This window comes from Vicugna pacos, chromosome 14 (assembly GCF_048564905.1).
Source record: "Vicugna pacos chromosome 14, VicPac4, whole genome shotgun sequence".
Lineage (NCBI taxonomy): Eukaryota > Metazoa > Chordata > Mammalia > Artiodactyla > Camelidae > Vicugna > Vicugna pacos.
In genome coordinates this window covers 979537-1120445 of record NC_133000.1, presented here as the reverse complement: position 1 = coordinate 1120445, position 140909 = coordinate 979537, and the positions used below count along the sequence as shown (strand labels likewise).

The 140909-nt window shown below is 48.1% G+C and overlaps 2 protein-coding genes across 7 annotated transcripts in view; both read left to right on the top strand.

Moving 5' to 3' along the window:
- LATS2 (large tumor suppressor kinase 2) overlaps positions 1-31675 on the top strand; it is a 32008-nt gene extending 333 nt beyond the window's left edge. Inside the window, exons 1-8 of one of the 3 annotated variants that reach the window (XM_072975981.1) lie at positions 256-391; positions 11647-12191; positions 20206-20338; positions 21211-22550; positions 23435-24017; positions 24949-25131; positions 26344-26450; positions 29716-31675. In XM_072975981.1, coding sequence (XP_072832082.1) covers positions 11850-12191; positions 20206-20338; positions 21211-22550; positions 23435-24017; positions 24949-25131; positions 26344-26450; positions 29716-30165 — 3138 coding nt within the window. In that variant the 5' untranslated portion in view covers positions 256-391; positions 11647-11849 and the 3' untranslated portion in view covers positions 30166-31675. Of the gene's footprint in view, positions 1-255; positions 560-11646; positions 12192-20205; positions 20339-21210; positions 22551-23434; positions 24018-24948; positions 25132-26343; positions 26451-29715 lie in introns of those variants that run through there. The other 2 variants (XM_072975980.1, XM_072975979.1) reach the window with 2 other exon arrangements.
- A 16214-nt stretch (positions 31676-47889) lies between these two features.
- Positions 47890-139506, top strand: XPO4 (exportin 4). Of its 4 annotated transcripts, none has more exons than XM_072975975.1 (23): positions 47890-48005; positions 68506-68611; positions 73650-73791; positions 77440-77578; positions 86683-86799; positions 87538-87691; positions 100492-100604; positions 104791-104948; positions 105180-105354; positions 120328-120504; positions 121012-121154; positions 121583-121725; positions 122505-122682; positions 127374-127533; positions 128027-128196; positions 128987-129161; positions 131413-131706; positions 132147-132327; positions 133708-133826; positions 135108-135239; positions 135707-135823; positions 136247-136339; positions 139283-139506. In XM_072975975.1, the coding sequence occupies exons 1-23, from the start codon at positions 47937-47939 to the stop codon at positions 139478-139480; spliced, it is 3453 nt and encodes a 1150-aa protein (XP_072832076.1). In that variant the 5' UTR covers positions 47890-47936; the 3' UTR covers positions 139481-139506. The 4 variants fall into 4 exon arrangements, with proteins under 4 accessions (XP_072832076.1, XP_072832077.1, XP_072832078.1 ...); XM_072975976.1 differs by lacking the exon at positions 47890-48005 and adding an exon at positions 73390-73542; XM_072975977.1 differs by lacking the exons at positions 47890-48005; positions 68506-68611 and adding exons at positions 73195-73314; positions 73390-73542.
- The last annotated feature ends 1403 nt before the right edge of the window (positions 139507-140909 follow it).

Here is a 140909-nt window from a genome sequence, read left to right as displayed (position 1 = left end):
GGGGCTCCCTCGGCCCCGGGCCGCGTCCCCTCACGGGGCCGCCCGTCCCCCGACGGAGCCGCCCCTCCCCCCGGCCGCGCCCCCGGCCGGCCCCTCCCCTCCCCCACCCCGCCGCCCCGCCGGGTTCCGGACGCGGGCCCCGACCCGGGTGGCGCCGCCGGCCGCGGAGGCAGGTGGGCCGCAGGTGACACACCTACCCCGCCCGCGCGTGCCGGGCCTCGATGGGAGTCGCCGCCCCGCGCGGCTAGGAACGTGCACCTCGGGCCGTTCCTCGGGCAGGCTTCCCCTTGGTGCGACGCGGGGAGGGTCTCGGTGTGGACGGAACCGGGTCTTAGAGGTGTTCAGCCGTAACCCCTCAGCCAGAGGCTGTGCGGACTCCCACGTTCGGCAGGTAAAATTCAGTGGCCGGACGGCTCCCGCCCAAGGTGTTCACAGCTCTGCGTTTTTAGAAGAGTTCGCCCACGTTTTCCCTAGAAGCTTGGATGTCCTGAAACTTGGGTGAAAAGTCACAGAATGTGTGCGATGTTCCTTACAGGTGTTCAGTTTACATCTTAACCTGGTAGGTGACAGACCTTCCCTGTAATGGAGAAAGCTGCGCCTGGTTTATTATTAGGATATTCGTGCCCAGTAGGTCTTGATCCGTATTTTCGGTTGAATTTCAGCTTAAATCCCTGTGCGGCGAATCCCCATCTTTGAGAGCTAAATAAGAGGCTACGCTGCTTTGTATCGTTTTAAGTTTTCTCTTTAGCAACTGTATTATTAATAAGGTAGTAACAGAAACGTTTTCAGTGTAAGAATGCACAGACTCTCTAAGCAAGTCTATTTTAAATGATAATTAACAAGACATTGTTATTCAGTCGCTTCTGAAATTTGTTCTCATTATCCAGGTATATAGAGCACTGTTTAATGAATGTGCCAGCATTCCTTTGAAATTAAAATTTCTGAACATTTAATAAATCTCAAAATGTCAAGCTGTTTAAAATGATATCTGAGCAGAAGGTGCCATGCAGAATGATTGAGTGAATTACTGGAATCACGAGATTCTTGAACTAGAAAGAGTTCTTCTAGCCTCTCCATCTAATTTGAAATAGTTTTGACTGAGGTGCAAATTGGGCCTGTGCATATTTCTTAGCAAATCGCAGGGTTGGTGGGAGGGGCATGTTTTTACAGTAAGATGCCTTGTTGTTTTAAATGCTGTGTTGTAAATAGCCGGCCCTCGGCCCCTAAACCCCACTGTGTGGGGGGCTGAGTGGGGCGGCACGAAGTGTGGATGCTGGTAAATTCACCGTAAACGCACAGGAGGGATGCGGGGGAATCCAGGAGGGATGCGGGGGAATCGGGGGTGTTCTGATTTGTATGGGAAAAAAACGACTGACAAGTTTCTGAAAAGCTGCTTTTATATTTTATTTCATGGTTTTAATACTGTGAAACTTCTGAATAATATTCCTCACTGACTTTTTAAAAATAATAGGCTTGAAGAAATACAGAAGATAAATTCAGTGCGTTTACTTTGTTTTGACCATAAATCTGCTCTAAAAGGGAACAAAACATTCTGGTCAACAGAATGAAAAGCTTGGGCTTGAAAATTCCTGAAGTGACTGACTGCCAGCGTGGAGAATTCTGTCACTCGCCTTCCCTGTTAACAAGCCTCCTGCTTAGTAATTCCTGTGGGCAGAGCAGGGCCTCCCAAGCCCCGGGTCGCCGCTCCTGTCGTGTGCTGGTGGCCGACACTGCGCTGGCCTTTGCTGCGCAGAGCACCTGCGAAGCTCCAGGGTCTGAACTGAACCTGCGTGGCCTCCGGTTTCACCAAGTGTCTGCTGTCCGCTCATTACTTTTAAGGCTAATGCCATCTGATTTTACACTTTCATTTTGAAAGTATTATTAAACCAAGGTAATGTTGGAAATAAAGATAACAGTTATGGTGGTAAAATCAGGATGGAAATTTGACGTTGCTTCGTGTTTACTGTTCAGTGTCCAAAAACTTTACTTCACTTGCCCTCTAGACCATGTCAACTAACTGTGACAAGTGGTTTTTTTAAGTTAATTACTTTTTGTTCGTGCGCCAAGATTTGAGATTCGTATGAATTTTTCTGGAGGACAAGTGAAAACTGATATTCTGTAGCAGTGGTTTGTGTTTATTAACTGTTCTGCTCTTGTGGCACAGTACAGGTCCTGTAACCTCTACATTAGTCAGGATGGTGAGAATCTTTTCCGGAATGTGAGTTGGGTTTTGAATGGAGTGGGCCTCTGTTGGGAGTGCGACCTCCCTGCCTCCAGGCCGTCTGTCCTCCCTCCCCAGTGTCACTGCGGTACCTGCCCTCCCCTTCCCTGTCTGCCTGTTCATCTCTCTCCTGTGCTGTCACCGGAAGTGCCTGTCTCCAAGAATAGCTTCACACTTCCTCCATCAAGACATAGCCTTCAGCCTTTCCAGTTTTGGTGAAACAGTCCTTCTCTGGAAGATTATCTCCAGATAGGCCTGTGCGCTGGGCTGGTCACGTGCCACCTCTGTCCAGAGCCGTGACTCTCAGATGGCCCGGTGTTCGGACTCCCTGGCTGGCGTGTTTCTCAAACTTGGAGGGCAGGGTTCAGAGGAGGCGAGGCTTTTCAGAGGCTCACACCCCCTGCTGGGTGTAGACTTGAGTGTAAGGAGACCCAACCGGTCAGCTGTTTGCTGTTAGGAATTCTGATAGGAATTAGGCAAAGAGCGGACTATAAGTGTGTCTACAGTCGGGTCATTCCGTGTAGTGACCTTGAGTACGAATTTGAATGGCTGCATTTCTTGTGCTGTCATTCATTGTGCGCGTGTGTGTGCGCGCATGCGCCCATATATCATACGGAGATCGAGCACAGAGCTCACAGAGGGTGGTGCTTGGTTCTCTGGGCCGTACACCTGTTTAGAGGAGAGGCCTCTGCCGCCAGAGGGAGCCCCGGCCCCTCTGAGCCCTTGTGCTTGCACTGTCTGTTGGGGAGGTGACCTCAGGGACCCCTGTTGTGAGGGGGGCCCCGCTGGACGCTTTCCTGGAGAGGTCCGTCGGCATGATGGCTTCCGCCCATGACGTGCAGCATCTGGCCGGAGGCCTGGCCTGTCTGCCTGATTTAGCTTCAGCTTTGCTAGTTAATTAGAGTAAGGATATGATTTAAATAATAACTGGAATTTTAGGTCCAAGAAATACTGTTTTAAAAATGCCGGCGTGTGTCATCAGTGCGGGACGCGGGACACGTGGGCTTGGCTGATTCTTTGGTTGGTGCTGGATTGTGTATTTGGCAGCCAGTGTGGGTTTGTGAAGTAGCAGGAGAAATTAGAATAAAAATTCTTGAACATCTTGATAGTGTCTTTCAGGATTGGACTGAGAGTTGGAATTGGGTTGTAGGGCCAAGTTAAGGGATGGGTAGAATATTGCTTCCACGTGAGTTTTTACAGGCTCCACCCAGGCAAGAGTGGGACGGGTGGTTGTCTCGGTTCCAGAGTCAAAAACAAGGTGTTTTTGTTTTCTGAGCTGTATTGAAGTTTTAAAATTCCAAAGTCTTGTAGTTTCTTCTAAAGTATATTTGAATCAGTGGATGACACCTAAGAAATTTCCAGTTAGATTTACTTTGCTTGATACCCCCGTTTTAAAGTCCTCGTCCCTGAGGCCTCGGGCCGTGGTTGTGGGGCTCTGACGGCAGAGCTTACTAAAGTGCTGTAGAGATGTGTCGGAGTAGCTCCCTTCAAGCTGCACCTTAATTTGTCTGGTGAGTATTCTCATGAGAAGTTCTTTCAGAGGTTCAAATTTTGGCCATGAAATCAACTGTCCTCAAACTAAAGTCTAAAATACAGGGCCTCAAGCTGAGAAAATACTTTCATTCTTTGCGCATCTGGAGGAGAGTTTTGGCCTTCCCCAGTGACTCCGGCAGGAGTGGTGTGACGGAAGGTGTCACTTGGAAGGGCAGGCAGACCGGTGGCTCCTGGCAGGCTGTTGTGGGAGGGAGATGGCAGTGGGAGGGGTCCCCTGCTCCCTACACACGCCCTGGGCTTACAGGGTGTCACGGAAGAATTCTCTCACCTTTCCCATATGTATGAAAATTTTCATCGTGTGATGTTGAGGGGAGGAAGAAGGACCAGGACGCTGATCTGGACTCTGTTCAAGGGCACATCCACTTGGTATTTCTTAGCTGGTGCATAAATGCAGATGTGGACGCAGAAAAGTCTGGTCTGCTGCGCTGCTTGGCTTCACAATTGGGAAGTCTATGGGGCACGAGTGCTTCATGCCCCAAACGGCTCCCCACTTTGTGTTCAGCGTCCCGGGGGAGCGAGGAGTCGCCAGGCAGTTCAGACCTCCTTCCCGGGGGGGCTTTGCCCCACTGTCAGCACGCAGTCGCGACGTCCGGCCTTTTCCTCGTGTAGTAGCTGTGTTCAGAGAGCTAGTTAGCTGGGTGTCAACGGTTAGGTGAGTTTCTGGTCCACTTTCCGGCGAGGTAGAGCATGCACAGTACTTACCATTTTAACCGTTCACGAGTGTACAGTCAGTGACATGAAGCACACACGCTGTTGCATGGTTGTCACCACAGTCTGTGCTCATCCTTGCTCATCATCCCAGACGGAAGCTCAGTGCCCGTCCAGCGGTAACCGCCTTCCCCTCTGCTGGTCACTCCCTCTGTCTTGTCTCAGGACGTGCCTGCTCTGGGAGCCTCAGCCTCTGTCCGTCTGTCTGCCTTACCTCACTCAGCGTGATGTCCCCGGGTCACCTGCCTTGCAGCCTGTGTCAGCCCCACGCCCTTCTCTGGCTGAGTAGTGTACCGTGGTCACGCAGCCGTGACAATGGATTTGTGTCGCCTCACTTTGGACTATGGCGTCCGAACCTCAGGGAAAGATGCTGCTGTTTCCTGTGCACTGTCCCCGCGCTCGGGTGCCGGGCGCCCTCCTGTCTGGGGCCCAGCTGCAGGCTCCTGCTTCAGGCCATGAGGCTCTTGGTATAAGCTTCTCCCTCTCTGTGCTTTTCTCTCTTTCAGGTAAAAAGAAAGATAGTTTAACTTTTAAAACATCATTATCAAGTGCTCGTTAAGGGAGTCCCTTGGAGCGAGCGTGCGATGCCTGCGCTTGGACGCTCAGCCTTTCCCCCCTGAGCCCTCCGGCGTGCCTGGTCTTGTCTCCTGACTTGACTGAACGTTTTTGTCTCACTGACTGAGCCCTGACCTACTGGCAAGCCTGATAACTGGGCAGTGTGTTGAGCGTCAGAGCTGAGAGTGACCTCACACACGGTGTCACCCGGGATCCTCAGCGCAGCCCCATCAATAGAGCAGCTTGTTCCGAGCAGAGAATTGAAGCTCAGAGCAGCGACGTGCTTGTCCAGCCCCTCAGAGCTGAGTGCCGGAGCCGGGGGACGCCAGGCTGCCCCTCCAGCTACGGTTTCCTGTGCACTGAGACAGCCATCTTCTTTTTTAAATTTTTTATTTCTTATTGAAGTATATGGTTGATTTACAATGTTGTGTCCATTTCTGGTGCACAGCACCACGTTTCAGTCCTGTATAAACGGACTTCTGTTTGTTTTCATGCTCTTTTTCATCACAGGCTTTTACAGGATGCTGAGTGTAGTCCCCTGTGCCGCACAGTAGAAACTTAACTATCTATTTTATATATGGTAGTCAGTATCTGTAAATCTTGAACTCCCAATTTATCCCCTCCAACCCCTTTCCCCTCTGTAACCATCAATGTGTTTATTGTGTCTGTGAGTCTGTTTCTGTTTTGTAAATAAGTTCATTTGTATCATATTTTAGATTCCACATGTAAGTGATATCATATGATATTTGTCTTACTCTGTCTGACTTCACTTAGTGTGATCATCTCTGGGTCCATCCATGTGGCTGCAAATGGCACTATTTCATTCTTTTTTATGACTGAGTAGTATTCCATTGTATGCATGTATCACAACGTCTTTACCCAGTCATATCCATCTGTTGATGGACATTTAGGTTGTTCCCATGTCCAGGCTGTTGTAAATAGTGCTTCTGTGAACACTGGGTCCATGTATCTTTTCAAATTAGAGTTCCCTCCGAATACATGCCCAGGAGTGGGATTGCTGGATCATATGGTAAGTCTACTTTTAGTTTTTTAAGGGAATCTCCATGCTGTTTTCCATAACGGCTGCACCAAACTCCATTCCCATCATCACTGTAGGAGGGTTCCCTTTTCTTCACACCCTCTCCATCATTTACTGTTTGTGGACTTTTGGTTGATGGCCATTCTGACTGGTGTGAGGCGATACCTCATTATAGTTTTGATTTGCATTTCTCTGATAAATATCGACGTTGAGCATCTTTTCCTGTGACTATTAGCTATCTGCTACATCTTCTCTGGAGAAATGTCTGTTTAGGTCTTCTGCCCATTTTTTGATTGGATTTGTTGTTGTTGAATTGCATGAGCTGTTTGTATATTCTGGAGATTAAGCCCTTGTCACTCACATCATTTGCAGATGTTTTCTCCCTTCCGTATGTTGTCTTTTCATTTTGTTTATGGTTTCCTTTGCTGTGCAAAGGCTTTTGAGTTTGATTGGTCCCATTTGACACGGCCATCTTCTGACTCTGCCTCCCCCAGCCACGTCCTCATCTCCCAATAACTGCCCTCCTCCGTCCACACTGGGGTCACACTCTCGATGGTCCGTGCTGTCCAGGTGGTCGTCCTGGCTCAGAGAATGCACCACCGCTGACTCCGGTTTCTAAGCCAGACGCTTAGGCTTCACCTTTCACACCAGCCCCCTCTAGTGAACATCACCAACCGCTGTGGGTCCTCCCTCGTAAGTGTGGCCGGTGCCTCCTTCTCTGTCTCCCAGCTACTACTCTGTCCTAAGTCCCCATCATTCCTTGGGCAGCCTTTTTATTGTCACAGGTACTGTACTGTTGTTAGATAATTGATTTTCTTGTCTGTCTCCCATCTTGAACTCTGAGCTCCTTAAAGTCAGAGGCTGGTTTTTTTTTTGCCTCCCTAGGACCTAGTAACAGGGCCGCCTTGTGTGGGTGTTGAGGCTGCGCATTGCTCAAGGGAAAGGCGTACCTCACATAGCAGGTACTCGCTTACTTAAGGGCAGTTCCGCCCAGTTGGAGTCTCTGGGCCACTCACAGAACACCTGGGTGGCAGTAGGGTCCCTTCCCCTGAGAAAGACACACAGGTGGCCACACACCTGCCCTGTGACCTGTGCCTCAGGGGACCAGGTCCCACCCTCCATCAGATTCAGACTTTGCCTGACCTCCACCTGGGTAGAGTATGTGCTGGATTCTGGGTGTGGTGTCGGTGTCCGAGAGTGGCTGGCCCTGCCCCTGCCACAGGCCCTGGAAAGCCTGCAGGGCAGGAGCTGCCTGTGTGATGTATGTGGTACAGTGACGCGTCCTGGGGAGGGGGTGGGGCCCTGTGACCCCCCCCAGGGGCTCTGGCAGTAACCACACAGAGAGCGTGTGACGGGGGCAGGGACTTGGGGTGGACCCCTCTGGGGCAGCAACCACAGGGATTACAGCCTGGAGGCAGCAGCTGCAGACCGGGAACAGCCCAGGTGTCCTTGGCGGCAGGACGGAGACGTGAACGTGTTCCCCCGGGAGTATCCTCGGCGGTGGAGGGGGCAGCCTGCTGGACCCCGCGTGCAGGCCTCGCCGCGGTGCTGAGCAGAGTCACTGGGCACGGAGGGGTAGCTCATGTGACTCCACGGGCTTAAGTTCAAAGACTGGTTGGCATAATGCTCGTGTTTGGAGGGTCTGACCCTTGTGAAGGCTTTGGTCGGGGGCAGGGCTTCTGGGGCAGGAATGACTGACTCTGTGTGAGCTTTCATCCATTTTGTGATTTGTGCACTTTAAAAAATGTGTGTTAAACTCACAACATTACCCCCACCCAAAAAACAAGCCGTCCTGTTCTCCCAGCTTCCAGCATTTCCTTCGTCAGAGTGAATTCCAGGGAGTTTTCAAGCCTTAGACTCGACCTCCTTTGCTGTCCCTGACCCCTCCCTGCTGCTCGGCCGGGCTCGGAGGCCACCCCCGTCCTGGCTTTGGCGTTGTCGCAGCTCGCTGGCTTCTTCCGCGTGGACTGTCTCCGGGGCCCGCTGCTCCCGCGCCCAGCTGACTGCTCGAGTCCTGAGCAGGTGGACACCGTCCACACACCCAGGGCCTCCAGCTGAGCTGCGCCCATGGGGTTGGTGCCTCTCACCCAGGCCTGGTTGTCTACGTGGAGTGTCCCTGCTCTGTCCCTTCCAGCCCACCCTCCAGGTGGCTCCAGACCCAGCTCTCCAAAGGGCACCCCCACCACGTCACCTGCAGCTTAAACGCAGGCAGTGGCTCCCCTTCTCTGCGATGATTCCAGATGGTGAACATGGCCTTGGGGGTCTCTCCCAGTCACCACCTCCGCGGCCTCACCCTCCTAGACAGCCTCTAGGAAGGGCCTCCACCCGGACCAAGGCCGCAGGCGCCAGGCCCTCTGCTGTTCGCCATGGGCGGTTCCCAGGGCCGGAATTCCAGTCTCCCCTACACAGTGTTCTCTGCTTCAGACCTTCCTCCGACTTCCTCCTTTGTGCTCCCATCTCTCAGATGTTTTTTCCTCCTCTGGGGCACCTCTTTCTTGCAAGCTGTTTATTTGCCTCCCTTACGCCCTCTCGCTGCGCTGTGAAGGGCTGAGGGCAGGTTTGACATTCAGCCCGGCTGCACCCGGCAGTGCGTTGGGCAGACAGGTGGGGAGAGATACTGGAGGACCCTCCCTGCCTGCTGTCAGGCCGCGCCTTCACATCGATTATTTATCGTGAGGACAGTATGACTTATTCTTCTGTATCTCAGTTTTCAAAGAGAGGGAAGAGGACTAAAGATGGAAACACAGGGGTCTGTGTGAGTGTCACCTGTCCCCAGACCCCACATGTGCTTGGGAACCTGCATGGTTGCTGGAATGTGAACATATGGTTCTAGAAAGTTAGGTATTTCAGAACAGGTGCCTAGACCACAGAGGCTCTGAAAATGAGTGTGCTTGCAGTCAGGGTCCCGTTTTACATCAATTAAGCAGAGCCCTGGGCTTCTGGTCTGTGGCCAGCTCAGGCCCCAGGGCAGTCCCCGCTGTCCTTCATCCAGCGACTCACTCGTGTGGGGTCCTGAAACAGTCATTTCAGGACTTGGACACACTAGGTGTTGTGTGCTGAAATACGAATTTCATGCTGAAAAATTTATGTAGTCTGGTTCTTACTTTCTAAATAGAATCTTCTATTAGTTACAGTGAGAAAGGGGACAGTTAAAACCTTTTAAGACCTTCCATCTTCCCACCTCTGAGAAAGGAATAGTAATTTTATGTCATTTCTTCAGGTTTACTGCCATAACGGTAATGTAATACATCTGTACAAGTTACTTCACAAAATGCTCCTGGAACTGAGCCTGGCACTGAGTAAATACTGGATAAATATTAGGCAGAAGGGCATCTTAGAGGTGAAAGTTCCTCACCGAAGGGAAGAGCCCAAACCCCTCTGCCGCTCCTTTTAAACGATGCTTCTTTTTGGGTCAGTTTTTCCTTGTGCATGAGAACTCGGTGATTGCCCTTTATCGCCTGCTCACGGCGTTCCCTGGGGTCAGAAGGAGCGGAGCAGGTGAGGGCGAGAGGCGGGGAGGCGCTGGGGCTGCCGGAGAGCCTCGAGGCCATCAGCCCAAGGAGCAGACAGAAACCATCGCTGAGCCTTCGACCCCGCTCACTGGGTGTGGTCACCTGTGTCACAGAGGAAGGGCCGGGAGGGGAGATCCCAGCCTCCAGGGGGTTGGCTGCCAGGGCAGTGTCAGGGCTGGGTTTGGTTCCATTTTCTGAATTCCAGAATGACAGTGTAGTCAGTGCCGTAGGCCTGGGGTAGGAATCACGGCTGAAAAATGCCTTTGTGACAACGAGTTCTGTGTAAAGAGGCTGTTTCCATATTGAAGTGCATCCACATGGCCACGTGTTAGAGTGGCTGCTGTGTGGTCGGTTACCACATGCTGTTCCCTGCCCTTCCCTGTAGCATCAGTTTCTTATTTTAGTATTTAGGTCAAAATGCCAATAAGAAATTGACCACTGTTAAAAATCAGGGGAGTACTTGCCTTCAAAATCTCATAACACATTGTGTTGAATTACTTCCAGCTGCAGTATAGCCAGCTTCAGCGTGACAGGTCGTGGTATCTTTAGGAAGTTTGGGCGGGTTTTAGAAGGAAAAATTTCCAAAGATATGGACAGACCCCATGTTCAGGCGAGTGGAGTTTTTGCTGGGCAAAGCCCGGGGCTAAAGGACAGCTGTGTGAACCAGGAGCTGGTTGATTACAGGAAGCAGCCAGAGTCCGAAACCCCGTGGAGGACGGTTAGCCCTGAATCCTCAAGCTGTGGATTTCAAGCATTTTATTTACTTATTTTTATTTTTATTTTTATTTTGTGTTATTTATTTATTTTGTTATTTCAGAGTGGTTTTTTTTTCTTTGAAGTCTAGTCAGTTTACAATGTTGTGTCCATTTCTGGTTAACAGCATATTGTTTCAATCTATTTAAGTAGGAGCTTGCTGTTTAGCTATTTTATATATAGTAGTCAGTATCTGCAAATCCCGAACTCCCAATTTATCCCTTCCCACCCCTGCTCCCCTCTAGTAACCATGAGTCTGTTTTCTATGTCTGTGAGTCTGTTTCTGTTTTATTCATTTGTATCATTTTTTAGGCTCCACATATAAGTGACATCATGTATTCTTCCTTCTTTTTGACTTACTTCAGTTAGAATGACAATCTCCAGGTCTATCCATGTTGCTGCAAATGGCATTATTTCGTTCTTTCTTACAACCCAGTAGTATTCCATCATATATATATATATATATATATATATATATATACACACACACATACATCACATCTTCTTTATCCAGTCATCTGTTGATGGACATTTAGGCTGTTTCCATGCCTTGGCTGTTGTAAATAGTGCTCCTGTGAACATTGGGGCACAGGTGTCTTTTCAAATTAGAGTTCCCTCCAGATGTGTGCCCAGGAGTGGGACGGCTGGGTCATACGGTAAGTCTACTTTTAGGTTTCTAAGGAATCTCTATACTGTCCTCCACAGTGGCTGCACCACCTCCATTCCCCCCAGCAGTGTGGGAGGGTCCCCTTTTCTCCACAGCCTCTCCAGCATCTATCATTTGTGGGCTTTTTAATGATGACCATTCTGACTAGTGTGAGGTGATACCTCACTGCAGTTTTGACTTGCGTTTCATTGATAGCGAGATTGAGCATTTTTTTCATGTGCCTATTTGCCATTTGTATGTCTTCATTGGAGAATTGCTTGTTTAGGTCTTCTGCCCATTTTTGGATTGGTCTTTTGTTGTTGTTGTTAAGTTGTATGAGCCGATGGAGTATTTTAAAGGAGCCATCTGTCGTTAATATAGTTGCCGTTGCCCTGAACTCGGTGTTTACACCAGTATTAGCTGGCGTAGGTGTGCTTCGCTGCAGATTCCACGCCACAGGAGGCGTCCTGGGTGGCCTCACGCCGCGCACGCTAGCCAGAGCTGAGCCATATTTTATCATATCTGAGAGGTGATGTGCTCTCTCTCCCTCAATCTTTCCGAGTGGGATATTTTCAGGATCATTCATTGTCCATTTCTGAAAAGTATTCACATTGTGTGGAAACAACCCGTGAATATCGTCTTCCCATTTCTTTTTCAGAGAGTGACGATCTTCAAGATGAAGACTCTGGAAAATGTTCGGTTCTCCGCAGGAACTACAAAATTTGAAGGAAAGACAATTTTCGAAAGGAAGTTGTTTTGAAAGTATGTTTACAACTAACTGATACTGTTGACAGTTTTTTTTTGAAACAGTAAAAGGCTTTGAGAAGATTGTATTTATGGTAAAAGGAAACTGGAGTAACAATGAGACCAAAGACTTTTCCTGCCACGACATACTCCGGGAACAGCCGGCAGCGGCTGCAGGAGATCCGGGAGGGGTTGAAGCAGCCCTCCAAGCCCGCGGCCCCGGGGCCGCCTGGGGGCCCCGGCAGCGACGCGGCCCTGGACGCCAAGGTCCTGGGCGGCAAGGACGCAGCCCGGCAGCAGCAGCAGATGAGAAGCGCCCCGAAGTTCGGGCCCTACCAGAAAGCACTGAGGGAGATCAGGTACTCCCTGCTGCCCTTTGCTAACGAGTCGGGCCCCTCAGCAGCTGCAGAAGTGAACCGACAGATGCTGCAGGAGCTGGTGGACGCGGGCTGCGACCAGGTGGGTGTGAGCTCCCGGGGCGCAGGCGGAGACTGCGGGGAGCCTTGAGGGGGTCTGGGTTAAAGACCCGAGGTCCTTTACATGCACCGTCGGACTGTTGTCCACCTTCTCTCCAAGCCTGTCTTGTTAGCTGCTTTCCTTTGCAGGCGAGATCAGAGGTTTCTAACTCTGCTGAAATTGTGTCGGTGTCTTTTCAGTTCTGCCCTTATGACGTTGCGAAGGGCTTGCACGCGCAGCCCTTTCTTTCTTTGGGGTTTGTTTGGGCTCATTCTGAGCTGTCATGGGGAAGAGACTGGCTTCCTTAACTACTTTTGGTTTGTGCCTTTTTTGACTTGCGTCAGGGGAGCACTGATTAACATGAACTGGCTCTTTTTTGACTCTTTCTTCTTTTTAAGAAATAGCATATATGCTGTTATAGGAGATGTAACTTTATTAAGGAAATGAGAAAGACTAGAAAACAGAAAGCTCGAAGAGTCATCCGAATGGTGGCAACGCAGCCTAACTTCTCAGCTGCTTAAGAGTAAAGGCCAGTTAGTGGAAGTGGACCAGTTACGCACAGACACACAGCTCACAGCTGCACATTTATGGTCCTGTTCCCGCGGCTGAGGAAGACCCGCCTGGGGGCAGGACCGCATAGAGGGAGCTCACGTCCAACCAGGTGAAAGTGTAATTAGCGGGACGGAACCGGCAAGAACGCGGCCGCCTCGGGAAACGGCTCCCCCTGTCACCCTCAGAGGCAGAGTTGCCTGGGCTCAGAAGCAAGCTAGGTACTCTTGCTGCCTCGGAAACGTGGTAGGACGCACGCTCAGAGCGCATCAGGGTGGCCTGAGCACTTCTGGTTTCCTTGAAGTGACCTAATTACGTATGGCTGGCGTCCCAGCCCCAGAAGCCGGAGTAGAGGGACAGCGCCCTCCCATGTCCCAAAGGCCACCCCGCCTTGCGGCTCCTGGCCCGGGAGCCTGCGTTTCTCAGATGGTGTTTGTGAGACTCATCGCGCAGTTTTGTGGGGCTTCCTTGACACTTTGGGATGTGCTGGGATTAACCTGGGGTCACGAGCATTGCTGGTTGGGAGCTTTCACGCAGCACAGGGCCGACGGACGCGGTGCAGGGCGTAAGCCGCGAAGGCGTGGGCTCTGTCACTGCGAAAACCCGAAGCTAAGCGCGCTGCCCCGGCATTCGGCGCCTGATGGCTCTGCAGGGCGCAGGAGCGGCCCTGGGGAAGCACGGAGTGAGGCTGCAGGGACTCGCAGCCCAGCAGCAGAGCTTAAATCTTCCCTGAGTCACTTGCAAACAGAAGAGGTCATCGAGCTCGCGCTCCTCGCACCTTTGTTTCAGCCGCGATAAAAAGAAACAAATCAGGCAAACGGTCCTGAGTGCAGGTGGATCTCACTGTGGGAAAACGCGCTAGTGATAACCGCGGGCGGGGGGTGACGAGGCTGGTGCCATCTCCAGGGCAGCGAACACAAATATGGTGAAGGTAAGGGTTGGGCGCCAGGCAGTGCCATCAGCATTAATTTATATTAATTTCAAACAGAAAAGACTTCATTTACCATATGAAATTCTCCTGAAATAACCCGTCAGTTTGGTGTGTAGTGTTAGTTAACTTTATAAATAAAACTGCGCCACCTTCACTCACCCTCAACTCCGTCTTTTTCCGGTCTGGTTAGAGGGTGCGTTTGCTTTCGGAGGGTTCTGTTAGAAAGTCGTTATGCGAGCCCCAAGTACGGGGAGACAGCGGCAGCGCCCTGGGCTTGGGTGAGCCGTGGTGAAGCAGGTGGTGAGAGTCCGGGGGAGGGGCGCAGGGGCGCCTGCGGGGCAGCGACCCCTTGTCTCCTGGGGTGTTGCCCTGCCACTTGGGCCAGGTTTCTCTGTATCTGAGTTAAGTGCCGGTTTTACCCTGTATTCATCAGGATGGCAGTGAACATGTGCTTTCCCAAGGTCGTGTGGGGCCTCGGTGGTGACACTTCCACACGCAGTGTATGTCTGTTGCATATGCACACACACCTTTTTTTCCCATTTTATTTGGACTACGACTAAATTTCTGGAGAAAGTTAAGACTATTCATTATGTAATGCTGTAATGTGTATGTCAAATGATACAGTGTTAAGATCTCTGCATAAATTACTAGAGACATGACAATTTCTATAAGGAAAACAGAGGCCAATAGATTAACATTCTTAAGGAAGGAGCTGTTCTTTAAATATAGATTTAAGGGATTGGAGAGAGAAGTTTTTGTTATGAGTGTCATATTTTTATCAATGGGTATTCATTGCTGTAAATGATGATTTAAATCTGGCTTTTACTTTATCTTCCTTGTAAAATGTAGTTTTACTTTTTCTTTTAATCTTTATGGTTCCAAATGACCATATTACCAAATGTTCCCTGTTTTTCTTCCTACGAAGTTTTAAAACCACTAATTTGATTTTGCAGTGATGTTAACGTGTGACACTTCTGCTTCTCGGAAGCACGTGGCTTGTGTGCCCGCCCTGAATTGTTTGCTCCGTGAGGACGCTCTTGGGGCAGACTCGCGCCCCCTGGGCTTCTCAGAGTCCGTGGTCCTGCTGGACGGCAGGGCCTCGTGCGAGCAAGGATCAGACTCAGTGGCTCCCAGGGGACAGGATGCCCATGGCTCCTGGGCCCTCAGGGTAGCTAAGCATTTCAGCCTGTGGTGTCCCTAGAGGAGGACTCAGGTGAGAGAGCTCTTTCAGGTGTGAGTGTGGGGCTTGTCTGTGGTTGCCCGTGCACGGGCCACGTGCTTTTCTTCTGTGGGCAGCCTGTGTCCTGACCTTCCTCCAGCGCGACCTGCTGTCGGGGTGCCAGGTCTGTGGCAGCTCTGAGGACTCGAGAGCTCTGGCCTGTCGAGGAAGTCGGGAGTAACTGCTGCCCCGGCCTGGTGACAGGCGGGCCTCAGGACTGGCTCACTCTCTGGCGGCGCTTTGCCAGCGAGGAGGGACTGAGATGACATGCGCGTTCCCGCCTCTTCCTCTGCGGGGGGGGGGGGGGGGGAGCCGCCTTCCACGGGCTGCTCAACAGCCCGCAAGGCCCTGACCCGCGGGTGCGAGGAGAAGGAAGGAAGGAGCACGGAGGCGTGGGAGCGCCCAGCCGGTGGCAGGAACCTGTCTCATGGTGGGTCCTCGCCTTTGCCCTCTCTTTTTCCTTTCCTTTTTTTTTTTTTTTTTGATTTTCAAATTTAATGCGACCCTGCCAAAAAATCAACTGTACCTTTTTAAAGTGGGATTTAAAGTTACTTTCACAGAACACGAGCAAATCATGTTGTGTCGCACTCTCCTCCCAGGCTCCTCCTGGTCATTAAAGTAGCTTGTGTTCATTTTGTAAGTTTGGAAAATATAGAGAAGTGTAAAGAGAAAAAATTGCCTGTAATTCTATCAGCCCAGATATGACCACTCTGAACATTTTGGTATAAAAATGGCCACTTTTTTTTTAACTAATTAAAGGAAATTAAGGTAAGTGAGGAGGGATGTGCCCAGGTCAACAGGTAGAAAAAAGCTAATCACAAAAAGTATATCCAGCATGGTTGCAGTTCCTGTTACCAAAATACATGTGTATGGTAGACCCTGCTCGCTCTCCTGGCCTGAGGTCTCCCCCAGGGCATGTCTTCATCTGCTCACAAGACCGCCACGTCCCCTCTCCACCCAGGCCTGGGCTGCCTTTGGCAGGTGGTGGGGGGCCCTGAGTGTGTGACTCAAGAGCTGAGGTCCGCTCTGAGTCTGTGATACCCACCTGATTTGGAAGACTTCCTGTGAAAGAGAGAAGTCTATATTTGTAATATTGATTACATTTTGAGAAGATGTATGTTGGGAAAAATAACATGTGAACATTAATTCTGCTTTTACTTTTTTCCTCTCAAATGGAGCTACAAGAAAATGGAAGGTGTCTGTGGCCCGAGTTCGGGTCTGTCGGGCAGTGGTCGGCGGTGCCAGTGGAGGCGGGCGCACCTCGGCCGCCCCGTCAGGCGCCTGTGCCAGCGCTGCCGGCCCGCTTGGGAAGGGGCACTTTGATCACTTACTTACTGCCGTTGCCATGTGGGTTTAAGTGGTAACTTCCGCTCCTCACAGGGCATGAGATGGAACCAGAGGCAGCCGAGAATCTGCCCTCTGAAAGGCGATCGCTGGTGGGACTGGAGTTTTGCCGTTGATACTTGGATAGGTACACACCTCAGTCTTCTGTACGTCTGCGTTTCGTAAGAAAGCAGCTTTTTGGTTCTGACGCAGGCTTCAGGTTACCGTGCTGTGAGTTGCTGCTGCTGTCCACACGCCGGTCCTGCTTTGTCTGGCTTGAGCCCGTTCACGTCACTTCCCGGGGAGCGTGCGGGGCCCCGCTCAGTGGGGGGCCCTGCCGCGGGATGCCGGGTGCCTGCTTGGTTTTTTCCCCCAAGTCCCCTGATCTTTCCCCCATAGCCAGTAGCACAAGATGTGGCATTAACTGGACCGCTGTCCTATCCTTTTGGAATTCTAAGATCTCGTTTCTTTGCTGATCCTCAGTTTCGTGAGACTCGGAAGCCAAATGTCAAGAACGCCAGTCCCTGCCGCGCGCGGTCCTGGAGCGGGCCGTTCCCCGGGGCCCAGGCTGTGTGAAGCCTGCTGGTTTCCCTCTTCTGCGCTTGTGCTTTATTCTACTCCGCACAGTGTCTTAGACTTTTTGTAAAGTCTGTTTTCAATTTTTAAAACCCAGGAGCTTTCACATTAAAATTTGGATTTTTAGCTGCTCTTGAAAAGGAGAAGCCAGCACCTGTGCTTCACGTGGAAGCTGGTCCCAGGGCTTTGGGGTGACTTCTGAGCCCTCTGCCGCAGCTCCAGCTCAGTGTTGACACCTGGAAAAGTGTGTCCGAGGGAATTGAATCCCGGAGACAGCATAGCGCAGCGCCGTCCGGCCTCGGGGCTGCAGGAGCACCTGGATGGCTTCCTCCCCAGCTGGTAGGGGCTCAAGCCCCGGCTTGTTTCTGCATTTTCACCCGCAAGCTACACCCAGTGGGTAAACTCTGAGGCGACTCTTTCATTGCTGGGCCACGGTCAGTACTATTTGAGACTAGTTGTCCAGCAGAGAACTTGAGCCAATCTGCAAGAGAGATTTCTGGGTAGTCGCCTGAGAGGGGGCGCCTGGAAGGCAGACGCAGGTGCCGAGGGAGAATGGGCTCTCGGCACCTTGGTCACTGAGTCACATGTGAAACGACTTGTCCCTGCTTCCTGGGGCTCAGGATGTGGTGGGGACACCAGCACAGGAGGGGCTGTGCTGTGGCTCATTTGTTCTTTCATTCCTGCATTTGTTCACTCATCACGAACCAGGGAAAGGACGGGGGGCTGTGAAGGGGCAGGCAGACCGGACCTTGGTTTTACAGTTAAGTGTGCTGGTGATGGCTGATGGTGGGGTCACACTTCAAACGTTATGCACGTAGAGAGAATAATCTTGCATCTTGCACCTTTCTTTCAGAGGCTTTAGAGAAATGCTGCACCCCGCACAGCAGCCTGTGTCCCGCCCAGAGGCAGCTGCTGTCCTGGGCTCACCCCTCACTCCCGCCCGAGCTTTGTGCTGTTGCTGCGGGTGCACACTCTGACCCGTCTGCAGTAGTGTTTCATACTTTTTAAAGAAACGTTATACAGTGTGAGTTTGCAACTTCCTTTTCTCATTCAGTGTCACGTTTTTGAGACTTCTGCCTGCTGACAGCTGAGGCTCCAGTTCGCTTCACTTGCCGGATTGTACTGCATGCGTCACGGTACCACCACTTACGTGCTCATTATCCTGCTGACGTGTGTTTAGATAGTTCCTGGTTTTCTGTTGTAAACAGAAGTGCAGCCGGGGCTTCTGCGGGTCTTCTTGTGAACATGGGGGGTTTCTCTGGAAGTGGGGTTTCCAGGTCGCAGGATTTGAGTGTCTCTGACTTTAGTCTGTGCCGTCAGCGTTCCGTGTGCATTCCTTTCCTTTCTCCCCAGGCAGGTCTCCCCGACTCTGTGAACTTGGGGAATGATGGCTTGTTCTGAGCCTCCATCTCCTGCTTTTGGTAAAACACAAGTACTTGCATTTTAGGGTGATTCCGAGACTTGAGGGCCCCGCGCACAGCTCCCAGCTCGCTCTCTGTCTCAGGCCCGAGTCCTCCTACCAGCCGTGCCTGGGGGCCGCGCCCCACGTGGAAGATTCCCCCCCAAAGGCTTGGTCTGCCCCCAGGAGTGCGGAGGTCCCGCAGGTCTGCGAGGGCCTCCTGGGAACCCAGCGGGAGTCTCAGGGACACGGACGGTCGGTGCGTCTACAGGGTCGCGCAGGCCCCTTTAACCCCACTTCTCCCTCGGCGCTGGCAGGTCTGAGGGGTGCTGACCGAGGCCCGCGTGCTGTTCTCGGCTGGAGGGGGTGTGCGGCAGAAGCTCAGCGGCGGGGCTTGCTGGGGGCGTCCTCCCACTACTCTGCCAGCTTCGTTTCGGGAGCCACAGCTGACTGTGGCCGACAGGAGAAGCCGTTCTTGCAGAATCACGTGAGCGCACGTTGCTGCTCGGCTGGTCTGTCTTGTGGTGTCCTGATGTGGTGACAGCACAGGCAAGTCCTCCGTGCATCTGGTCAGGCGGCGGGCGGTCCTCCCGCGGCGAGCCTGCCCTCTGCCCTTCGCAGGCACCTGAGCCACTCACCCCCATGGCCTGTGGCCTCTCTCTTCCTCCTCATCATGAGTTGAGGCAGAAACTGAGCCCCCTTCCACCGAAGACAGTAGCCAGTGGCCCGTGGTCTTTCCGTCTCCGGTGGCTTCTCTCTACCCCTGTGAGAGTCAGCAGTGCAGGTTCAGACTCAAGGGTGCAGAGCTTGGCAAGCCCTTCCTTCTGGACCCTCGTCCTGACCTTGGAGCCCTGGTGCCGACCTCAGGGCCCACCTTGAGAGGTGCCGGGGTCAGCGCAGGCAGGGCCAGCCTGAGTCCTGCTCAGTAGGGGAGCAAGGAGGCCGGCCTCGGCCTCTCAGCCCCGCGTCTGTCCAGTTCAGATCATCCGGGCCTGCCGTGTCCTCCCCAGGCTCTCCGCCCGCCGTCCTTGCCTGCCTCCCTGAACCAGGTCCACCCCCAGCCCTCCCCCGTCTGGTCGTCAGCCTGTCTCTCTTAGTGTCAGGTTTCTCCTTGTGGGGAGACCAGGGACCTCTGCTCCTCCGGCTGGTGCTTCGCAGAGCTTCCCGAGAATTGCCTCCGTGGGGCCCGTGGCGCCGCTCCCTGTGACTGTGCCAGATTTCAGAGGACTGCTGTCCTGCACAGGAACGGGTGTGTGCTGGGGGCCCGAGCAGGCCTGTGCGGGAGGCCTGGTGCCGTCTGGCGCGGGGCCCTGCGCCCTTGCCTCTGCCCCAGATCCGTCTTCTCACTGACCCGCCGCTGCCTTCAGACTGGCCCAACAGTTGGCCCAGGCTGCGGCCCCTCCCTACTGTCTGCTCAGGCCTCTGCCCTGACTACGCCCCCTGCCAGGAATACCTTTTCTTTCCTGGGCCTTCCATCTGCCCAACTCGGTCTGCCCTTGAAAAGCCAGCTGTGCCTCTGGCTCCTCTGTGACCAGCCCCTGGGACCTCTCCCTCGGCGGGAGGGTCACCCATCCAGCTGTGCTGGGCCCATACAGGCCTTGCTGCAAGGCCTCCTTCAGTGCCTGTCTTTCAGAGCCCCTGCTGTGGCCAGCGCAGAGCGTTGTAAACTGGAGGCATGCGGTGAGCTCTCTGCCCACCCCAGGGGAGGCCTGGGGTGGGTGGCCAGGCCAGCAGTCTGACTCCCACAGTTGTCCCCAAACCGGAATTTGTCAGTCCACTCGCAGACAGTTTCTAGGGGAAGCAGAATGTACAGCTCTTCCAGGTCCACCGTCAGGATTCCCGCACGTTCCTGGCCTCGGCCCCGTGGTCTGTGGTTCAGGGTGTGTGGGGTTACGACCCCAGCAGTGCTGGTCTGGAGACTGGTCTGCTGGCCTGGCTGTCACAGAGGTGAAGTCCCCGTGGTGGGTGCGGGGCAGGCGGGACGTCTGGCATGTCTGATGGGGCATCTCTGTGCCGGCAGGAGATGGCGGGCAGGGCCCTCAAGCAGACCGGGAGCCGCAGCATCGAGGCCGCCCTGGAGTTCATCAGCAAGATGGGCTATCTGGAGCCAGGCAAGGAGCAGATCGTGCGGGTCGTCAAGCAGACCTCCCCAGGTGAGCCACGGGGCTGGGCGGCGGCCTCCTCCCTGCCAGGAGCCCGAGAGCAGAGCCGGCCTGCCAGACCTGGGCCGAGTGGGTAGGCGGGTCCCGGCAGCTGGCTAGTACTTCCTACCTGGTCGGTATAGTCGGTCTGTTTTGTTTTATGGAGGACTGCAAAAGTCTCTGGATTTTAAAATTAGGCAAGCCAACAGGCTGGGAGTAAGAATGTCCTTTCTCTTGGGCCTGTGGAGCAGTCTTTGAGAAAGAGGCCGATTTCACTCGTTCTCAAACACGCTGTCTTCCACACTGCAGCCTCTGGGGACAGCTGCCCAGTGGCGGGTCTGTCCAGACTGCAGGCCTTGGGAAGCTGTGTGGGAGGGCCTGAGGCACTGGCACCAAACGGCCTGCTTTGCTGGCTATCTCCGAGTGTTTCTCCGCGGGTAGAGCAGACGGGACCATTTTGGGGCCCTACAGTCCCTGGGGGAAGAAGGGATTCAGGATATTGAGCAGAAGTTTTGCCTCGCTGCCACCCCGTCAAGATGCCTGGGGCTTGGGGTCTGCATCCGCATGACACCTCTGCACCTGCCTTGGATGGAGGCTCGGTGATGCAGCGGCTAGCCTGGAGCAGAGCTGTCATTTGGCTGTGACTTCTGCTAACGTGACAGCCGTGAGCGTCTTAGCTCTGCCAGGCACTCCTGGGAGGGTCTCTGATGGGCTGGGCAGGGCCTCTTGACTCAGAGATAGCCTGGCTCTGCCCACGTGGCCTTCCCGAGGGCCTCTGGCTGTGGAAGAGCCGGAGCAGCAGCCCCGGGGCCACAGCGGGCGTGAGGCTGAGCCTGTGGAACCGTGGGCAGACCCTCTGATGCCGCCTCCCACTCTGTCTGCAGGAAAGGGCCTCGCGCCAACCTCTGTGCCACGGAGGCCGAGCTTCGAAGGAGCTGGGGACCCTTTCCCACCCTACCCCCAGATGAGTGGGGCAGCCTACGAGGGCCCAGCCGCCCTGGAGGAGGCGCCCCGCCAGTACTCGGACTTCCTCTTCGCGGGCGCCGGCCCTCACTGCGGGCCTGGCCGGCAGCACCAGCCCAAAGGCTATGAGGCTCCCCCACTGCAGGGCCCGCACTACCGGCCCCACCTGCTGGTGCCCGGGGAGGGCCTGGGCTACGGCGTCCAGCGCAGCCCCTCCTTCCAGAGCAAGAGTCCGCCGGAGGCAGGCGGGTACGCCAACCTGGCCACCAAGGGCCCGACCGTGCCGCCTGGGGCTGGCCACGCGTTTCAGCCCACAGGAGCCACGGCCGGAGCCTACACGCCCCACCCTCACCACAAACAGGCCCACCAGGTGCATTTGCTAGGCTCCCGGGGGCCCGTGTTTGCAGGCGACAGCCCCCCGCCCAGCCTGGTCACGCCCTCCAGGAGCAGCCTGAACGTGGACCTGTACGACCTGGCCGGCCCCCCGGCCCAGCAGTGGCCCGGCGCCACCCTGACCCGGCGCGACTCTCTCCAGAAGCCCGTGGCCTTCCTGCCTGAAGGCCCGGTCCCCAGCAGGACGAACTCTTTCAACAGCCACCAGCAGCCGGTGGCTGTGCCCCTGCGGGCAGGAGCACCAGGCAAGGCCGAGCCCTCTGTGTCCTCCCCTAACACTGTGACAGCCGTGACGGCCGCCCACATCCTGCACCCGGTGAAGAGCGTCCGCGTGATGAGGCCTGAGCCCCAGACAGCTGTGGGGCCCTCCCACCCGGCCTGGGTGCCAGCGCCCACCCCCGCGGGGGAGAGCCTGGGCTCCAAGGACGAGCACCCCCTACCCCTGGGGGGCGCCAGCGCCCACCCACTGGATGTGGAGTACGGGGGCACCGAGGCCAGAGGCCGGCCCCCGCCCTACCCGAAGCACCTCCTGCTGCAGAGCAGGCCAGAGCAGAGCGACGTGGACCGCCTGTGCGCGGGGGTGGAGCAGGGCCTCCTGGGGGGCCAGGCCACTGAGCCCCCCGACAGGGCCGACAAGGGCCAGAAGGGTGCCAAAGGCGAGAAGACAGGGAAAGACAAGAAGCAGATCCAGACGTCGCCCGTGCCGGTTCGGAGGGGCAGCAGGGCCGAGGAAAAGAGGGAGTCCCGCGTCAAGAGCTACTCGCCCTGCGCGTTCAAGTTCTTCATGGAGCAGCACGTGGAGAATGTCCTGAAGACCCACCAGCAGAAGGTGGCCCGGAGGCTGCAGCTGGAGCAGGAGATGGCGAAGGTGAGCCCCCGACCCCGCCCGCCTGGCCTGGCCGAGCCGCCCGGGGTTCTTGGCTCTGGCTTCTGCACCTCCCTGCAGGCCCGTGGTCTCCGGGGGGGGGGAGTGTCTGGTTTTGGGGGACAGCTTGGACGTCCCCTCTCGGGATGGGGAGCTGGGCGTCACGTGCCCCGCAGGGCAGTAGCAAGTCCATTTCCGTGGTGCTTCCTTATTCCTGACAAATTCTTCAGTTTTACTTACTAACTGGTAACAAAATGTTTTGAAAGAGTAGAAACCAAGTTTGAGGTTTTATGAATTGAAATTGTGGGATTTATAAGGAAAAGTACATCTCGCAGTGACCTGTCGGTTCCTTCCTTTAAGCCTCTGGTTAGCAAATGTCTGAAATACACCTTAGTTTATGCTAAGCTGTTAGAGAAAGTAATTGCTAATTAAATTATTTAAATTAAAATGCTTCAGTAAATTTAAATAACACAAGGCCAGTGGCTTCAAATTCTAAGAATAAAATCTGTGTTCTTACTTTCTGCTGTCCCACTTTCATTGACTTTTTTCTACTAGTTTTCTCATTTTCCCCTGAACTGTTAAATTATTACACTGCCCTTAGAGGAATTCTGTGGTCCCCTTTCCCACAGGCCTCCCTTAGAAGTTTCCTTTAGTTCTTAGAGTCTGAAGTCACCTAGAGAAACAGCTCTCTTGTGCTTCTGTTTGGAGTCCAAATTTGTGTCTCTGGATTTGAGGAGCAAAAGCAGGAAATGCGTTGCCTGTGGTGTCCGGGCCCCGCCTCTGCCCCTGTTTCCTCAGGCAGGCTGGGCCCCGCTGCGGGGCATGTCCCCTGGGGCCCTGCTGCGCAGCCCCTGGTGTGACTGTCCCTCACTGTGCTCTGTCTGCAGGCGGGACTGTGTGAGGCTGAGCAGGAGCAGATGAGGAAGATCCTCTACCAGAAGGAGTCCAATTACAACAGGCTGAAGAGGGCCAAGATGGACAAGTCCATGTTTGTGAAGATAAAGACCCTGGGCGTCGGCGCCTTCGGGGAGGTGTGCCTGGCCTGCAAGGTGGACACGCACGCCCTGTACGCCATGAAGACCCTGCGGAAGAGGGACGTCCTGAGCCGCAACCAGGTGGCCCATGTCAAGGCTGAGAGGGACATCCTGGCCGAGGCGGACAACGAGTGGGTGGTCAAGCTGTACTATTCCTTCCAGGACAAGGACAGCCTATACTTCGTGATGGACTACATCCCGGGGGGCGACATGATGAGCTTGCTGATCCGGATGGAGGTCTTCCCCGAGCACCTGGCCCGCTTCTACATCGCGGAGCTGACGTTGGCCATCGAGAGCGTCCACAGGATGGGCTTCATCCACCGGGACATCAAGCCGGACAACATCCTCATAGACCTGGACGGCCACATTAAGCTCACGGACTTCGGCCTCTGTACTGGCTTCCGGTGGACTCACAATTCCAAGTACTACCAGAAAGGTACCGTCTTCCAGCGGCCCCCGGCCCGGGACCCTCGTGTGCTGAAATCACCTGTCGCTGTGCGATGGCATAGTTTGTGTGACAGACTTTTCTCCCTGAAGAGTTAGTTTGATGTGAGGTTTTTTTTTTTAAGTTCATAGACTCGAATTTTATTAAAATATTTTTAGGACAGTAGGTCATAGGGTGTCTTGGGGCTTCGCTGAGGAGCCATCACTCTGCCCTGTTAAAACGAGCCTTAAAAATAGGCCTCACGGCCTGCCAAGGAGCCCCCTCTCGGCCGGAATCCGCCTGTGGGCAGAACGTAGCTGTGGGTCGGGCTCAGCCCCCCCGGTTCTGCTGCTTGGGAAAGTCAGACATAGCGGGTCGCCATCTAATTTGTGGCTTGGATTCTTGAAATAGTTATTTTAATACTGTAGCTTCTGTTTTTTACCTCAAGCTAATCCTAAATCATTTAATTCATTCCCATTTTCTGGCACTGAAGTCGTCTGTGTTCATGTTTTCTAAATCCTCTCATGTTTTTCCACGTTCATCTTGAAACACGTGTGTCAGACAGCTGTTGTTCGTCTTTATCGATGGGCCTGAGAGGCACTGGGGATGCCATCCCACAGTCACCTGGCCTTTCTCGCCCGGCGTGGGGCTCCTGGCACTACACCGCCACCCAGCACAGGGCACCCGGCACGGGCGCCCTGCTCAGGGTACAGCCCTGTGGCCGCCTCACCGTGGTTCCTGCCTTACGCTGGTGTGGACCTCGTGGCTTGGGTTCTGGCCCAGGACCACGGGCAGAGCTGTAGGAGGTTTCCTTTTCTCACTGTGTCAGGAGCTGAATCGGAGTACTTTTCCTTTTGAAGCTGTGGGTTTGTTGCATTGTTGAAGAGTGAAAGTTAACTTTATTTTTCATCCTTCTCTCACTGCCCTGATTCCGGGGTGGAAGGGACCCACACCAGGCAGGACAGCATGGAGCCCAGCGACCTCTGGGACGACGTGTCCAGCTGTCGCTGTGGAGACAGGCTCAAGACCCTGGAGCAGAGAGCCCGGAGGCAGCACCAGAGGTGCCTGGCTCACTCCCTGGTTGGGACCCCAAATTACATCGCCCCGGAGGTGCTCCTCCGAAAAGGTGCGTGTTCCAGCTGTGCGCCTGAGCAGGGGGGTGACCTCTGAGGGCCCCCAGCTCCCGCTTTCCAAGCCTCCATGCACCCCATTGAGTTTGTGCTGTGGGAGCCGAGGGTTGGACTATTTCCTCGGCGAACGAGCCTCTGGTGTCGCCTTCTGTCTTGGAGCCGCCTTTGCTTCCGGGCTGCGTCCACTTGCCCTTTCCTGGGCTGGGCGTGTTGGACCGGGTGCAGCTGTGGACCTCCTGCCTGGAGGCCGGAGGGCGTCTCCAGGGCTGGTTCTGAGAGTCGTGTGATGGCGGGGCTCTGGGGTCCCAGGCTCCCAGCGCAGCCCCCGCCTTATTGTCAGGCTGAGAGTACAAACACGGCTCCTCCAGCTCCTGCCAGCCCAGAAGGGCCTTGAGGGCCTTGAGGGTAGGGTTTGGGGGCGACAGGCACCCGTGCCCCAGCACTCGCCTGCCCATGCACGAGGGGCTCTGACGGTCGGCTGCAGGCCCGCAACTGAGGTGTGTGGATCTGAGCTGCTGGCCTGCGTGTCTCTGGAGCTGGCGGACCCGGCCAGGCCTGCTTTCCCTGTTGGCCGTGTGACCCGAGGCGGCCACGGCCGCTGTGAGAGCCGAACCTCTGACAGCGGGTGGTGAGGACACCCTGTGTCCGCTCCCCGCCGTGTGCAGCAGGAGGCGGCGGCGGGGTGGCGGCAGTGCCCTCGGCAGGGACTCGGGGCTTGGACGGTGACCTGGGCCCTGCAGGGAAGCGGGAGAAAGTCCAGGAAGGTCAGGCTGCTCTGCTGGGAGGGCTGCACCCCGCGGTCCCTCCCTCCTCGCCCATACCCTTCACCTCCTCCCGGAGCCCCGTAGCAGCCCTCAGCACGCGCCTCACCTGACCACGGGCCACAGCATTTCTGCTTTGTGGTTTCTATTGCTTTAATCCGTGTCTGTCTGTGTTCTCTAAGAACTTAAGATCCCGGCTAGTCTTGTCACTAATGGTCACAGTAATCTTTCCAAATTGAGAAGTCTCGTCACAAAGGCAGCCAGAGCTTATCACAGACTGACGGCTGAAGACGACACGAAGGCTCTGCTCTGAGCCCCTGTGCGGGAGGCACTTGGTAACACGCGTGCGACTTCGGTGCTGTCCCACTTAACAGTGAACGAGTCCTTTCAGGATTTCTGAGGAGAACCTGTGTGCACGTTGGAATTGAGTGAGACTCTGTCTTTCAGGGTACACCCAGCTCTGTGACTGGTGGAGTGTCGGCGTGATTCTCTTCGAGATGCTGGTGGGGCAGCCGCCCTTTTTGGCCCCAACTCCCACAGAAACCCAGCTGAAGGTAACTGAGCAGACGCGGTCTGTGGGCTGCAGGCACGTGGCTTTCTGACGGAGCCAGGCCGACAACTGACCTTTTATTCCAAGCAGCGTAGGAGTGTCAGTGATGTAGAATGGGATTTTTAAAGTAATACTGTTAGTACCCTGATGGACAGTTTTTATTTTAATAAGTGGAGACGCAGAGTCAGACCTGAGTTTTGATATGCACGTGTGTCTGAAGTTTTACTTGAACCACGGTCACCTGCCCTCTTGGAATTCCCAGGTGAGGCTAGGAACGGGGGGGGGCAGGGAGGCCGGCAGGTGCCCCGTGCAGGACCGAAGCTCCGTGGACCGTGCGGGAGGGAGTCAGGGTGTTGCTGGGTGTTACTTCGCTGCCGCTTCACGCAGTCAGGCACTTTGTGTATTTCTAATACTCATCTCAAGGAATTAAAAAGGTTTTCTGTCAAGTAACTTAATGCTAATAGTTCTAGAATGATGGCCATCTACTCTCAGAAATGAATGGCTCTGTTACTTCAGGAGGATTGTGCAGGGAATCTGATGAAATCTTTGAGATGTCTCAGAACAAAGCTCTTACGTGTTCATTGACAATTCAATTTTTATTTTTTATTTTTTTGGCTTAAACAACAGAAATTTATTGTCTTAGGCTTCCACAGGCTGGAAGTCCGAAGTCAAGGCGTCAGCATGACTGATGCCTTCTGCGAGCCACGAGGGGCAGCCGTCTGGGGCTCGTCTCCTCACGTCCTCAGGCAGGCCCCAGTCTGCAGACAGCCACCTCCTCCGTGTGTCATTGACAGTCCTAGGAAGTATTCCTGCGCCTGGAGTCCACAGTAGACCCGAAATTAATACTCCCTAAATTAGAGAAACCCCGAATTAAGGCTTGTTTCACTGTAGTCACAGTAAAATTGGAATTTGGTACCATCTGTATACTAACTGAATTGCTGAACCACTCACTGATTTGCCTGCCTGATAATAGCCTAGTTTTTAAAACTGTGATAAAATTTACCATTTTAACTACTTTTAATTGTGCAGTGCAGTGGCATTTAAGTACATTCACAGTGTTCACAGCAACCATCCCCGCCACCTGTTTGCACTCTCACCTTGCCAGACAGGAGCTCTACCCGTCGTCGGTCAGCGGCGCTCCCCTCCTCCCTCCCCCGGCCCCGTCTCTGTGAAGTTACCCTCCCTCGGCCGGCCCTGGAATCACGTGACTTTCACGACTGGCTTCGTTCACTTGGTGTAACGTCTCAGGGTTCATCCGTGTTGTGGCAGGCATCGGGATTTCCTTCCTTTTTAACGCTGCATGTGAACAGCGTTCCAGTTTATTTATTCATCCCCTGGCGCGGACATTTCGGTTGCCCCCACCTTTTGGCTGCTGCGGGTGGTGCTGCTGTGAGCGTGAGTGTGTGAACAGCTGTTGGACCTGCTTCCAGTTGCTTTGGGTGCTTCCCGGGGCGGGACTGCCGGGTCCCACGGTGGCTCTGAGTGTAACTTCCTGGGGAGCCTCCATGCTGTTTCCGAGTGGCTATGTTCCCACCAGCAGTGCGCGGAGGCTCCTGTGTCTCCCTCCTTGCCAACACTGGCTTTTCTTTTCTTTTTTTAATTAATAGTAGCCATCCTGGTGGGTGTGCTGTGCCGTCTGACTGTGGTTGGCGTCTCCCTGAGGATCAGCAAGGTTGTGCTCAGTGGCTGAGTGTATGTCTTCTTTGGAGAAGTGTCTGTTCGGGTCCTTTGCCCTTTTTTAATCAGGTTGTTCGTGTTTTTGTTGTTGAGCTGTAGTTCTTTATGTATTCTGGGTATTAATTGCTTATCAGATACATGCTTTGGAAATTTATTATCCCATTCCATGGGGTGCCTTTTCGCTCTGTTGATGGTGTCCTTTGAAGTTTATTTTATGTACTTTATATACTTACTTTATTTCCTGTGCTTTTTGTATCATATCCAAGAAATCATTGCCAAATCCAGTGTCATGAAGATTCTCCTTTGTTTTCTTCTATGAATTTCACAGCTTTGGCTCTGCTAGACCATCTACTCAGGTTCAAGCAGCCCTCGTACCTCTGCCCCCAGGCCATCCCCATTTACTTCGGCCTTGCTTTACCCTGACTCCAGGTGTAAGCAAGCAGTCCCCTAGGCGTCCTGCTCACGGTAGACACGCATCTGTGACAGGCGAGTTTCCTGGTTTGTGTGGCGGGGCATCCTCACCTGTGCCACAGCCACACGGACCGCGGGTAGCTGCTCAGATCCTTGTGCATCTGTTCTGTTCTCCCAACATGAAACTGTCAGTCTTTTCTTTTTTAATACTTATTTCTTTAAAAATTCTCAATTATTTTAGTTTATTTCTTTCATTTTTATTTTTAATTGAAGTATGGTTGGTTTGTAATGTATTAACTTCAAGTGTGCAGTGTAGTGATTCAGCTACACATGTGCATATATTTCTTTTCATACTCTTTCCCATTGTAGGTTATTATAAGGTACTGGATTTAGTTCCCTGTGCTCTACAGCAGGACTTTGTTCTTTGTCTATTTTATATGCAGCAGTTTGCGTCTGCGAATCCCAAAGTCCTAATTTATCCCTCCCTGCCTTTCTCCCTGGTAACCGTAAAGTTTGTTTTTCATGTGTGTAAGTCTGTCTCTGTCTTATAAATAAATTTGTGTTATCTTTTTAAGATTCCACATGTAAGTGATACCATATGGTACTTGTTTTTCTCTGACTTACTTCACTTAGTATGACAATCTCTTAAGTCCATCCACGTCGTTGCAAATGGCACTGTTTCTTTCTTTTTTATGGCTGAGTAGTATTCCATTGTATAAATGTACCACGACTTCTTTATCCAGTCATCTGTGGATGGACATTTAGGCTGTTTCCATGTCTTGGCTTTGGTGTATAGTGCTGCTGTGAACACTGGGGTGCAGCTGTCTTTTTGAATCAGAGCTCCCCCAAGATACACACCCAGGAGGGGGCTGCTGGATCATTGGGCAGGTCTGTTTTTAGCTTTTTACGGAATCTCTGTACTGTTTTCCATCACGGCTGCACCAAACTGCTCCCACCAGCAGTGCAGGAGGGTTCCTTTTCTCCACATCCTCTCCAGTACTTCTCCCTTGTGGACTTTCAGATGACAGTGTGGAGTGACACCTTGCTGTAGTTTTGGTTTGCATTTCCCTGGCTTGTGGTGACGTTGGGACACTGTCAGGTCCTCTCACCTCTGTCCCGGGGCAGCACGCGCCGGCTGCGAGGGCGAGGAGGAAGGAACCTGCGGTGTGTTGTCCCTGCAGGTGGTCAACTGGGAAAGCACGCTGCACATCCCCGCCCAGGCCGAGCTGAGCCCTGAGGCCCGGGACCTCATCGCCAAGCTGTGCTGCTCGGCGGAGCACCGGCTGGGCCGGAACGGAGCCGCCGACCTGAAGGCCCACCCGTTCCTGGGCGCCGTCGACTTCTCCAGCGACATTCGGAGGCAGCCGGCGCCCTACGTGCCCAAGATCAGCCACCCCATGGACACCTCCAACTTTGACCCGGTAGACGAGGAGGGCCCCTGGCAGGCCAGCAGCGAGGACAGCAACAAGGCCTGGGACGCGCTCGCCTCCCCGGGCGGCAGGCACCCTGAGCACGCCTTCTACGAGTTCACTTTCCGGAGGTTCTTCGACGACAATGGCCACCCGTTCCGCTGCCCGAAGCCGGCGGGGCCGGGGGCGCAGGCCGAGGGCTGCCAGCCCGTGTATGTGTAGCCGGCCGGCCGGCCAGACGGAGCTTCGTGCGGAGGGCTCCGTCTGAGGGTCTGGTTGGGGCCGGGGGGATCAGCGTGGCTTTGAATTGGCTTTTGAGGACCTTCACGGCATTAAAACAATATTTTTTACAATTAGTACAGTTTAGAAAGAGCACTTACTTTGTTTTCAGCCATTTTTCTTACTAAATCATAGGGCCGGTTTTGACCAGTCGTGCTGCTGTCTTCTGCAATTGTGTTTTACCCGTAGCACTTACTCACGTTTAGGGAAGGACGTAAAACTGAAGAACATGTGATAAGAAATCTCTGTGCAATAATGTAAAAAAAAAGATAACACTGTTCTGACGTTACTGATACGTGTTATTCACACAGTGGTTTTTGTTTTGTATTTTCCCCACATTTCAAACTTGCGACATGATGTTAAAGCTGCTTTACTTGTCTTGTTCTGCCGCTGTTGTGTATCAGAGTGGAGTGGAAGGTGTGAGCGGGCGACTGCGCAGGGCAGCTTCAGACGTCTGGTGTGGAGGCAGCACTGCGTGAACAGGGGTTTTCTCTTATAAGTGACCGTGTCTTGCCGTTCACAGCAGGCTCTGTGAACACGTTTTTACCGAGTGTCTTTGAGTGAGACCTCCTGGACCGTGTGCGACGTTGCGTCGTGTGGCGACCCCTCGCCATGGTCGCGCCCCTTACTGTCTTGCTGAGGAGATGCACGTGTAACTGAGACGCGGTGAGGTCTGTGTGTGTGTCTTGGGTGTGATTGAATTCTCTGGGGGGGGCTTGTCCTCGACTAAACTTGTATACGTCAAAAGGGATGAACTCAGCTCTGCCAAAAAATGAAGTTCCTGGCGGAACCCTGTCCGTCCTGCCTTGGGGATGCTCTCCGCCTGGCCCCGCCCACAGGCGCGGAGAGGCGCGATCCCCAGGTCCTCCCGCATCCTCTCCGGTGTGCTTTGAAGTATCAGTCTTATTTCTAATCTTTGTAAAGCTGCAAGGATTATTCAGAGTGACGTTGGAATAAAAAAGTAAGTAAGCCATACATGCTTTCTTAGAAGTGCAGGTGTGTATATAACTGCATAGATAAACACAGAATATTCTTACTTCAGATTAGTATGATTCCTATTTAAAGTGATTTATATTTGAGTAAAAAGTTCAATCCTTTTTTGTTTTTTAAAATCTGATGCATCATATTTTTCATTATATTATTCCACACATTTTCCTTGAAGGTTTTCGCATCATGGATCCATTATTTAGCGTACATCTAGGCAGCAACACCTAGTCTGTCCACGTCTGAACGTCACAGACTCCCGTGTACTGGTTTACACTTGTGTGAGTGGCCCGTGTCGTGACTGCCCGTGGTTTCTCTGTTTCACAGTAACGCCGTGTACTTACGCTCTGACGGACTCCATGTGGTAGGTTCTTTCTCAGGAACTCAGTGTAACTATTATTTATTGATATATCATTGCCTTTGAAAAGCTTCTACTGGCACAATTTATTATTAAAATTTTGAATCCAAATCCCTCGGAGTCAGATTTTATTGGAATCTGTGAACTTTTGCTTTTCTTGGCGCACTGTGACTCCCCCGGGCTGTCCCTGTGATCCCCACGGAGCCGGAGGCGAGCACGAGGGAGGGGCCCCCACACGGGTCCTGTCCTGGAGGGGCTGGGGTGTGTTGGGTCACAGCTTGGTGTCCAGTCCAGCTTGTGGTTCCATGAGCCAGCGTCCCTTCCAGAAGGTGGTGACAGGTGTGCCCCATCAGGACTGCCGGGGGGGGGGTCACGTGGGGTGCCGGGTCAGTCGTGCCTAGGAGCTCATTCTCTTGCTTGCGGCAGAACTGGAGGGCAAGTGTAGCAGCCCACCTCGGGTTTGGAAGGGTTGGTGGTTTTAAGACACAGAAAATGTAATGGTTCGACTTTGGGTTGGTCTTTGAATAGTTACAACGTGTGGTCACCAGCGGGCAGTCCTGTCCCTGCGAGATGCCCTCCCCTGACCCCATCCCGGCGGTCCAGGCAGGGCCTCGCTGCCCTTAGACTCCAGGTCGGGAGAGTGTGTGATGGGATTACGGTCCCTTTTTTAATACCAAAAAAAGTCCACCTGAACTTAATAATCACTTTGTTGTTTCATTTGCTTTGTTTTCTCTGAAACCACAGGTGTTTTTGTCCCTCCCTCCCTCCCTGTCCCTGCTGCGGCGGAGCCATCGGACCCCAGCCTGCTCCCCGGGAGCTGTGCACCCAGCCCAGCCCGGCCGCAGCCTGGACCAGCGCCCATCCAGCCTGGCGCACAGCCGCCGCCTTGGGATCCTCTCAGTCACTTTCCTGTGCTGGGTCCCGTTTTGCCAAATAATGCCTCTTATTTGTCTTGATTTACGTCTGGAAAAACACTGGAGTTCTTGCATGTCTGAAAATGTCCCTTTTCTACTTTATTGAAAATATAAATAAACATGAAATTCTAGGATGGAAGTCGGGCAGCGTTTTGGAGGCATTAGTCCTTTGTCTCCCTGACTCTCTGTCCCGCCGAGGGACCTCTTCTCCCTGCCTGCAGCCCTCAGGACCGCCTCTGTCCACCAGGCACGCAGGGCTGCGCCGGGAGACGAGTGCCCTCCAGCGCTGGGAAGTGTCCTTGCTCGTTTGAAGCCCCACCCTCCCTGCAGGTTCTCTGACTCCTGCGGCTGGACCTCCTCAGTGACGCTCTCTTTCTTACGCCTGTTGTCCATGTGTTTCTATTCTACTTTCAGATTTCACGTCAGACCTTTGGGGATGAAGGTCTTGCCCTTCTCACTCTCAGGAGCTTGTTCGTGTTCTCCTCAGCTTGCCGTGGTCTCTGTCTGTGTTCATTACCCCTTACATTTAAAGGGTTTCTTCGTCCGCTTTGCGCGTGGCCTCTGTTCCCTCCAGGTGTCTTAGTGTTACCGTTTTTGCTGCTGGCTTCTTTGTTTTGCTTTCTCTGAATTCACATTGGAGACTTTCTAAATGACTCTGGCCATCTTTTTTTTTTTAATAGCTTTAATGAGATACAATTCACATAAGTTAAAAAAAATCCACCCATTTAAAGCACACAGTTCGACAGTTTTTAGTGCGTTCACAGACTTGCATGGGTATCAGCACCATCAGAGAACATTTCCATCACTCAGAAGAGACCTGGTTCCCTGGGCTGGGAGCCAGGGACCCTCCCTCATCATGCGCATCCCAGTTGCCCCCTTAGGCAGCCACTAAGCTGCCTTCTGTCTCTGCGATTTGCCTGTCCTGGCACATCACATGAGTGGAATCATCCAGTGTGTGGCCTCTGGTGACCGGCCTTCCCCTGAGCAGCCTGCCTTCAGGGTCCATCCGTGCTGTGGCGCATCAGGATGTCGTTCCTTCTTGCTGTCGAATCGGATGCGTGTGTAGCTGAAGCCCCGTCACTTACGCTCCAGCAGCTCATCCCGCCCTCCCCCAGCCCCACTGGTCTTTGTTCTGTCCCCACAGTTGTGGCTTCTCCAAATGTCGTACAGTTGGAATCACACGGCGAGTCAGCCTTCTCAGGTTGACTTTCGCTTCTGTGCGTTGACGTCTCCTTCGTGGCTTTTCATGACGCGACAGCTCATTCTGTTTCAGCCCTGAAGAATGTTCCGTGGTCTGGATGGGCCACAGTTTCTTCATCCGTTCACCCAGGGGAGAGCACGTTGGTTGCTTCCCAGTTCAGGCAATTATGAATAAAAGTTCTGTAAACATCCAGGTGCAGGTTTTTGTGTGGACATATTTTTCGGCTCATTTGGGTGAATACTAAGGAATGCAGTTGCTAGATCGTGTTACGGGAGTGTGTTTAGTTTTATAAGAAACTGCCGAACTGTCTTCCACAGTGACTGCCACGTTGTGTCCCGCCAGCGGTGAATGAGGGTTCCTGCTGCTCCACGTCCTCGCCAGCACTCGGAGACGTCAGCGCTTCAGACTTCGGTTGTTCTGCGAGGTGTGTGGTGCGGTGTCGTGCGCATCCTCCGATGACGTGCGATGCTGACCGTCTCCCCACGCGCCCACATGCTGTCTGTGTATCTTCTTGGCTGACGTTTCTGCTGAGACCTTTCGACCTGTTTTTTGGCCAGGTGGTTTGTTTCCTTATCGTTCTCTGTATGTTCTGAACAACAGTACTTTATCTGATGTGTCTCTTACAAATGTTTTCGTCCAGTCTAAGGTTTGTCATATCCTCTTGACAGCGTCTTCCACAGAAATGGTTCTAATGCCCACTGGAAGGCCAGTAGTCGCTTCTTCCTTTCATGGCTTGTGCCTTTGGCGATGTGTCTGAAGCGCCGTCACCACTGCCAGGCCAGCTGGGCTGCCTCCCCCGTCGCGCTCCAGGAGGTGTATAGTTCTGTGCTCTGCGTGTAGGGCCGTGCCTTTTGTGACTCACTTCTGTGCGTGAGGCCATCCGGTTGCTCTGGGACCAGTTGTTGGAAAGATGACCTTTGCCCCACTGAACTGCCTTTTCTCCTTCGTGGAAGATCGGTTGCCTGCCTTCACGTTGGCCTGCTTGGATGCTGCACTAGCCCGTCCTGCCTGGGGCGGATCACACTTGCTGTGCTGTAGGGCTCTTCCTGCACTTTCTCGGATCCGATTTGCTAATGTCTGTTGAGGACTTTGCACCTACGTTTACGAGAGATACTGGGCTGTAGTTTTCTTGTCTTGTGATGTCTTTGTCTGGTTTCGCTATTAGGGTAATGCCGGCCACACGGAGTAGGTTAGGATGGATTCTGTTGGCGTCTATTTTCTGGAAGAGATGGTAGAGAAATGGTGTGATTTCTTCCTTAGTGTTTGGTAGAACTCACCCTGTGGGCGTGGTGCTTTCTGTTTGGGAAGGTTATTAATTATTGATCTTCTTTCCTTATCGGATGTAGGCCGGTTCAGATCATTTCCTCTGGTGTGAGTCTTGGCAGCTGTTGTCTTTCACGGGATCGGTCCATCTCATCTAGGTTGTCACGTTCACCCTTTCGGTGCTCCTGTGCTGGCGATGATCCCCTCTTGCATTTCTGACATTAGCAACTTGTGTTTCCTCTCTTTCTTTTTGCTCTCTGGTCTGGCCAGAAGCTTATTGACTTTATCAATCTTTTCAAAGAGCCAGCTTTTGGGTTTATTGGTTTCTCTCTTCTGATTTCCTGCTTTCGATTCTGTTGATTTTGCTCCATCAAACCTTTATCGTTTCTCTTCTTCTGGTCACTTTGTGTTTAATTGCTCTCCTTCTTGGTTCCTAAGGTGAAGGTTAGACGACTGATTTTGTGTTTTCCTTCTTTTATAAAAGTGCACTCAGCTCTGCCAGGTTCCGTCGCCACTGCTTCTGTGACACCTCACAAATTTTGATAAGCTGTGCTTTCATTTTCTTTTAGTTCAAAATATTTTCAAATTTTTCTTGAGATTTCTTCTTCGACCCATGTGTTATTTAGAAGCATGCAGCTTAATCTCCAAGTATTTTGGCATTTTCCACGTATCTTTGTGCTTTTGGTTTCTGGTTTAATTCCATTGTGGTCTGAGAGCTATGATTTCTCATCTTTTGAATGTATAAAAACGTGTTTTATGCCTCAGAATGGGATCTGTCTTGAATGTTCCCTGCTCAAATGAAGCAGCTTGGTTGAAAGTCTGTTTTAGAAGTTACCCAGATCATCCCCACAACTCTGGCCAGGAAGCGGCCACCTTCCCCCAACTGCGAAAAGGTGGGAAAGATGTTCTCTGTGGGTGGTACCCTGGAGGGTTGCTGTGGCAACAGGCGTGGTTTCCGACAGAACTGTGAAGGGGATGCGCACACTGGAGCCATCAGCCCTCTTTCCCACTCAGCTCCCAGCACACCGGCCACGAGCCATCAGCCTTGGGTGGGGACTGGTCTTCTCTGGGGTCTCTGGACAGGCGAGGGAGAGACTTGAAGACACGGGCCAAGGGCCCAGCCAGGTAACCGTCACACTCAGTGCATCCCAGCAGCTGTTGGTGTCTGGCCCTCAGACGTGGCCCTCTGAAGAGTGGCATGAACCTGAGAAGACCTCTCACACAGAAGGCTGCTAAGAGAGCCTTCAGAATTCACGGAAATACTGGTCTGCAGCTCTAAGTTCTCTACCCAGACCTCAACTCTGAGTCAGCTGTGAGGGTCGAATGAAGACATTTCAGACGCTGGAGAAGTTAGAATCATTTCTTCCCACATACTCTTCGCAGGCAGCTCTTGGAAGCTGCACTCCACCGAGAGAGGGAGGAAACCAAGTCCAAGACGCGGGCCCCCCAGGGTGGGGAGGCAGGGGCCTGGGGCGTGCGGAGGGCTAGCTGAACGCCAGCTGCCCACCACGGTGCCCTCCCCCCCTGCCCTCGAGGACAGAAGGGCACTTGGGGATCCGTTTGGGGCTGGATTTGGGCTAAGTACACAGAAAACTAAGCAAGGGGGCAACACAAGTCAATTACTAGTTCTGGGGAAAACACAGGGCCACGCAGAGAGGCGGCGGTGACCGGGCATGGGACGGCCCACTGGAGGCGGCACCACGCAGGCACAGCAGCGCGCTCCCCACGGCGCCTCCAGCTCCGCCAAGGAGGGGCGCGTGGGTATCAGGGCAAGAGGACGCAAAAGAGGTAAGCTGCCATCTTCCACGACAGGAGACGGCTGCCTCAGGAAACCGCCGCACAGGGGTGCCATGTGGCTGCGGGTCCTCGTCGGGTGCGGGTGCCGAGAGTCCTTTATTCCATTATCCTCGTGGCGTCGTTCAGAGAGCAGAAGGCTTTGACTTTGATGAAGCCAGATTTAGTGCTTTTGCTCTTACGGTTAGTGCTTTTGGTGTTCTATTTCAGAAGTCTTTTCTGTCCCCCAGATGGTGAAGAAACTCTCCTTTGTCGTCTCCTAGAAGCTTCTGAGCTTTCATGCTGTGTTGGATCTGTGGTGCCTGCGAGAGGACCCCTGCGGTTAGCGATTTGTGCGGAAGGGACAGTGCAGGCTTCCTGCACCGAGCGCACAGCGGGCACTCGTGTTCTTGTCTCAGTCACGTGTGTGGCCCTCCGAGCAGGGCGTCTGTGTCCTCCTGGTCCGTCCCCATCGCGCTCCACGGAACCGTAGCCCTCGGGGGAAGGAGCTCGAGGGTGCCAGGGGCGTCGGCCGCGGCTGCTTCCCCCCCCTTGTCTGTGCGTCAGGGCCAGGGCAGCTCTCTTCTGCCCAGGACCGCAGGTGACAGAGCCGCCTGGGCCGCTGCGCCGCGGGCACCAGCCGTGGGAGGAGGCTGGCCCTGGAGTCGGCCTTCCCATCTCCTCTTCCCGGGATTTCACACCAGAAGCTGGCGTTTTGCCCCCTGCTCTGGATTTTAAGGACAGCCAACTGTAAGCTGAGGCCACTTTCTCCCTGGAAGCTCTGATCGTTCATCTGTGTGTTTGCGCGTGAGGGTATTTCGTGCCTTTTCACTGCTGAATAGCATTCTCTTCACGTGCTGGTGGAGGTTTGGGCTTTTTTCCTGCTTCTTGGCTGGTGTGCACATCACTGTATGAACATTTGCATGCACGTCTGTGTGTAGATCTATGTTTTCATCTCTTGGGTGGATTCCTAGAAACAAGATTGCTGTGACATACGGCAAATTCATGTTTTAAGAAATAGCCCAGCTGTTTTCCAAAGTGGCTATTTTCAGCTAATTGCATTCGTCATCTTATTGCAGCCTCCCCAGCTTTACAGATCAGAATGCTATACTCAATAAGAACCAAGCCAATTTTCTTTCTTTTTTCTAATTTTTAATTTTTATTTTTAGGGGGGTAGGTAATTAGGTTTACTTGTTTATTTTAATGGAAGTACTGGGGATGGGACCCAGGACCTCATGCAAGCTAAGCGGACACTCTACCGCTGAGCTGTACTCTCCCTTCCCCCCATTTTCAGTATAAATTATACTCTTTCCATGAAAAAATTAAGATGTGAATTGAAATAGTGGCTGGCGTGGTTGGAGCAAGGAAGCTTCTCCCAGAAGGATGGCTCCCTGGGCCCCGGGCCGCCTCCTTCCCAGCTGCGTCAGGTGCGGGCTCAGTTCAGGGAAAGACACAGCATCGCCAAGGGCGTCTCTGAGGACCCTCTGAGGTCACGTCCGGTCCGCCTCAGCCGCTCTCCTCTGACTGAAGAGCCTGTGTCCCCTTCTGAGGGTGAAGGAGTCAAGTCTCTCCTGGTGAAAAGCTCTCACAGCCCCTCTCCTCTGGGGATGCCCTGCGCTCGGCCAGAGGGGGGCTGTTTGCTAGTCTGTGCTCCTTTTCCAAGGAGACAGAGTCCTCCCCCCCTCTCCCTCCCTCCCCCCCTCCCGTCTTCCCTCTCTCCCCTTCCACAGACCTGCATTGAGCACCTGCTTGGCCAGGCATCCTGCAAAGAAACCAGAACACAGAACAGCAGGGGCCCTGCCGGCTAGGGGAGGACCAACATAGTTATGTTTTAATGTGATAAATTCTGGGATTAAAATAAGCAGTCTATTTTGGAAATTAAAAAAAAATTAAATACTTTGTGATTTGCCTTCTAATTGTTTATTGGAAGAATGAATAATTTTTCTAACTTACAGAAACTTTAAAATTTTTATAAAGTCAAGTTGGATGTTATTTTCTTTGAGGTTTTAATATGTATTCTGGTCTCTTCAGAAATTAAGTATTGATCTCTCTTCCTTCCAGTGTTACTATATCTTCATGTTTACATTTAACTCACTAATCGTTTGAAATACATTTCATGTATGATGTGAGAAGAAACTCTGACTTAATTTTTTTCCAAAAAGAGTGTGTGCATTTAGTGTACAATGAACACCTATGAAGTAACAAGAAAAATACTAGTATCCTGGTGTGAAAAATGGTGAAGAAAATGAACAAGAAATTCACAGAAGAAATACAAGGCACTAATAAATATATGATAAATATTCAGCTTCATCTTCACTGTTAATTGAACAAACGCAAATACTGTTTTTCACCCATCAATATGACAAAGATTACAAACAATAGCATTCGGATTCTACAGTGATTACGTTGAAATAGACACTCATGTGCTGTTGATAAAAGTAAAAGTGGTTACAGCGTTCCTGGAAAATGACTTGATAATGTCTAAGGAAACACTGAAACATAGGGACAGCATTTATGCACAGAAGCATTTATTCCAACATGTTTATAGTAGTGTTTTTAAAAGCAATTGCACATCCAGTAATAGGAAGACAATTATAATTATTATAGTGTAACTTTATGCCTTATTGACATTTTATGAATCTTTAGAAATCCTGTTTTCAAAGAGGTTTTAATGCCAAGCTAAGTGATCACTATATAATGTTTAATAAAAAAATGCAGGAATAAAACTATATATAGTATGAGCTCAGTTACAGAATGTAGAGAGAAGAAAAATACACCAAAATTTTCAATAGCTAAAGAAATGTGACTAAGTGTTAAAAATGGTTGCTTCTGGGTTGTGCAATTGTGGGTCATTTTTTCTTTTTCTTTCTTCCTATTTTCTGTGTATTTCTAAATTCTCTACAATGAAAGTGTGATCCTTTACATCATAATTGTAAGAAGGTAGAGGTGGGGGCCGTGCTCTAGGATCTAAGGTCACGTTTGGCTCCAAAATTCTAAACAATTCACAGCACATTCTAACCACTACATTTTTTCCCTTCTCTGGTAACAGCAGGATGTGTTGCAGGTTTGCTCGTAGCAGTACTGGTTCGGCCTGTCATGTCTAAATCTTGGGGAAGACTTGTGTCGTCTGTGGAACCCAAGGGCAGGACTGTGATTTCTTGGGACGTTTGTCAGCGCTGCCAGAGGGCTGAACCAAGCTAAGATAGCAACGCAAGTGGAAAGTTACAAAGCTTTACATGTAAATACGATGTTACAAGTAGAAGGAAGTCGGTGTAGCACTTTGGGGGAGGGTGGAACCCAGAGGTACAACACGCGCTTAGCGTGCAAGAGGTCCTGGTTCAGTCCCCAGCACCCCCAGTAAATAAATAAACTTGATTACCTCCCCACCGCTCACCCTTCAAAAAAGGGTTCGTTCTAACATGACTAATGTTTCTTTAGGAGAGGTTGCACGCCCAGTCTGCTCAGAATGGCAAACACAGGAGAGAGCTTGTGCGTCTGAGTGTGGCCACGTGCCTGTCTTCCCTCCCGGGTCCTCGTCTCTGTTCCCACCGGGGGAGAAGTTGTACAGAGTGGGGAGTGGGGTGTCAGCGCCGGGGAAGGGGCAGGAGGCCCCCCAGCTGGCCAGGCGTGTTTTGGGGGCAGGAGGCTGTCCTGGGACGTGTGGAGCGGCTGGCCCGGGACAGGTGCAGTCTCAGGGCAGGAGGCGGCAGAGCGAGAGCGCACTGCCTTCCCATGTCACAGTCGGGGAACCTGGCTGAGCCCCTGCGGGCTCCTTGCATGGGTCACAGCAGGGGTCCCGTCCCGGTGGGGCCCAGCCCCAAGCACCTCGGCTTCCCGGCTGGCCCCACAGTCACGGTCCTGGCGCCCTCTGGCCAAGTATCCCGGACCCGGGCCCAGCCCTTGGTGACAACACACCATTCCTGGCTTGTCTCTCCTCTCCCTCCATCTGTCCCGCACTGTGTCCCGTCCCTGCGGAAGCCCCTTTCTTTTCTCTGCGTTCACGGCAGACCCTTACGCGACCCCCTAAAGCCAGAGCCAGATCTCTCGCTCGGCCCGCCCCCGCGCGTGGCTCCACCTCCTGAGCGAGGGCAGTTCGGCGTGGCGGCCGGCGCCCCCTGGGTGGAGACACCCTGCCGGCGCCGAGGCCGCAGAGCGGTCCGCAGGCCCAGGCGCCGCGCGGGTGGGAGCGGCCCCTGCGCGTCTCAGCCTCCCACGCAGGAGCAGAAATAAGGTGACAGAAGAGAAGGTTTCTTTAAAAAAAAAGGCGTATCTTTGCACGGAGATCTTTCCCTGCATCTGTAATTAAATCCTCAAGGACAGGTTTGAGGTTCTTGCTCCACGTTTCCAGGTGGGTTTCCGGAGCAGCCGGGCCGATCCCTGCTCCCGGGAGCGCTGGTTCCATGACGCCGCCTGTGAATGTTCGTTCGCTCCAAACGTTTCACTTCCGTGGTTTGAGTAAATATGCAACACGATGTTTCCTGCAGGCTTTTCCTTCGTTCTGGCCCAGAGGCAGGGACAGGAGCTGTGGCGAGCTCCGGGCTCGGCTCGGGGAGCCGCGCCGGGACGTGCGCGGAGCCGGCCGTCGCCGCTCCGGACCCGCTCGCCCCCCAGGCGGCGGGAGCGCTCCCAGCCACGGCTGCGCTTCGGCCGGAGTGGCTGCTGACCAGGAGCCCGCGTCTCCCGAGGGGGAGAGGGGGGCTGGGGCGGGACAAGGGCTGGGGGGGCGGAGTGGACGCTGTGGGTGGCGGCCCGGGCCCGGGCCCCTGCCCCGAGAGGCGTGTGGGAGGCCCGGCACCAAGGCAAGCAGGCGCCCGGACGAGGGGCCGCGCTGGGGCCGGACGTGCCGTGTCGGGGCTGGGCAGACTCCTCCCCGCCCCTCGGAGGCGGCCCAGCGCGGGGAGGACCCCTGCGCGGAGCTCCCGTCCGTCAGGTGAGCCTGAGAGACCGGGAGGGTGACGCTCCACGAGGTGAGTGCCCCTCACCTGCCTGAGCCCATTTCCACTTCCATCCTCGAGGGCCCCCCACATCGTGCACATCGTTCGAAGCTTCAGGTCTGGGTCTGCACCTGTGAGGGTGGGTCACAGGAGACCTCTGTCTCCCACCTCTTTCTTTCTCCAACACCTAAGATGCCAGGAAAAAGGAAAAACGGGGGCTGATGCCCCGACACTCCCACTTCAGGTACCAAGTCACTTGTGCAGAATGCATCCAAAGTTGAAGAATCTGCCCACCACACCCGGAGGGCACTGCAGCCAGAAGAGACCCTGTGCCCCCAAGCCACCCGTGCCCCCGGGCCCGCAGCAGCACTGCTGACGTGGTGCTTTTTCTTGGATCACTACTCTTTGTTTATCCCAAAATGATTGTTTTATAAAAATACAAAGGGTTCCTTTTTCCAAATAAACTTGTCTTTTTCAACTAATCTGGGGTCTTTAGGAACCAGTGAAGTAGGTAGATGAGGTACCTAGGTATATAAATATTAGGAAAGGAACGGTATAGAAACTAAGAATGCACTTTTTAGGTGGATCTAGGAGTATTTTTTAAATTATTATTTACTGTTTAAAATATCTTTATTAAAGTACAGTTTACAATGTGTCAGTTTCTGGTGTACAGCACAATGCTTCAGTCACTTAGGAACATACATACATTCATTCTCATATTCTTCACCATCGGTTACAAGATATTGAATATGGTTCCCTGTGCTATACAGTATAAAATTATTATTTACTTTATAAAGTATTCTGGGGAGAGGAAATTGAGTTTCCTTTATTTATTTTTTAATGGAGGTACTGTGGATTGAACCCAGGACCTTACACATTCTAAGCACGTGCTCTGCCACTGAGCCATACCCTCCTCGCCTGTTTACTTCTATTAAAGAGAAGTAACTAGGACCCCTCTTGGAGATTTCAAGGCTTTGATATTTGGAATGAGAAACACTTTAAGGCTAAGGAAAGAATATTAAGTTGTTACTCTACATACAACTGCAGGTTTTCTTCCTAATTAAATTACTTGTTTTTGCCCCAGAGTTTTGACCTTAAAGAACTGATGACCTAGAGATGCAGCCTTCAGTTAAAGACGGAGGCAACCACAGTGCTGGGAATCTTCTGTTGAGATTGTTAGTTATGTTGATCAGCATAGGTTCACGTCTGCAGGCTTCAGCATTCCTGAAAGGCTTGGTGGTTCAGCCCTGACCTTCCACAAATAACGTTACCAGAGATCATCTGAATTTTGTTGAGCAGATTTTTGTTCACATGTTTCTCTTCTGGGCCACGGGAGTTCACACCAAGTAATGTTTCAAGTCCTACTTCTTTCCAACAATAGGTTACATGATCACAGCTGAAACAGAAACAGATACTAAGATAATAAGAATATATGTAGAAATACGCTTGTACAGGTGTGTTTGGGGGTTTGACTTCCTTTACTCTAGAATATACATACAGAACGTACTTGCCTGTGCCTAATCCACTGATCATTTATCCTGAATTCTGTGCGGTATTTTAGTCCAGAAAGTGCCATAGCTCCTGGGTGCCGGGTCCAGCCGGCAGACAGCAGGGGGCGCTGGTGATGTGCTTTTGCAAGTGAGATTGGTGCTCACCTTTAAGGGTCCACAAAATTTCTTTCTGTTTCCACAGAGAGGAAAATAGGGATTCTTCATTAAATCACTGGCAAATTGCAATGTTTCCTTTTAGTGATTTCTTTTTATATCTATGCATTCTAGGAAGGTGCTGTTGAACCTACATAGTCACTTAGAAGTGATAAATGTGCAGATTTCTAGGATGTGAAGGCAAATCTGCATTGTGTCCTTCCCCCGCCCAGAGGGACAAGAAGCTGGACAATTGTCCAGGGACCCTGGAACGGCATGGCTTACTCTTCCGGAATTACAGGCACCTACCGTTCGTTTCCTACACACAGTTTTACCGGTGGCATTGCGTTCAGTGTATGTGCGAAGCACCACTTTGCACGTATTGAATCCTTAGCGTTGAGGCTTGACTGTTTTAAAACCCATCGGAGGCTCTGCAGAAGTTTATCATAGGTTCTTTGCAGACCTACAGCATAAAGCAGACGGGATTAGATGATTCAGCTCGTATGTCCTACAGGCATTGCTTTCATCAGACTTGCGCGAGAGACTACTTTACAGAAAAAAGTTTTACCTCAAAGATGACTATTCCTTTTAAGTAAATGTGTAGCGACAGAGTCGGGAGAGCTGGTTGGGGGCTTTGATAAGAGGTGGGCTTGAGTGTTGCTGGATATACAGGATGATCGTCACTGCAGGAGGCTGGGAAGGTGCTGGCGAGGGAGCAGCAGTCATGGGGCAGACGCCAGCACGCGGTTGGTGTGGCTGGTCTCCGGGGCCGGGGCACCAGCCCCGCTGAGGCAGTTAGCAAACCAGCAAACCAGCTGTTGTCAAATGCCGCGTTCCTTTCCGCTAGACGGGTCAGAGGACGCACCGCCAAATGGCACCACACCCTCGGCCTGCACAGCGCCCCCAGGTGGCCACCTCTTAGGCCGAGTCTGCGGCTAGGCCAGCAGGACAATTCATTTAAAGACCCTAGGAATCTGTGAGCAACTCAAGCCTTTAGGTCGGTGGGCCGTAGGACTAGTCTGAGATTTCTCTGGAAAAACAGAGATTTATTACAATCTCAGAACATTTTAACTGGATGGGTGCCTTACAATACTGAGCTTTATAGGGAAGGTGGAGTATTGTCCCTGGTTGTTTTCTAACCAGTAATCGTTTTACTTCATCAGAGAGTTGCTAAGTTTTTACATGTCGTATAAATAAATTAAGAAGATAAAAGAAAAACAGACTAAACTTACGGTGCTGTAGGGTTCAACAGCATGAAGAATGCCTGGTTTTATGTTCTAGAAGTAAACTGGCTCACAAAGAAATGTTAAGATGGCGAGTTGTGAGAGCAGAAGGGACAAAGCCACTGATGATGTTTTGCAATTACTTTGATACACACACATCAGAACTTTGTGATACTAATCAAGTATTTAATATCTGAGAACTCCAAATAGTAGCATTTCACAGGCATATCACATGTGCAGAAATATACCTTCTGTGCAAAAGGAAATATTCTAAAGAGGTATTTCCCTTTTTGTTTCCCATGTATTTATTTCCGGGGAAATACAAGAAGTTCCTGTAAATTTCACACCATAGTACTCAGTTCTGCGCGCTACCCTGCATGGTTTCAGTACTCCTGGGTTATCAGATTCCTTAGCATTTTCTAGACCAAGTGTCTTCTTCAGCAAAGGGAACTGTTCTCATGAAGTGTCCCATCTAGTCTGGGCTTCAGAAATGCCTTGTCAAGAGAGACTTTTTTCCCTCTCCTGATTCTCAAGTAAAGCAGAATGCTCTCTCTATTGCATGATTCATCCATCTTCCTGTAAGGAAGGGCTCTGGAAGTAGGGCGGTGCTATCCTGACACTGTGCCACCTACCTGTGAATACTCCTGGTTGGTGACCTACCCAGCACGGCAAGGCTGACAAATGGATTTACAGCGTGCATCAGACACCTTGACCCTCTTGCGCTCAGGGTCCACAGCTTTGTATTTGCAAGACAAATGGCTGAATTTAGAGCACCCTCCGCATTGTGGCTGTTGGCGCAGTGAGGCTGGCTCACAATCACGGTCAATGTGGATTTTTTTGTTTAATTTGTATTGTTTAATGGAGGTACCTAGGACCTCGTGCACGCTAAGCATGCGCTCTACCACTGAGCTGTACCCTCCCCCCAACGTGGGTTTGACAGTGGTTGTTGGCAGTTAGTCCAGAAGAGCCTTTCCCTGGCTTTTGTTTCTCTTGGAAACACCTTAAATGTTCAGCTTCTGGTACTTTTTCTATTTTTCACAGAGCACATTAGACTATAAATCTTGTTTTCTTTTAATCATTTGAAAATGTGGCCTTTTAGTTACTACTAGTGAATCTCATGACTAATTATAACATTAAAAAATTAAAGTTATAGTCCCTTAAATAATCTGAACATTTAAAAGAATCAGACATTAAACTAATTAATATGAAGGGGGAGAAAAAAACCTTATTGACGACTCCAAAGAGCTTTTGCATATGTGGGTTGTATTTACTGCTATTTACTGTACAAAAAGTTAAAATTGAAAAATTAAAAAATATCAATTCATTTAAAAGAACAATTGGAAACTCACTACAAGTTCACCTAACACATTTATATGAAAAGTAACTCTTTCTGAAACAAAAAATTTAGCGAGAGGAGTGCCACTGTTTTTACATTTTCAGAAGTGTCTTTAATGCCTGTCTCAAAAGGAGAAAACCACATGCTCACACGCCTCCACATTTACCGTGTTGTGATGTCACATATTATGTATTTGGAAAATTCCATTGTTCATTTCACACCGACAGATAGTGAACAAGCAAGTAATATATTCGATTTATTATGAAAATATTTTTTCCAATTTTATTTTTTAAGCAAAGCAGTCAAATTTCACAAGAAAAATGGGATGTTTATTTACATTGATCTTAAAAAGATTAATTGTGGTTTAAAAAAACACAGTAGCATAAAAGGTACCATCTTAACCATTTTTGAGTGCACAATTTGGTAGTGTTAGGTACACTCACATTGTTTTTCATCTTTTGAAACAGAAACTCTGTCCCCATGAAACAACTGTTCCCCATTCCTCCCCCCACCCTCTGGCAACCACCGTCCCACTGTCTCCATGAATCTGACTACTAGAGGAATCTCACATGGCGGAATCACAGTCTGTCTTTTCATGACTGGTTTATTTCGCTTAGTGTTATGTCCTCAAGGTTCATCTGCTTTGGCGTGTGACAGGATTTCCTACCTTTTTAAGGCTTATTAGTATTTCATCGTACGTCTGTCTACACTACATTGTGTTTATCCATTCATCCATTTTCTAAGAGTTTTATCACTTTAGGTCTTTGATCCATTTTGAGTTACTTTTGGTATATGGTGTAAGGAGATACAATTGACATATTAACATGGTGCATATTTAAGGCGGACAACATGGATAGTTGGGAAAATCGTCTAACCCAGAGCCTATTTCACAACAAAGTGTTGACTATCTCACGTAATTAACTGAACGCTGTACTGAAGGTGAAAAACAGAATGGTTGTTAAGGGTATCGGTTGTTCACGCTTGTGACTGTGCGGCAGATTAGGAGCCAGGAGGGTACTGGGCTGGCCTGGGAGAAGATCAAAATTTGAAGCGGTTTCTAATGAATAGTTTATCACTTCCACACCATCGAAAAGTTGAAAAATCGTGAAGTTAAGAAAGCCTGTACTTAGTGAAACGTTGACTGAATGCATCCTGTATGTCAGGCACGGCGTTAACTCAGTTTCACACAATTCTTAAAGTAAAAAGGGCCACTAACTAGTTGCGCTCACCTTGCCCTTCTGTAAACAATTCCTTTGTCTCTCTAGCAATAAACCCTTGTTAATTTACTTCCTCAACTTCAAGCTGTACGGATGCCAAATATGAGAAACCTGGTTTTCAATGCCGCTAATAATGCATTTCGGTTGCAGTGACTTAAAAAGGAAACCCTCAAAAGTACGGCTCACGTATAACTGGAAGAACTATGGGGAGCTTTTGGCAGAAGAAACTGGCTAACACGGAAGTGAATCTCACTTTCTGTGTAGCCCCAAGCAGCAGAACGCAGCGGAAGGTAGCCGCTTAGGGGAAGGAGATGTCGGCTCAGGCAAAGCAAACCCCTCATCCGAACGGGGCTCCTCACAGCGGAGGCTGCTGCGAACGCGAGCCCGACGCACCGGGGCACGGTGGTCACGGGACCCGCCCGGCGCCGCGGCAGACGCCCCCACCCCGAGGCCCGCCCACGGCCGCCCGGGCCCTGCGCGGCGCTGCGCTCACGGAGGCCGGCCTCTCCCTCCCTGGAAGGGGAGGCGCGAGAGGGAAGGATGCGCGTCCCGGTGGAGTCTCGCACACAGACGTGGACGCAGGTCCCGGGAGCGCGGAGCCGCCGCGGCCGCACAGCGCAGGCTCGGGACGGAGGCGCCCGGCGAGCGTGCGGGGCCGGGCGTGGGCGCGGGCGAGGTCGGGGCCGGGTCGCGGCCGGGGAAGCGCCTCCCCCCCCCGCCCGCCGCCCTCGCCCCGTGACCCCGCGACCCCGCGACCCCGTGACCCCGCGTCGACGTCGGGAGCGCGCCAGCCCGGGGCGCCGCGCGATTGGCCGGCCGGGCGCCCGTTCCCAGAATGCAGCGCATGGCGCGTCATTGAAGAGAGACCATGATGGCGGCGGCGCTGGGGCCCCCAGAAGTGATCGCTCAGCTGGAGAATGCGGCCAAAGTTCTGATGGTGAGTGGCCGCGGCCCCGCGCCCCGCGCCCGCGGCCCCCGGCGGTGCTGCCGCGCTCGGCCTTTGCGCCCGCCGGGCTGGCGACCGGCCGGGCGCCCGGGAGCCCCGGGACTGGAGGCGGCGGCGGCGGCGTGGCGCAGGGCTGTCCCTCCGCCGCGCGCCTGCCTCCGCACTCCTGGCTGGCCTGTCTCCTCCCCTGGGTGTCCGGCGCCCCGGCCGCGCCGCGGAGTCGGGGCCCGTGGGAAGGGGTTTCCTGTGCCGCGGCCCTCCCCGCGCGGGGGCGAGGGGAGGCGGGAGCCAGGTCGGGGCGCGGGCGCCCCGCCGGGGAGTTGGTGTCGGCGGCGGAGGGGTGGTCCATCCCGGACGCTGTTAGCAACCCTCGTCCCGCTCCTGCCTCGGCTCCTCGAGCGCTTTCTCCGACCTGCAGCGGCCCGGGCGGCCGCAGCCGCTGCACGTGGAGGACCGGCGGCGGGGAGGGAGGGAATCTTTGGGACCAAGGTCACTGGGGCAAAACTTGGTCTAGGACTGAGCTCCCTGCGGGTCGCGCGTTGAGGAGAGTTGGGTGTACGGTCCTCGTGGATTTCTTTCTCACACTGCAATACAGTGAGCAGTTTTGGTGAGTAGGGTACAAGAAGTAGGTAAGGCCGAGTCAAAGGATAAAGCAAGCATTCCACGCAGGGAGTAGAAGTAAGGATTAACCATATTCAGTCACTCAATAAACTGTGTATTTGCTGGCTCAGTTTTGTTTTTGTAATTACTACTTCCGTGTTTGTAGATGCTTTTGAAAGTTAGAGGCTCCTTGATTGCTTGAATTGACTCAGCCTTTCTAAGAATTGAATGCAGCCAGCTTTGTTACCTTTTTGCTTTTTTCCCTTTGGCTCGGTGCTTGGGTTTTGTGTTCGTGCATCACATTTAAAAATATTTGAACTAATTACAGCGTCGTTTGTAGTTTCTTCTATGAAGTTTTGTTTTCACACACACCACCGGATAGTTCATGAAAGTTAGCTCGTGAAACTGAGAAGGCTAATAAAAAGCAGGATTTACTTATGCATTGTGAGTGAAGTTAAGTGAATCCTTTTGTCATAACACTGACTTGATAACATTTTTAGACTCTTGTAGGTTAAATCCAGAAAAGACTAGCTACTGTCTCTCTTAATATAAGGTGTTTAAAGTCTCTGACATACAGCGTTTCCTGAAATACCTGAAAAGTTTCTAGGAGCTAGGGGCTCCATTTCATTTCATTTGACTTTGGAAAGAGTATGTGACCCCCAAAACACTGCTTTAGTACTTAAATTGATAATATAAAATAAGTGCCCTTCGCTGACCTGAATGTTAGTATTCGTGCTAGCCAGTATCGCCTCTCTCCCCCAGCAGAGCTAGTTTTGTCATCACCTGTGAGGGAGTAGCTGAGAAGAGCCGTATGAAGTCCTGTTTATTGAGTGCGTCCTACACGGGGGGTACTGTGCCTGGTGCTTCACATACTTTGTTCATCCTTGCAACGGCTTTACAAGGTTGAGAGTTTAAGTGGCCCAGGTTACATAATTACTAAGTGGCTGAATTAGGTCTAGAACTCAGGTCTGGGGCTGTAAAGCTGGGCCTCTTTCCACTCTACCTCTCCTGCTTCCCACCACCTCTTCTCTATGTTATATAAATATATACATCCCTTTACATATTTTAATCTTTTCCAGAGCAGAAGAGTACTGAAAAAAGTGTTATTAAAATTAGGAATTCCTTTTTAGAGATGTCCACTTAAACTATTCAAAAATGTGTACCAGAAACGTGTTGCAGTAGCAGTTACCGCACGATTTCTCAGTATGAGAGCTGCATCCCATTGTATTACAGTCAGTAACAGTGACTCACATTTTATTTAGTGTGAGGCGCTATGCCAAGCACTTTACATGTATTACCTTATTTAATTCTCAGTAATTACGAGGTGGTTATTACTTTCATTTTCATGTAATAGACCACAGCACTGAAACATGTAGAAGCCAAGTAATTTACCCAAATTTTCGAGAAATGTGGTAGAGTGAGGATTCCCACTCAGGTCTGTCTGTTACCAGTCTGTGGTTCTTAACCTGTAGGGTAGTGGGGCTAGGGAGCAGGTAAACTAATTCATTTGGGGATAGTTAAGAATGTTAAATCTCCTTCAATTACTTAACACTGGAAGATTTAAAAAAGAGTGGGTGATTTTGGCATTTATTGTCTGTAGGTCAGGTGAATAACCATCTGAGGAAATCTCGTTTGTAGAAAATCACTGTATATTTTAGCTGTTAATATGTTTTAGGATTCAAAGTAATCAGTGATGTCTTTCATAATTATTTTTGCTTACTTTTTCCATTTGGTAGTCCGTATATTTCTTTAAGGAAAATCAGCATGGAGTTTTAGTGTGTAGAACAACCTGAGAGCTCTTTCAGCGCTGAGGTCTTGGGGAGTTCACGATGGGTAGCAGAAGGGAATGGAAGTACATTTTGTGGTGCAGGCCTACATTTTTGGTAATAGGGTCTACATCTTTTGTCAGCCTCTCTCAGGAAACAGACCCTGAAAAATAACCTAGCTTACGTGTTCTCTCTTCCATTCTGCAGATGGGGAACCCGAGGCCCAGAGAGGTAGAAATGACTTGCGAAAGGCAGGTCACAGAGCAGATTGGTGATGAGAGTGTTCCAGGCCCCAGGTCACCAGACCTCCTTTTCAGAGCCCTTTTAAAATTTGTACTCAGCCATGCTGCTTCTCGAAGTCAGTGTACTATAAAACCATGAATACTATGTTTTATTACTTGACGGGAAGTGCCAGAGTGTTCTTGGATATTGCAGTTGCTTCACTGTGAACATCTGTCTTCAGTCATGTTTGGGTTATTGGATAAGCTGCCAACAAAGTAGTATGTTAGACCTTTAGAGTGAAAAAGATGTTTATGAATTTTAATGGGTCTCAACAGAAGACTGACTTCCCCCCCAGTAGTACTAATAAGGAATGTTTTCTGTAGATGGTTTTAAATACTGCTTAATCTTCTGATTCAAGAGTACTTGCTAGAAAATAAATTTGAAGGTGAACAAACTGGAATGAGGAATGGTTTTTTAAAATTAGTAGCAGTATGCAGGTGACATTATCTGTTCTGAAAACATTGTATAAATGGAACATTATTTAAATATGTCCTGAAATTTTCTTTTCCAAAAATATTCCAGTTGTTGGTTTTTGCTTAAGATACCTAACCATACATTTTGAGAGGATATGAAAACATAGCAGAGTAAGTAAAGTCAACCACACGTCTGTGCTAACATAGCCAGCAGTGAGAGTCTGACTGAGTGAAGTTAGCAGGTTATGCTTATGGACCTGAAAATTTGGTGATGGTGACACATTTTATGTCGTTTAGGAATTATGCCAGTAATGCTGGAAGGTATTATTTTAAAGTGTATCAACAACACACAGTATCTAGAATAAAAAGTGAGCCTGCCTCCTTGCTCTTTCCCCATTCAGTCCCCTCCCTAAGCAGTCTGTATGAAGTTTGAATACATTACGACCTTATTTCCTGTGCTTTTACGATCTACATTGTATAGGGTTTTTTTTTGGTATAAATGGTATACTATAAATATTAACCTTGATTAAAAAAACCTTAGTGATACCTTTCTGAATAGTAAGAAATGCAAGCTGGGCAGAAGGGTGTTTTGGGGGAGTAAAAGTTCCCTAACTTTTGGCAGTCTGTTACAGAAGCCTTAAAAATCAACATTTCCTTTGACCCCAGAGATTGCACTTCTAGCTATTTATTCAGCCTCCAGAAATACTTGCACACACACACGAAAACCTGTCATATGTATACCTTGCTGTAGCAAAGAACTGAAATAATGTGAATCTCCAGCTGGAAGGAATTGGTTACATAAAGCACGGTATTCCATGCCGTGGCGTATTAGGGAACTGTGAAGAAATGTGGATCCAACGTGCAATAGTGTTTTTGATGAAAAGATCTGAACGGACGTGGAAAGACACTCAAAATAAACGGGGAACAGAACATATGATTTTAGTTTTGTTTTCTAAATAAAAAAATCTCTGCATACGCTTATATATGCATTGAAACAGAGTCAAGGTATATACTAAACTTTTAAGAGTGGCTCTCTAGGAAATGCAATTGAAAGTGGCGAAAGTCCTCAATTTCTGTTTTTAATAAAGTAGTTTGAATGTTTTTTTACAGTATATAACGTTGAATCACAAATAATATGTTGCTTTGATAAATGTGAATGTTGCGTGTGTTTATTGTTATTTTTTGCAGGGGGGGTAATTAGGTTTATTATTTAATTTTTAAATTTTTTCGATGGAGGTACTGGGGAGTGAACCCAGGGCCTCGTGCACACTAAGCATGCGCTCTGCCACTTGAGCTGTACCCTCCCCACTGTTTTTAAAATCTGTGACTACTTTTTGAATATTCTGTAATTTTTATCTCGAAAAGAAAAGAAAAGAAAAGCCCTGTCTATCATGGCTCAGGCTGAGGAGACCATGTTTATGGTTTTGCATTTTTAAACCAGGTCATCCCATTTCTGCAGATTTCTTTAATCACTGCTTGTAAAGCATAACCAGGCTAGCAAATGAAAGGAAAAGAAAGTCTTGAGAAAGAGCTGTTAGGAAATCAGTACACTTTCCCGAAGCAGAGACAGGGATTTACTCTCAGGCCACACTCTATTCGTTGGTAATTGTGGGGATATGCCAGACTAGGGGCTTTCAAAATTTAGGAGGTGCATAACGAGTCTCAGGGTGACTGTGAAAATTGCAGACTCCTGTCTGAACTCCAAAGGTTCCGTTTCTTAGGCCTGTCTCCTTCTGCCCTCTCACTTCAGGGGCTCCCTCAGTGGGGCACTGAGCCCTCAGCCTGCTTGCTGGCCCCTCCTCGAGTTTTAGCCATAAGGTTCTTTCTTTTTACTGTCTTTTGTTTTCCAACCAGGCTCCATGTAACATGAAAATGTGGTATCTTTTGTTCAAAAAGAAGGGAAAAGTGCCATTAGAGCTTCTAAAATATAAAGCTTTTTCCTTTAAAAGTGTCTTATTATTTATAAAACACAATAGAAGTAATACTGCTTTGAGTGACAACACACATAGGTTGTAGAAGAATAATGTGTTATTTTATAATATACAATAAATAATATTTTATGTGGTATCTTGATTGGTCATAAGATAACTTTGGCATGTTTTTCGCAAATCTATTAGGCCATCAAAAGTTTCGCTTTTGGCAGTTTCATTTTCCATCAGTATAATTGAAAGTGATGTCTGTTGCTTTCAACAAATGCGAGATTGCAAATATATTTTAAATGAAAGTAGATTTATTCAGGGAGATACACACTCCATAGATAGAGTGTGGGCCCAAGAAAGGTGTCTACAAATAAGTTTTGGCAATTTTTTATTTTAAGTAGGATCCTTCTGCTAATGCAACTATTACTAGAGCTCTTATACTTTATAGGCTGTGACAGTGTGGTGATACATTTCTGTGAACAGTTGTCCCTTGGTATCAGCATGGGATTGGTTCTAGGACCCCCTCCACCCCCATCCGACCAGAATCCACAGATGCTCACGTCCCTTGTATAAAATGGTGGTGTTTGCATATAACCTACACACACTCTCACTTATACTTTAAATTATCTCTAGATTGAGTGTAACACCTAGTACAATGTGAATACTACGTAAATACTTGCCAGTGCAAGGCAAATTCAGGTTTTGCATTTTGAAACTTTCTGGAATTTTTTCCCCAAGTACTTTGATTTGTGGTGGTTTGAATTCACGGATGTAGAACAGAGGGCCAGCTTTTCCTATTTACAGATGTAAACTTTGGTACATTTAGAGCTGATTATTCTTGCAGAACATTTTTTTCTATTAACTCTTCATAGAAGTCAATGTGACGTGTGCTTGACTTTAATTTTAGGTGTAGGTTTATCAATATTTTAACATTTCCTGTGACAGTTCTTAGTTACTTGTAGAGGTCATACAAGAAGCCAAAAGTTTAATTATTTGTATGTAATTAAAAGTACTTCTGCATTCTTCCGTTGTATCTTCAATTAAAAAAAAGTAAAATTGTCTTCTCATTAATAAATGGTTCATCCAGGGCTTTATGTTAAAATAGCATTTTTTCCCCTCAACATTGCTAATTTTTAGAGAAATGTAAATCAAAACTACAATGAGGTATCACCTCACATCAGGCAGAATGGCCACATAAAAAAGTCTATAAATAATAAATGCTGGTGAGGGTGTGGAGTAAAAGGAACGTTCCTATGCTATTGGTGTGAATGCAAATTGGTGCAGCCACTAAGGAGGTTCCTTATAAAACTAAAAAGGGTTACCATGTGATCCAGCAATCCTACTCCTGGGCATATATCTGGAGGGAACTCCAATTTGAAAAGATACATGCACCCCAGTGTTCATAGCAGCACTATTTACAACAGCCAAGACATGGAAGCGACCTAAACGTCCATGGACAGATGATGGGATAAAGAAGATGTTTTTATATTTTATACATGCCCGCGCACACACACGCACACAGGAATATTACTCAGCCATAAAAAGAATGAGATAATGCCATTTGCAGCAACACGGATGGACCCAGAGATTACCATACTAAGTGAAGTAAATCAGAGAAAAACAAATATCATATGGTAACACTTACATGTGGACTCTAAAAAAAAAAAAACAGATGAACTTATTTATAAAACAGAAACAGATCCACAGACATAGAAAGCAAACTTACGGTAACCAGAGGGGAAAGGGGGTGGGAAGGGATAAACTAGGAGTTTGGGATTAGCAGATACAAACTACTACATATAAGACAGATGAACAACAAGGATTTACTGTAGAGCACAAGGAACTATATTCAGTGTCTTGTAACCAACTATAATGGAAAAGAATCTGAAAAAGAATATATATCTATATCAGAATTACTGTGCTGTACACCAGAAACTAACACAACATTGTAAGTCAACTATACTTCAATTTAAAAAAAAGTGCTCTTTTCCATTGAATGTGACAGTCTTTGAATTTAATTTCTAAGCCTGTAGTTTTGCTTTGCTGTAGCAGTTTTGAAAAGCAGAGATCCTTTGAAAAGTAAAACTCTGGAGAGTTGTGTTAACTCCCTGAAATGCTTTATTGCAGTGTCCATGTGTACATTTTTGTTTTGTAATTTACTGAAGAAGTTCCTGCCTGTGTTCCTGTCCTAGTGCTCAGGCTGGAGAGTTAGTGTTTGTGCAGGTGCCTCAGGGACAGGCCCTGGGGATGGACAGGCAAGCCGGCCTCCCCCGGGGTCCTGGTGCTGCTGCCAGTGGGGGCCCAGCTCCCACCCCAGACTGCTTGGAGGCGTGTGTGCGTGTGCGCCTGGCTAGGGCCTGTCTTCACAGCCCCCATGCATGCGCCGTTGTTTCACTGGGCTCCACTTACAAAATACAGGTTCAGAGCTAAAACTATGACGAATTTCAGGGTGACGACCAGAGTATTACACTAAGCCCGGGGACTTTTTGGGAGTTGCGCCCTGTGTTCCCGCATTGGTCACACTGCTGCAGCTGGCCTCGGGCTGCCGCAGCCTGGGCACTGGCCTGTCACATTTGATGTGCTGCCTCCTTTCTGGACCCTATGTGCATGTGTCCCCTCAGCTACGGACACCCTTCTCCTTCTTTTGCCTCTTTAACAGTTAAGGTTTTAGATCTCATTGTAGTTGTTTACTTTGTCAAAGAAGGTCTGACCATGCTAAACTACACTAAATTCTTTTCTCATAGCACCCTTTGCTTTAGTAACGTTATTACATCTGCAGTTTTATGCTGTTAATTTAATTATATGATTGACTCCTCCACTGGGTTGTAAACTCCATGGGCGCAGAGATTCTGTTTGGTTTTGCTTGTCGTTGGCTCACTGTTGTGTCTGAAGCAGCTAGTACATCGCCTGCACGCAGTGGGCCTTTCATCGTAATCTGTAGCTGGAAACTCGTGAATGGACTGCTGCAGGGCAGGCGTGTGGGGCGGGGGGGTTCTGGAGGCGGGCTGCCCAGGTTCCAACCAGGGTTCCTCGCTGCGCGGCCTTGGACAGGCTTGATGTCCAGCTTCTGAGGACCCTTCTCCTGTGGCTTTTCCTCTACATCTGCCACACCCGCCCTCTCTCCCTGCCTCCCTTCCTGTCCTGATCCTGTCACAGAACCTCTCGGACGCTGCTGTTTCCTCTGCCTGGAATGCTCTTCCTCACCCTCACCTGATCCTTCGGGGCTCCCCGTAGTCACATTCTCTGGAAGGGTTTCCTTAGCTTCCCTGCCCTGTCCTCAGATCACTGAGCGGTTCTTTCACAGCACCTGCCACACCTGAAATTTTACATTTATTTGTGTGATGAATGAATGAATGTTGGTCTCCCTCACTAGATTCTAACATGTGTTGGTTTAAGGACCTTTTTTGCACGTAATAGTTGCTTGGTAGTATTTGTTGAATGAATAAATGGGGAAGGGCCTAGAGAATTAGGCAGGTCTGGGTTATCTAAGGCCTTACTGGTCATAATAAGTAGCTTGGATTCGCCCCACAGTGGGATGCGTTGCTCTGAGGTTTGGGTATGTGGCTGACAGCGGTGTGCGCATCCCCCTGAGGGAGGCAGGGTGTGAGGTAGGAGGACCTGTTAGGAGGCCAGGAGGTTGTCTGTAGAGGTGATGGGGTTCTGGACTAAGTTAGAGTTGGAAGGGAATTTATTAATGTTCTTAAAAATGTTTTTAATGCCGAAGTGACTCTTCTGGTGAATATATGTTTGGGGGCAGCTGGGGAGCACCCCGAAACAGCTTATGTAAAATTTCTCAGCTGTTATCTTATCTTAACAAGTTAATAGAAATTTTATTCTAGTCCATAATTTATCCATGTTTTAATACAAAAGTATTTGACTTCAGTCTTTGAATAAGATTAATAAATTCAGAAATCTGGTCTGTCTGTATTTTGTGATTTTGTGGTTTTGTGGCAGGGATCAGAGAACTAATTAGAAAACAACTGTAGTAGGACAGTGACCTAGTCAGATGAGATGTTAGAAAAATCACCCCGTTGCTGGATTAGGCAGCACACATGGAGTGTTACTGACATGTAGGAACTGAGCAGCGTGTAATACAGAGGGTCTGGATCCAGACTGGAGTCTTCTTGGCTCCACCCCGTGACGAGCTGTGGGACATTCGACAAGTCACTCAACCTCTGTGTGTCTGTTTCTTCATCTCTAAAATAGGAAAATAATAATTTTCAGGGAGTTAATGTGAAGGTTCAATGATTTCATTTACATTAAAAGGCAAGTGTTTGGTGCTCGGTGCATAGTAAATGCTCTAAGTGTTATAGTTATTTTACATTTTAATGTATCAACACATGAATCAAGGTGACCTTATAATTGGCACTGAGCGAACATTTATTGAGTTAAATTTCTTCTTGAGTAGTGTCTTCCATGTCAGCCCTCTCCAATAGGGTCCCCAGTAGCCTCATGTGGGTATTGAGCCCTTGAAATGTGGCTACTGCGAAGGAGAACTGAATTATTTTACTTTAATTAATCAAAAAGTTCACGTCGGGATAGAGCTGCCATGCTGGACAGTGGAGGTCCGGGCTGTAGCTGTGTCTCCTCGTCCTCACCTTCTGCTTTGGAAATACTGATTCCAGGTTTCTGTTGTTCCTTCTGCTTGTTGCACCTGCACTGTCAGCGCAGTGCTGATTGTGGGAATTAAGCGTACCTTAGTACTTTTTCTTTCTTGCTCTGATTCTTCTTCTTGCTTTAGAATCATCAGAACACAATGCTTTTGAAAACACTGATGACACATAACATCGATAGAAGATGGCCATATTTTTTGCTTCGTAATGTAAATCATTTTCAATTTAGATTTATAGACGTCAATTAGAGTGTTCAAGACAGCGAGTTTATCATCTTTGTATACACACCTGCCTTTAGCGTTTGTCCACCTGTGAACTGTATCAAGCAAATTTTCTACATAGATTTCATAGATTTCATAAAAGAGTAGAGAATACTGTCACATACCCTTTCAGCAGAACAGGCTGGTTCAGGTCTTGGCACAGAGTATCGGGTAAAGTAATTCCTGTGTGATGACTGACCGGGTGAGAGTACTCTGTTTCCTTCTTGTCTTTGGAAGTACATTGCTCATTCACTGATTCTTTCTTAATTTTTTTAAAGCTTCAGTTTTTTTGGTTTTTTTTTTGGAAGGGGTAGGTAATTAGGTCTGTTTTTTTAATTATTTTTTTAATGGAGGTACTGGGGATTGAACCCAGAACCTCATGCATGCTGAGCATGTACTCCACCGCTGAGCTATACCCTCCCCTCTCATTGATTCTGGAGTTTGAGAAAATTCACCTAGGGCAGGGTTTCTCACTCTTGTCACCGTGGGCATTTTGGGCTGGGCTTTGCGTTGTAGGATGTTCCACAGCACCCCTCCCCTTTATCTGTTAGTTGCCAATAGCACCCCCAGTTGTGGCAACCAAAGATGTCTCCAGACATTGCTGGCTGTCCCCTGGGGCACAAAATTGCCTCGGTTGAAAACCTCTCATTGAAAATGGCATCAACTGAAGACTCAGGGTCTGAGATTACACTTGCATGATCAGTTTTATCATTGTGACTGAGTCTGCGCGTTAGAACGTTCTGCAGGGACAGGAATGCTCTGTATGTGTGTTGTCCATGTGATAGCCGCTGACCACACGTGGCTGTTAAGCACTCAACAATGTGGCTAGTGCAGATGAGGAGCCAAATTTTTAATTTAATTATAACAAACTTAGATAACTAAAATGGACCAGTGGCTACTGTTTTGGACAGTACAGGTTTAGTGTACTGCTGCGTATCTTTTGTGTTTGTTTGTTTATTGAAGTATAGTCAGTTTACAGTGTGTCAGTTTCTAGTGTACAGCACAATGCTTCAGTCATACATGAATATACATATATTCATTTTCATATTGTTGTGTATCTTTTTGCATTCATTTTCTGATTTACCTCTTAATTGTAAAATGTCTTTCCTTATCAACTTTTTTCTCTGTCATTATGGATGGAAAATGAAAAATTCTAAATTCTCACCACTATTCAGTGAAACCTAAAACAAACAAAAAAACCCCTACAAAGATGGTGTTTCCAGATTTCTTTTGTATCTTCTTGAAAGATCATGTTGAAATTTGAGCAGCGTAGCAGAAATAATTGAGGATAATATAATCGTGCTGGTTTTTATTTTGCTATTGCATTACTTTTCTAGGTGATTTCATCATTTAAAAATTTTGTTATTTTACTTTTTTCTTAGCATAGTTGGGGATAACTGCTGAGTTCTGATGAAATAATCCTGAGAATGTTGAAGTAGCAAGATGTTTCACAATATTAAAAAAAATCTGATCACTCAGATCTTACTGTATTTCTTAGGTGTATAAAAAAGTCCAATGGATCCATGGGTGACTTCAAGTTAGAGTGAGTTTTATTCAATTTTTTAAAAGTAAAATTTCTCCTTATTCTTTGGGAGAACTCTAAGGGAAAAAATCATAAAATATCAAGCATTGCAATTAGTTAAAACTACTTAAAAAAAAAAAACTCCAAAAATTGAGTTCAGTGGACCCTGAAGGCATACTGACAGCTACTGACAATGTAAGGGAATGCCTTTATTCTCTCTTCGTTGGATTTGATGCTCGCTCTAGGTTTTTTTTGGTAAATTCTAATCAGGTTAAGGAAGTCTGCTGAAAGTTTAGTCACGGATCTTAATTTATTAAACGCATTTCTGCTTTTTGTGATAATGTAATCTTTCCTTTAATCTGTTAATGTGGTGAAAGATGTTGATTATTCTGGTGTTAACCCGGCTTCCCCTTGTTGGGGTGAACTGACTTGGGCACAGTGTACGTTCTTACCTTAATTTAAAGGAAATTTCACTGTTGGATTGGCATGTGAACTGTCTGTTGATGAGTGAAACTGGCCTAGGTGTGTCTTTCCTTGCAGTGTCCTCATCTGGTTTTGCCATTGGCGCATTTATGACGATGTGCTGCCCTCCCAAAATGGGCTGAGGAGTGTCCCCTCTTTTGTACGCTCTTGAAATTTGTGTAGGATTGGAGCTATTTATTCCCTACTGTTTGGTAAAATCACTGGTAAAATCTTCTGGGTCAGTGGGTTTAAAAGAAAAACTATTTTAAGTTACCGATTCAGTTTATTTAATAGTTGGAGAACTTTTCACGTTTTCTGTCTCTTAAGTTGGTGGTTACATTTTTCTAGGGATTTTTTCATATTACTTCTGTTTTTATATTTATTACTATGAAGTTGTTCTTCCAGCGTGTCTGAGGCATGTGTAGCTGCTGTCTCTCTTGGCCTTGACTGTTTATAGATCTGTGTTCTTCTGCCCTCCCCCTCCCTCTCTTGATTAATCTTGCCGAAGTTTTTTACCACTTTGGTTGTCATTTCAAGAGAGGCAGCTTCTGGCTTTTCTGTTTATCTCTTGTATATGTAATTTCTGGTGCATCATTTTCTGCTCTTTATTATTTCCTTCAGTCTGTTTTTCTTGGGTAGGTTCTGCTGTTTTTCTAAGCTCTTAGGTTGGTTGTTTAGTTGGTTGGTTTTAACCTTTTGAATTTTCCATGTAAGCCTTTAAGAAATGCATTTCCCTCTCATGCCCTGTTTGTATACTGCAGGTTTTTGATATGAGTGTTTTTGATTAATTTCAGATAAATTCCAGTATGATTTCTTCTTTTATCCTTAAATTTTTCTAGGTTTTATGTTGTTAAATCAGGCTCTAACTGAACTGCTTTGTGCTCAGCAAATGTATTGTGTGCATTACTTAGCATTTGTTTGGAAGGGCTTTATGGCCCGGTGTGGCGTTGTCAGTTGTTCAGTGTGTTTAAAAAGAATGTTCAGTGTGTTTAAAAAAAATGTAGAAAACAAACTTATGGTTACCAGCGGGGAAGGGGGTGGGAAGGGATAAATTGGGAGTTCGAGATTTGCAGATACTGACTGGTGTATATAAAATAAATAAGCAAGTTTATACTGTATAGCACAGGGAACTACATTCGATATCTTTTAGTAGCTCACAATGAAGAAGAATATGAAGACGATCATATATATATTCGTGTCTGATGGAAGTATTGTGCTGTATACCAGAAGTTGACACATTGTAAACTGACTATACTTCAATTAAAAAAAAGTAAAATAAGATAAAATAGCTAAAGGATGTCGGAAAAAAATGTGTGAAATCCAGTTAAGGTGAAATTATTTATGCGCGTTGGATTAAGCTTGTTAAGTCCATCTGTCTCCGTAAATTGGCGGTTCCCAGGAGAGGTGTGTTTGTGGACTTGCTGGCGGTCCTGTCTGTTGCTTGCTGTGTATTATTTCCATACCGTTTCAGTTGACCCCTTTATGATTGCTGGATGACCTGCTTCTCTGCAGTAGCATTTTGCCCTTCATCTGTTTGCCCTGGTGGCGTCACCGCCGTAGCTCCTGCATCACTTCCTTCCGGTTGCAGTTTGCTTGCTATGCCTTTTCCCATCTCTTACTTGCAGCCTTTCTGTGCCCGTGTTTTTGTGTGCATGAAGTTGGATTTCCTTTTTCATCCGGCCAGACGATCTTAGTTTTTCATCTAGAGGGTTTCGTTTATTCACGTTTGTGACCACTGATGATTATGGTTTGTTTCTGTCCTTACTTTGTGTGTGCGTGCTTCTTTTTGCCTTCTCTGGGGTTTGATCATCTTTGGTTTCTCATTCCATGGTTCCGATGTCATGACATATGTTCTTTATTTTTTTAATATATTCTCTCATTGACCATGGTAGACATTTTGACATGAAGGCTCAATTTAACCTAAAATTAACCTGTATATCCTGTCTCAGCCAGGACAGTACCAGAACTTAAAAGTGTTTCTCTCCTGATCTATATGCTATTGCTGTCCAGATTTTAATGATCTTTTCTAAATTTCACAAATTAATCATTTTAAACGCAATTCACATTTGTTTAGATTTATTCACATGGTTAATTTCTTTGCTCCATAGACCTTTGCATTCAAGACTTTCCAGATGGGGTCACCTTTCTTCTTAAAGTATATCCTTACAGAATTTCCTCGAGGAGAGTGTCGTGGGGCTGGGTCGCTCAGGTTCTATTTGCATGACTTGCTTTAAGAAATCAGTTTCCGTCTGTTATTCCTTTGAAGGTAAACTGTCTTTTTCTTGGGTGCTTTTAAGTTCTCCTTTGATTTTTGAATTCTTCAGTTTCCCTGTGACACCAGTATATGAGTTTTTTCCTTTCTTACTGTGTTTGGAACTCACTGGGCTTTTCTGATTTTGAGTTTTAGTGCTTCACGTTCTTGGGCCATTATGTTTTGGACTCTGACTTTGCCGTTCTTACTCCATGCTGTCTGCGTCGGGATCCGCAGGGAGCGCTCAGGCGGTCCTTGAAGGGAGTGGACTGGGGGATGTCAGGGAGGGGAGAGTGTAAGGGAAGCACAGGGATGGTGGTGAAGCCTTTTGGGGGCTGAAAGGGGAGAGTGGAGGGTCTGAGAGCTGCAGCTGCCGGAGAGCGGCCTTCCCAGAGCTGTGGCTTCTGGGGGAGAGCGGAGGTCCTGGGGCTGGGAGGGGCTGAGGAGCCGGAGGACCAGGCTCTGCGGGCCAGGCTCCTGGGGCTCCGAGGGGTGCGGACAAGGGGCCTGCTCTTTCTCCTCCAAGACTCTTCGCGGGTGTCTTTCCGCACGCTCAGAGCTCCCAGCTGTCTTCAACTTTCTTCTCAGTGTATCTAGTCTGCCTTTTACTCTGTCCAGTGAGTTTTTAACGTGTTTTTATTGAGGCATATTAACATACAGTAAAATTCACAAGTCTTGTGTGTCCATTTTGATGAGCTTGGACAGTGGTGCGTCCTCTTGTAACTAGCATTGGAACACGACACATTTCGCTTTGTCTTATGTTGCTCCTGAAAGTGCTGTTGTGTTGTCGTCCTGCTTACATTTTTTAAAAATCGTAGTAAAATAATAAAATGTTACTATTTTGAGTACTTCCACATTGTTGTGCAGCCATACCACCATCGCCAGAATTTTCCATTGTCCCAAACTGAAACTCTGTAGCCATTAAACAGTAGCTCCCCACCCCGCACGCCCTGGTACCCCTGTTCTGCTTTCTTTTTCTGTGGCTTTAACTGTTTTCTGTGAATTTACCTCGTAAGTGGATGCATCATACAGTATTTGTCTTCTTTTGTCGAGCTTGTTTCACTGAGCATAATGTTTTCAGGATTCATTCATGTTGTAGCTTGTACCAGAGTTTCATTCCTTTTTAAGGCTGAATATATCCCATTGTATGGATATATTATGTTTTGTTTATCCATTCATCCATCGGTGGACTCTTGGTTGTTTCCACCTTTTGGCTTTTGTGAATGACGCTGCTCTGAGCATGGGTTTCACCCTCTGTGTCCTGCTGTCTGTTCTTTGAGTACCTCTCCCAAGCTGGAGCGCTGTCTTGTATGTTTAGCTTTTTGAGGAACTGCCTGGCTGTTCTCCATGGCTGCGGTTTTTTTGTTTTGTTTTTTGTTTTTAAGTCTGCACCATTTTGCATCCCCACCAGCAGTGGACAAGGGTTCCAGTTTCTCCACATGCTTGCCAGCAGTAGTCATTTTCTGTTTTTTTCTTTGTTTATGTTCTCCTGAGTGTGAAGTGCTGTCTTACTTTAGATTTGATTTGCATTTCCCAAATGATTAGTATTTTGAGGCTCTGTCGTGTGCTTGCTGGCCTTTTGTGTGTGTTCTTTGGAGGAGTGTGTGTTCAGTCCTTTGCCATGTTTGATTGGGCCCCTTTCTTGTTGCTGTTGTAAGCGCGCTTTGTAGACTCTGGGTATTAATCCCTCAGCAGACGGAGGGTTTGTAACACGTGCTCTGTGAGTTGTCTGTTACTCTGCTGATAGTGCCATTTGATGTACAGAGGTTTTTATTTTTTATGAAGTCTGCTTTATATGTTTTTAGTTTTCCTTTTAAACATTTTATACTACGTTTCTGGCATTTCCAATATTTGTGAGTGCTGCTGGGCTGATTCTTTGATCTGTGAATTTATGGTGGCTTGTTTCCTCATATGCTTAGAAGTTTTTGGATATTGGCTCTTGGAAGGTTTCTGGGAAAGTGAAGTCTGGAATCAGGTGTTACTCTAGTGCCTGGTGCTTGAGCAGCACAGGACTCCTTTCCACTTGTTGGGTTAAAGTGTTTGGACCCCACGGGGTCCTGTAGAATTGAGTGAGAAGCCCGTTTGCAGGCCTGCTCGCGATTATCAGTGTCCAAAATAAATCCCCTCTTTCACCTGCCCTCAGGGTCCGGACTGGCAGGTGTCTCCCTCTTTCCCTTCCCTCCTTGCCTGCCTTATTTTATTTTGAATAGTTTACCCTTATACTGGGGACCCAGCCTCACATGGGATGTGCTGTTAGGCCGCATCTCAGGAGGGCCTGGCTCCGCCTCCTGTCTTCTCTACCGTGGGCCGCTGTCCAGCGGCTGCCCAGACGACACGCAGGGTCACTTGGGGCAGCCCTCGTCCCCAGGGTGAGTTCACGTGCACATGTTTCCATCTCTCGATCCTGCTTTTGCTTCCCTTTGTAGCTTCTGAGGACTCCTTACTTTCCTGTGTGCTCAGCAGTGCATTATGTTTTTTAAAAAGTCTTTTATTCAGTATTTTTATTTGGTTTTAGCAGAAGAATTGTTCAAGGTATCTAGTCAGCGGTACCATCGGGGTTGGAAGGCCGCTCATTTTAAAAAATGCAGTATTTAAAATAGGTGGCAAAGAACTTAGAATGAAGCATATCATGCCGCGGACCCAGCCCTGGGTTAGCAGTGTTAACGTGGCCGTTTTACTTGTGATCTTTAAGGAGCGTACAGATGCCGTTCTGGCCCCTGTGCCCCTTCTTCAGCCTCTGCTTCTTCGTCCACAAAGACAGCCACACTTTTAGAGTCGTTTATCCTGCCTTTCTATGTTTTTACACTTTGCGCACAAAGGTGGATAACATAGTGCGCATACTACTGAGTTTAACATTTTTACATAAATGATATATGATATTATGTCCTGTCATTTGCTGCTTTCCTGCAGAATAGTTTTCAGTTTATTCGCCTTGGTACACACAGCTCGAGTTCAGTCTTTAACTGCTGCAGAAGCCATCTGCAGGGTATTCCCTATAGGTAGAAATTTGAGTTGCTACTTTTTTTTTCTGTTACTATAATCCTTGAGGGACATTCTTGTGTGCCTTCTGTGTGTGTGGGGGAGCCATTCTCTGGGACTAAATGCTGCAGTGACTTGTGCATACCCCTGTTCAGGAGCATGAACTTTTTCTAGATGACTCTGAATTTCCCGTGAGTGTCTCCTTCTAGACTGTCGCCGGCTTGCAACTGCCCAGAGTAGCTGAGACTCCCTGTGTCCTTGTGTCTGTGCTGCCTTTTTGTCTGACTGGTCAGCCAGCTGCAGCAGCTCGTTGCTTCACTGTGTGCTTCTGAGGTCACTGTGGAGCTTGACTTGTTCTATTGCTCATGAACCGTTTTCCCTTCAGGTTGGGCTTCGGGAGCTTTCCGCCTGTGCTAGTGCGGCCCCTTCACAGCTCGGCCTTCCCGGTCTTGCCTTCCCTTTCCCGCCGTCGGGGCCCGGCCCTCTGGGCCGCCCCTGCTGCTGCCCCGGCCTGTGCCCCGCCTCTGAAGTGACACGGGGGGGGGGTCACACGCTTTATACGCATCCTGACGTCTGTGTTGGGTCCCGGAGGAGGACTCTGCGGGCAGACGTGTCCCCTTTCTACCCCACACCTTCGCTTCAGGGGAGACCCTGGTGGAGACTTGAGGCCTGAGGTCAGTTTCCGCCTGTGCTGCCTGCTTGGCAGTGAGCAGCTCCTCCCCACTCCTGTGTCCTCACCTGTGAGTCGGGTGGTACTCGCATCCCCCTCAGAGGCTTGTGGTTGGGGTCAGTGAGATCATACCCTGCCTGCTGCCTGCCTGCGGCCTGCCTGCTGCGAGCATCCCCCGAGCTGCCGCGTACGCGGTGAGTGGCGGTTCCTGCTGCTGCCTCTGCCTGGTGTGTGCGCCAGGCCCCAGGCACCTGGGGAGCAGGGAGAGAAAGCCTCTGAGCTGCAGAAACGGGGGGAAGGGAAGGGGTGAGTGCGACGGGAAGGGGTGCGTGCAGACTCGAAGTGCTCGTGATGGGTGGGTCTTGCGGGCTGCGGGCTGGGCGGGGGCGCCGCGGTCAGCTCAGGGAAGGCCGAGGAGGGAGGGAAGTGGCCGAGGAGGGAGGGAAGTGGTTTTGAAGGGTGAGTCCCGATTCTGAAGAGGAGGGAGTCCGACTTGTGGGGGACTCTCTCGGTCAGTGCTCCCTGGGGACCTCTTGGGAAAAATACATTTTTATTTTGGTTTTGACTCCCAACCTGTTAAATCTTTGGGGGCTGGGAATCTGTTTTCTTAACAAAAAAAGTTTCTCAGGACTTTCTGATACCCTGCTACTTGAAACCATTGTGAAGTCATTTTGAAGAAGAAAGAATTTAAGGTTTTAGTTTGGGAAACTAAAGTGAATACCATATTCCCATTTAACATATTGACTTGATGATTTTATTGTTTGTATGATAATATTCAGCCAGGTGGTTAATATAAACTAACTTTTAGATTATACTTCATTATTTATGAAATATGGTATTTCTTAAATGAATGTCTTTTTTTATTATATTAAAATTATATTCAAGCCTATACCCTATTAAGTGTGTAGGTATCAGAGTGTCTAGAAATCATTCACTTTGGGAACTGTTTTCATTTGTAGAATAACCAACGTATATATTTGCGAAATTATGCGTGTGTAGTGCTTCTCCTGGGAGGTGAGAAGAAACATGAATGATTCAGAAGTTCCCTGGGTGGGCAGCCCACAGTTGACGTGATGTAGTCATCAGAGTGTAACCCTTGGTGGCAGTGGTTAATATGCCACGCATTCAGGGCATGGTCAGCAGACATTAATGAGGAAATACCTTGTCAAAACGCAGACTCAGCTTGTTGAACTGGGGAAAATGGTGGGAATGAAGAATTTGCAAATGGAAGGACACAAATATTTATATTTAGCATAATTTGCGGTTCACAGGATTTTATTAATGAAGCCTTTTTTAAAGTATTAAAGCATTTAACACTGTTCTTCTTTTAATTGAAATATAGTTGATTTAGAATGTTATCTTAGCTGCAGGTGTATTTTTTGCGGACTGTAGCCTCCAGGGTAGTTGTTACAAGGTAGCAGGTACACTCCCCAGGGCTGCACCGTATGTCCTTGTTGCGTATCTGTGTAATGCAGTTCTTTAGTGGAAATGTTTGCATTTTTATTTAGAGAGCTGTAGAGGGTGCTGTATCATTAGGAATAGTAGTCTGAACTGCCTTTGGCTGATTATAAGAATTCCTTTAGGCCGGAGAATGGAGGTTAGTTTCTCTTAGGTGTACTTTTTATTTAAAAATTATTTTAACTGAAAATAGAGTGACTAGTGCTGCAAAGCTGACATAACTTACAGTGAGCATTGGCCTCGTGTACTTGGTTGTAAAATGTTTTTCATCTTCCGGATTCTTTGCACGCAGATGAAGGGACTACCCCACTGCGTACTGGTTACAGTGACAGGGCTTCACTCCCCTGCCGTCCACCCCCGGCGTCCCGCCCAAGTTGAGAAACCTGGTATTTTGATCTGTGAGCTCTACAGGCAGTCTCTTCTCGTCAGATGGGTCCCAACAGGGTCAGGGAGAACCCGCCCATAGAACGAGAGTGCATGATTTGGGTGGGCCTGGTTCAGAAGAGCGTCATCTTTGGAAGAAAAAGCATTAGAACAAAATGGAATGTAAAAACCTGGGCAGACTTTAGAAGATGTTTCTAAGAGAAAGCTGGCTTTTCTGGCTGATTAATTTATTATTCAGAAAAGAGTTCTATAACTTACAGACTTCACTGTTCCTAATTTTTCTGGTATAATGTTTTTAGAAAACTTGAGGTAGATTTATCTGATAATATTTCTATCTTTAAGGTAGACTCCTTTAAGTTGCTTTTAAAAATAAATTTTTACTAACTTTGGATTCAGTTTCACCCGTGCTGAAGAATTGAGAAATTATTTGAACTTGGTCAATTTATATGGAGTGGTATATTTTGGAATAAAAGGCAATAAGTTAGCTATGTTTTTTTAAAATTACAAGAAATGTTAGTTTTTGGGGGGGGGAACTATTAGGTTTATTTATTTATTTACTTACTGACTTAACGTGGAGGCACTGGGGACTGAACCCAGGACCTGTGCGAGCTAGGCAGGCACTCTACCACTGAGCTACACCCACCCCCTAAGAAATGTTAGATGAGTGCCTATCTTCCTAAAATGTAGGCAACCTAAAAGGATTCTGACCCAGACCTTGCCAGGAATGCCTTCCTTTTCCCTGAAACTCTACTTTAAGTATTTATGATGAAGTTTTGTACTGTAGCTTATAGAACAATTAAGCAGGCACTTGGCCTCCCCACGGCCCGGAGTGCTGGTGCTTCCTCCTGCCGTGTGAAGGGCTGCTGCCCAGGTCCCTCGCTGACTCATGCCTGTGCTGTGTTCTGACTCCAGGCCCCGCCGTCCATGGTCAACTCAGAGCAGCGCCAGCACGCTGAGCACATCTTCCTGTCCTTCAGGAAGTCAAAGTCACCCTTTGCAGTTTGCAAGCACATTTTGGGTAAGTGTTTACTTTAACAATGTCTAGTGTTTCTATCTTGAATGTTAGATATTTTAAATTCCTTGTAAGTAATTTCCATTAACAGTCATTCTGCTGAAGTGGCTTTAAGATACTCCATAAAGCCAGACAGAAATCTTTGTTTTCACTTTGGATTTTTGCCCGTTAATACTGTGCAGTAATTTATTACTGGTGTAGTGTGAAGGCTGTTAGCGGTAGGGAAGCATCTGATTTCCTAAAATTTGTTCCCATGTGTGACATCACGTGTAGAAAATGTGCTGTAATGTATCCCAGTGTTTTAAAGTTAGGCGTATTTTTGGAGGTTTCTAGAGTTTCTTTTAGTTGTTTTTTCAAAAAAATTTTTAAACCATATGGCTTGCACTCAGCCCACTTAGCGAGTCTTACTTCTGTGTAGATTACTCACTTCACGCCCTGAAATGAAGCACTGATTTTCACTCTTGTAGAAGATGCTTTGTGAGTCCCTTACATCTGACACAAGTACAGAAATGATCTCTTTCCTTTAAAAATAATCGCAAAAGTTGTAACTTGTCCAAAGATGGCACTTTCTCTTACATATTTTTTATTAATAGAGAGATTTCCTTGGTTATTGTTAATTTATAACTTTATTATTGTCGGCTGTTTTTCTTAACTGGAGCCATTTTTTATAACCCATATCGAAGGCTCCGAAAGGAAGGCTATCTGAGTTACCCACGAGCACAGAACTGGTCACTGGGTGTTAGAGTAGACATGTCCGGCCTTTTGTTCCTGTGCTTCGAGGAAGGCCGTTAGCCGCCAGTGCTCTGGTCTCCAGATCAAGAAGCCTGCAGTTCAGTTCCGTGTCCAGGACTCCTCACACCTGAGGGCTTGTGGCAAGGCTGGGAGGCGGAGGGGAGGGAGGGGAGGGTGCAGGGACCTGGGCTTGGGGCACCAGGGCTGCTGCTGCCTGCATCAGCTTGGGGGGCCACGCTGAGCCTTTTGTTCATCGGTGATGGAGGGTAACGATACCATTTTTCTTAAGTGGACTTGACTACCTTGAGATGCTGCGAGGTGCAAATGTAGTAATGTGGGAGGGCACTTTGTGGAACAGTAAAGTCAACACTGTGACCCCGTCTCCCCATTTCAAGTGGCCTTTTAAAAATCCAGTGTACCTAAAAAACGCACGGAGCGAGTGGCGGCATGGAAGGCGGCTCTGTCTCATCCAGGAGTTCGATCTTCCCGTCAGAGAAACAGTTTCAGTAACCACCTTGAATTCTAAATGAGGCAGTTTTGAATTTTTTTTTAAGTCAGCTTTTATACTTGGTTGAATTTGGTTCTGGCTCTAAGAAAATGTGTTATCTTATGCATGGAGAATACTTAACTCAGTGTTAAATTACTAAACATCACTACAGAGAATTTCAGGGAGCCTTGCTTTTCATCCTTACTGCCTTGAAGCTGTTCAGCGTTAGTGGTCGTAGGAACCTCCGATGGTCCGAGTCTGGCTTTCGGGGCAGGTGCCATAACTGCAGTCCCAGGGCCACCAGCATCGCCTCCGACTCCAGCCGTGATTCAGTTGTACTTCTGTCCTAGTCGGGGAGTCCTTGTCTAAGTGATAAGTATGTTATTAGAGTGTTTTTGTTTATCCCACTCTCTCCTTTCAAGAGTATGTATATTTTATGAAGAACTGTTGCTTTGTTATGATTTGAGCTTGCTTTGGAATACTTTTGGCTCCCTGATAAAAATTTCTAAAGACCGGTATTGCTAGTTTTAGCCTCGCTGTTGAAAGCAGTTTGGGTTTTGAGACGTGAACTGTTTAAACGGTCGAGTGCACGTGCCACGAGCATAATCGTTACATACTGCAAAGCCCTTGTTACGTTAATGTTTACATCTAAACTTCACAGGAAATCTTTTCACTCCTTACTCAGTTGCCACCAGCACAGAAGGGTTAATTCCTCTAAGAAGACTTCTCATGCACGTGGCAGTTGATCGCAATTCAGAATTTTCACACTCTTGTTTCGGGGTTCTGGGCCGTTAAGAGAGTGTCTGGGGAATGGATCTGAGGAAAGAGGAGACTTTCTCTTGGATGCTTCCCTTGGCTGGCCTCTTAAAATTCTTCTCACTTCTAACTTAAGTTTTGTTCTGTTTCTCATTTTTCCTCATTTCTTTCTCTTCTTAGCCTTTGGTTTCCATTCCAGTCTCAGTGTCTTTGCTCTTCTCTGTGCGTGTGCGTGTGTGTGTGTGCATGTGTCGTGTGCTTGTGCGTTTTGTCGGAGGGCACTTTCAGACGTCGTCACCGCGGAAGCCTTTGGCGCTTAGGCATTTACTGGTATTGTGTAGGGTCACATGTTTCTTCAAAAAACCAGCGAGTTCTGCTCTTGTTAAGATATGTCCCCAGACCTCGAGGGGTTGGTCCAGCACTTCTGCAGTTAACTTCGCAGCTTTCTCTTGCCCTTCTCTCAGGGAGAAGAGGATTTCTTTTGTTTCTTATCTCAGAAGTAACCAAGACAAAACAGAATCGGCCTGAGACCCCTGACTGCTGGCGTGCGTATGGGTCACTGTGCAGCTCACGTGGCCCCTGCGTGGACAGGGTCCTGAGGCTGGACGCGGGTGTGTGGTCGCTGGACCTCAGAGTGTGGTGCTCCTCCTCTGGTCACTCACTTCCCTTGAACCTTGGTCTTCATGGCTCTGTCTGGTTTCAGATGACTGACAGGATACAAGTGAATTTTATTTACATGGTTATTGTTAAGGTTTCTGTGGTAGGAAGTGAAGGCTTCCTGCTCAAGTGGCCTGAGCTAATTTGTCATCTAGACAGTGTCCTAGTCAGTGGAAAATCATCCCTAAAAGTATTAGAAATTCTAGGTGAACTGTGAGTTCTTCATGAAGACCTTGCCACTTTGAACGTCTACACAGCAGAGAGCAGGAGTAAGGCTCCCGCACGTGTGGGACCCCGGTGGCCGGCAGGAGGGCCCCCGAGCCCTGTGCGCAGTTGCATAGTTCTGTTCCGTGTAAGTGCAGGTTAGGAAGGCCAGTAGTAGTTTTTATGAGGAAGTATATAGTTTATTAGGTTAGGAAGATTCACAACTTTTTACGGGAGCAGTAATTTAGTGATCTTCATTTGATACCAGAGGTATCTAAGGAGCAGATGTCTCTTGAAAACTTCTCAGTGTCACTTAGCTTCTGTAATTTTCCCCCTACTGACTCCCACGGGGGAAAAAAGAGGGAGCAGAAAAAAAAAGACTGGGATATGTGCCGAGGAATTAGACAGAAGCACGTTTCATTCTCACAAGAAGCAGTAGTGTTTGCGGGTGCCATCTGCATTGGCACCTGCACCGAAGGTGGGTTCATGTCGCCCGGAGGATGTGGCCCAGCCAGCGGCTGCCAGTTTCCGCTCAGTCTCTTGGTGCATCTGTTTCTTCAGCGGTAAAACACAGGAGTCCAATTAGATCATCTTTGGAGTTGCATTTCTAAACTTCTGTGAGTCCCTGAGATTTTGATTCCTTGTTAAAATCCATGGTTAAGCATTTCAGGTCCTTAAAATGTTGACTATTGTAGCAGAAGATGAAGGTAGGCAAACACTATCATTTTCTTTCAAGAAGAGGTTTATAATAAGAGATTATTTGAATTTCCTTTATGAAGCAGTACCATATTTCTCCGTAAGTGAGCTAAATAGATATAGCTGGTTTCTGTTTCATGTCCTCTTTGAAGAAAACACTAATTTTTTTCTCCTTTTTATAATTGATTTAGATTTTTAGAATCTATTGCTTTATTCACTGTGTTTTAAGGTTTCTAAGTTTTTTTGAGTTCAGAATTCATGTTACAGTAGCATGGACTAATCAGACTTAAAAAAAAATGAAGGTTCAAATCAGTTCCTCTTATTGGTTTTGACATGTTGAAAATTCCTCTGTGGTTGTCAGTGTGATTGGAGCTTGTGTGGGGCGCACCTTTTCTTGCACATTTTTATAGCCAGTTGTGTCAAGATCCCTTGTAAGATTTTTAGAAGATCTGAGCTTGGAAAGGAGAGAGAGTGCTGTGCCTGACTGCATATTCCTGCTCTTCTGACGTGTTCTTGAAGGTGCTGTTCTGGGCCTGGAGGTATTTCTCACGGCTTCCCCTGTCTAGCGAGCTTGGCGAATACCCTGGAGTTGAATTGGACTTTCCCGTGGGTTTCACATGGTGGTTGTGTTCTAGAGCTTCAGGAAATTTCTGCTGTTCCTTGACTTCATTTTGCCTGTCTATCCCTTTTTATTACGCTGTTTGGAAACTGATTTTAGTGGTATTGGTAAATAAAAGAAAAAAATAGAAAATTAATGTAAAACTATTCTTTGCTATGTTAATTTTCTATTTCTTTCCCTTTCTGACTCAGTTTCTAGTTCAGATGCTGTAACTTGCTAGTCAAAGCTGGATCTTTCTAAGTGTAGCTTTGGGGCTTTGCTCAGTTTGATCAGTATTGCAATCAGAAAATTCACAAGAACTTCTCACCTTGTGTAACTGTGACTTTTGGTGGTGTTTTTGTTTTTTGTTTTTTGTTTTTTTTTTTTGGGTAACATTTTGAGGAGAAAGCCCCTGCACATGACTGTGTTTGTTTCTGAACGTGCTGTTGGAGGCGGGCCGCCCTGCGGAAGCGCAGTCACTGAAGCAGGCGCTCTGGTGGCACCGTTCGTCCCGGACGGTCACGCCTGCAGCCTGGTTTCGTGGACACTTTGCAGACACACAGTTCTGTTCTGCACAGGGTGAGAATCTCTCGGGAAATCTTCTGATTGCTTTCTATTTTTACTTTATTTTTTTAAAGCTGTGTTATTTTTTAGTTCTTCATGCTTTGGAAGTAACAGTTGAAGAGAGGTGAGGAAAGTTTGTGAAATTGTGATCGGTGATTAGCTGCCACCTGCCTGAGGTGTCTTCTGAGAGGAACTAACCTCTTTGTGGTGCTAGAGCAAGGTCACTGGATAAAAAAGGACCAGGTAACCATCTCCTTCCTTGTCTGAAAGTTCTCTTTAAAATTAATAACCGCAGAGCGTTGAGGGCAGGACGAGCGGCTGGTAAGGAGAGCGTCTCGTTTTCTCCCCAGAGACGAGCAAGGTGGACTACGTCCTGTTCCAAGCGGCCACAGCCATGATGGAGGCGGTTGTGCGGGAGTGGATCCTCCTGGAGAAAGGCAGCGTCGAGTCCCTGCGCACCTTCCTGCTGACCTACGTCCTCCAGAGGCCCAAGTAGGTGCGGGGCTGGGGCGTGGGGCGGTGGGGGGGTACTTGGCCGGGCCTACCCTTCCCAGAGGTTTTCTGTGCTTTTCGGTGATTGATGCACACGGTTAGGCCCTGTGTGGGGCTCATATTTCGTAAAGGCAGACAACCTGGTTGTAGGCTGTTTTGGCGAAAAATACTTGTTATTTACGTTTCTGACACTGGATTTCGTTCCTTTGAGAAGTGTCCTGTTCTGGAGATTCTGGTTGTAAGTGAAGGTTGGCCCAGCGTTGTAAATGGACTACTTGAGTGCAAAAGAGAAGGAAAAGAGGGTAGAACAGCCTGAAGTCCTCTGTACGTGCTTGTGCTGCTGCTTGTTCTTGGGGAGCGCCGTCAGGCATAGGTGAGCGTCCCCGACGGGCGAGGGGAGCTCGGGCGCAGCGACAGACCTCCAGGCGCGGACGTGTGCCTGCACACGGGCACTGCAACGGCTGCGGAAGGAAAAGCCCCGGCTTCTCTGACAGTCCCCTTTGGGGAGGCACCAGGCTTGGGAGTGGGGTGAGAGTGTGTTTCCTTGCCTTGTACACATTGTGTTGTTTAACGTTTCACAAGGTTGTGCGCATTCATTGCTTGTGTGATTCATAAACCAGTGAGGAGAACGGTTAGCCATACAACTTGTGGGAGAAATTCACTGACTGCGTATCTTTTTTTTTAAAAGTCCCCTAAATGCCAAAGCTTTTGCTAGGAAGAGGCAGTGTGCATCGTGTTTGTGCAGTTGAATACTTTTGGGGTAGGTAATTATTTTCAAGTTCAGTTAAAAGTTGCAGGGTCAGAAATGCTGGTAGTTAGGAATGACGAATGATGGCAATAAACATGCATAAACTGTCTAAAATGAGCCAGCGCGCACTGTTGAGCCTTTGTCCCTGCTGCCCTCACTATCAGCCTCTGGGTCCATGATACTTAACAGTACTTACTGGCAAGGCTGGTGTGTGGCGAAGTGCTGGTAAGTGCTTTACGTGTGGAAAGGTGCACAAGAGACAGGGCCAAGGGTGACAGCGCCAGATCGGTGGCTGACATGCTCCGTGGGTGAGTGGGCATACGTGTGTCAGGGGAGGGGCTTATCTCCTTCCAGTTCTACCAGGATAAGGAAAACTTGCTCCTGTTTCAAACCTTCCTCCTCTTCGTACTGGTTTTCCTTCTTTATTTGAGTTTTAATTTGTCTAATGAGCCCTTGGGTGTGGTGCTAACTTGCCCTGGGGCTGCTCCAGTGTCACAGCCCAGCCCCACGCACACTCGCCCGGAGCCAAGGGCTCGGACGTACGTGCCTGACAGGTGATGGTGGTGTGCGTGCACGCGGGCGCTTCTGTTAGCCACAGTGATCTCACCATAATAGTTTTGAGTTGATTGTAGGGTTCCCCATTGAAATAGTTCACTTACATGTTTCCTCCTAACCTCTTATTTTGAAAGAGCAGAACCGTGAACCTGCACGCCCTTCCCCTGACAGAGGCTCAGTTAGTGTCCTGTCACGTTTGCTCCCTCTCGTCTGTGCCAGCACTTCCCCAGCCAGCTGACAGGGAGCTGCAGGGGCAGTGGTGCTTCAGCAGGCCCCTCCTAAGAGGTGATCTCGAGTCTTGATGAAATTGCTATGTTAACTCCTTTATAGGTTATTTTTTTGATCCAGGATTTAACCAGAGATTACACGTTGTATTTAATTGTCGTGTCTCTTCATCTAGAATCATTCTGCCTTTTTTGGTCTTCCGTGACACAGACGTCTTCACCTTGTAGAACATCCCACAGAATGGGTTGGAGCAGGGTTGAAACGTCCGGCCGCCTAGGCAGGCGGGTACGGCGGGAAGTGTGCTGTGGGTCCCACCTCCGTCCCATTAAACGCGTGGTGTTTTTTTCTTTTCTGTTTTCCCCCCAGCGTGATGACGTTTGCATGGAGTGCAGTGCGGGGCCTGCTTCTTGAAGACAGGGGCACAGCAGTTGAGAAGCGGCAGGAGCGCCCCTCTGCCCCTCAGGCCCCGCGACCGCGGGCCGGTTGCCTGACCTGCGTACCCGTTTCCTGGCTGTTAATGAGAGGCAGTGATAGTACTTAAGTCAGAAGGTTGTGGAGATTAAATGTGTCTTTGTGAGTTAGTTTATATAGAGACTTGCAGGTCACAAGCACTCAATAAATGTTAGGCTCTCCTGATAATCTGTAGCTCCCGCCAGTGGAGAGACACAGAGCCTGGTCGGGGCGCTGGATGCCGCTGCGTCCCTGCCCAGAGTGGGGCCTCTGCATTCACTTGCAGAGTGAATCCTTCACGTTTGTGTTTTGAAGGAGTGTTTTGTTCTTTCATTCTTTTTCTTGGGGGAGGGGTGTTAGGTTTATTTATTGACTTATTTTTTTCAGTGGAGGTGCTGGGGGTCGAACCCAGGACCTTGTGCCCACTGAGCACACGCTCTACCACTGAGCTCTGCCTCCCATTTTTCTTCATTCGTGACAGAGCGTGACACGTTTGTCCATGTGTGTGAGTGTCTGGTAAGTGCCTGTGACCGTGGACGAGCTTAGTATGGCAGCCGGTCTGGTGGGGACAGCAGGACACCCGTGGTGATGGGAGCCCTCCTGTGACCGCCAGCTGCATGCAGAGGGGCTGTCACAGGAACATCTCTGCAGGGGTGGCACAGTCCTGGCCTAGCACACAGCCGCTCGGGCCTGGAGACCATCGGCCTCGGAACTGAAGGAACTGGTGGCGCAGTTTTGCGTGGACGCAGACTGGGGTGCGAGGGGAGCAGGTGCCTGGCCATGAGGGGCTTTAGAGGCGGGTGGCCATATCGTTTATGTCCAGATGGGGACACTCTTCAGAGTAAAAGCAAGCACTGCTGGAAGTTGGGCGGGAGAGCTGGTGGCCTGGGAGTGTCCCAGAAGGCTGAGCTGGGTCCACTGCTCATAAGCCAGGTTGAGGAATTCCGGTTTTATCCCAAGGGTACATGGTTGTCGCATCTTTGTGGCATTTTAGAGGCTGCGTTAAAAAGTTCAGGGTGATGTTTTTCGAGTCTTACTTTGAGGACCCCCTTGTGGAAAGCCGTTGTGGTCTAAAGGGCTTCTCAGAACCCCTCCCTTTGAGACTTGCTTCTGCTGCCGCGCTGAGGAACGGAGTTGAGATACGAAAATTTACAAAAGTTTTTAAGAATTTATTTCCATAATTTTGTATCTTAAGCTAGCGTGCTGCTTTTTCATGTTAAAGAGAACAGATTTAAGATTATATTACTGGTTGAAGATGGATGTTGGGTCAGAACTTACGTCTTAATTGGTAGCATCTTACTCTGGCTCTCAGTGAACTGACTTACAGCTACTGAACATTGCCTGAGGCAGCTAATACTTACATGGTACTTAGTGTGCACTGTGTGGGCTTTTAAGAATATTTAATTCTTGTGACAACCCTGTTACTGTTATCCCCATTTCACAGATGAGGAAACTGAGGCTCTGTCTTGCCTAGGGTCACATAGCCAGTAAATCATGGAGTGTGGATTCGAACCCAGGTCTTCTGGCTTTGGAGTCAGGGCATAGCTGGTAGGCATACCACCCTTAGGTGTAAGCCGTGTTCTTATAGTTTCAGGCACAGTGAGAAATTTGGGAGTTTTCTTATATTGGATTGATGTAAAAGTTTTCACAATGATTTTTGTGTTTTACAGCCTCCAAAAGTATGTTCGGGAACAGATTCTATTAGCAGTAGCAGTAATTGTAAAACGAGGATCGTTAGATAAATCAATTGACTGCAAAAGCATTTTTCATGAAGTCAGCCAGTTGATAAGCAGTGGCAGCCCCACTGTGGTAAGTGTGCTACCTTTGTCAATGTTTAAAGTTTTACTGTGTTACACAAATGCCGTTACAGCAACAGTGATGGGTGTCTACGTGAAAGAAAAATGCACAGCCTGAGAAACCAAGCCGTTTCCGCTTGTTTGTGTTTCTTCCAGTCCTTGTTGATACGTGTACATACTGCAGAGTGCACTCTGCTGTTCCCTTTGGTTCTGTTTTTCCATGTTACCAGTGTTCATCACCGTAAGTTCACAAACCTCATGTAGTTTTCATGATCGCATTTCATGGTGTAAAATACCGTAACTAATGTGCCATAATGTTCTTAACCGTTTCCTTTCTGTTGAACACTCCCCTCCATTTTCAGTAAACCTGTGACAGCTCCTGGTGGTAATGGCCGTACTTGAGTAAAGTAGAGAGTGACGCCCGACGTGGAAGTGGCTGGATGTTGCAGTGATCGGTCCTGCCAGCGGGGCGGAGGCGGGGGCTCTCGCTCTGGCCCGGGTCTTCTGGGGGCCTGATCGGCTTTCCCCCTGCGGGCTGCTGTCTTCCTTGTGAGAACTAGCCCGTCTGGAGCGGGGCTGGTAGTGGCCACTCTGTCAGAAGCAGGAGGGCCTGGGGTTGTTGTCAGCGACCAGCTGTGATTCTTGGTTAGAACTGTTGACTTTTTTGTTCTTTTGAGGGGGTTAAATTAGGTTTATTTATTTAATTATTATTATTATTATTATTTTTGCTGGAGGGACTGGGGGTTGAACCCAGGGCCCTGTGCGTGCTAAGCACGTGCTCTGCCACTGAGCTGCACCCTCCCCTCAAGAACTGTTGACTTTTATCAGCTGGGTGATAGTTTAACTCATGTAGAATTAGGGTTGGCAGTACCTGGCTGTTCTGATTCTCAGGTATTGTATCTTTAAACACTTTGGGTAGTTTTTTCCCTTTCCCGGTTTTTCTTTGCTCATTTAAAAACCTGTGTGAGGCTATGCATCTTACAGCTCTTTATGAGTTTTCTCTCAAGTGGCCCTTCGGTCAGTGGTGTGATCCTGGAAATCTGTGCAGTTCACTTGGCAGTTTGGGGTTGGGATGTAGCGGCGCATTTTAGGAGGGCTGCATGCGCTGCCGCCTTCCTCCTGCAGGGGCTCGGGTATCCCCCCCGCACCCCGCACCCACGCGCATGAGCCTGCGCTCTGGCTGGCACTGACCCTGTGCATACCGAGTGCTGGCTGCCTTTCCTTTGGACTTCGCCAGTGGTCATGTGTCTGTTTTTTTCCTTATCAACTTTATTGAGGAATAATTTACATGCATTACTGCATCCATTTGGAATGTACGCCTCTGTGAGTTGTGGCAGTTATGTGTACTAGTGAACCCCACACAGACAAGACACAGGATTTACTCTGATTTTGGACTTGGTGGCTTTCGTGTCCTGTGCCACTCTTGTGGCAGACTTCCCCTGAGAGGCGTGCTGTCCACTAGGACTTCCTGTGCTGATCCAGATGTTCCATGTCCTTGCTCTCCAGTGTGTGGCCACTGCACTGGCCACATGCTGCTTTTAAGATTTGAAATGTGGCTGGTGTGACTGAGGAACTGACTTTTTCTTTGTTTGATTGTAATTGCATTTTATTTCAGTCCAGATAGCCGCAGGCGGCTCCTGGCGGCCACACTGGACAGGGCAGTTGCGGTGCTTTTCTAGTCTCAAGGCTGGCGTTTGTTCCTTTCACTTAACCATAGTTTTGTAAAATTTAGTTGTTTATGTAAAACTGACAACTTCACAAATGTGCGTGTTTGAATCATTACATTTTTTTTCTCTTTAAAAAAATTTTTTTTGGGGGGATTTGGTTTGCTTACTTATCTTTGGAGGAGGTGCTGGGGATTGAACCCAGGACCTGGTGCATGCTAAGCATGAGCTCTACCACTTGAGCTACACCCTCCCCACGTTACGTTTTCTGAGTTATTTTGGCTTTGTTTTATGTAGTGAGGAGCTCTGTTGAAAAGTCCCCAGATAAGATGCCATTTAAAAGTTTTGGGGTGAAAATGGTTGGTGTTAATCACATGCGCTCAGAGTGCTTCCGCCACAGCCACAGCCGCTGGGGTCTCACGGGAGCTTGACTCTGAGATGCTGGGCCCTGGGGCTGTCTGCCCTGTCGTGTGAGTGCTGCGTGCTGCAGGGTTTGTGAGCCTTTGCTGACTCACTGAGGCCACATGCGCAGCCTGGGGGCTGCGGGAAAATGAGGGGAGCTGGCACTCGCCAGAGCAAGCAGAGGAAGGTTTCAAACTGGGGCTGCTGCTTGGAAATAGTCCCCTGGCCCCCACTGCTCTGAGTCAGGTTCCCTTCACATCGTGGGTTCTGCTTAAGGACGTGTTGCTTCATTTGATGACCTGCAGTAAAGGGGATCCAGCTCACTGCGATGAGGCCAGGATTTAACTTAACCAGGATCTTAGCCAGGAGCTCTGGGGTCTGTGTGTTCATGGCTGTTAGTTTGGGGGGCGTGTTGGCCGGGATGTTGGTGTCGCCCTCCTCTCGTCTTGCACCGGTGGCTTCTCGGTGGCCGGATGCGGAGGGCAAGGGGTCCGAGCCCCCACCCTCGGGGGCGAGCACCCTGAAGACTGTCTCCCGTGGGTAACTCGACCCACTGCAGGAAGCAGGCCCAGTGCAATTGGCAGTTGGCTTTTTTGAGCCAGTGAAGTGACTGATGTTCCGAGAGCGACTGGGACAGATGCAGCTGTTAGTTACAGAGGTTTTGCCCTGCTCACAGCGCGTACCCTTTGAGAGCAGAGGATGAATCTAATATCCTCATGAAGTATTCCAAGGCAGGGAGAATTTTTTTAAGTTAAATTTCTACTTAACAGGGTTACAAACTTCTGCAGTAGTGGTCGGTAGTGGGGGGTGGAATTTAGTCTCAAGATTGCTGGATGGATTTGTCTTGGTGGCCACACTGGAAACACTGAACTCAGAAAGTATTCCTGCGTTTACACGGCAAGTTCACCGCGCCCCCGAGGGCCCTGTCGTCCTCACCCTGCAGCCTGGAGACCCACTCAGTCAGCAGGTCTGGAAAGTGAGGGACCAGGAAGACGTTTTAGTGTGTCTTCCTCTCTGTCTTCCTCCCAGACTGTTAGAATTTGTGGGAGTGGTTCAGGAATTTACTGAAGAGTTTCTTAGCCTCAGACGTGAGTAGCAGTGAGGCAGGTTTAAAAGTTGGGTAAGAAAGTAGAATGATTAAAATCAGAACATTGATAGAATGTTGGCTAGAAGCTTTTTTAATAAAGGTGATTTTAAGAGAGATTTGACGTGAAGAGATAATTGACTATGGTTTTCTCTCATGAATCATTCTCCCCACACTTGTGGATCGATGTGGCCATCAGGCTGCTTGACCGGAAACTGCATGCACTCTACCCGCCCTCCTGCTTTCCCAGTTCAGGCTTTGGTGGTCCCTGTGTCCCCTGTGCTCATTTAAGTAAGTTTAGGGACAGTGTAACGTCATACAGCGCTGATTGTGATTTTGGCTCAGGTTTACTACCTACCTACCTTGAACAGACTGCTCGACTTCTCTAGGTGTTGGTTTACTAGTAGGTGGAGGAAACATGCTCATATCCATGCCTGGGAGAGGAGAGGCAGCCTCCGGCGCCTGGTAGGCGCCCAGCGAGTGCTGGTCTCCCTCGTGGTCCCACCCCCTGTCTTCAGAGACCCATTGTCTCTTTCAAGCAGCTCGAGAATTGAGAGTCAGAAGGAAGTGTTTATGCAGGACCTGGGAGCGAACACTGTGCACGTAGTAGCTTCCCTGAAAACGCTTTGAGAAAACACATTACCAGCAGTTCGAGCTGCTTCCTGAGGAGACTGTGCTCTTAGACCGCGCTGGGCTCTTGGGGTGACTCTCGTCCAGTCACTCGGTCCTGGGCTGTGTCCTGCCTGAGCCCGGGCTGTCCTCCTCCTTGCTCGCTTCCCCTCAGTTTGCAGCAGTCAGACCTGCTCTCTGCTCTTGGAGACGGATAGATACGGAGACCTCACTTCCTAAGGAAGGTGGCTGAAGTTTTTATTTCAGTTAATGCTTAGGCTAAATTCGTAATCTGTTTCCTTTGAAAGCAGTAGGCATCAGTTAAGTCTCTCTTAGAGCTGTTTAATTCAGCGTTAGGCCTCCTTTCCTCCTCTCTGCGGTGCTGGAGAGAAGTGGGTGAGAAATTCCCGTGACCGCAGCGGTGCCGCCCTGGACGTGGTGGCAGCTTAATCTCTCTTGTCACAGGTCTCATTGAGGTTTGCTTAGAGGGGCAGCTGGGAGGCCGCTTTGTGTGCGACGGCCTTTCATGAAGTTTATTCTTGGTAGTCAGGCTCCTGGGGCAAGAGCCAGGCTGTTACAGGACACAGTCCTCTCTGAGCAAGAGCGTTGTGCTCCGTCAGCTGGGGTTAGTGTTTGGGCGTCTTGTTCTCCTGACAGTGAGCTGGAGAGCCTCGGGGCGCTGTCGCTTCACTGTCAGGAAGTTCGTGTCTTTTCCTGGAAACTGGTGCGGCTCTGAGGCTTTTGGTGCGAGGCCGCAGTTACTTAAGGTTAGCCAGTGAGTTGACTTGGGAAGTTTTAGTATTTGAGTGAAAGGAACCTTAGCCTCCTTCGCGGCCTCGAGACCTCCCTGAAGTTCTTCTACTTGTTTTACATGCTAACGTTTTCTCCTTGAGATTCGTCAGCAGCTGAAACAGCAGGGATGCATCTCGCACCCGTCCCTCAGGTTGCTGACCTGCAGTCCAGGCCGCAGTGCTGAGCGCCGCCTCCGTTGCTCTCCTGCGGCTTCAGTTTTGGCTTTGTTTTTTCCGTTGAGAACTCATCTTGGTGGAATGTAGGTAGCAATCCAGAAGTGGTCCTGGAGAAGCCGGCACAGGGTACTTTTCTGACGATGGCTCGTCAGAGCCTCTGCTGCGCTCACCCGGGCTCCGGACGCACTGCCTGGTGTGCGTGCTTTAGGGCACACGTGAGTTCTGCAGTGCAGAGATGAGAAACCCCAGGCCCAGGCAGATGAAGTGGTTTGCCCTCAGGTACTTGAAGTGGTCAATCGTGGCCTCTCAGAGCCCAGGTTTCCTGACTCCTTTATCTGAACAGTCAGAGTCTGGTTCTGGACCACAGAAAGGGTCGTGCAGGGTACTTCTGTTAGAACTTGTTTGGGGTGTAGTTTTAATAAATATTACTATTTGTTTTGTGACTTACTGAAAATGTAAGTTGTCAGTTTAGAACTGTTTGTTGGTGCCGGTCAGATGGCCACCCGCAGCACGTGGCAGGCAGGCAGGACGACCGGGGAGGGCTGTGGGCAGATGGAGGCCGCGGAGGCCGCAGAGCCCGGCTGCATCACAGGGCGAGACCGGGGCCCTGGGAGTTTATGTAGCTTCCACATACTCTCTCTGTTACCACTTCGTCTGGTCATCGCCTTAGAAACACGTCTTTTAGAAAATTTTATGTGAAATAAGTTTCATTAGAAGTGTTTGCTGGCTGCACTTGGAAAATGAACAGATATTAACCTAATTCTCTGTGATCTTGGATACATGAGGCACTGCTCTTAGAAGTCTCAGGTTTGTACTAATGTCGAATCCCGGTGCACAGGATAGTCTTAGAGTGTCCTGCTCACGAGTCGGTCGGTCAGCTGCGGCCTGGTTTCAGGAAGACTCACACTCCAGAGAGTTTACCGCCGCTCTCTTCGCTGCCCCTCTGGAGTGTTGCAGCCCCGTCCGTAGCACAGAAATATAACCGAGCCCTGTCCGTGCCCGAGGCAGAGGTGCTGAGATGAGGGGGCAGGGCGACGGTGCCCTGGGGTGGCCAGTGGACCTGGAGCCCGAGGCGGCAGGCAGGAGCCTTCCCCAGTTGTAAGGACGACAGAAGCTCACCGATGCCTCTCGCCTGCCCTCCTGTTTTCTGTCCTGGGAGCGAACTTCCCCTTTTCTCCCTGGGACTCCCTCACCCCACGGCCCCTGCTCTTCAGTGAGTGTGACGGGTAGTTGGTGCTGAAAAGGAGTGAACAGACGGGTGATGAGTCTTGGACACACCAAGTGCGTTTCATTCCTCGAGAGGTGCTCTGTCGCTTGGCCTAGAGCTCTCCTCTCTTAATGTACAGCCAGTGCTTAATATTCATCACCCTCTGGGGAGCTCTGTCCAATTGGTGCCTCGGAGCCATGGTGTGTAGTGTGAACGGTGTTTACGAAGCTCATCTCAAGTCCTTACAGGGATTCCATATGGAGGAGCCATTAAACTGGGTATCTTTTAATGATGGCAGTATCTTACTGTATATTTTGTTCTTTAAAAGCTGGTTGTTTTAGGAGAGGTAAAGCCAGGATATCTGATGTGTGGCCGTACCTGTAACCATGCTGCACACTTTATTTTTCTGTATTTCTTAAGTCTTTGAGTGGTAAATTTGGTGAGAACACATTTGTCTTTGAAAATTTGTCTTTTTATTTCGTAAGTGTGAAGGAAAAGTAGAATACGAAATACGTTGGGTTGATAGTATCAGTATTATAATAAATATTGCATAACTGCGTTTAAAAATTGCAAAGCTGTAAACAAAAGTTAAGTAATAACTTAACCTTTGGGTGGTTATTTTTGTAGGAAGAAAAAGTTACTTAAAAACAAAATATTCTCATGTTCAGTAAGTAAGCCCTGGACAAGAGTGTGCCCTGCTCTTACTGCGTACTGAGACGCGCTTTCCTTTGCATCGCCAGCGCGGAAGTTCGCTGCGTGGCGGGGTGTCGTTACTGCTCCACCTCAGAAGCAGTCCTGTCCCCCAAGGGCTCCTTGTCTGTGATGGAGTTGTAGCTAGGGGAGGCCTTTGCTTCTGAGAGCCCTTCCTTTTCTGGGCCTGGTCACTGCGGGACGGGCCTCCCCTTTCATTGTTCCTGAGCTTTCCTTTGCTCACTGACCGCAGACACGGGCATGGAATCTTGGCCAGCGTTTATCTCACCTGAAAGTAGAGCTTTGTTGTGAGCACATGTTGTTTCAGCCATTAAGTAGAATTGTGTTACTAAAAATTTAAATATGGTCATAGTTTAAAAATACGCCATTTTGTGGTGCCATGTGGTTTGGTACTGAAAAACAGTTTGGGGCAAGTTGCAAATTACTTGCGTAGAGCTGTTACAGATAATTTATTTGGAAGAATGATAAGTTTGTGTTTAATGAGTACATCTGGTTTTTGTTGTTTTATTATCATTTAAAGATTTTATTTTGTGAGGGGGAGGTTATTAGGTTCATTTACTGATTGGATGGAGGTGCTGGGAATCGAACCCAGGGCCTCTTGCATGCCAAGCAGGTGCTCAGCCCCTGAGCTGTGCCTCCCCCGGGTTGTTTTTATTACCTGCTTTCGTGTCAGTTGTGGGATGAACTCTGTTTTCGATAGATTATCTCATCTAACATTCCAAAATTAATTCTCTTTTTAAGTAAGACACATTTTCTCAAACATTTAGGTGTCTGTTCATAATGTTTTATTCTCTGAAGTCTTTAGAAAGGATAGGAAAAAAACAAAACATATGTGGAAAAATTATTTTCAGAATCCATCCTTGTGAATTAACTTTTCCTGTTGAATTTCATTCATTTGAATTTAATACGACTTTCCCCACCAAAGCCTTGCTGTATTTAAAAACTATGTTCAGGGTTGAGGCCAGTGTTATTTCAGTATATCTATGAACTTTTCATTGCTGGCACTTCAATTATTGATCACCATTTTAAAAGAAAGTGATTTTGTTAATTACAAAAAAAAAAAAAAAAAAAGAAGGGGATTGTGCTTGCCGCGTGTCCAGGACCTTTCAGCAGTCAGGTGGGGTGAGTGTGTGGTAAACTGTTCTGTTTGGGGGCCTGGGTCTGGGATGAGATTGGATAGAAGGGGATGTTTTAACATTAAAGCAAATGTATGTTTTGAGGTACAGCCACACACTGTGTGTGTGTGTGTGTGAAGCTAATCTAGCTGTGGTGAGAGGACTCGCATCACTGTTGAAGCAGCCAGGCCTGTTCATCCCCAGGGCGCCAAGGGGGTGTTGCATGTTTTCTGCATTGGTAGGGCTTCCTGGTGTGGAAAAGTCTGAGAAACTGCTTTAATCTCTGGGCTAGTGTGCCATCCATAAATATTAAGTATACGTTATACTTTTCTTAGTCAAAATTAAGAGGTAAGTAGGATTTAATTATTTGTTTTTTACATTTTTAGAGGAAACTTTTAGCCATACACAGAAACAGACAAGTAGTTTATTAGTCACCTGTGTATCCACGCTTCGCTGTCAACAAATACTCACTCATGCTAATCTTTAGGAATTTAATTTCATGTGTATTTGCTGAGATTTGCCAAGATGAGCGTCTGCAAGGTCAAGGTGCTGACATCAGAAGCATTTCTGAGCAGAGACGCTGCAGTTGGTGGGCGGCAGGCCCCAGCTCAGCTGTCGGGCAGGCCTGCATGAATAGTGCCGTCCGGACTTTAATCTCGCTTGTTCCGAGGTAGTGTGCATATTTCTGTCCAGCCCCTGGAAACTTGCCAGCGTAACTTGCTTCCTCTCTGTCTGTGGCACCTTGACTCTAAATAGTCTATGAACAGAAGCACTGAATTAATATCAGGAGCCTGTTGGATAGAGCCATTGGGAAGGAAAGTCTTCATTTTCAGTTTAAAAACCTTTGGAGTACTAGCTGGTTACTCTTTCGGGGGCTATAAAATCTGTTTCACTTTTCACTGTTTGGAAATGTATCTTACGGATGTCAGAACATGGAGTCAGACAGACCTGGGTTCAAATCTCAGCTGGCCTTCATTACGTGCCCTGTGGGTCTCACTTCTTTCAAGTGTAAAATGGGGATGTGGATTGTCGTGTGAACTAAATGAAATAATACGTTAAATATTGATCATCTCAAAGTGTCATTTATACTCTGTGCTTGAGGAGGAGTGTGTCTTGAGTTCAAGTCTCACGGGCTTGTGTGACTGGAGTTGAGGAGGCACTGTTAACAATTTCGAGACCCCTTGGAAAGGAGAGTTAATCTTGTCCTGTCTGATTTTCTGGCTGGTAGGTATAAGATCTGAAGACACAGTGGAATATCTAAACATGGAAATGTTTATTGTGTTTGAACACATACTGCACTGAAACACTGCAGTGGAGAAATAATGCCTCACGGTTGTTTGTTGTCAAACACTTACAGCAAACTCTGGCGTGCTCTATTCTAACTGCACTGTTGAGTGAGTTCTCAAGTTCCAGTAAAACTAGCAACATTGGACTGAGCATGGAATTCCATGGCAACTGCAAGAGAGTTTTCCAGGTACTGGTATTTTTATTCTCCTGTTTCAACCATTAGACCATTCACTTTTACTCTGTTTCTGCTGGTGTGAGAACGCTTATTTGATCTAGTTGAATGATAGTCAGTACTGGGAAATTTGTATTGTGATTTCAGGAGATACGGTAAAGTGGTAGGTTTGATGAACACAGTTGACGGCTTATGATTGTTTGTTTAATTCTAGTCCTTAAACAAAACAAAAAGGAAATACCACTCTTAAGAGCCTTAGTTTATTAATTTTGTTCTTACTGTGTTTAGATAGAACTAATTCAATTGGTGGGACTCTGCTGGCCTTAAAAATAGGCCTGGCAGAATGCCGAGGAGGGCTGTGTATTTAAGTGTTATTGCAGATGGTGTGGGCTCTTTGTTTCGTGTGTATTGTTTGGCTCTGAAGTAGAGTTATGTGAAGGCACTGGTTTGAATCCAAGGGCTCTGCACTAGAGCAGCCGACCCCTTCAGCTCCGTAGTAGTCAGTGTCGGAGACTTGCTTCTCTGTGGAACAGCACTTACATTACCGTCAGTGTGTTCATACCGGCATCACTTGAAAAGCATTCTGCAGTGTAAAGTAAGAGCAGGCCTGCAATGGAAAATGCTCTTAGAGAAATAATGTTTTCCATCGGAAGTTTTAAGGTTTTTGTTCGTTTGTTTTGTTTTATGGTTCTAAAAAGGATGTATTTTGAATAAGCTTTCGATAGAAGAATATTTGTGGTTTATCGACTTTAGGAAGAAGACCTTCGTCAGATCTTCATGTTAACTGTTGAGGTCCTGCAGGAGTTCAGCAGGCGGGAGACCCTCAGTGCTCAGATGTCTTCAGTTTTCCAGCGGTACCTTGCTCTCGCCAACCAAGTCTTGAGCTGGAACTTTCTTCCTCCAAATTATATCCTTTTAACAGCTGAATAATTTGTTTGTTTTCATAGATGACTTAATTATGGCTGAAAGTACTTTATCTCTGCAGGTTTCTAAAGCATGTTTTGAGAGAAAGTAACAATCTTCTTTAGAAATGGAATTCTAATTTCTTTTGTGACACCACAGTGTTACCTAGAAAATTTAAAATTTCTTTTACACCATTGTAGAAGAGGGTTGAATAAATCGAGACATTTAGTGGACAATGGGGCATTCGCTAATTGCGATATAGCAATGTTCCGTAGGTGAGAAGGGAAAAAGTTGAGAAGTGCACTTTATCAAGAAGCTGAATCATTTTCTCCTTGTAACATAATTACATTCAATTTTTGACAGACTTTCCTTAAGGCTGATTTGGAGTTCTCTGATTTGCTCTTTGTGGATTACTGTATTGTTCAAGTGTAGATAATGTAGCAAGATGTTTACTCTTCAAAGAATTTTACCGGTGTAAAAATACGAAAATTTCCTTTCTACTGAATTATTCATTAGTGGTAGGAATTAAGTTTGAGCGGGCTCTGTTATAGCTACAAAGCGCCCGCTTCCTCGCTGGCTGAGGTGGAGAAGCCTGCGCGTCAGGACGCGGCCCCGCGGCTTAGAGCTGCCGGTCTGCTCCTCGGGGACGGTGGCTGCCTTGGTGGGCTGCAAGCGCAGCGTGGGGCAGGTTTCCTGTGTGTGGGAGAGCTGGGGCAGGGGGACCCAGGCCAGGCTTTGGCTGCTCTCAGGCAGATCACTTACCCTCTCTGAGTCTCTCCAAATGTAAAACGGGGATGTGGATTGTGGGTGGATGGACTGACACTCAGGAGTGTCCACTGCTCACTGAGCCCCCAGCCGTGTCCTTGGTGGACATTGTCACGGCTGCTCGTGTCGTGCGCCCTCCCTCCGGATCTGATGAGCTCCTGACAGTGTAGGAAGTTCCAGGAAATGTAATTTAACCCGCTCTGGCCATCTTTAGTTAGTCCTCTCTGGGGGACAGGGGCCTTTTTGGGAGAAAAAGACAGATGATAAGCCAACAGAACATAGATATTCAGCCATTTCCAAGATGTAGGACGGGGCTCAACTTCCTTCCAGCGGAGCCAAGAGCTGCTGCCCTGACGCGCGTGGGTGTGAGCGAATTCCTTGTGGCTGGTGAAATTGTGGGGTTTTAAGGGATGGAGTGGGAGGTAACTCGTTCTTCTGTTTTCAGGCTAATACATTCCTGTAATAGAAAGTGAGCTGTGAGACGCTGTGTAGAGTGACACGTCTCCGACGCAGCCCCGAGTTCCCCAAGGTGGTCCTGATGAGCGCGACACCGTGTAGGGCAGAGCTCTCGGGGTTAACCAAGTCCTCCCCTGCCCCAGCCTCCATCTGTCTTCCTCCCAGTGATCAATTTTGTATCTTCAATAAATTCTTTTTGGTTGTTAAAGAGGCACATATTTTCTTAGACCTGCCTTTTTAAAGATTCTCCCTTCGAGTGTTGCAGTCTAATTTTTGCTCCAGTTTTTGTTAGGGGGAAAAAAGTAGAAGAAATATGTTGAGAAACTTTGAGACAGATTTAAAAAGTAACAGGCCATATGGAGCTATCAAAACATCATTATATATGTAGGGAAAAACCAGTGAAAGTTACCATGCATATATTGTAGCCAATTTTAAAGTCTCTGTTTTACGAGAATGCAATTCTGAAGAGTGTTTTGTAGAGGGAAACAGTATTCTAGGAGTTTGGAAACAGAGTTTGTCTAAAGATACACACACGAAATGTTTTTATAAATTATTTAGATAAAGCTTTGGAAAACCTGTCATCTAAAAATGATAAGCACTAGGACAGTGTTGCCGAAGGGAAGAATTCCTTATTTAAAGAAAGGTAAATCTTGATCTTGACTTAGAATATTCTATTTCATGGGGTTCTCTTGTGACTAGCTGTTCCTGTTGGAATCATTTGTTGGCTGGCTGAACTGCGTTAAGTGGCCCTTCCTTTAAGTGGATCAGCTTTGAGTGTAGGGGAAGGAGCCTGGCAATGGGGTTAAACTAAGCTACGTTGTTAGTACTAATTGAGAAAATTAGTTTCTGGGAACCCAATTCTGACCTAATTTTTAATTTTGGCAATATTGGAGATCTGCTATTCATTGAGCTGAGAAGGAATTGAGTAATTATTTAGTTTCGTGCCTTGAAAAGGGTGTAATGATCACATTTAACTTGATAATATGTTAAGTTGATGTCTTTTTAAAATATGATTTGTCTTCTAGGGTTTCAAAAGACTAGCAAGTAGACCTTGTTAAAATATGTTGTGTATTTTGTATCAAATACGCTTGATTGTTTAGAATGGTATGTTAAATGAGTCAGTTATCAATTCCTAGTCATAATTTTTGTAATCTGCTTTCTTTTTTGTATCTCTTTATTTTGATATAATTTTAGAAGTACGGAAATGCTACAAGAGTAGTTGAAAGAATTCCATATGCCCTTTACCAGGATTCACCAGTTGTTAACATTTGTCCCATTTATTATTCTTGCTCTCTCTGTCTGTACACCCCCCCCCCCCGTTTAAGAGTGTGTGTATGTTTAAACATTTCTTCTGAGCCATTTGAGAGCACTTGCAGACATTGTACCCAGATATATCCCCGAATACGTCATTATATGTTTTCTTGGGATCAAGAATTTTGAAATTCTGCTGTGGTTCTTAGAGGAGAATGTCTTATAAAACTACAGCACAGCTTTCGAAATCACTGCCCCATTGCTCTTGTCTAGCCTGCTGTCCGTCCTCACGCTTGCTAGTTGTCTCGGTAGCGCCCCTGGTTGACGTGTTCAAGCACGTCGCGTGTGGTTGTCCTCACTCATCTTTGGTCTGAAACAGCCCCCTAGCTTTTTCTGTCTTTCGTGAACTTGGCACGTTTGGAGCGTATATAGATCAGTTACTTCTGAAACGCCCCTCCATTGGGTCTGTCTGTCGGATGCCCCCCATGAGGACATGCAGCCTGCGCACTTGGTAGGAATGGTAGGAAAGTGGCCCCCAGTCCACTCAGACTTTGGGGGAGTTCACTGTGATCACTCTGTTAAGGTGGTGTCTGCCCAATCTTCTCGGTGTAAAGTTGCTGTTTCTTTTTGTAATGAATCAATGAGGTTAGATTGGGGGTGAACATGGGGTTCTGGGAGATAGAAGTGAAGGGAGTGGGAGATCCTTCACAGAGCAGCAGGGAGGACGAGCGTCAGGACCTTTGGGTGCAGCAGTGTTGAGAACCAGGAAGAGCCAAGGAGGCTGCACAGGCCTCAGAGGCGGCGGGGAACTGGCTCGGGGGGTTGGAGGGCGTTGCAGAGTCACGGCAGAGATGGTGCCCACTGCGGGTGGTGCAAGGAGACTGGAAACAGGCTGCTGGCGGCAGTCAGGGCACAGATGGTCACGTGGAGGTCGTTTATGTGAGTGGCTGCGGGAGGGAGGGTTGCAGAGGCTACTCTCAGCGATGGAGCAGACTGGTCATCATTGAGGTAGAAAGTGAGAGGTGGGGGGAGCGGGTGTGGTGAGAGGTGGGGGTGGGGTGGGCCAAGCGAGCGACCAATGGTTCCAGGCCTTAAGGAGAGATGAACCTGTTTGCTGCCCGAGGGCAGGGAGTCAGGATTTAGGATGGGAACTGTGCTGTTAGGGGTGAGGGGCAGTGGGTAGGTGCTGAGGTGGCCCTGGCCGGCTGCAGGGAGGGAGGGAGGGAGGTGGTAAGTGCCAGGGAGGGTGGGGTGCCTGCCTTCAGGTCCAAGTTTCTTAGCTCTGAAGTGCGAAGTCCAGGTTTGTTCCAGAGCAGAGGGACAAAGCGGTGGAAATCAGCACCTGATGGAATCGTAAAACCGTGTGGGGCACTTGTGAAGACCTTTTTTCAATCCTCTGTGTTTTGAATTTCCCCCCAACAATTCTCTATTTATAAGTAGTATTGTGCACTTTAATGAGAAAGTAGATCGGCCAGGTCCTTACTTGGGTATGAAGTGTAGCGTGGTGTTTTCCGGGGATGTTTCCAGGGATGGCCCCCCTTTACCAGGAGGCCATCCTGTGGGAGGTTCTGCTGTGGGGCCGTTGGAAGGAAGGGCTCTCTAGGGGTCGTCGCTTCAGGTCGTGGTTGACTGTGATGAACCACGTACTACCTATAAAGGAGTTATGAAAAATAAAAAAATTGCTTCGTTTAGCTTGGTGGTCCTTGTGTCTGCTCTGGCCCCGGCTTTCCCACCGCAGCCGCCCGGGGCTGCCCGCGCTGCTCCTGCCGAGGGGCCAGGGAGGCCGCCGAGCTGCTCGCTGGGCCCACCAGGCTGTGCCGTCTGTCTGCTTCTCCCCAGCCCGCCGACTCCTCACGTGGATGAAGCCAGCGCAGGAGCGGGAGCGTGCATGAGCGCCCGGCGGCCCCCCAGAGGGACCTGGGCCCCTGTTTTTGCCCTCTCACCCTGCTGCTCGCAGTCTTGCTCGCGATCCGGGGCTCCCTGCCCTCCGTCAGTCGTGCAGGCGTCTGTCTGGACAGCTCAGATTTAGCTGTCTTATATGCAGTGTTTCTCACTGGAAAATGATTTAAAATTACTTAAATACTCCTAAAGAAATATATCCATTGAGTTCTCAATTCCATGAACAGTCTAGGTTACTGTAGTTTGATAAATTCTTGGTGAATGCCCCTTCTTATACGGCTGTCCTGAACTGTGCTCCAAAGTTAGGGTTTAAGAATTTTGATTTATTAATGTCTAAATAGACTTTTTCAAGGGCTTCTGTACATTTAAATTTGACAGGGTTTTTTTGGTGGTGGTGGTGGTGATAGGAGGCTGTGCTTTAGACAGAGCATTAAGACCCTGTGGGCTTCACCCTTTTGTAGATTGAATAGATGTTGCTTTGCCTTGGGTAGAAGAGTGCTTGCTACCCTGGTTGGTGGTGGTTGGCAGACTTTGGTCCTTATGTGCAGCGGGACAGATGTTTATGTGACTCTGTTGCCATTAATACAGAGACATTGTTCTGCTGACAGCAGGTGGTGGCACGACCCTTGTATATAAAGGTTGTCTAACCACCCTCCCTATGCGGTTCCTGTGGAAGACCCTGGGCACAGCGTGGCCCCGCAGCTCAGCCCGGTCCGACCTTTAAGTTGCCTGAGCAAGGGGCCTGTGCCTTTTCCCATCCAAGGGCGAGGAGGCGGCCCACATCCTGGGATGGAGTGTGAGAGCAGCCACTGGCCCTTGCCCAAGTCTGCAGCATTTGACTGAGTAACAGTAAGGGAAATGCTTACTGACTGGGATGAGCATTACTTAATGTATCTAAAACGTTGCCAGACTCACGGCCGTCTGATTTTTCTCCTGTATTATCTTTTTGAATCTTGCAGTTTTGCATTTTACGTTATGTCTGTGATCTAGTTTGACTTTGTATTTGTAAAGGGCAGAAATCTGATTTTTTTTTTGTAGTCATTTTCAACAAATGGTGCTTGAGCATTTTCTCCATTGTCACATTTGCTCCTTTGTCAAAGATCATTTGACTGCAGTTATGTGAGTCTGCCTCTGGTTTCTTTATCCAGTACCATGGTGCCTTGATTATTGTACACTTACACTGAGTTGAATTGGGTCAGTTCTCTGACTGTTCTTGTCCTCAAGATCGCAAAGATTTAATCCTCTGTTTTCTTACGAGAGTTTTACAGCTTTCGCCCTTGTCAGTAGGCCTGCCTGATGCCAGGCCCTTCATCCATCTTCAGTTTTGTGTAGGCGTTAGGTGTGACAGGGTTCTGCATATGAATGTCTGTTGTTCCTGCACTGTTTGTGGAAAAGGTACTTTTTTCACTTGAATTGCCTCTGCCCCTTGTGTCAGGTCACCTGACTGTAAGCATGACAGTGTTTCTGGCTTCTGAATTCTGGTCCGTTGGTCCGTATATCAGTTACTGTGCCATTGCCACGCTGTCTTGGTGACGTGACGACAGCTTTGCACTAAGTCTTGAAATCAGGAAGTGTGAGCTCTCCAGCCTTGTTCTTTTTTAAAGATTATTTTGTCTTCGTTGTGTCCCTTGCATATCCATTTGAAGTTTGGGATCAGCATATCAGTTTCTGCAAAAAAGACAGCTGAGATTTTGATACGGGTTATGTTGAATCTGTAGATCAGTTTGGAGTATTGCCGTATTAACAGATGGCAGAATATTTAAGTTTTCCAATCCATGAACATGGGATGTCTTTCCATTTATTTAGATCTTTAATTTCTTTCTACACTGTTTTATAGTTTTCAGAGTAGAAGTTTGCGTTTTTTGCTAAATTTATTCCTGAGTATTTCAGTTTTTTAATTCAGTTAAAATGGAGTTTATTTTTATATTGTTCATAGCTGTATGTAGAAGTACAAATTTTTATATGTTGATCTTGTACCATGTAACTTTGCTGAACCTGTTTATTAGCTGAAGTAGCATTTGTAGTGGATTTTTTTTGGATTTTCTGTATATATGATGCCGTCTGCAAGCATTGTTTTTTGAGGATTATTATATGTGGGTTTTGTACACACAGAAGGTGACTTATGAAGCCTCATCCCCTCCAGGCAGGTCTGGGTGGTGCAGAGTCTGTGCTCCTGGGTTTGGTGGACGTTCAGGTGATCCCTGGCCCAGCGAGCTAATTAGTGACTTGCCTGGTCTCGCGCTCTGGAAGGAGACTGAGATGAACTCTGGTGCTTTTCATTCTGTTTTCGATCCTTACTGTCTAAAGAAAGAGCCCTAATCCTGTGATCCTCTGTCACACCATCACCCCCGTTTAAAAACAGGCTCAAAGATTCTGGATGTTCACTTCTCTGCTTTTCTTTCAAAACTCTCTTTTGTGCTCTTTTTGTTGGAGCTGTGCTTACAGGCCGAGTGTCCTTCTGCCCCAGGCCCGTTGCACATGGAGGTTCTCACGCCCCCAGTTGTGCCTCCGTATGTACCCCAGCCCGGGCCAGGTTTCTTTTGCTGTAGCTTCTGCTGTACACATTAGTTACTTTTCTCCCCTTTGATGCATTTCTCAATTGTAATTTTCCTTCTGTTCGCTCATGTGGGTCGTACCTGTTTACAGCTTGTCTGGAAGCTCCACTGTGCCTTTTTTACCGCGCTGTTGGTGCCGTGCGGGTCCAGCGTGCAGCGGCAGATGCCTGACAGGCCCAGGTTCTGGTTGTGGAGTGAAGGTGGCTTAGAAGACCAGCTCAGGCCTCGGCTGGCTGCTCGCGCTGCTGGTGTTGTTCCCCCACGGGTTCACCTGGCGTCTGTCAGTGCTTCCGGGCCTGGCAGTGCCGCTCAGAGATGACAATGTCGTTTGTAACAAGAATGTTTGGCAAGTATGTTTGGTATGTTGGCTTCAGTGATAATTCTTTTTTTAGTTTAGTTACACCGCCTTTTATTGGTATTCTATTTTTGTGGATCTGATTTGGTTTTGGTAAAAATTTTTTTTTAACTGAATCTCTTGAGGAAAGCTTACTTGATCATAGAAAGCAGTGGAATGCAGAAGCTTTCACCCAAGTTAGGGTTTCCAGTAAAGCCAGCGTTACTATCTGGAGGCAAGGCTGTGGAAAGTATTCAGGTGAGGTCAGCCCTCCTTTATTTCAGAGGACTTTGGCTGCTTTGGACCGAGTGCTGCGTGTGAGACTGGGCTCGTCCGTTCTGCGCTGTGCTAGAAGCAGCAGTTTTTGTTGTTAGAAAAATGAGTGGTGACAGAGATTGAATATATAAGAAAACCCGGGCTTTTCCTTGCATCTGACATTTTCTTTTACTGAGGAGGTGGGATAAAAAGAATATGGGAAGATGGGGAAATTAAAGTACTTATTACCTTTGTAAAAGGTCTCATTGCTACAAGATCCTCCTGTATGCAATGTACTTGTAAGAACAGGCAGTGGAGGTTTTCAGACTTCCCGTCTGTGCTTGAGGATAGTTTGTAGCTGTTGTATGGCTCATTTAATTGCTTTTCACATTGGTCACCACCACAGAATGATGCCTTCTGAAGGTGTTAGTAGGTGGATAAGAACTGGTTTGCAGGTGTAAGGACAGTGCTTCCCCAGATGGCTCCCCCCTGTGTGAGCCGAGGACGCGGTCGGCTTTATCCAGTGAAGTCAGTGGCGGCTGCGGGGAGGTCTGTCCTGGCTCCCAGCCTGGTGAGCGTGGGCCCTGGGGTGCGGTTACAGATCAGGGCGGGTGGTGCCTTCATCAGCCTTTGACTTTTCAGAGGTTGGTCGGCTTTCCTGAGCAGAGAACTTGCGAGCCGGGTGGGTGGTTGTGGAGCAGGGCAGGGGACAGAGAGTTAATTCCGCGCTGCTGTGCGGTGCAGCTGACTCCCTGGGAGCGGGGGAGTGAGGGCGGGGGCGCCGGCTGCTGGGGGGACCGCTGCTGGGGCCCCGCCGCTGGGGCTCCGGGCCTCCTGCGGAGCTGAGCCCTGCTCTGGGAGCTTGTGTTTCTTTAGGTGACAGGAGAGTCTCTCACTTCTGACTCTTGAATTTGGTCAAAACATGGGAAGCTGTTGTGGGTGACATTTTTTAAAAGACTGGAAGCAACTCTACATGGCTGTCATATTGGTTGAATTTTATATGTCACAAATGAATTATTCTGATATAAATTACCTAAGTTTTGTGTTTATTTTAGAAAAATGTAAAACTATAGCCCCAGAAAATTCTTGGTTTAAAGTTTGATTTTGGGGGGTGGAGGGAGGGAGGTAATTAGGTTTATTTATTTTTAATGGAGGCTCTGAGGATTGAACCCAGGACCTCATGCATGCTCAGTACACACACTACCACTGAGCTATACCCTCCTGCTAAAATCTGATTTGAATTTTGGTAAATGATAGATAGCTATTTAACTGGTATCCATATGTTGTGACTCATATGTCTCCTAAAATCTGACAAGCATACAATAAACAACCAAGGGGGAGGGTGTAGCTCAAGTGATACAGCACGAGCTTAGCATGCACAGAGTCCTGGGTTCCAGCCCCAGGACTTTCATTAAAAAATAGTAACTTTTTTTTAAAAAAGAAAAATTAAAATCACTTCATTGTGGTGATATATTTGCGTAAAATAGATAATGCAATATAATGTCCAGATATTATGACTGTTAAAGTAGTGCTGTAAACTGAAACTTTTGAAACTTTTGGAAAGGAATGTGTTGTTTTATTAAAACTGTTAGAGACTGTTGCTTTGTATAAGTGTTTTTCAGGAGAAGTTAGTTTTGGCTGTCAGGAGAGGAGAACGTGATTAACATTCATGCACAGTATCTAGACTTTGAGAGAATTTTAGACTGTGAAACAGGAACTTGAAAAAAGTAAAGGTTTTGAAATCATGGAGAAAAGGGATGTGATGGTCAGTCAGAAGAGGAGGAGTAAAGGAAGACTCAAAACTAGAAAAAAAGGAAACCATTGCTTCATTTAAATTTTAAATCATTTAAAAGATACTGTCCTAAGAGGAGAAGCGCTCAATTTCTGTAATTTAGTGATAGGCTTTTCCTTTTGTTTTTTTAAAGAATTCTACCTTAAGAATTACATGGAGGGGAGGGGTATTTTGGGGTCACTTACACATCGATACAGAAATAATGAATCGGTAGGTAGCACCGAGTTAAATATTGCACTACCCTAATTCTTTACATTACTTTGGACGCACAGATATGGTCCAGGTCTGCACGCGGCGGGCTAGTCTTCTGACGCTGTGGCGTGCCTCAGGAAGTCATCACGCACGTGCGGCCTCTGCGGCCGCGTGGCTCAGAGTGATGCTGTGACACACTCGGCCAGTCTTCATTATTCTGCTCTTTCTGTTGTTTTTACGTTTAAGTTTTTATTAAAATGCTTTTAAGGATACTTACATGTTCTTTAGTAGAGAGATTATTTATAGTCGAGTTGTGTGGTTGTGTCTCGGTGCGCACACCGGACACGTGTGCGTCTTCATGGTGAACGCTGGCGTCGGCTGGGAGGAGAGAAGCTGGGCTAGTCCACGCTATAGCCGGTGAGCTCTTCACACAGCGGTGAGCGTGGCCTCTGCGTGGTGTGTACCCAACGAGCAAAGTCACGTGGAGTTAAAAATCCTTCCCAGGTTTGGAGTTGGAAATGAGGGCTCACGGGGGACTTGGAGGTGATTATGGGGAAAAGCAATTTCTTGTGGGTGTCATGTACTGAACTCACAGAGCTCCTTGTGCTGTTGGCAACACGTAAAGAACTGAAGTTCTAAACCTCTGCTTGAAGGATATTTGGCCATACAGACCGAGAGGCTGCAGTTGGGATTACACAGAGTAGGAGCGTTGAGGATTTTGATGCTTTGAACCTGGTGTTTGGGTGAGCAGTCGCATTTGATTCCATTTCCTGGAAAAAGCCCCCTCTGAGACATAACGTCTTTCCACTTCCTCTTAATACACGTAACTGATGTCAACAGTATTTATGGAGCCTCTGCTTTCTGCAGTTAAATAGAAGACAGGAAAGAGAATTAAACAAGTATCTTTGTTTAGGTTTGTTTCCTTTTTTAACATTTATTCATCTTTGACGTTGTCACCTGGCACTGACTATGGGACCCAGACGAGGTGCAGGTGCACGACTCTTGCTCTGCGTGCCGTGAGGTCTCCCATGTTCCCGGGACCCACAAACCCTGGGATGTGACTCTGCCTTCGCCGCTGCCTCTGTGCTCGGACCGTGTGGGCTCTGGGGCCGCAGGGTCAGCGTCCTCCTGCCGCCTTCATGGCACATCGCCACTAGCCCTGTCCCCAGGGAGGGCCCCGTGCTGCACGTGTGAGCTGGAGGAGGACAGGTGGTCCTCTGCAGACCGGCCCCCCGGTTACGGGTCAGTGCCTGTCTCACACCCCACCTCATTTAAAATAAAGTCACAAGCCCTCTGGTGAGCATATAAAGTATTGCGATGTTCTGTTCTCTTCCTGAGTGGAAGAGTTTAGTAATTATACACATACTTTGTTTAATGAATTTGAATGTCTAACAGATAAACAATTTATCACCATTTTAATGTCAGCTTGCAACTCCTAAAAAAAGGCAACTAGATTGTCATAATTTTTTGTGCATCTTTGCCCAGCACAGTGCTAACTATTAAGTACTTGATCAATACTTTTCATTATTAGACAGTTTACATGCCAAAATTTGCCTTTTAATTAATAAAATGGGACCTTGAAAACTAAGGAAACGAAGCTGGAAGAGAGCAAGTGCAGCGCTCCCGTCGGGGACGAGGGCTGCGGGTCCTGCTCAGGTGCTTCGTTTTGTGCGCTTGGGCGCCACCGCCTCTCGCGCCCTGGGCTTTTTGCTGTGGGAAATTCCAGAGATGCACGGAAACAGAATGCCCAGCTTCAACAGCTGTGAGCTGTATTTCGTCTCCACTCCTCCATCCCCAGACTGTCGTGAAGCAGATCCTAGACATCATAGTTTTGTCCACAGGTATTTAGGTCTGTTTCTCTAAAAGGAGGTCAAGGCTCTGTGCTTAGACTACGTGGGAGAAGACCTAGGATTCAATCAGTGTGTTCTCTTCCGAGTGAAGTAGCAGCCTCACACCAGCAGGCGCCTCGTGAGAAGACAGGCTTTCTTTAGCAACTGGGACGGACGTGCCGGTGGGTCGCCGTGTCCGCGGGCTGGTGATCTCCTCGCTCTAGAGTCCAGGCCGACCTGACCACCGGCCGAGCTCCGGCAGTCCCTTGCTTTCGGCTCTGCCTCCACAAGGGGGCAGATAAAGGAAGAGAAAAGTGAAATTTCAGTGAACCTGATCTGAGTTTCACTTTTATTCATCCACCTACCGGAGTCGCAGAACATTTTTGGAGTGATTTTTCAGAAACCAGCGGTGACTTCCTTCTTTGAAACAGTTCTCGGTGGCCCTCCTTGCTCTTTAGAGGCAAAATAATGTTAGATATTTTGAAAGGGTGTTAAGCAATAATCCTTAAGAAAAAAGTTTCCAAACCATGTCATAGCCTTTACTTTTCTCTGTTAATGATTTGGGCTTTAATGAATATATAGCGTCTGAACTTACAACTAGTTTTTACAAGCTCTAGTTTTGGATAACTGTTGTTGAAATTTCTCATTGAGTGACGAGACTGTGAAAGTCGATGTCTTCAGTGGGGCATTTGGTTAGCGTGGCAGGGACGTGACGGCCGTCTTTATGCCCAAGCAGCTTTCTCATCTCTTAAACCTCAGTGCTGTGCCAGTGTCTTTGAGTGAGTTTCGTCCGTAAACACCTGCAGGCGCGTCCTGGTCACTCTCTGTGCAGCAGAGACCGAGTTCTGTGTGAAGCAGCTTGATGTTGAACACCTGGACGTCATAAACCTTGATTTTTAGACAGGGTGGGGGGTTTAAACAAGCATCTCTAGGGTTTCATGTAAACTGATGGGCACTCCGATGGGTAGTTCTCTTCAGTACAACGCGTGCTCACTCCTCTGTTCTTTCTTGTTTCCCGGGGAATATGTTACTTTTGGGGAAATGCTGGTTTCCAAGGAGACTGTATGAGACTCATTGTAGAAGAGATTTTAGCTTGTTACAAGATATTGGGGGGGAGTGAGGAGATAAACTTGTAGAAATTGCTTCTTCTTTTTTTGCGTATATTTTGGCGTCTGTTTTCCATCAGTGTTTCCTTCTGTGGCCCCCGTTAAGATGTCAGGTGATGAGGGTTTATATATCCCTGCAGCGTGACACATAATTATAATGAAACTGTTATCCTACATTCCTGTAGCATTCTTTTTTCCAGCACTTAATGCCTTTTATTCCTTAGCTTCAGACGTGAATTATGTAGCATATGTGAAGAGGCTTAAACTGGTTCCATTACATTCTTTCTGGATAGCTCTGTTCTATTTAGGATATACTTACACTTTAGACAAAGTAAGAATGTCACTGTGCTTGACCTTGACACCAGATAACTGGGCAGACACTATATAGCCATGTTTGAATCCTCACAAAATGTGCTCTTGAAGCCAACGGAGTCCTGGCGGGAGGCCCTTCTGGACAGCAGGGTCATGGAGCTGTTCTTTACCGTAAGTCCTGCCTTGCCTGGGTGGGGGGCGGGGGGCACGGAAAAGAGGGCGTGTTTTTGTGTTTTTCTTAAGTGAAACAGGGCAGATTGCTTTTGTCCTCTAAAGCCTTCTCTTCTAATCAGTGTATCTGCTGAAACAAAGATATTGACCTGTTCTTGCTCGTTTATAAATGTTACATAATTATGAGAGTTTAATGTCCTAAGGCTTGAGCTTTTTGGTCTCAGGACCCCTTTACCCTCGTAAACATCGTTGAGGGCCCTGAAGAGCTTTTGTTTAGCTATAGCCATTAATATTATCATGTTAAAAATTCAAGTTGAGACCTTTAAAAAACAGCAATACCAAACCATTACATATTAACATAAACAGCATTTCAGTGACAAGTAGCTGTATTGAAAACAAAAAGTTCAGTGAGAAGAGTGATGTCGTTCCCATTTTGCAAATCCCTCTGGAGTCTGGCAGAGTAGAAGGCAGCCAGGTTCTCACACCTGCCCCTGCGTCGTCCTGCAGTGTCACAGTCACCGCAGACGTGTGTGTGTGACAGTGAGGCGGGAAGAGGTGATCCCGTGCACTCGGTAGTCGTGCGAGAACGGTCCTGACCTTACAGACAGCCTGTTAGCGGGCCTGAGGGACCTCCGGGGACCCCCAGACCACGCTTGGAGAATGGAGCTTTGTGTGCGAGTCTCAGTCACAGGCTGAGTCATGTTACTGAACATCAGCTCATTTCCTCTGTGACTCAGAGTCGTCCTGTTTATTATTTGCTAAATATCAAGAGGTAAGGAGTATACCCCATGTTTGCTCAGGAGGCCCCTTTGTGGTCACCAGAAGCTGGGGGAAAATACATCTGTGTGTGTGTGTGTGTGTGTGTGTGTGTGTATTTTGGATGCTGACTTGCAGACAGAGGGCGAGCATGCAAGTTAGTTAGATGTGGTGACTGGGGCAGAAGTCCAAGTAAAGACCAATTAAAAAGACAAAAAGCTATTTTGCTTAATACCAACCATTAATTATAGTTTACCTTTTAATTTGTTTTAAAAATACTGTTCACTAGCTTTAAAACTACCTTCATTTTGAAACATTTAAAATATTGTGGGTGTGCGGTAGATATTTAAAAAGGGCTGGAACAAGCTTACTCACCCCTAGATACACCTAAAGGTATTTCCTATAGAAATGTCCAGACTGCATTTTCCTCCTTAAATCTGAGAAATGTTGGCTGAAAACGTGGTCAGTATGGAAGGTAATTGTAACTAAATTTTAACCTTCTGTTGCCTGCCTCCTCTCCCAGAAGCTGTTTTGTTGTGTATCCAAGTGCAGTTCTTTGTGTCACTCGTTTGACTGAAAGCACATCCCGTTCCAGCAGTTTCTGAAAAGGTGAAAAACTTGCTGGCGGTACTGGAGCAGCTCTCCCGTCTGAACAGCTGTCTGGACGCAGCAGACAGCTGCTCCTGTCAGCTGTGAACCAGCACATGCAAACAGCTTCTGAATTTGAGAGTTAACCCCTTTTTACTTCATTATTTTAGCAGTTTTGTGTTTGTGGCCTGTGACCTTCATTTATGCAGTTAATAAGCAATTTTAATTTTGTTATTTGTTACAAAAATAGCAGTGGCTAATCTTTTTATTTCATTTAATTTTTAGTAGATTTATTTTCAATTCTGTGAATTCATTACCACCTTAAACACTTTTCCACTGGATGCCACTATTCTCTGGATTTGACTCGGTGCGCACCCGTGCCCGCCCTGTATCTTGCGGTCAGAGGCCAGAGGCCGCGGGGTCTGCCGCACGAGCTCCGGGCTTCTCGCCTGCCCTTGCTCCCGTTAGGGTGGGTGAAGCCCTCTCCTCGGTTCTTGCTTCTGGGTGTTCTCCCTGATCTCGTTTGTGGCCTCGTCCTGCCCTGCCCGCCGCACACATGCCAGTGCCCCGGCCTGTCCTCTCCTGGGGCTTCTGAGCCACACGTGGCCTGTCAGGCACCCGCACCGATGACTCCTCGTCTATATTCGGCCCGGCCGCTCCAGGCGCCAGAGCCTGGCGGTCCCGGCGCTCACTGGGTGTCTTCACTTGGACGCCACGGGCGCGGCAAAGTCAACACGTTCCATACAATTCGTCTTCTTACCAACATGCTTTTCTTTGCTCCTTTCTGTGTTTCTTGTCTCGCTTCTCCTCCACCTCCTGTTCTCTGCCAGACTGGGCTTCTCTCTGCCCGTCTGCTGCTTACCCTGCTCAGGTGATGAGTTCAGCCTTAAATTTGTACGACAGCATTCAGATGTGGAAGAATTCCTTTGTAACGCTAACGCTGGAAGGTGGGCAAGAATCTGCCATTACAGAAGAGTTAATCACTGGTTTATCATGAGTTTTATGTGGCTCGTATTTCAGAGGACAGAAGGATGAGCAGAACAGTCAAGCTCAGAGGACGTTTTACTTTGTTCATGATTACACAGTCAGGTTTCAGAGGAAGAGCCAGCGTGGATTCCTCACGTCTCGGTGGGAATGGAGCAGCCTTTGGGTGCTGTGGGTGGAGGAGGCGCCCTCTCTGGCCCCAGACTGCGTTGTCTGTATCGTGTTTAAATGTTGATAAGCTTAAAAACACAATGACGAGAATGTAGTTACCGGTTTCAGATAAGGAGCTTAAGGACAAGTTGTGCTCAGAAGCTCACGAGTCAGGGTGGGTGTGTGGATCTGAGTGTGCACTTTTAATTTACTATATGTACAACTTAGAATAGAGTATCTTTTGAAGAAATTCGTGTTGTAGCCCAGGGATTGACGCGTCCCTTGAGGGCTCCGCGGGCCATGGGCTGTGAGGCCGCCCTGCCCTGCAGCACGGAAGCCGTGACAGTGCAACTCATTATGGTCCTCAAAACAGGAATTTTGTGTCATTTTCTCGTGTCTTGAAATGCTGCTATTCTTTGGTCTTGTTTTCTCCAACCACGTAAAAAGGTAAAACCAGTCTTACCTCCCAGGCCACGTAAAAGCGGCAGGAGGCTAGGTCTGGACTGTGGGCTGTGGTTTGCTGACCCCTGTTGTAAACCCAAGAGGGAAGCATATTTTCAGCATGTCAGTAGATCAGTTAACTTGGTAACTTACAGAAAAGGTTTTAATATTTTATATTTCTTAGAACCTTAAGAAGTCCGAGGATTAACGGACTCAGTCAGTGAATCACGGGTTTATGAGGGTCTTTCACTGTGTCCCAGCTTTGTACCAGGGACTCTGGAGAAACGTTCTGACTTCAGGTAATTGCTGAGTGGTTTGCTGGGTCAGAGTGAACGTAACCTGAAACAAATAGGGAATAAATGTTTAAATTGTTTGACAGTCGGAAAGCAGAGATTTGTGTAGGAAGAGAAGGGCCAGAGAAGTCTAATGCTTGTGGAAGGTAGAAAGTGGCCACAGTGGATGTGGCAGGTTAGGGCAAGTAATTACCTGCGATTTCTTTGCTGTACTTAGTTTTCTTGGCTGTTTTAATTATGCAAACCTGAGAATATTTAATAACATTGTAAAGTTAGGGAGCAACATTTGGGGGGATTTCCTTCATCAGAACTCTGTATGCTGGATGTTTCACATCAGTACTGCATCATTGAAATGAATTCTAGATGAAGTTTAAAGTGGATTTAAGTATAATTTTGAAAAATTAAATAGTGTAAGCATTTATTAATAGTGATGGAGGATAAAATGAGACTCAACATGTTGCCGGCGTGTCCGAGTTCTGAAGGACTGGGTTGGTGTGTGGCCTGAGTGAACGAGGGGTACCTAGGAAGGGAGGGGTACTGGTGTCCTGAGTGTGTGTTTGCTTGCACGAAGCCACGTCCCTGTGCTCTTGCCTGAACTCTGCTAACTTTAGTGAGAAGCTGCCGCGAGGCATAGTTGGCGTGATACGGATGACTGTCGGCGCTGCCGTTTTTAGAAGAAGCAGTGTGTCTGGCTGGCTGGCATCTGTTTCTCTCTTTGTCTTAACATGCTGGACACAGTTCAGTTTTTCAAAATGTAGGTAGCCCTCAGCCACAAATCAATGGGTGTGTTGAAAATCATGGCCTAGAACGTAAAGTGGACACAGGGATGGGCATAAAGTGTAGTTTAATTCAGGAGTTAGTTTTCTAGAAATAACGAGCTACAGTGAATTTTTCTCTCACCTCACGGGCATGACGGACACGTGACCCTCACAAAGGAGAGTTTGTTTTTACGGATTAGCGATTCTTTCCGCCAGGTACACCGCAAGGTCAGAGAAGACTCGGACATGGCCCAGGACTCGCTGCAGTGCCTCGCGCAGCTGGCCTCGCTGCACGGCCCCGTCTTCCCCGACGAGGGGGCGCAGGTGGACTACCTGGCACACTTCATCGAGGGCTTGCTGAGCACGGTCAACGGGTAGGCGGGCCTCCCCCCCGGCCGAGGCGGGGCTTGCGGGTCTCTCTGCGCTTAGCGTGGAGGAGACAGGGAACTAGGGACCCCCCTTCTGCACTCTGAGTGTGGCTACATGCGTCATTCGGAGTCAGTCCACGGGGACTTGCCTGTAAGAATGAGCAGGTGACAGAGTCTGCCCGTTTGGAGACGAGTCACTTCGGCTGCGCGCAGTGTGACTCGTGGCTTGGCTTGCAGGATCGAGATAGAGGACTCTGAGGCCGTGGGCGTCTCCAGCATCATCAGCAACCTGATAACCGTGTTCCCCCGGAGCGTCCTGACCGCCATCCCCACGGAGCTCTTCTCCTCCTTCGTGAACTGCCTCACGCACCTCACGTGCTCTTTTGGGCGGAGCGCCGCGCTGGAGGAGGTGGTGAGTGGCTGTTCTGAAACCCCTCGTGTGGTCCCGTGAGGAGGTGGCTGTGCCTTTGGAAGGCTTCTCATGACAAGCGATGCCTTTGAAGGAGCGCGTTTTTGTTTGCATGTGCAAACTGGCAGTCTGTGCTTGGAAATGGGACTTTTTAAAAGTTTGTGGATTAAAATCACTTTAGTAGGTTAAGTTATATTGGTCTGAAGATTTTGGGTTGAATAATTTAGTATTTGTAGGAAATGGAGTGAATTGTTTATATTAAAAACGATATTGAAAGCCCATTTTAACAATAAACACTGTAAGTTCATAGGGTGCTGTTAAGTTTATGGTATGATTGTGATTATATGTAATTTAAATTTTTTTTTTTACAATTTCAAAACTTTAGACTTACTGGAAATTATGTGAATATGATTTGTTTTTGATTAGACTGTGCTCTTCTTTTTTTTGGTGCCATGGTTTAATAGTGTGTGTTGGCAAATTTTAATTTACAATAAAATTAAGACCAATGACAGTACTAAAGGTAATTTTTGGTACAGATTTTTAGATGCATATCTTCCAAATTTTATATTTAATTTAGAAAACATGTACTAAATTCCTTGACGACACTGCTGTGTTTGTAATAGTTACTGTGAGTTACTCAATAATCGTGGGAAATAGTGGATTTCTTTCCTACAAAGTAGTTACCGTATTGTTGAAACTAATTTTTCTTTTTGTGAAGTGAGGATCCTTTTGAGAGATTGTAGGGGTGAAAAGTGTCTGTAGACCTGTGATGGGACTTGGGTCGAAGTCTAACTGGGCTGTCTCACTGGGGGTCTGGCACAGGTGGGAGTGTCTGTATCCCTTCAGAGGTGTCTGGGGACGAAGAACTTGGGAAGTACTGTGTTAAGTCGTGGCCCTTCGTGGTTTGATGAGGGAGTGAACCAGGTCAGGAAGGTATTTATGTGTCGGGAAAGAGTAGGTCTTGGAGGAATGGAAATTTAAAGGCCTTGTGTGTGAGATTTGAATACCTAGGGGAGAAAAATTACGTTCTCAGCATGGAAATGCAGGGAAAATTTAAGTATTTAAGTTTTACTTAGACCCCTTTCAAACTGTCAAAAAATCTGAGTCGCTTGGATTTCGTGGCCCGTGTTCCCCCTTGTCTTCTCTTCTGAACCGGCCGGATTAAACTGCACGTTGAGTGCGTCCTGAGAGACACAGCCGCCTTTTCGTTTCTGTTTATGGGTTAAGGATGCTCCTCACCATTGTATAGAGGAATTGCTGGAAGATACGTAACATTCTTGGTTTGCAGAACTGAAGTTTAGAATCTATTTGTTTTGCCCAGAAGACTAACAACTTGGAAGACAGTCTTCCTGCCGAGGCTTGACGTGGGCGTGCTGGCGGGGAGAAGGCCTCGCTCTTCAGGGGAGCAGGCGAGCCTCGTGCCGCCTCCCAGGAAGGCGCTCTCCTTGCGGTGTTCCCTTATGGGCTTCGTCTAGGAAAGTGTTACTTGTTTTCATTTCTTTCAGTTAATTGTTTTTAAATTGGTCTGTTTATGGCATTTAAAAAAAGTTTTAGAAACAATTGGTTACCCGTTGAAAGGGGTAAAAAGAGGCAGCAGAAGATTGTCCAGTGCATGTTGTGACCCACAGCAGCCAGACTGGCAAGGGTTGGTGAGGTTGGGAGCTGGGGGGTCTGCACAGTGAGATTCGTGAAGACTGAACGCGCCCTGATGTCATCTCAGCCGCGTTGCATGGTCGTTCTGTGCTGTGTGCACCGGAGGCGGGGGCCTGGGGAGGTGCCTGGAGCAGCGGGGTGCCTGGGTTGGCAGATCCAGCCTGGCCGGAGCACGGCTCTTCGGACACAGGCCTGGGCACCCCGTGCACAGTATGAAGTTGTTGATCTGAGATGGAAAATATGCAGAGCAGGTTTTAACAAACTGCTCTGGGGAGTCAGCGTGGTGCAGAAGGACCAGAATGCTGGGGGCGGGTGGCACGCTGGTGAGTCAGAAGTGACCCTGAGCCGCAGGGCCCTGGGCAAGTTGCTTAACCTTCGTGAGCTATTCCCTGGCTGCTGCAGTTAGGAGACTGGCTGCTTCTGGTGACCGTGGGCAGGTCGATGGCATGAAGGAGCCAGTACGGCGCACAGGCACGTGTGGAATGATGCGGACAGAAGCAGCCTTCCTACTGGCCTTTCTGGCAGCCCATTGTGTGTGCTGCTCACCAAGGCAGACCTGCCTTGAGCTTGTTGTTTTATGCAAGTCAATAATTTTAATACTAGGTTTTCAAAAATAATTTTAATCTTGTGAAATGTGTTCTGTTTTCATTTAGTATTGAAGGAGCTTCTTTTCCCAATAGGAAATAGATTGAGCACATGCACACACTTTTGTTTTGTTGTGATAATACTTTTTCAGAGCTGTATTTATTTAGGAATACATACAGATTGTCTCTGTTTTTAGAAGCTCGTGATCTTCGATGGTCTGATAGTAATCACGTTGCTCTAGCAAGAAAAAAAGAGCATTTTCAAGGGAAGAAAAAGTCTTGGTACTAATGCGTGTTCATGCAGTACGTCCTTGTTGGATGGCTTCAGCGCGCACGTGTGTGTGAGGTTATTTATGACCACCCTCATCTTGCCGCGAATGGAAAGTCTGTGCTCAAAGGAGCTATTCCAGTCTTCAGCCACTTTATTCTGTTGGTTGTTAAAATTTCTTGGTGTTAACTTCCTGAGGCTTCCTGAAGCCAAAAATTTTTTCTTTGCACCCAAGTTACTGTCTGTCGTATACTGAAGAGGTGAGAATGATTGTAAGATGAAACTATTGCCTTAGAAATTAAAACACTAACAAAAAGTTGTTCACATTATTATGTCCACTATTTTGTAAAATGTTTATAATACTGCACATACTGATAGTGTATGCATTTACACTGGGTCAGTGAAGTTTGAAGAGACTGTGACCTGGGCTTTCTACCCGAGTTTGTTTTGTGGTCCCTTTTGTCAGCAGAAAAATTTTAAGTTCAGCCCCAGGAGGCTCAGCAGATGAATGACCCACGCGTGTTGCTGAGCAGAGCAGCCCTCGTGGGCCCTCCGTGGTGAACGGGATGGGGCTGTGGGTTGGGTGTAAGCGAGGTGACGGTAAATTAACTTTATAAAGGAAGAGTTTTACATTTAATTTTGGTACATTCGTACCCTAATCTCAAGACCAACAGGATAAGGTAGTAAAGAAGAAGAATCTTGATACAGTTGTTAAGAAGTTCATTATAGAACGTAATGCAGTAAAATAATTTTGCAGTTCCTTGAGTGAACGAGGACGTTTAAAGTTCAGCATTCTTAGCTCAAAATCTAGTTTCTCTAGCTCGACAGATAATTACTTTGTAGAGAGGAGATGTGGTAAAAAGGAATACATTGAAGCCAAGTTACAAATTGAGAAGTGGGTCGCGGAAATTTGGAGGTAGTTCAGTGATGAGAGGAAGTAACTTACTTTTTGGAATAGTGATGTTGGTGCCACACAGATGTGTGGTTGGCCTTGCACCTTAGCTCAGAGAGGATGGGATGGTTTGAGAAACCATGCAGCTTCCCTACCCTGCGGTCTGACAGCCGGGAAGGGGTACATTGGTGATGCGGTCAGGGCAGGACGCCGTCCAGCACGTCACGTGCATTCACTTCCTCTGCTTGAAAGGTCAGAGAAAAGAATTCACTGCGATGCATGGCCATTTAAAGTATACTTCTCTTTCTTACTAACAGTGGCTTCAGCTCCGTTTAGGGTAGTTGGAAGAAAATTGGTTACTGTTACAGCTTAAATATAGATTCTTACTAAAAGAAGTCCTTAGTAAACAATTTCCGTGTTTTATTTAATTCTGATCGATGGTAGTTCTGCTGTGCACCGTTCCTGACTGGCGTATGAGTCAGCTCTGATTTTTCAGTCTGCTGCCATCCTAGTGTGGAGCCAGTTGCTCATGTTGCAGAATTCTTGCACTTGAGGTAGAGAGTAGTAGATTGAGAATAACCCTTGCTTCTTGTTATAACTGTTGTTCCGAATTGTACCCTTTGTGTTGCTTTAACACTGGCATTAGAAACAAGCCAGATCTCACCGCCATGGTTTCAGAAGGGAACAGTCCAGGGCAGTGGCGCTTCCACCTCAGGGGAGCCCAGCGGGCCCGGTGCTGGCCCGTTTGGGGCACTGCTGGACTAGCTCGGTTCTGTCAGTATTCATCCCCACCTGCCTGTACCTTCTTTAGCATTAAGCATTTGGGTATTCATGTATATTTCCAAAAAGAAGAAATTATGTTAATCTAGCAGTGTAACCTGCAAAAGCTCTGAAAACTACACTTGGACTCCTGGTGTTTTTGAGGGGCCGACTTTTTAAGGGATCTGTCTGCTGGGCTCCTCTGACAGCTGCAGGGCCTGTGCGCTAGCGCAGTTTCTCTGGGGGGTTTCAGAAGCCGGGCGCTGCCAGCTGCACAGGGACTCTGGACTTAGATTGGTTCTGTGCTGTAAGGACTGGCTGGGGAAAAATGACCAGAGAATGAATGAATTTCTTTTGCATTTGACATTCAGAGACTTCTAAGTTCTTTTTCAAATGGAGAGCTCACGATGTCCGTCTGTGGCATTTCTGTGATTTTTCTCAGTATTGCCATTTTTGCCTTAAAAGACACCACCCTAGGAAAGGAGTCCGTGTGGCAGATGAATGACAGTGTAAACTCACGGTTCTTCCAGGCTTCGCTCTTCCTCACTAATGCTTTACGCTGTGCAGTACAGTGTGTTATTTGATCTGTCGTTGGACTTGGGGGATCCGGCAGTGCCTGTAGATTTTGAGCTTATTGTGAAATAGCTTATTCATATAAAGTGAAAACTTTATATAAACATTGTCGAGAATAGTGAAGTGAACAACAGTGTAACATCCATCCAGATTAAGGAACAGTGTGTTGATAAAGCCGTTTTCCCTTTACGCTCACCTGGAGTTTCCCCCGATCTGTTATTGCAAGCACGTTCTATGTTGTAAGTTGTTCCTGCCAAATGCTTTTGCATCGTGTTTGCAAATGAAAGTGAGCCTGTGCCTCCAGGCCGGGTTCCTGGCGCTTCCCTGGCCGCTGCAGCCTCCCACTGTTCAGCCTGCTTTCATTCCTGCGGCCTTGTAAGAGGGGTCGGCCTTGTAAGAGGGGTCGGGAGCTCAGCTCAGTAGGATGCACAAAGGTAGACAAGGCTGCTCCACGTGAGAGGTGGCTGCCCACATCCGTCTGACTGCATTTTTTATGTCTTTGAATTTTCATGCTTTTCTTAACTGACTCATGTAAATTATGTCTCCATATGAAGATAATCAGATTATCGAGTTTCATGGAGAAGATTGGGAGTTGTCATGTTGGTTATTTGCTGTTTGTAGTGAAAAAATCTATAGTAGTGGAATGGATTATACCAAACGTGAGAGTCACACCGTCCCGTCATAGTTACGGTAGATCTGGAGCTGTCTGCACACAGCAACCAGACCCTGAACTTATCTAGCACGAGGTTTACCTTAACGTGCTTTTATAGTGTCTGACATCAGGGACACATGCCCTTTATTTTTTTAGAGTAGTTTTAGTTTCACAGCAAAGTTGAGTGAAAATGCAGGGTTCCCATCCCCAGTGCGCCCTACCCTGCCCCCGCTGGCCCCAAACACACACACACAGCCTCCCCAGGGCCAGCAGCCTCACCAGAGGGCGTGTTTGTTGCAGCGGGTGGATGTATACTGGGTTTGGACAGATGTGTGACGAAGCTCACTCACCGTTACAGAGTCACGCGGAGCAGTTTCACTGCCCTGGCAACCACTGATCTTTTTATTGTCTCACTGTTTGGCCCTTCCCAGAGTGTCATGCTGTTGGAATCATACAGTAACGTTAGATTTTAATCTGAAATTCAGTTCAGTGTCAAAAAGGGGAGCAGATTCACATCCTGAAAGTTTTCTCCCCAAAGCTTCATTTGGCAGCGTTTTTGCTGCTTTTGTGTATCCGTGGGGTTGCCAGACAGAAAAGCAGGTTTCTCTGAGGCTGAAGAGCCGCGGGTTCTCCCCTCTGTACACCCGCAGGTTAGTTACAGGCGTTGGCAGTGAGTGCTGAGAGCGTGTTTTGATTCCCTCTCCACCCCCTGTTCCCGGATAGAGCAAAGTGGGGTCAAGTAGCCTCCTAAGCCCTGCGCCCCTTCCCAAGCGCTCCTGGCAGCCGGCCCGCCGCCCCGGCGTGAGCACAGCCCTCGCCATCTGTGGGCACGTGCTCCCGCCTGGCTGCTGGGTGTTGTTGGAGCTGCGTGGAGCAGGGCCAAGGTATTAGGAAAAAGCACTCGAGATTAGACTGAAAGGTTTAGTTGCCAATTGTCATCAGCCAGACTTCTCACACTTTGCCTGGTGAGTTACTTGTGTTGGTTTCCAAGAGGAATGGAAGGCTCTGTAGAAGTTTTCAGTTCTTATTTTAAATCACCGCCCAGTGAACAGGGGCTCTGACAGCCTGCCTGTGATCTGTGTTTTGTCTGGTGTCCGAGCTTTGAGGAGGGTGTGGAAAAGGCTCTTCGCATAATAAAGGGCTCGAGGGGCTTTCCCATTTTCCTTGCACTCCTCCACGTGGGTGAGTAAGCTGCGGCAGGCGGGACAGGCAGGCGTCGTCCTGTGCCCGTGCCAGAGGGCAGCAGGGGCGGGTCTTAGGGGATGCCCGCTGCTTCCTCCTGAGACGCCTTCCGCTTAAGATATGTCACCAGTCTGTCTGTTTTGGCAAAAGATAAACTGCGAAGACTTAGCAAATGATGTCTGCAAAGCACTTGCTTTGTTAAGTGTATAAACCCGCCGCAGATGTTTCTCTGGGAGGAAACTGTCTTATTCATCTCCGAGTGCAGGACTTAGCTCTTGGTGTGAGTAAATTTCTGCTGCAGGAGTAATGCCAGCTTCTCCCCCTGCTGCTGGTAGCACACTGAGCACTTCTTAGGCCATTTTATGTCCCTTCTTCAGTTCTCAAAACCACCACCCATGACTTTCTATATCATATCTGATACCGACAAAAAGAAAAACACGGACGTGGCTCTAAAACACACCAAGGTGACAGCAAGCATGCCCATGGCACAGCTCGGGAATGTCCCGCGTGCCGAGGCCGGTGACTAGCAGGCCCCGCCTCCAGCTGTCCCTGCTCCAGCCCGCAGGAGCAGTGTCCACTGCTGTGAACTTACTCCCCTGCCTTAAATCATTTCATCGTTTATCTGCATAAGCTGTGTCGCTGTGTGACTATCTTACCACACTTTGTTTTTCCGTTCTGCTGTAAAGGAACTTCTGAGCTTCCCTTTTCTGCCATTACAGTGTGACATTAAGCATTCTTTTACCTATTTCCTAGCACACGTTTGTGAAAGTTTTCCTGAGGTCTAAATCTCAGAATAGAATTTTCGGATCGGGCGGTGTGAATGTTCAGCTTTAAAGCAGTTTCACATCGCTGACGCGCGTGACTGGGCAGGTGACACGCTCACCTGTGGTGCGTGCGTTCCCGTCCCCCCGCGTCTGCAGCAGCAGTTTCCACAGCTGTGAAATACGGTCTTGACCTACTTCCCCAGGTACTGATAACGTTGAGCATATTTTGTGATGTAAATACGTAATTCCCGGGGTGGTTCTTACAGCATGCGTGTTTGGTCACGCGTGTCACCTGCTGTCCTGTCTCTCTATAGACTCTGTACACCGATTTCTTTGTTGGTTTATTTGTGTTGCAGATCTTTTCTAGTTTTGCCGCCCCTTTTCACTTTATGGAGCCTTCTTTTCTTTTGAATTTGGAGTAATTTTAGATTTATAGAAAAGTTGCAAGGATAGTACAGAGTTCCCATGTGCCTTTTACCTTATGCAGCCGTGGTACGTTTGTTGAAACTAAGAGATTACTGTCAACTAAACTGTCGGCTTTGTTTAGATGTCACCTTTTTCCCACCAGTACCCTTTTCTGTTCCAGAACCTAATAATCATGGCTGCCGTGTTGCATTTAGACTTGATGGTATCTTTTCATGAACAAACATGTTCTTCATCTTAGTGTAGTTGAACTTACTGTCATTTCTTTATAATCTGTTTATTTTTTCCCTGTTTCAGACACCTGCCCTTCCTGTTTTCTTCTAAATGCTTTGAAAGTTTGCCTCTCATGACTTGACCGTCTTAGAATTTAATTTTGAATGTGGCATCAAGTAGGGATTCCATTTCATTTTTTTCCATATGGGTAACAGATTTTTCCAGCAGCATGCATACATGCATTCATCATTCATTCATTTATATTTGTATTTCCCTTTCTCCTCCCAACCCCAGTTTTATTGAGAAATAATTCACATACATCACCATATTAAGTTTAAGGTGTACAGCATAGTTTTGATTTACATATATATGTATATAATACAGTTTTATTTACATATATTGTAAAATGATTAGCACCAGAGGCTTAGTTAACACCCATCATCTCATTTAGATACAATAAAAAGAAAAGAAAAACCTCCTCCTTGTGGTGAGAACCGTTAGGATCTACTTCCTGCACAACTTCCCTGTGCAGCAGAGCGAGCGACGGTCGCTATGCTGTATGTGACCTCCCAGGACTTACTTATCATGCAGCTGGAAGTCTGTATCTTTTGACCACCTTCCTCCAACGTCTCCTCCCCCTGCTCCCTCACCTCTGGTAACTGCAAATCTGATCTCTCAAGATTCCACATATGAGTGAGATCATACAGTATTTGTCTCTCTCTTTGAAACAGTCAGAGTGAATTTGACCGTTTCACTTTGCATGATGCCCTCAGGGTCCATGCATATGGTCACAAATGGTAGGACTGGATTTCCTCCTTTTTTAATGGCTGAACAACAGTCTATTGTGTATATACCATAATTTCTTCATTCATTTGTCCATCAGCAGACACCTAAGTGGCTTCCGTGTCTTGGCTGTTTGAACGTGGAGGCGCAGGGATCTTTTCCAGTTAGTGTTTTTCCATTGGCTGATTCCCAGAAGTGGAATTGCTAGATCATATGGCATGTCTGTTTTTAATTTGAGGGGAACCTCCCTGCTGTTTTCTACAGTGGCTGCACCAATTTCAATCCCACCAGCAATGCACAAGGGTTCCCTTTTTCCACATTTTCACCAACACTCCTTATCTTTTGTCTTTTTGATGGTGGCCGTTTTAACAAGTTTGATGTGATATCTTAAATGTGGTTTTGATTTGTCTTTTCCTGATGGTTAGTGGTGTTAAGCATCTTTTCATGTACCTGTTGGCCATTTGTATATCTTTTTTGGAAAAATGTCTGCTTTGGGGCTCTGTCCATGTTTTAATCAGGTTTTTTGCTGTTGAGTTGCAAGAGTTTCTTATATATTTTAGATATATAAGAGCAGATGTTCTATTCAATATAGTATTGGAAGTCCTAGCCATAGCAGTTAGACAAGAAAAAGAAATAAAAGGGATCCAGATTGGAAGAGGTAAAATTGTCACTATATGCTGATGACATGATACTATATATAGAAAACCCTAAAGGCTCCACTACTACCAGAGCTGCTAAAAGAATTAAGCAGGATACAAGATTAACATACAGAAATTAGTTGCGTTTCTTTACACTAACAGTGAAATATCAGAAAAAGAAAGTAAAGAAACAATCCCTTTTTAAATTGCATCCAAAAAAAATAAAATACTTAGGAATAAATCTGACCAAGGGAGTTGACAAACTTATGCATGGAGAACTAAGGAAGTTAAAAATGACTTAAAGAAGTGGAAAGATATCCCATCTTCTTGTATTGGAAGAATTAATATTGTTAAAATGGCTCTACTGCCCAAAGCAATCTACAGATGTAATGTGATCCCTATCAAATTACTCAGGACATTTTTCACAGAACTGGAACAATTAATTCTGAATTTTATATGGAATCACAGAAGACCCAGAATTGCCAAAGCAATGCTGAAGAAAAAGAATGAAGCTGGAGGAATAACCCTCCCGGACTTCAGGCAATACTACAGAGCTATAGTAATCAAAACAGCATGGTATTGGTAGAAAAACAGACAAATGGATCGGTGTAAAAGAATAGAGAGCCCAGAAATAAACCCACAAACTTTTGGTCAATTCATCTTTGACAAAGCAGGCAAGAACATACAATGTAGTAAAGACATTCTCTTCAGCAAATGGTGTTGGGAAAACTGGACAGAAGCATGTAAATCAATGAAGTTAGAATATTCCCTCACACCATACACAGAAATAAACTCAAAATGGCATAAAGACTGTTTTTAAACATAAGACAAGACGCTATAAACCTCTTAGAAGAAAACGTAGACAGAACATTCTCTGACATAAATCTTAGCAGTGTTCTCCTAGGGAAGTCTACCCAGGCAATAGAAATAAAAGTAAAAATAAACAAATGGGACCTAATGAAACTTATAAGCTTATCCACAGCAAAGGAAATCATAAGCAAAACAAAACAACAGCCTACAGAATGGGAGAAAATATTTGCAAAAGATGAGACTGACAAGGGCTTAATTTCCAGAATATATAAATAGCTCATACAACTTAATAACAACCAATCCAAAAATGGGCAGAAGACCTAAACAAGCAATTCTCCAATGAAGACATACAAATGGCCAATAGACACATGAAAAAATGCTCAATATTGCTAATTATCAGAGAAATGCAATTCAAAACTACAGTGAGATATCACCTCACACCAGTCAGAATGGCCATCATTCAAAAGTCCACAAATGATAAATGCTAGAGAGGGTGTGGTTAAAAGGGAACCTCCTACACTGTTGATGGGAATATAGTTTGGTGCAGTCATTATGGAAAACAGTTGGAGATTCCTCACAAAAGTAATAGACTTACCTTATGACCCAACAATCCCACTCCTGGGCACACATCTGGAGGGAACTCTAATTCAAAAGACACCTGCACCCCAGTGTTCACAGCAGCACTATACACCAAAGCCAAGACATGGAAACAGCCTAAATGTCCATCAACAGATGACTGGATAGAGAAAATATGGTATATTTATACAATGGAATACTACTCAGCCATAAAAAAGAATGAAATAGTGCCACATGCAGCTAAATGGATGGACCTAGAGATTGTCATTCTAAGCGAAGCAAGCCAGAAAGAGAAAGAAAAATACCATATGATATCACTTATATGTGGAATCAAAAAAAAAAGATAGATGAACTTATTTACAAAACAGAAAAAGACTCACAGACAGAAAACAAAGTTATGGTTACTGGGGGTTTGAGGGTGGGAAAGGATAAATTGGGAGTTTGAGATTTGCAGATGTTAACTACTGTGTATAAAATAGACAGAAAACAAGTTTCTTCTGTAGAGCACAGGGGATTATATTCAATATCTTGTAGTAACCTATAATGAAAAGGAATATGAAAAAGAATATACGTGTGTACATGTATGACTGAAACATGATGCTGTGCACCAGAAATTGATACAGCATTGCAAACTGACTATACATCAATTAAATATATATATTTTAAAAATCTTGCAAAAGACAATCAGAATTAAATAAGACTAGAAAGGCCAGAGAAGAAGAGCAGGCTATAGCCTGATCTGCATAGACAGGTTCGGGTTTCTAGACTTGAGTTGGAAGATCTTGTTGGGGCGGAGACACAACACTCCCTAAGAGGGTCTCATTCAGAAAGAGGAGACACACCTGCTCCCCAGAGGAGTTTTTTCTAATATTAAGTAAAAATAAAAATAGAAGAAAAATCTCCTGGAAAACTTCACATAGTGAATGATATGGAATTCTCAGTCTCCTGACAACAGATGATGCTTGAACAGATTTTTCTTGGCTATTTCTGTACCACCACGGTCTAGTTTTTGAGGTTCTTTTTTGAACAATTGTAACTGTTTTAAACATCAAGTTTTTATAACTTGTATTCTTCCTTAGAGACCTTACAACTAAAAGAACATTTATTATCTTGTAATTACCTTAGAATATGTCTAAAAGACATGAAGTTTTAGTGATGTGACGTCGCCTATATTTTAAACATTTTGCTTCATGAGCTTTGGAAGTATTCCACCGTAACTAATAGATTCCCATCTGTAATTAAAAAACAAGAAAACGAAAAGGACAAGACAGTGGAACCGTCTACAAGGATGACGTACTGGTGAAACGAGTCACCACAGAGGAAGTAAGCAGCTACTCTTCATTACTTTTCAGTTTTCTGGTCACGTTTCCCCAAATACAGCACGATCTTTCACCAAGGATGAAGATACCTTTTAATTTTGTTAGCCTACTCGTTTTTTACCGTTTCATCGATCCTGTCTGAAATTCCGAATTTTTCATTTTCTGCCCATGGTAACAAAGAGAAGGAGATAGTCAGAATAAAATGCTTCACGGGGTAAAAGGAACCAGCAGGTGAACATAACGAGGCAGCAGCACTCTGTGCTCCAGCAGTGTTGGTGGAATCGATGGTGTAAGTGGCGCCTGAGACTGAGTTTTAGGCGATCATATCGTAGATCAGTGTGGTGAAATCCAACCATTCATAAGCAGAAGGTACATTTCCAAGGACAGAAAGGAAGAAATGGCATTCCCAGCCATTCCACAGAAAAACGCCACCCAGTGTCTTGTGAGCTTAGAATTTGCTCATGATTCCCTTATCTTTTTTGATGGTCTTGCAACAGAATTTACTTCGTATGATTTGTAATTGTATCAGTGGTGAAAGCAGTTTGCCCAGAGGTGGTTAGAAGGAAGTAAATGATGTAGTGAGAATAATGGTTGAATTGGTCTTTTTGATTACTGCTTATAAATCTAAGTGAGTATGTCACAGCATTTCTGGGGCCAGGGTATGGCTGTCCTTCACAAGACTGTGAGCTGTCAGAGCGCAGCCGTGTGTTGTGCGTGAGCAGGAGGCGGGGCTTTAGTGGTCAGTTGGGAGCTGTCGGAGCTGGGTTTGCGGGACGGGGCCCCCTTGTCTGTGGGCTCCACGTCCGCTAACCCCCTGTGTGACCCCCAGGTCGACGCTGTGGCGCTTCTCACAGTCGTCCCAGGTGTGTGCGCGCAGGGAGCGACACACGCCTTCGGGCCTCACTCCGCACACAGGTGTCCCTCCCACCCTCTCCAGGTTGTTGCATTTTTGTCACGAAGCATTGACGTTCTTGCTGTGTGCTGACTGGTTGGACGGCCTCCAGGTTTCGAGCTGCCTGGGACCCCGGTGCAGGAGGCCTGGGGTTGGCCTCGTGGAGAAAGCGCGGTGGGAGAGCTTCGTGGATAGGCGCCAGTTACAGCGCTGTGGCCACCAGTTCACGTCAGAGGATCCGCGGCGGGCGTATGTTGCATAAGGCGTCTGTAACCAGAAACACACGTAAAACAAGGTTACGTGTTGATCTGCTTACCCGTGCGTGGTGAGAAATGCAGTGACAGAGGACTCACAGCTCTGTAGGACAGAAACGGCACAGGGGTCAGAATTGCCTGTTCACAAGGTGAATGTGTTCTCTCATCAGTTGCTTTCAAAGAATTGCCGTTTTCAGGCAGTACATACTTTCAAGGCCAAGAAAACAGGAATAAAATTTTGGGTTTGTTATTTTAAAATTCTTACTGAAACTTTCTAATATATTTCTTATCATTTTCCCTTTATTCTTGAGTAATGATGTCACAAAATTACTTAAAAATATTTTTGAGAAACTTAAAGGTTCATTTGACCCAAAAATGGCTGATTTTGTGTTCCGTGGGTTATTAAACACTCACGACATAAAGCAGTTTACTGGAGGCAGTTCACTTGGGGGCTCAGGTGTGGTGGTCCGGCTTCATCTGGAATGCTTGGAGCAGATCTTCCATCCTCTCGCCTCCCGAACTGTTGATAAACTGCTGAATTAGCGGTTTGAGTTCTGTGTTTGTGGATGAAACCTCTCTGCTTGAGAAACCGCAAGAGCAAGTCAGAGACTAGACCATAGACCTGTAGTGTTTCTGGTTCAGCACCTGTGAACAGAACGTTGGAAGTTGGGGATTGTGCCAGTCTCAACAAATTGCTTGTGAGAGGTGCCGTTGCTGAAAGCCGGCCCTGGGGTGTGTGTTCCTCTCGTGGCCTTTAGTGTGTTTCCTGTACAAATTTGCTTGCTTCTCCCTGTTTCCCTTTGGAATGAGTTCGCAAGTGTGAGTGGCACTTTGTTCACGTCTGTGCACTAAGCCTGGTGTTGGCGCCTGCGCGTCCTGAGTTCCGCTGAGTAGTGAGCTCGTGACTTGCGGATGGAGGAGTCGGTGCAGAGGCTGGACTCTGTATCCAGATTACCAACACGGAAGTGTTCGGATGTGGGTCCTTTTCAGCATGAGACACGGTGAGTGGTGTGAGTCTGCGCTCCGGGGAGCGGCCCTGGGTCCCGGACTGCAGGCTTTTCCCCTCAGCACGGCAGGGGCTTTGCCTCGGAGCTACTCAGGCCGCAGCCCATGTGTGGGGACGACTTTGTGTCCCCGCCTGGCTCCCTTCGAGTCTGCTTGCTTGCTTGCCGTCTGCTCGGCATCCACACTTGTCTGCACGTGCCGGCCCTGCGGGCCCACGGGCGGGTGGCCCCGCCTCAGTGCCTTCCTCAGACTCCGGTGAGGCCCAGCCCTGCTTGTCTTCTCTTTTTAAATAAAATTCGAGGTGCATCTGTGACATTCTCCCCGTGTGTTCTTAAACATGCTGGCTAGGCCAGTCTGTTCTCATGATTCTTCAGTGTTTCCAAAATCGTTTAATTTTGCTTTAATCTAACTGTTACCTAATTGACTACAGGAAAACATTAATACCTCTATTGTTTGAAAACCACATGAGCACTGAACAGCTAGTCTTCTCTAAACATTAATTTGCTAAGAATTTAGATTAAGTTGGAAAGAGTTTAGAAAGTGTAATGAGAAGGCTGCACACGTTTACTGCAGTGTTTGCAAGGAGTAGTTAACTTTAGGATGAGCTCAGTTAGCTTGATGATTGAATAATCACCAGAACCTTTGTGAAAGGATAGACGTAGGAGCCACTGGCGGGTGTGGCTGTGGCCGCAGCGCCCCTCACTCTGGCTGTTGGCTCTGCGTGTCCCTCTCGCAGCTGGACAAGGACGACATGGTGTACATGGAGGCATACGACCGGCTGCTGGAGTCCTGGCTCACTTTGGTCCAAGACGACAAACATTTTCATAAAGGCTTCTTCACCCAACACGCAGTTCAAGTTTTCAATTCCTACATTCAGTGCCACCTGGCTGCTCCCGACGGCACGAGGAATTTGGTAAGTTTTCAGGCAGATTGTAATTCAGCTTCTGCTTCGCCCTCAGCTCTATTCCGTCTGTCTTGTCCTGTTACATGCTGTCTAACACCAGGACAGCAGTGTGGGCTCCTTGGGAGGATGTGCTGGGAGTAGGTTCCTGTATCCTGGGCATTGCTGGTTGCTGGCGCCCGTCTCTTTGGTTTTCAGTTGCCCATCTGTGTCTCCCCAGTTGACAAGTAACTTGAGTGACTTCTTGTACCCAAAGGACCATGGATCTTAAAGATGTCACATCTTTTCAGGGACAGAAGTTAAAGCCTCTGGTGTGGGAGGGGCTGTAGGTGCGCAGCTGGCTGTGTGGGTGGGTGGCTCCCCTCTTGTTTCCCTTTCGCACGCCCCCTCTTGGTAACTCGGGGCATGGCAGGTGCCAGTCCCCAGTCGGCACTGAGGGCTGGCGCTGTCCTTCCCCTTTCCCCATGCAGTGCGGGGGTGCCTTATAGCTCGAGTCTGTCTTTCTTTCCTCCATAACAGACTGCCAATGGTGTGGCCTCTCGCGAGGAGGAGGAAATAAGTGAGCTTCAGGAGGATGACCGAGACCAGTTTTCGGATCAGCTGGCCAGCGTGGGAATGCTAGGGCGCATTGCTGCTGAGCACTGTGTGCCTCTCCTGACCAGGTACACAAGCCAGGGCCCCTCACGGAGCAAATGCCCCAGCCACAGTCCCCAGGGGGCCACTTAGAGTGTCTACAGACTTCACCCATCCTGCCCCCGTCTCAGTGCCAGGCACCAGTGGATGGGAACACACTCATGGTTCAGCCCTCAGCTTGTGCCCTGGGAGCCCAGGTGTCACAGCATAGATGGCAGACAGATTATTGAAAACATGGTATGAGAAACGATGGACCTCTGTCTGTAAAAACTTGGAATAACCAGTTTACAGACGACTGTGTAAATCTCGACTGTTCGTAAAGCCGTGTCTTACTTGTGTTACGAACGATCAGTCACAGTTCTTAGAGCGCTGTGAGCACGCGTGTCCATGGCAGCCCCTCCTGGGGGGGCGTGCGCGTGCTCCAGCCGCCCCCTGACCCGCTCCCCCTCACCCCCAGCTTGCTAGAGGAGCGAGTGGCGCGGCTGCATGGGCAGCTCCAGCGGCGGCAGCAGCTCCTCGCCTCGGCCACTCCGGGCGCGGCGGACGGCCGGGCGCTCGACGACCTGTACGAAGACATTCACTGGCTTATTTTAGTTACAGGTTGGTTGCTTGTCGCTTTTTAAAATGCTGTTGCTCCCTGAGCACTCTGAGCCTTGAGCAGCTTCGTGTATTAAAAGCAGCCACTCCTGCCTAGTCCTGGCGAAATCTGGCACAGCGGGTGATGCTGCAGGCCCCGGGGCTCCTGTGACTGTCGGCCAGCACGTCCACAGGGGTTCATGGGGATTCAGTGGAGCCCCGAATTACTGCTGCTGCTGGGTGTTATTGTGCTGTGTTGTTGTTATTAATCACCCCCATCTTATACACGAAGAAGTTGAGACGCAGAGACTGGCCCGTGGTCACGCTGCTGTTAACTTTTGGAGCCAGAGTGCAAATCTAGGCAGTCTGACTTCTGTTAGAGTTTATTTCTGTGACCATATTGTCAGTGTTTCTGTGTTTTAAATAATCAGGAAGAAAACCTTGATGGAAAGGCATTCCCAAATATTGACTTTTGATAAAGACGATAGAATTCCTATTGACTTTATGGAATATGTTACTGAAAATTCCTAAAAGGCAGTGGAGTGAAAAGCCTGTCTGTCAGTAGAAATTTTAAAATTGATGACTAGAACATTTGTCCGTTGTTCTTTCCTGTATTTTTGAGAGTTAATTATCTGAGAAATAGAAAGTTTCTTCTCATCAAACTTGAAATTAACATATTGACATTTATAATTTACATCAATTTATATGATGTATATAAATCAAATAAGACTGAAAACATTTATAGTGCAATTTGATAAATGTAGATTGTTAAGTGTTCATTTTCAATTTTTTTTAAACTGAAGGCTACCTCTTAGCTGATGATACTCAGGGAGAGACTCCGCTAATACCTCCAGAAATAATGGAATATTCCATTAAGCATGCATCCGAAGTTGACATTAATACAACACTTCAAATTTTGGGATCTCCAGGAGAAAAGGCTTCTTCCATCCCAGGGCACAACAGAACAGATTCTGTGATTAGGTAATATGAACTCTATAGCTGTGCTCTTGTGCTTGATTCTGTTTTATAAATTCTGAGTTGATGGGTAGATGGCTCGAGTGACAGACACGTTATAAATCTGATAATGAAAGAAGATAAAACTTGGAGAAGCCTTGAAATAAACAAGGATGGCAAGTACTCAGCATATTTAATTAAGCAGGCCACGGGTGAGAGCTGACAGCTGTACCGAGTACCGAGGAGAACACACATAAAGTGACTCTGAATACAGCGAGACTGAGGGGGCCTTCGCTCCAAACCCTCCGAACACGATCCTCGACCGTCACCAGAAAGCTGGGCTGGTGCAGGTGCAGGCGCCTCAGTGAAGTGAAAGCACCAAGAATAGGAAATTCTTAGAAGCCAGGTGAACGTTAACATGTGTTTATTGCTCAGTAAGCTGAGCCTGCTTTTCAGGGGCTTTCCTAATCCCTTATAAAGTAGAAGTGTTTGTCCTGAGTGTGTGGCCCTCGAGAGCCCCGTCAGGTGGTGGGAGCAGCGTGCTCCCGGGAGAGCATTCGCTGTGTCCCCAGAGGAGCAGCCGCACCTCCTTGCCGCATCACGGAGGGTTCAGGAGTCAGGAACCAGGACTGAGTGGCCCCTGAAGGTGGATTTGAGGGCAGCATCTTAGGTCAGCGTCTCCAGCTTTAAATTTAGATTGCAGGCAGAGATGATAATGAAATAACATCGGATGTTGTCAGTGGCAAAATCAGCAACTCAGACAGCATGCTGTCCCCTTCATCCTTTCTACTCTAATGCGAAAAAAACATAGATACCATTTAAACCTATGCAATAGGAAATACGATTTTTTAAAACATTGAGCTCTTGAGCTAATATCAAGGAAATGTTTGGGAATTTATTTCCTTTAGTGTTGCATTCTCTTATTCGAAGTAAAACATCAATGCTGTATGTAGAAGTTCCATTTCTCCCTTTTGGGGTTGCTGTCGGCATTGGATTAAGTGTCTGGAAATCATTGCTTTTGCTTTGATTTGGCTTGTGGTGAATGTAGATTTCGGAGGCAGCTCATTCTGGGGCGCTGTCCTCTTCTGTTCTGTGCCACCGCTCTTGCCTGGGCAGCTCCCTCGCGAGTGTTTTCAGTGCTTGTTCAATTTTTGCCAGTCTTGCCAGTGTGGGAACAAAACATTTTGGGCTCTGAGAGCACAGACTGTGGAGAGTCGAGGTGAGGCTGGAACAACAGCAAAGCGCCACTGTTTTCCTGACTGAGGAACTAGCGTGAAATCAGATGGTACGAGAGAAGCAGTCCTTGTGGACTCAGGAAAAGTGGCTCAGACTCCTTGAAGAGATCATCACTTGTCAAGTAACTCTTGAGTACCTGCAACGTACCAGACGCTGTTCTGGGCACTCGGGTCACATCAGCGAGCAAGTCAGACCAGGCTGCTCTTTGTTGGGGAGAGAGAAGCAGTCAGTGACTCGTGAGCGTCTCAGAAGTGCTGTGGGGAGGACGGGGCAGGGCGAGGGGCTGTTTCTGGTGGTAAGTGGTGTGATCTCTGTGATAAGTGAACTTGTGAGCAGAGACTGGAGGTTGTGGGGGAGGCGGGGAAGGCTGTGGGAAGAGCGTTCTGAGCACAGGCCTCGGTGCTGGCCTGGTCAGTATTGGGCCGGGCGGGGCCTGGGGGGCGGGGTGGAGCTGGAGGGAGACCTGACTCGGTAAAGCCTTAGGTCTGTCGTGTCCTTGGCTTCTGCTCTAAGCAGAGTGGTTGCTGTCGTCAGGTCTTGAGGAGGAAGTTTGTTTTGCTGCATCGAGAGGGAGCTCTCGGCAAAGAAGGAAGCGGGAGGCCAGGTGGGCCAGTTGCAGTTGCCCCAGGGAAGGATGGCGGCCCAGAGCGGAGCCACCACGGTGGAGGCTGCAGGAAGCCGAAGGGTTTGACTCGCTGTGCTGACTTTCCGTTTGTGAAACCCAAAAGTGATCGAGATTCGCTTGGAAAGCATGGGGACGCCTTTAGAGAGTGTGCTGAAGAAATTGGTGTTGGATGGAGGTGTTCATCTTGGGGTATCGACGCTGAAACCTTGTTGATGTCTTCATCAGTTGTTCTTTCGGCTCCCTCAAGCCGGGTCTGAGGGTGCCGTGGCAGTGTGACAGGAGGGACAGCGCGCCTAGGCTCACCTAACCTGTTGAGGGGGGCGGGCAGGAGAAGAGCTTCTTGAAAGAGACGGCATGAACGCTGGTACTTGAGGGACAATGAGGAGTTTGCAGGAGACAGAGGAGGGCAGGGGGTGTTCCAGAAGTGACGGATCGCACTGGCAGAGACCTGGAGGGAGAGCACGGCTTAAAGCTAGAGAAAGTTTGGTGTGGCTGGCGTTTCGGCCTGGAGGGGAGAGGTGTTGGGTGAAGATGGAGAAGGGGGCGGGCACTGGGCATGGGGCTCAGGTCGGAAGATGGATGTGACGCAGGGTCGGGACCTGATTGGGTTGTTTTGAGGCATGAGAATCTGGAAGGTAGGTTTACAGGGTGACCAGCTGGGAAGCATGTCAGTAGTGGTTGGGGGGACGGGGAGCAGTGGGGCAGGGGACGGGCTCTAGGACTTTGCTGATTGATGATGGGGGTGGGTGTGGGGAGAAGCGAAAAATCCAGGACCTCATTTACCTGCCTGGGAACGGTCTGCCCCCACGTTACCAGAAGGGCAGCAGCATGCACTTGCTCTGAGCCGCTGGGAGGGGTTGGCAGGCGCATGAGACCCACAGGGCTGCGGAGGGGGCAGCTCCGGGTGGTGCGGCACCGGTAACCAGGACCGTGCTCTGCACTGAGGGAGGGACCCAGGCGAGTTGTCCCTTAGCAGATTATTAGAAATAATTTCTGATGGTAGATCTCCTTGATTTGGGGCATGTAACTTGCAAGAATTTCAAAAAATTGAGGATCTCTGCTTTTTAAAAAATGCCTTCCATTTGTTGATATGAACATGTTTTTCCTCTGTTAAAATGAAAAACAGGAATCAAGTTGTGTTCAGTTGTCTTAGTCTAGCAATAAGTAATATTTTTTATTAGATATAATGGGCGAATTTGCCCCATGAATCTCGTTCAGATATGTAACGTTTATTTTTTCATTGAAGTGTGGTTGATGTTAGTATATATTATGTAAGTTACAGGTGTACAGTATAGTGACTCACAATTTTTGAAGTTTACACTCCATCTCTAGTTATTATCAAATACTGTCTATATTCCCTGTCTTATACCTAAAATTTTCTCTTTAATAAATACTGTGTGTGACAGTTTATTTAAATCTCTGTTACACTCTGCTCAGTTGTGTACTAAGAAGTATTGTAGCAGCTCAATCTAGAAGACATTTTTAATAATCTTATGATCATTGGAAATTTTAGAAGTATGTATTTTAGTATCTAGACATAACTTGTTTCAAGGAAGTGTATGATGTGATTGATAAAATGAGTATAAAAGTTTAATATATTAGGATAGTATTCTATGGGGAAATGAAATTAAGAATTTAAGGAGAAAAAGAAACAGTGTAAAGCTTTCAAGTGTTAAATGTTTATTTTTCAAATGGATGATCATGAGGTATCAGTATTGTGAGTTAAATGCAGCGCTCTTTTAAGTGCTTACCGTAATGTATTCAGATTCTGTGAGGCTACCAGTTACATTGTTTAAACTATTCCTATGGGATACTTTGGTACGTCAACTTAAAATGTATTGTGAAGTTGTTGGGGTATTGTTCACACTCTAAAATAATTGTTAAAAATTTGGGTACTGGTGGCATAGAAAGTAAGTGTATAGTCAGAACAGAGGAGCTTCTGGGGTAGAGCCTTGAAAAGCACCAGCTTTAATAAAGGAGGAAGGTCAGAGGAAGAGGCGGGCCCCAGGCTGGGAGGGTTCGGCAGGGGGAGCCCAAGTGGCAAGGGCAGGGAGGAGACTGTCTCGGGAGGCGGGAGGCTGAGTGCTTCTGAGAACCAGGCCGTGAGATTTTGTCACAAGGAGCAGCCTGCGGTTGTCCTGGGAGCAGAGCGCAAAGCAGCTTTCCTGTCTCTGCGCGGACGCTCCTGAAGTGGGGTCATCGTGTGCCCTGTCACAGCAGTCCTTTGCTGCTCTGCCTTTTAGCTGAAGTCGAGCTAAAGGTGCGTCCCTGGTGCTGCCCACGCCACGCCCACAGCAGAGATTTCCTGCCGCTGCGGCCGTGCGGTGTCAGCACCTCGTGGCACGGCAAGCGTCGTGTCGGAAGGACGGCAGGTGCACTTGGGCTGGTAATTTTTCTTGCAACGTTTTTATTTTAAAGTGCCATTAAAAACTAAGTTTGTTAGGAAGTAAATAGGACTACTGATTTAGAGGCAAGGCTCAATATTCAAAACGTTCTGGGTAAGTCAGTTACCAGACCCTACAGCATGAAGTGACCAGTGTCTAAAGACAGAATGGTGCCAGCCTTGGAGTTCAAAGTAGCATTTACTCTGAACTTTGTGTGTGTTTCTCCACTTTGAGTCTGAAAAGTCACTTTAGTCAGTGACGCTGCCTGTGTCACAGCCTCAGCAGAGGGCCCGCCACTTTCTTCCTCCATCTCCTCCCCTCCTTCCTGAATGTCAGCAGTGGGGGCGTTGTCTGCAGTCTTACTGGTGAAAATTTCAGAGTTGAGAAACAGAAAAGGACTTTTAAGAAAAAAATGTGGTTAGAAAACTATTAAGTAGATAAAAGAATAAATGACTTCCTTTTTGCACCTACAGGCTATTATCTGCCATTCTCAGAGTTTCAGAAGTTGAATCTCGAGCAATAAGAGCAGATCTCACTCATCTACTAAGCCCTCAGATGGGCAAAGATATTGTGTGGTTTCTAAAACGCTGGGCAAAGACTTATCTCCTGGTGGATGAGAAACTGTATGATCAGGTCAGAATGTGACACTGTTTACCTTCGTTTTGCATGTATGAGGATGGGGGCTGTAGAAGTGAGCACATTTTTCGTGGTGTTTTCTCATCAGAGTTGTGACTAAGCTGAATGTCGTCCATGTTGGAGAAAACGGGGCGGCATGCTGTTATAACCGTTCTCAAATGGGCACATCATTTGATGCTGCGTATTTTAACCTCTCCTAAGTTACACTTTGTTTTTTGGGAATGGACTGATCTGTGTTCTTTGTGTTTGGTGTAAGTACATCACTGTGTTAATCATACGTGAATAAGTGAAGCCAACAGGAAGATCACGTTGGGAAATGCCTATGGGTTGAGGATGTCCTTTTTGGCCTTTTAGAAATGAGTTCATTTATGAAATCGATGTGCAGTAAGCAGGACTTCAGATTTAGTGCTCATTTCAGTTTGGTCTCTCTGTGGGGTTTTTTTTTCAGCTGATCTTTCCTTCTGACCTTGAACTTGTTCTCTCTCTGAAGATAAGTGTGCCATTCAGTACGGCGTTTGGAGCAGACACAGAGGGCTCTCAGTGGATTGTGGGCTACCTCTTACAGAAGGTCCTCAGCAACCTCTCGGTGTGCAGCAGTGAGCAGGACCTGGCCAGCGACACCGTGCAGCTCCTGGTCACGCTGGTGGAGAGAAGGGAGAGGTGAGCGGAGGGCGTCTCTCAGGTCGTTGGGCAGTCTTTTTGGGCAGCAGGCAGCTGCCTGGTCCCAAGTCCAGGTAGACCCTGCATTTTCAGAGCACTGTGTTTAAAAAAATACGCTGTACTATTGCTACAAATGCGAATAGGGCTCTTCTGTGTTACGACTGACGGCTGCAGTGACTGGGTTTGGCATCAAAGAGTCTGATGAATAACATGTAATTTACTAAACATGGACTTTAGTAATGTACAGCTTTAAAAACACTTTAATATAGAATATTCTTATTTGAATTTTCAGGTTTCCCATTGGTGTTACCCCATTTTAAAGATGAGAAAAACTCATAATTTAATAATTATTTTAATTTAATTTTGCAAAGTAAAATTTTTAGTGCCTTCTACAACAAAGTCTGGAAATGTTTTCAGTTTTCTTGCTACGTAGGAATACTGTTGTCATTGGTGACTGTTTACCCTGAATTCTTACACTTGGCCAGGTGCCGTTCCAGACACTTCGTATCTGGTGTTTGATTTGAGCAGCACACCAGTCTCGGCCACGAGATGCAGGGCTCTTGTTTCTTTATTTTACAGATCAGGAAACTGGTAACTAAGAGAGGCTCATTTTACAGCATCAAACAACTAATGCGATTTGAAATGCAAGCTTATGTGACCCTAAAGTTTGTACCAAGTTTACTGTGCTGCACCTTAAAAACCAGTGAGCCCAGTGACCCTGTGCCTCTGTGTACGCAGGGCAGGTGCAGCGCAGGTCACACACCTCGTGCTTTGTTCTCTCTCCCTGTAGGGCAAACTTAGTGATTCAGTGTGAAAACTGGTGGAACTTAGCTAAGCAGTTTGCAAGCCGAAGTCCCCCTCTGAATTTCCTGTCCAGCCCTGTGCAGAGGACGCTGATGAAGGCCCTCGTCCTGGGTGGGTTCGCACACATGGACACAGAGACCAAGCAGCAGTACTGGACAGAGGTAACAGCCCCTCCTGCTTCGACTGCATCTCCGTGCCACCCGCTAGTTGTCGTGTGTCTGTGGTGCCATAAGATGGTCTGTGGGGATGCACACATTTAGGCACAGCAGGTTGGCGCTTAGCCTTGTCCACGTCTGCTTGTGTGAGGACACGGACGCTGTGGACTGGGCTGAGGGCAGGCACGTCTCCCCGGCTGAGAGCCTGAGCTGGCGCTTGCTTCTCCCAGGAGAAGCAGTGGTGTGTCCCCTCGTCTTGAACGAGGAGGTGCAGGTGAGCCGCTCTGTTAGTTTGCTGCAGCTGCTGTAGCAGATGCTACAGACTTAGTGCTTTAAACCTCAGGAGTTTACCGCCTCATGGTTCTGGGGGCTGGACGTCCAATGCCAGGGTGTGGGCAGGGCTGGTTTCTTCCGGGGCTGTGCCGGGGTCTGGGGCTCTGGCCTGCCCCCGAGCTCTGGTGCTTCGCTGATGTGTGGTTCATCAGCTTGTGCAGGTATCGCCTGATCTCCACCCCCATCGTCACAGGCCGTCCTCCCCGTGTGCACGTGTGTCCACGTTTCCCCTTTTACGGAAACACCTGTCATGTGGGTTAGGGGCCCAGAGGACCTCATCTTAATTTAAACAATTACGTGTGAAACAGCCGTGTTTCCACATAAGGTCGCATTCTGAGGGACTAGGGATTCGGACTTCGACACATTGGTTTTGGGGGGAACGTCGTTCAACCTGTAACAGCCATCGTGGACACAGTGTCTTATATGATAACCTTTCAGTTGTGAACCAAGAGTTACTGGTGTGTGGGGGTTGACAGCCTGCGGTCCCTGTGGCTGGAGCTCAGTGTCTGAGGAGGGACCCAGTGACAGAAGCAGGCAGTAGTCCGGGACTTCAGAGCAGAAGGAAACCAGCCTGACCGCATGTTTCTAGGTTAAATAATTGTGTTATCATACGTGCAGCTTTAAATAGAGTTAAGATATCACTTCATGAATATGTGTGTTCACTCTTACACCCAGGGCAGGGCTGAGGATCTGAAGTGTGGCCAGTGCGAGAGGAGCAGGAAAGGAAAGAAACAGGCTAGAGCTTCGACCCAGTAGGACAGAGGTTGAAAACCAGCCCACAGACCAGATCTGGCCTGCTGTCTGTTTTTATAAGTAAAGTTTTATTGAAACACAGTCGTGCTCAATCGATTACATCTCCTTCAGGGCTGCTTCTGCACTGCAGTGCAACCGTAATTGGGTATTTGCGGTAGTGTGCCCTGTAAAGTCTAAAACTTACCCCCTGGCCATTTATGAAGTAAATTTGACAGTCCCTACAGTGGAGACTTAATTTTTTAAGTCTTTTTTTGGGGGGAGTGGTAATCAGTTGGAAACAGATGAGGATGGTGGCAGAAATCTGTGAGTGGCACTGAGGAAGTCATGGTCTTCCTTTTTTTCTTTTGAGCTTAAATTACGTGAGGGAGTGAGATGATAGCAAACACACGCTTTTCATAAACTGCCATTTTTTTCAGATGTAATTGACACGTGTCATAGAAGTTTAGGCGCACAGCACGGTGTCTGACTTACAGATACTGTGAACTGATTGCCACAGTAAGTTTGGCTAGCACCCCTCATCTCGTGGATGCCAAAAAAGGTTTTTCTCTTTTGATGGACACTCACCTGTGTTCATTCTGAGTGGGGTGAACAGGCATTCCTGTCCCTGGCCACCCGTTGGTTGACACTTAGGTGCTTCCTTGGCTGTTGTGTTTGGCGCTGCTCTGGGCATAGGGTCGCACGTATCTCTCCAAATGAGTGTTTTCCTTTTCTTCAGATAAACACCCAGAAGTGGATCATATGGTGGCTCTCTTTTCAGTTTTCTCAGGAACCTCCGTAGTGTTTCCCATAGTGGCTGCACCGATTTACTGTCCCGCCCACAGAGCACGGAGGTTTCCCTTTCTCCACGTCCTGCCAGCGCTTGTCGTTTCTTGTCTGTTTGACGACAGCCCTTCTGACAGGTGCGAGGTGGTTTCTCAGAGGGTTGTGATTCGCATTTCCGGGATGGCCAGTGGTGTGAGCGCCTTTCCACGTGTTGTGTGTGACTTCGTGTTTCCCAGAAGTCAGGGGCACCTTCAGGTGGGGCAGGGAGCAACTCATGGTGCAGGTAGTCTTTGCTTTGCCGTTTCTGCCTCCAGCAGTTAAAGCCGTTTTGGAAAGTGAGTGTGTATCCAGGTGAAGAAGCAGAGCACGTGAACTGAGCTTTTGGAAGATTCATGCTTTATGTTCGTAGGTTCTTCAGCCACTTCAGCAGCGATTCCTGAGGGTGATAAATCAGGAGAACTTCCAGCAGCTGTGCCAGCAGGAGGAGGTCAAGCAGGAGATCACGGCCACTCTGGAGGCCCTGTGCGGCATTGCCGAGGCCACCCAGGTTGACAATGTGGCGATCCTTTTTAATTTTTTAATGGACTTCCTTACCAATTGCATTGGATTGATGGAAGTTTATAGAAATACCCCAGAGACCGTCAACCTCATAATAGAAGTGTTCGTAGAAGTTGCACATAAGCAGATATGCTACCTTGGAGAGGTAAGGGCTTCTTCCGCTTTCATTCCCTCCATGTGGGAACTCCTTAAAGCTCTGGCAAAGTAGCAGATTCTTGACTTCGCATTTAATGGATGTTATTTGAAATGATGTTTGTATGCCGCCAAAAATTTTTTCAGAAAGACTGTTTTCAGAAGAACTCAGCGTTCAGAGGAGGGTAGATTCCTGCCTTAAAAAGGTTAATGGTAATTTCTTTGGCTAGTGTGTTGCTCAGTCAAACTCATTCAAATGAGGAATATTTGAGAAAACAAGTGGGTTATGGTAGGCAGTTCTACCCATTTCTCTGTGGTGAGCCCTACGATTTAGAACGTTAAGTGGCGGTTTGTCTCTTTGTTCTGTGATTGGGGTGGATGCTTAGACGCACCGAGTTTCACATTCAGGCAGCGAAGATGTCTGTGTGTGTGTGTATGTGTGCTTTCCTGCAGTCCAAAGCTATGAACTTGTATGAAGCCTGCCTCACTTTGCTGCAAGTCTACTCAAAGAATAACCTGGGGCGGCAGAGGATAGACGTCACGGCGGAGGAGGAGCAGTACCAGGACCTGCTCCTCATCATGGAGCTCCTCACCAACCTGCTGTCCAAGGAGTTCATCGACTTCAGCGACACAGGTGACCTGCGCGGCGTGGCCTCGTCGGCTGTTAAGTGGGAGTGCTTTTCCACCCCGTGTTTAGTCCATTTTTCCTCCTTGTTGTGAAAGTAACGTGCTCTGAATAGAAGAACTTCACATAATCCAGAGCCAAATGTAAACTGCACTTTGGTAATCTCCCTTTTGGCTACTTTGCACGGCTTTTTTTGTAACTGTACTCCAAATACGATTTTATATTCTGCCTTTTCATTAATGTATTGTTGGCCTTTCCCTTGTCTTTAAAATTTCCGTAACTTCTTGATGGCTGTGTGGTGACCTGCATGTGGGATTCCACCTGTTTTCCTAGCGCTGGGCATCTGGAGGATTTACAGTTTTGCTACTGCAGTGACGTAGCCGTAACTTCTGTGGACGAATCTCTGTCTGCGTTTCTGATTATATCGTTACTGTGTCCAGTGCTCAGAGGCTCTTACTATATTGCTTTTGAGGATGACTATCACACTGTATTCTCACCGGTGTTTAAATGTTATCGTTCAAGAGTCATTTTTAATCTAACGAATCAGAAGTAGTATTTTTTTTGAAAAATTTGTGTTGCTTGCTTAATGAGTAGAACAAACTTTTTCATTGGGTATATGGTTTTGTTAGATATTTGTTTATAGATTTTGATCCCTTATCTACTTAGGTTTTAGGATTCTTACTAATTTTCTGTGCATTCTTTTTGTGTGTGTGTGTGAGACCCAGTTTTTTAAAATTTTTATTGAGGTATAGTCAGTTTACAATGTTGTGTGGATGTGCTTTCTTTACAGATTAAGGATAATAATCCTTTGCCATATTGGTAGCTTCTTTATTTTTTAACATACTTTTAAAAATAATTTATTTTCTTTTTATTTATTTACTTATTTTAATGGAGGTGCTGGGAATTGAACCCAGGACCTTATGCATGCTAAGCATGAATTCCACCACTGAGCTGTATCCCACCCCCTACCCGTAGCTTTTTTAAAAGCTGTATTTTTATGCAGCACTTAATTTCCATATTTTCCCGCATTCCTTTCCAGTTCAGAACAACCCTACACACCTGTGAGAAAAGTAAACATTACCGTGGAAAGTGCGTAACTCATAGTGTGCCCAGTGTTTCTGTGGGGTCAGTTTTACTTTTCAAAACCACTGCCTAAGCACGAGCGTGCTGCCGTCCTTGTGGGAGAGGAGTGTGAGCGCGGAGTGTCTGCTCCAGGCACCCCGAGACCCTGAGCGGCCCAGGACCACGTCCGGTGTCTGTTGTCAGCCTGCTCGGAGATGCTGCTTGTCCCCTCCTGGGGCGGGACCTGCCCACCTTCCTGCGGGGGGAGGGGAGCTCTGTGGCGCCATTGGCGTCCCAGCTGTGCGACCGCTGGTTTTCCCTTTGCAGACGAGGTGTTCCGAGGGCAGGAGGTGGGGCCGACGGCCGGCAGGCCCGTGTCAGCTGCGGACGTCGTGCTGTACGGGGTGAACCTGATTCTGCCCTTGATGTCCCAGGACCTCCTGAAGGTAACCGAGGGCACGAACATGATGCTGGAGCCGCATGCGCCCGGGTCTGAGGGCCTTTCAGACAAGAACACACCTGATTTAATTGAGGGCTGCCAGTACCTGCTTGTCTGTTAAGTGCGTGTGAAAATAGAACGTTTGTGTTACTGTTGCGTGTCCTTCATGCTCGTGTGTGCTGCTCCGTCCACGGGCCTTGCCTAGGCTGCCCTGGAGGCCTCGTTCTCTGACCGCCACCATCAGAGAAGGACGGTTCTGCCAGAAACAGCTCTGGTGTTCGCAGCGCAGGCTCCCTCGTCGCTGTCAGGCGTGTAAAGTGAGCTGCGTGTTTGGGAGTGTTCCTGGGGTCCTTCACTAACGTTGCTCTCAGATCGAGGGGCTGGGCAGCAGCCCCTCCACGTAGAGACGGGATGCTAAGAAACCAGGGCTGGTGCAGGTTTAAGGATTGTACCTTCTGAGTACGTTGTGCCTGGGGCGTTTCCTCACAGTCGGTGTCGAGGGTGCGGGTGGTGAGGCCGCCCTTCCTCCTCCCCGAGTGCCGTGCTGTGCCTGTGCCGTTGGGGTGAGGGGCACGCACAGTGGGGTGAGGCGCAGGACGAGTGCAGAGGCAGTGAGGAGGTGGGGAGGGAGGGAGGCGGGAGCGTTAGGAGTTGGGGCAAGCGCAGGAGAGCCAGGGCACGTGCTTCCTTCCTGAGAAGTGTCTCTGAGAGAGGTTTGGGGAGCCCCTGAGCCAGGGGCTCCTGCAGCAGACAGAGGGTGGCACGTGTAGGAAGCTCTGTGCATTGATTTGCTTTTAGGGTTTTTGGTGTTTATTCATCAGATAAACCACTGAATATTTAGATGTGTATTTTCTTAAGTGAGATTAAACTGAAGGTTTACCTACTTTTACTCAGTTCTCTAGGACTCTGCAGCCAGGAAACAGTTTGGAAGTGTATGGGATTGAGCGCTCTGTCCTGAGCATAATTGTAACAATTTGAGTTACATTCTTGCAGTTTTTCCAGCATGATTGAGGGCAAATAAATACATTTGCAAAGGTGTTTTATTCCCAGATCATTTAATAACTTTAGATTTGGCTGCTTTGTTTCCTTTTTCAAGGTAAACAAAGAATATTATTCCCTTTATTGTAATTTACTTTTACATTTAATTAGGTCTTTATGTTTTCTGTATCTTGTATTTGTTTTAAACAAAATCATTATACTTAGAAGCTTGACAGTTATTACTTTATTCTATTAACGAAAACAAATCAAATATTATCTAACATCTAATTGTTTAATATTTCTTTTTCAGTTTCCCACCCTTTGTAATCAGTACTACAAATTAATCACATTTATCTGTGAGATTTTTCCTGAAAAAATACCACAGCTTCCTGAGGATCTGTTTAAGAGTCTGATGTACTCGCTGGAACTAGGAATGACATCATATCCTTTGAATGAACATTGTGATCACTTGTCACTGGGGAAGAAGAGCTTGCCTGAAGAAACGTTTTTAAAATTTGTATTTTGTGGGTCAGTCTTAACTTCCTTAAAAAGTAGTCTTCTCCATAACTACCCTAATTCTGTGTTTCTTTCATTAATTTGCCTCATCTGGTCCTCTTTCACAGAAGCCAGAGGCATTTGGCCCCAGGTCCCAAAGTCACTCTCTGCTCGGGCCATCATCGGTCGTGTCGCACCCCGGGGCCGAGCAGCTGGCCTCTGCCTGGCCGAGCGCTGCATGGTCAGGGCGCCCGGGGTCCTGCTCTCTCCTGTAGCTCGGGAGAGCTGCACCACGGGGCTCACCTGGCCGTGTGCACTCTGGAAAGGCTCGCCCCTTGCACGGCAGCTCTCGCTTTTACCTTTTGTAAGTGAGGCATATCTGCTCTAGTCTGTTCTTTGACCTTGGCGATCAGAATGAGCTCGGAGGTTTGCCAGCTGTGCCTGGAGGCGTTGACGCCCTTAGCGGAGCAGTGTGCCAAAGCGCAGGAGTCGGACTCGCCGCTGTTCCTGGCCACACGGCACTTCCTCAAGGTGAGGCGTTCGGGGGCGCGTCGTGCGACCGCCTGCCCAGGTAGGTGCGCTCAGTTTCCAGGGTGCCAGTCCTCCAGAGGCACTGACAGCTTCGTGGGAAATATTTCCCCCTGGTCACTGTTTTCTGGAGGCCAGCTTCCCTGGGCACGTCGCTCTCCACTGTTACTTCGTGTCTTGACAGTGTGTGTGGCGAGTATGACAGGGAATTTGGCCGTTGGACTTTCGCGTGGCACAACCAGTAATAGTATCTGTGCGTTAGCCTTGGCTCTTTAGAAGCCGTTTCCTTGACTTTTCGGATTTACTGAATTATTTAACGTGTCTAAGAGCAACTGCACCCTTCTCTTTCCTGTCTGGAGCCAGGCGGGGCTAGGGGCTGTCTGGCCGTCGTGTGTCTTATCTGGGGGTGTCCTTGTGTGCTTTCAGCTGGTTTTTGATATGCTGGTTTTGCAAAAGCACAACACGGAGATGACCACTGCGGCCGGAGAAGCTTTCTACACGTTGGTGTGCTTGCATCAGGTACTGGGCTCGCCTCCCGGGTCCCTTGGCTGGCGCCCGGCGGGGGGCGGTGCATGTGGTGGGGGAGCCGCTGGTGCCTGTGTCCCTAGCCGGTCTGTGCCTGGTTGGTGCCTCTGCTCCGCCCATCCAGGCCGTATTTCTGCCCCGCCGGGCGCTCCCACTCATCATTGTGTGGCTGTCTGGCAAGCTGTTTGATGGTAGTAAGCAGCTGTTCCCTTCTCCACTGTGACAGACCGTCCTTCACGTCCATCGCTGCCCTAGAGCTTGTCCTCACAGACTGTGCTCGGGCCCAGGAATCAGACGTGACAGTGACAGTGATATGGTCTCTGTCCTTGGGGAGCTCACGGCTTTGCAACGGAGACGATGGGGCCCCTGAGGGATCTGCTGTCAGATAGCGTGGGAAACAAGCGTGTTATTTCTTAGCACAGCATGGAAAACAGTGTTGTTTGTTTGGTGGTTTGAGCCTTTGAAGTCTGAAGCGGCCCTGATCGGGGCGCCGGAACCGAGAGAGGCTGTGCCGGGCTCGCCCGTGTGCCCCGCTCCCAGGGGGCGTGTGCCCGGGGGGTGCTCGGGCAGGGCCGCATCAGGCCCCCAGCTGCCCCGGGCTCCCGGGAGTGTCTCAGCCTGCCCAAGTCCTTGCCAGTGGAAGCTTGGCTTTTTCCAAGCATAGAGGCTGTGGCTTATGCCATGACTGGCGGTCAGGGTTTGGAGGGTTTAAAGGCGCCTTCCCCGCAGTCCTCCTGTTCTGCCTGCGCCCGCGGGGGTGCGCTGGGCCGTGGGCCCTTGTTCCCCCCGCAGAGCCTGCTCAGGTGGTGCCCATCTCGGGGGCCTTCCTCCACCACCTGGCGCCCTTGCCCCGCGTACATCAGCCGTTACGTTCCGATGGCCTTTTGGAAAACTAGTACATATAGCGCAGGGAGACATACACAAGGTCTGGTGGCGGCTCACAGAGAAAACAGTGTGGCTGTGAATACATGCATGTTCATGTACGACTGAAAAAGTGTGCTCCCCACTGGAATTTGACACAGCATTGTAAACTGACTATAACTCAATAAAAAATGTTAAAAAAGAAAAAAAAAAAAACCGAGTTACACTGGAGGAAGGAGAGCAGGACTAGGCGTGGGCCGGCACGGACTCCTGCTGGTCTGGCCCGGGCGGTGCTGCCGCTCCTCGTGTGCAGCGGAGGGATTTGACTCTGCGCTCGTGCCCGGGAGCAGGCCTCTCCCTTGGGAGGGTGGTTCGTGCAGCCACCCTGGCTTGGTGCTGGGGGTGGGTAGGGGCTGTCCCTTACTCTTTCCGTCCATATGTGATTAATACTTGGCTTCAGCATTTTGTTCTGTGGTGATGTCCTGGGACACTAATGAAAAAGAGAGACAGATAAGCTTTTCTATGAGCGCTTATCTGAGGGAGCTGCCCTGACCCCACACCTCTCCTCTGTGCAAGGCTTTCTTGTGGAGGGTATTACAGACAGAAAAAGTACAGCCACCCCCGCAATCTTCCTGTGTTTGCTGAGCCCCTTCCTCTGAGAGCCGCGGGGCACAGTCGTCCAGGTGTCCTGCCTCATCTCTGAGGAAGGATGGCCCCCAGGTCCTGTCTGCCCGTGTGTGTGTGGCTGTGCTCAGAGCCACGATGGCAACACATGGCATAAACCTCCAGGAATTTGAAAGGTCACAGACTTAGGTTATGTATTTTTTAAAAAATGCTTAGAAAGCACAGAAGGAAGAGGCAATATGACAGGGTTAGTGATCACAGGAGATCTGGAGCCAAACAGCCAGTTCTTGCTCAGAGGCAGTGTGAGCGTGGACATGTTACATAAGCTCACTGTCTGTCAGAACTTCTGTCTGCAGAACAGAGATATATAAGCAGTGCCTACCTCACAGGATTGTTAGGAAAGAGCTACTAATATGAAAGGTTGGAACAGTACCCAGATAATCGTAAACTTCCAGTAAATGTTACATATTAAAAAGAACTGTCAGATGGACAACAGGCCCATGAAAAGATGCTCAGTATCACTAATTATCAGAGAAATGCAAATCAGAACTACTTGGAGGTGTCAACTCACACTGGTCAAAATAGCCATCATCAAAAAGTCTGCAAATAATAAATGCTGGAGAGGGTGTGGAGAAAAGGGAGCCCTCCTGCATTGTTGCTGGGAATGTAGCCGCTATGGAAAACAGTATGGAGATTCCTTAAAAAACTAAAAACAGACTTACTATACAATCCGGCAATCCCACTCCTGAGCACATATCCAGAAAAGATAAAAACTCTAGTTTGAAAAAATACATGTGCCTCAGTATCCATAGTGGCACTATTTACAACAGCCAAGACATGGAAACAACCTAAACGTCCATCAACACATGACTGGATAATGAAGTTGTGGTATGTTTATGCAATGGAATACTACTCAGCCATAAAAAAGAATGGAACAATACCATTTGCAGCAACGTGGATGGACCTAGAGATTATCATACTAAGTGAAGTGAATCAGACAGAAAGACAAATATTATATGATGTCACTTATATGTGGAATCTAAAAAATAATACTAGTGAACTTACAAAACAGAAAAAGACTCGCAGACATGGAAAACAAACTTGTGGTTAACAAAGGGGAAGAAAGGGGGAGGGATAAATTGGGAGTTTGGAATTAGCAGATACACACTACTGCATACAAAAAAGATAAACAAGAAGGACCTACTGCAGAGCACAGGGAACTACATTCAGTATCTTATAATAACCTATAATGGAAAAGTATCTGCAACGCAGTACACACACACATATAACTGAACCGCTTTGCTGTACACCTGAAACTGACACAATACTGTAGACAACTTTTAAAAAAAGGTTGTCAGACCTTGCCTTTTAGAACCCACCGTCCAGCAGTGGGTGTTCTGTGTGGCATTTGAGGAACATATGTGTTCTCATGTGTACTTATCTCTTCAACAGGCTGAATACTCTGAGTTGGTTGAAACGTTACTATCGAGTCAGCAAGACCCGATTATTTACCAGAGGTTAGCGGATGCCTTCAACAAGCTCACAGCCAGCAGCACTCCGCCCGCGCTGGATCGCAAGCAGAAGATGGCCTTCCTGAAGAGTCTAGAAGAGTTTATGGCGAATGTTGGTGGTCTCCTTTGTGTCAAATAAATGACAAAACTTTATGCTTAATCAGATCCTTCCTGCAAAGTGCACTGAATTGCTAAAAGTTGACTTGAGTCTTGTCCTGTTCCTCGGTTCTTTGGCCCTTTGGATTTGGAGAGCCTGATGGTTTGGGGTGTGATGCAGTGAAGGAGGGAGTCATCCTGGCGTCAGCTTCTGCTGTTGGGTATCAGCCACCGAGCATCATACGTGTCTTGTTGATTTCCAATGGTGATCTTTAAATTCTAAATGAGATTTTGTCTGTGTGCAGACATGGGCACCGTGAATACACATTCAGTGCCTTTTCCCTCTTAATTAGAGCATCAGGTGGCGGCTGCCCAAGCTGAGACTTGGTGTCATCCGGTCCCAGGTGGGTGTCTCTCGGCGGAGTTCTCCAGGTGTCGTCTGCTGAGCCCCTGCACCCCCGAGGAGCTGGTTGAAAGGTAGACTCTTGGGCCCAGCTGTAGACCCCCGGAGTCCAAATCTGTCTGCTGGATCTTAGATCCTTCCTTTTAATAAGCTCCTCTCCTCTGCTCCCCCCCCCCCGCCCCCAGTTTTCAGTCCCTGCAGACAACACCGGGAGTTTCAGGGGCTTTGTGCTTTCTGAGTCCTCCCTCTGAGGACCAGGAGGCCGTCCAGCAGTGGAAGAGCACCTCTAGTGTCTGCGGCCTGTTGGACACACCCTCTCACTGTCTGTCTGTTTTGCAGCATCAGCCTGGTAACTGCAGGCGTTGTGAATGCAGGCCTCTAATCATACTCTGATGCCTGAACTTGAGGAGGAAAATACGTGTGTATCTTTGTTCCATGGGAAGAACTTGAGGAACTGTAGCCATTTCATTGCCTTAATTTTAAGAAGAAAATAAACAAAAGCACAGATTTGTTTCAGTAGGAAATCAAGTCAGTGCTTCAGCATTGGTTTAGGGTGTTAGCTGCTGTGGCCCTGCGCCCTGTGGTCGTGTATTTGTGTGGTTTCACGAGTGAGGTGAAGGCTCATTCGTACCTAGCTGATCTCTGAGTGTTTCTGTCCCACCACGCAGCCCGTGGGTCTGCTCTGAATGGCTTGCTGAAGCAGTAACTGTTCTGAAGGAGCTGGATTCCCGACTCCTGCACACTGTTGCATGTGGGGCGCTGGGGCAGCAGCTCTGCTGGAGGAGCTGTCATCCTCGTTCCACAGGAGCCACATCAGTTTAAGAGATTAAAACATTCACTTTAGACCCTCTAGTTTGACTTTTCTAATCAGGAGTTTCGTGCTGCTGCCACGCTCCCTTTAGTTCTGTGTGCCAGTGGATGCTCAAGCAAACGCACAAGCAGCAGGTGTATGACACTCGGCCATCGCCGCATCGGCGTCACCCAGCACATGGACGGGGCCCAGCGCAGGCGGTCTGGGAGCGGGGCTTTCTCCTTCCGCTGGGTTCTCGACAGTCTGCGGGGCTGGCCT

What these genes read in the sequence shown, in the direction of transcription:
- XPO4 (XM_072975975.1), top strand. Translation starts at nt 47,937, where the DNA reads ATGATGGCGGCGGCGCTGGGGCCCCCAGAAGTGATCGCTCAGCTGGAG. An exon ending in TCATGGAGCTGTTCTTTACC is followed by an intron (nt 100,605 to 104,790) that starts GTAAGTCCTGCC and finishes TCTTTCCGCCAG; the next exon opens with GTACACCGCAAGGTCAGAGA. An exon ending in TGGAACTAGGAATGACATCA is followed by an intron (nt 135,240 to 135,706) that starts TATCCTTTGAAT and finishes TTGGCGATCAGA; the next exon opens with ATGAGCTCGGAGGTTTGCCA.